This window comes from Pogona vitticeps, chromosome ZW-PAR (genome assembly GCF_051106095.1).
Source record: "Pogona vitticeps strain Pit_001003342236 chromosome ZW-PAR, PviZW2.1, whole genome shotgun sequence".
Classification (NCBI taxonomy): Eukaryota; Metazoa; Chordata; class Lepidosauria; order Squamata; family Agamidae; genus Pogona; species Pogona vitticeps.
Genome location: NC_135800.1, coordinates 5,383,918 through 5,518,990, shown reverse-complemented (window position 1 = coordinate 5,518,990; position 135,073 = coordinate 5,383,918). Strand labels below are relative to the sequence as shown.

General features: G+C 54.0%; 7 protein-coding genes across 34 annotated transcripts; 5 read left to right on the top strand and 2 right to left on the bottom strand.

The window, feature by feature from the left end:
* The first annotated feature begins 3,505 nt into the window (after positions 1 to 3,505).
* CYSRT1 (cysteine rich tail 1) lies at positions 3,506 to 6,855 on the top strand. Its single transcript, XM_072984873.2, has 2 exons — positions 3,506 to 3,732; positions 4,516 to 6,855. Exon 2 carries the CDS (start codon positions 4,661 to 4,663, stop codon positions 5,111 to 5,113), a length of 453 nt encoding a protein of 150 aa, XP_072840974.2. The 5' UTR covers positions 3,506 to 3,732; positions 4,516 to 4,660; the 3' UTR covers positions 5,114 to 6,855.
* Positions 6,856 to 10,656: 3,801 nt separating this feature from the next.
* RNF224 (ring finger protein 224) lies at positions 10,657 to 13,370 on the top strand. Its single transcript, XM_072984686.2, has one exon. It carries the CDS (start codon positions 10,657 to 10,659, stop codon positions 11,164 to 11,166), a length of 510 nt encoding a protein of 169 aa, XP_072840787.2. The 3' UTR covers positions 11,167 to 13,370.
* Positions 13,371 to 15,806: 2,436 nt separating this feature from the next.
* LOC110087453 (uncharacterized) lies at positions 15,807 to 34,673 on the top strand. Its single transcript, XM_078382633.1, has 31 exons — positions 15,807 to 15,911; positions 16,638 to 16,789; positions 16,940 to 17,070; positions 17,206 to 17,330; positions 17,669 to 17,839; positions 18,419 to 18,523; positions 19,089 to 19,235; positions 20,350 to 20,769; positions 21,328 to 21,550; positions 21,691 to 21,911; positions 22,733 to 22,924; positions 23,085 to 23,269; positions 23,486 to 23,678; positions 23,878 to 24,032; positions 24,290 to 24,399; positions 24,570 to 24,694; positions 25,308 to 25,661; positions 26,012 to 26,175; positions 26,388 to 26,466; positions 27,066 to 27,284; positions 28,725 to 28,865; positions 29,350 to 29,516; positions 29,751 to 29,863; positions 30,212 to 30,330; positions 30,593 to 30,756; positions 31,147 to 31,259; positions 32,041 to 32,165; positions 32,743 to 32,964; positions 33,287 to 33,391; positions 34,055 to 34,144; positions 34,449 to 34,673. The coding sequence occupies exons 1-31, from the start codon at positions 15,827 to 15,829 to the stop codon at positions 34,595 to 34,597; spliced, it is 5,064 nt and encodes a 1,687-aa protein (XP_078238759.1). The 5' UTR covers positions 15,807 to 15,826; the 3' UTR covers positions 34,598 to 34,673.
* A 748-nt stretch (positions 34,674 to 35,421) lies between these two features.
* Positions 35,422 to 37,168, top strand: LRRC26 (leucine rich repeat containing 26). The gene is made up of 2 exons (XM_072984542.2): positions 35,422 to 36,146; positions 36,825 to 37,168. The coding sequence occupies exons 1-2, from the start codon at positions 35,465 to 35,467 to the stop codon at positions 37,094 to 37,096; spliced, it is 954 nt and encodes a 317-aa protein (XP_072840643.2). The 5' UTR covers positions 35,422 to 35,464; the 3' UTR covers positions 37,097 to 37,168.
* A 747-nt stretch (positions 37,169 to 37,915) lies between these two features.
* On the bottom strand, positions 37,916 to 73,916 carry GRIN1 (glutamate ionotropic receptor NMDA type subunit 1). Of its 20 annotated transcripts, none has more exons than XR_013539610.1 (24): positions 73,523 to 73,913; positions 69,825 to 69,959; positions 68,014 to 68,190; positions 64,111 to 64,173; positions 62,925 to 63,025; positions 60,153 to 60,274; positions 59,839 to 60,013; positions 59,453 to 59,597; positions 59,253 to 59,336; positions 58,808 to 58,943; positions 57,056 to 57,183; positions 56,150 to 56,314; positions 55,648 to 55,766; positions 54,809 to 54,921; positions 54,346 to 54,494; positions 53,936 to 54,093; positions 53,448 to 53,609; positions 52,404 to 52,513; positions 50,899 to 51,044; positions 49,013 to 49,054; positions 48,013 to 48,078; positions 47,392 to 47,502; positions 42,869 to 42,958; positions 37,916 to 41,213 (listed from the first exon to the last, which is right to left on the bottom strand). XR_013539610.1 is itself a non-coding variant. In XM_072984531.2 (22 exons), exons 1-22 carry the CDS (start codon positions 73,772 to 73,774, stop codon positions 41,148 to 41,150), a joined length of 2,886 nt encoding a protein of 961 aa, XP_072840632.1. In that variant the 5' UTR covers positions 73,775 to 73,916; the 3' UTR covers positions 37,916 to 41,147. The 20 variants fall into 20 exon arrangements, 7 of the variants coding, with proteins under 7 accessions (XP_072840632.1, XP_072840635.1, XP_072840634.1 ...); XR_013539611.1 differs by having other exon boundaries at positions 48,013 to 48,053; XR_013539607.1 differs by lacking the exon at positions 49,013 to 49,054 and having other exon boundaries at positions 42,869 to 43,003; positions 73,523 to 73,915.
* A 4,040-nt stretch (positions 73,917 to 77,956) lies between these two features.
* LOC110087450 (cholesterol 7-desaturase nvd) lies at positions 77,957 to 91,685 on the top strand. The gene is made up of 7 exons (XM_020809147.3): positions 77,957 to 78,329; positions 85,226 to 85,414; positions 86,063 to 86,241; positions 86,559 to 86,684; positions 87,124 to 87,243; positions 87,508 to 87,684; positions 88,238 to 91,685. The coding sequence occupies exons 1-7, from the start codon at positions 77,957 to 77,959 to the stop codon at positions 88,397 to 88,399; spliced, it is 1,326 nt and encodes a 441-aa protein (XP_020664806.3). The 3' UTR covers positions 88,400 to 91,685.
* Positions 89,434 to 132,816, bottom strand: ZNF618 (zinc finger protein 618). Of its 9 annotated transcripts, none has more exons than XM_072985096.2 (13): positions 132,284 to 132,816; positions 113,995 to 114,041; positions 111,254 to 111,525; positions 109,877 to 109,954; positions 108,547 to 108,585; positions 107,033 to 107,122; positions 105,379 to 105,483; positions 103,264 to 103,353; positions 100,104 to 100,298; positions 96,701 to 96,781; positions 96,103 to 96,180; positions 94,840 to 94,941; positions 89,434 to 94,425 (listed from the first exon to the last, which is right to left on the bottom strand). In XM_072985096.2, the coding sequence occupies exons 1-13, from the start codon at positions 132,548 to 132,550 to the stop codon at positions 92,906 to 92,908; spliced, it is 2,964 nt and encodes a 987-aa protein (XP_072841197.2). In that variant the 5' UTR covers positions 132,551 to 132,816; the 3' UTR covers positions 89,434 to 92,905. The 9 variants fall into 9 exon arrangements, with proteins under 9 accessions (XP_072841197.2, XP_072841198.2, XP_020664789.3 ...); XM_072985097.2 differs by having other exon boundaries at positions 105,406 to 105,483; XM_020809130.3 differs by having other exon boundaries at positions 111,263 to 111,525.
* Positions 132,817 to 135,073: the final 2,257 nt, after the last annotated feature.

The window sequence follows — 135,073 nt, the reverse complement described above, 5'->3', positions numbered from 1 at the left end:
GGATGGGGGTTTTTTTTGGGGGGTGTCTGTGCGCCTGCTTTGCTATCGGGCAGCTGGAGGCAGAAGAAGGAGATGTCGGTCCCCGCCAGTTGGTAGTCCTGGAATGTCACATGCGCCCGCCCTCCGCCGCTCAGGAGAGAGGAGTTTTATTTATCTGACAGCGTGGATGCTCGGTGACGCAAAGAGGCCAGGAGGAGCGAGGCAAGAATAGAAAAAGGCTCCCAGGCTGGGGAGAAGCGCCTGTCAGGTCCGATCAGTTGGCGCCTGAGCCCCTTCCCGAAGAGTCCTGCGGAACTTTTAAGCGGAACGCCAGCGTGTGCCAGCAGAGAGGTGCCCACTTGGGCACAATCCTGGGGGGGGGCGGGGGTGTTCTGTGCGTGCAGCGAGGGTCCGCTTGGACCGGAGGCCAAGCTGGGGTGGCGCCCGGTCAGAGGCCCCCCCCAGGAAGCCGAAAGGCAGGCCATGAAGGCAACCGGCTTTCCCTGTGGCTTCCTCTCATCCTCTGGTAGACTGCCCCTGAAGCTGGAGGGTCCGTTGGGCTGCTGCGGCTACCGGCAGGAAGACGTGGCTTGCCTTTTAGAAGGCACAGACACTGGGGGGGGGGAAGAGGCCAGTGATATGTTTGGCCACGGCCGTCCTGGAGTCCTTTACCCACTAAGCTGTCCTCGGAGACCCGGGCTCGCATCCAGAGCCGCTACTGTGTGGATGGACTCGGTCAAGTCACCTTCAAGATCTTTAGGAGGAAGGTGGGGGAAGAGAGAGGACCCATTGATCCATCTCTTTGGCTGGTTCCCCGCTTTCCTCCGGATCTGGGCCTTGAAATGGGTCAAGACGGCGCAGAGCAGAGGGACGAGTGAAAACACAGTGAAAACACATCGCACGGTGACGCTAGTGTAAACACGCTCAGTGGCAAAGGCGTGGGGCGACCCCTCGTGTCCACACGTGGGAGTGCAGGCAGCCCAAAGAGACCCAGTTAAGCAAACAGCAGCATGCAGCAAGCGGCTTCATTCCACCGCCCCTCCCTACTATTTCCAGAAGACTAGCATTCAGGCTCTCCCCACCACCACCACCCCCCGTACACTTCATTCCACTGCTTTTCTCTTTCTCTCTCTTTCTTTTAAACTGGCGCCTCCTCTAAAATCATGGCCTACTTTGGTTGAGATAAAACCAGGCTATTTCCCACCCACGTTTGTCTCCTGCCCTCCAGAAACCTTCCATGGGGCACCCGGTGGGGGTGAGGAAGACCCCCCCCTCGGTTGCTTTTAAGAAGAAAATAAATGAATGAATAAGGAAAAAAATTCCAAGCAGAAATGCTGGCTGGTTTTTTTATAGCTATAGATGTCAAAATTCCAGAAATTGTCATATTTTTTTTCCAGAGGAGGGGGAAAAAAACCAGGGGAAAGAAATGTGAGGGTCCCCCCCCGAAAAAAAATATATATGGAAATTTGCTAAAAGACTCTTCAGTAGAGCTGTAAAATGTCCATTTTTTCCTCCGGAACAAACACATTTTCTCCTATTTTTCTGTCCCCTCCCCCCCAAATTGGAAATTTTCAGAAATTTTACCTCTCTACTCCTATCGCCTTGGTGGCACTTCGTTTTCTGGGCAGCCCAGGAATCGAAAGAGTCCATGTATTTGTTTGTTTGTTTAAAATATGTTTACCCCGACTTTCTCCTCGAAAAGGGCCCAAGACGGCTTACAACACTGCAAGACAATATTTGAAGTTGAGATTGAATATACAACGGAGGTTAACATCATTTCATAGAGTGGCATTTTAAAAAAAATCTGTATAGTTATTGTTCCTAGCTCTAATACCGTCTTCTAATGATGTCAGATGCCTCTTTACTCATTGTCCTTGGCTTTAGATAACAATGGGTAAAGAGGCACCTTACATCATTAGAAGATAGTATTAGAGCTAAGAACAATAAGTATACAGATTTCTTTTTTTAAAAAAAGCCACTCTGGGAAATGGAAAATGCAAAAATGGAAAACAGAGGTAGTACTAAAAATCTGATCAAAGCAGTAATACATAACAATCCATATTTTATTTTTTAAAAATCACACAAAAATCACACTCAGGTGTGTGGTAGGCGACACCAATGCCCACGGATCGCTGGTCGGCGAGATCCGAAGCCCTTTTGCCCCTTTCTCACAGGGCTTCGCCCACATCGAGCCTCTCCTCTATTGCCACTTTGTGGAGATCCACAAGCCAGAGTTTGGGAGTTCGATTCCCAGAACAGAGGCTGGACTAGATGCCCTTCAGGACCCCCTTCCAGCTCTGCCGTTCCAAGATTACGGAGAGATGCCTTGCTTAGGCCCAGTCCAGAGGTCACCCAGTAAATGCCAGGCAAGCTTTTCCGTATTCCTTGGAACGGCAGAGCTGGAAGGGGTCCTGAAGGTCATCTAGTCCAGCCTCCATTCTGGGAATTCGAACTCCCAACCTCTGGCTTGTGGTTCTTCTCTTTCTGCCTCTTGAGAAAGAGAGGCTGAAAATGCAGCCCCTCCACCCCTGATTTCAACACCTCCCTCCCTCCCAATCCGGGCACTGGTGTGTCCCACCTTCTTGGGCAGAGTAAAAAGGGGGTGGTGGTGATGCTTTGCACTCCTTAGAGGAAAAATGGTGGGTGGGTGGGTGTGCATTTCCTTGTGACACACACACATCTTTCTCTCTCTGTGTATCCTCGTGACAAATATACATCTATGCACACACAAGACACAAGGAACTATATAAGCGAATACAGCGATCAAGGTGCCGGAAAGGAGAGCTCAAATCATCATCTCTTAGCCTAGCCAACCTCACAAGGCTGTTGTGAGGACCACAAAGATTGGGGGGGGGGGCGGGAGGAGGAGACAGACTGTCTTAAGCAGCTGGGAGTTGTTTTTTCCAAAAGTGCAAAGGATCAGTAAAGGATTGGGGGGCTGCTTTAAAAAAAGATTATAGAGAAGGGAAGGGAAGTCGGAGGGACGGACAGGCAGACATTCAACAGGTAAAGATTTCATCCGCTGAATTGCTGGGTCTCTTTCTTCCGCGATGCAGCTGATAAACTAAAAAAGGAGCCGCCAGGTAGTTCCTTGAAGCCTCACCTTGGCTCTTCCAGGAACCTTTTTTTCCTCTTGGATGGCCGCCGCCCCTGCGGCAGGGCAAAGTCCACGGCCACGTCCACGTCCAACACACACACACACACACACACACAGCGGACCTTTAGGGGATCACAAGACCCAGAATCCCCTAGGCATCCTCTGCCGCGCCAATCAAGGTGAGGGGCGCCAGCCAGGTAAGGGGCAAGGCGGAGGGGAGGGCGATCCTTGGGGGATCACAAGACCCAGAATCCCCTGGTCATCCTCTGCCGCCCCGCCCAAGGTGAGGGGCGCCAGCCAGGTAAGGGGCAAGGCGGAGGGGGGGCGATCCTTGGGGGATCACAAGACCCAGAATCCCCTGGTCATCCTCTGCCGCGCCAGCCCAGGGCGCCCCCTTGGCCACCCGAGCCTCGATGGCCGGCCGATCAGGCAGAGATCCCACAGGGGAAGCGAGGCGGCGGTTCCGGGAAGGGAAGGGGACCGGCGGTGACCTCCTCCCGGCCGGGAGGAAGGAGGGGCTCCGGCGGGAAAGGCCGCCCAGGTGAGGCCCGGAGGGCGCGGCCGGAGGTGCGTCAGGTGCAGCCGGAGGAGGCGCCCCCGGGCACGCCGAGAGCCGCTCCCGTCCGTCGGAACGCGCAGGTGGACCCCGGAGCCAGGTGAGAGAGGAAGCCCCGCCGTCTAACTCAACGCCAGCCTGGAGATCGGGGGGGGGGGAGCTTTCCCGGTTGAACTCCCGGCTGCTCTAAGCTTTTGCCCAGGCAGGAAAAGAGCTGATCTCCTTCCTGTTCTCTCCCCCTCTTTGGATTTTGACTCAGCTCTTCTTGTGCCCAGGGAGGGACGGAGGGAGTTGCCCATATTAAGGGCTGGGGGAGAAAAAGATCGGGTGGGGGATGCCAGGCTCTCTGCTTTCCCAGAGGGCAGGAACAAGGAAGGATGGGGTGGTGGGTCATATTCCCCCTCCCACCTGGGGGGCTGCTGTCAAAGGGCATCAGTCCCACCTTCCTGGCTGAACTCCTTCCACCTCTGCTCCGGTCACATCAGAGGGAGTGGAAGGAGAGGATGCTGTCAAACTCTGCCCAGTCTCGGTCTGGGCTCTTCAGCTCTTGGCGGGACTGTGCCGCGGAGAGAAAGACCGGGGCTAACTCACCAAAGGTGAGGGGGACACGTGGGAAGGAGCGGATTTGGTGGTTAAAGGTGGGGGCTCCGAGCTGGGCGTTCTCCAGTTCTTGCGACCCCCCCCCTCTTGCATTGAGCGATGGGATGAGGGCACCGGCCCTTCTCCCAGAGATGGTGTGAACCTCGTGGAGGGTGTTTTTTTTGGGGGGGGGGGGGGCTCTGAAAAAAATCAAGAGAAGAGCTTCATCCTACCTCTGAGTAAAATCGTTTCTTAACACCTCCTCCAAAAAATGGTGGCCTTTAAACCCTTTCTTTTCTTCCAGGGTGACCGCCTGCTGGTGAAGTGACGTGGCCAGAGGAGGATCTGCCGGCTGGCCGGCCAGCCAGTCCAGGAGGGCTTGGGGGTTCCTTCACATCCCCCCCTCCCCAGCCACGAAGGAGTGGGCGGGGGCCTCCCTTGGAGGAGCCATGGACCGCGGGGTCACCGTGGAGAACCCCTACGCCAGCGTGACCATCCCCCGGGCCCAGCTCAAAGACGGCTTCCTGAAGTACTACCTGGGCGAAGACTTGACCTCCGACACCGTCCTTTACAACCCCAGCAGCCTGCCCACGTACTCGGCGGGCCGAGAGAAGGAACAGGAGCCCACGGCGCCGCGGGCGCCGGCCGCTTACGTGCCGTGGGACGGGCAGGAGAAAGTCCCCACCCAGGAGTCGTGGGCTCGGCCGTATAACCCCTACGCCAGCCTGAAGATGCCCCGCGGGGAGTCCCCGGAGCCGTTCCACTGGAAGAGCCACGAAGCCACGGCGCCCCTGGGGGCCACCGGAAGCCACGGAAGCTGCTGCTGCGGCTGTTGCGACTGCTGCCCCTGCTGCGCCAAGGCCTGCTCTTGTTGCAGGCGGTGCCCCTGCGTCATCTCCTAATTCGCCCGCCTGCCCATTCGCACTCATCCCCGGTACCCGAGTGCCCGCTGGAAACCTCGGAAAGTTTCGGCTTCCCCCCAAAGAGCAACAGGGTTGCCAACATCTCCTGGCTGGCAGGGGCTACAGCCCCCCCTCCCCGACATCCTCGAGGTTGTTTTCGGTGATGCCAAAGACTTTTGGGGAGTCGGCTTTCAACTTTGACGTCTCTGTCGGGAAACTTTGGACTGGCCGGTGTGACTCTGCAGCCCCCCGTTTTGAGGCCCGGCACAGAACGCCCGCCAGGATGACAGGGTCTCCCCCCGTTTATTTTAATTTTATTTTTTGCCCCGGCCCCAGAGATGAACCCCAGGCAGGCCCAAAGCTAGCGTCGGCTTGTGATATTTCAGTGGGCTAACCAAGGGGCCACCTGCCTTTGTGACACAGGATGTGGATGGAGGCACAGTGGTGGTGGGGTGCAGGATGATTCCTTGTGGATGCTGACTGGATGGCAGCTGACACCCTCCCTCGCAACCACCTACTCGCTCCTTTACTTTCCTCCTTCTTAAAGCTATAGAGGTGGCACCAGGAAAAAGAGAAAAATGAACTGGAAAATCCCCATTCAGCCCCCTGTAGCCTCTTTGGGTTGGGATAGAAAACATGCTTCTGGTCCTCAGTGAGGTCTCTCCAGAGGACTGAGCAGGCCGTCTTCCTGGGACTCCCTCCTCCCTACTTCTGGTATCACCATCATCGTCTCTTGAGTCGCCTGTTTACCTTTCCTTGTTTGCTCTTGTGGCTGTTCTTCCAAGCATGTTGTTCAGCGGGCCGAGTTTCTCGTTCTTCCACATTCTGGGGCGGTTTTAGCTCTTTCTTTATCTCGGCTGACCCTGGTGGCAAGCCGGGCGCTTGTTGTTCTGGAGAGCCACCTGCTTAATGGAGCATTCCGAAGATTTTTTTGCTCGAAAGAGGCCCAAGTTAGACACGGTGGCCTCGGCGTGTCATGGATCCTCCCTTGACAGTATCACTCTACCTCAAGTTGTCTCTACCCTGGCACGCAATCCGTTCCTCGGACCTGCAAACCCACGGATTGTCGTTCGGAAAACCAGGGAGAACAGGACGTCCCGCTGTCTGAGCACACGAGGAAGGAGTGCTTCAGCAGATCGGGATGTTTCTGGGAGATGATGATGACAGGGTCACGGGGGCTTCCTGCATTGTGGGCGCAGCCAAAGACTGCCCAGTGTTGGCAAGCTGGCAAGGAGGAGATTCTCTTGCCAAGAAAAGAAAACAAAACGGATCAGCAGAGTTGCCTGAATTGTTTACTCCGTCAGCTGGTAATAAAAAACAAAACAAAACAGAAGGATAAAAATGTGTGGATTGTATTCCTTTCAAAATGACAAGAGTTAAAAAGGGTGTGTTGTGTTCAGAGCCACATTTCCATGGAAGCTGTTTGGGCCCGGGCACAGAGTGGGCAGGGGATATGAGGGCACAGAACATGCACACCACACAAAACTATATGTCCTCCTTGATGTTGTGTCCTCTTGCTCCCTTCCTTCCTTCCTTCCTTCCTTCCTTCCTTCCTTCCTTCCTTCCTTCCTTCCTTCCTTCCTTCCTTCCTTCCTTCCTTCCTTCCTTCCTTCTCTTTTCCTTCCTTCCTTCCTTCCTTCCTTCCTTCCTTCCTTCCTTCCTTCCTTCCTTCCTTCCTTCCTTCCTTCCTTCCTTCCTTCCTTCCTTCCTTCCTTCCTTCCTTCCTTCCTTCCTTCCTCTCATCCCTCCCCTTCCTTCCTTCCTTCCTTCCTTCCTTCCTTCCTTCCTTCCTTCCTTCCTTCCTTCCTTCCTTCCTTCCTTCCTTCCTTCCTTCCTTCCTTCCTTCCTTCCTTCCTTCCTTCCTTCCTTCCTCCAATCCCTTGATCGCTGCCCTGCCCCATTGCTGCCCTTTCCACCGGCTGCCTCCTGGCATCCTGGGTGGGGCAACGCCCAGAGGGCCCTTTGCATGGTACAAATAAACAAAAGTGCTTTCCGCCCCCAGCGGCGGGTGGCAGGACCGGGTGACTTTCCCTGTGCAGGGACCTCTTCTTGCCAAGGCTTGGGTTTTGCCTGAAGGTCAGGCTAGCGTGGCGTCAGCACCCGGGGAGCCTCCAGCGGTGTTGGTGGAGAAAAAAAATCTAATTCCTCAAGAGCAAGAGGACTGAGGCTTCTTACATCTTACTTGGGCAGTAGAACTGAAAGACAGAGGTGGGGGGAAATCCAGTTCCATTCTGAATGGTTTACAGTGGTGCCTCGCTAGACACTTACCCCGCATCACCGTTTTTTCGCTAGACATTGACAAACAGTGATTCCTATCGGGGAATTTCGCTGGACAATGTTTGGTTCCTGCTTCGTGAACCGATTTTTGCTAGACGACTATTTGCTTTTCGCTAGACAATGATTTCGCTAGACAGCGATTTCAGTGGCACAGATTATCATCGTCTAGTGAGGCACCACTGTAATGTGTTGCTTAGCATACAATAAGACCCCCCCTCCCCGACCCAGACCCCGATCTTCTCCCCATCTTGCTAGAGGGCATGGTTTTTCCAGTTTACGGGTGCACACCTCTTCCCTTTCCCCAGGGGACCACCCCCCCCCATGTATCTCTGTCCCTCTCTCTTGCTTGAGATCATCAGCCTGGTTTCTCTGAACAACCCTCCCCAGCCCTGGCTGGCATCCCATTTGGCCGGCTCCCCTTTTTGCATTCCTCTCTGTCCCAGTGGCCTCGGTGGTGGTGGTGGTGTTTGCGCTGAGTGTGACAGGGGGCAAGGAATGTGGTCAGACTGGTGGAGCTGCATACTCTTTGGGGGCTCCTTCCAGGAAATTGGGGGGGGGGGGCGTGATCTGCTTGCAATCTGGAGCTCCTCCTCCTGTCTGCACTTCTCCTCCTGTCCGCCCGGCCTGTGAGTGTCACTGCAGGATCAGTGTTGACAGCCGCCAAGGGGGTGCGGACAGCAATATTCTCCTTCGCCCTCTTCTGCTCTCCCTGCATTCCTCTGCCTCGTTCAATGGCTTCCTTTCTTGGCTTCCTTGCGGACAGAAATAGAAGTCGTGCCCCTGTGCCCGGCAAACGGGCGATAGCAGAGGTGAACGGCTGTGCCCGGTTTAACTCTGTGCAGTTGAGATCCCATTTATTCCACCTCTCTTGTCTTGGAGACCAATAAAGCAATAACAAGCTAAATGTATGTTTGTTTGTTTAAAAAAGTACCATGTGCACTTTCGGGAAGAACAGTCTTCCAAAGGACGGTGCCATCCCTGCCAATCGGAGTATTCTAAGTGGTATCTGGAAAGAACACAACGGTTTCCCAAGCAATGGGAAGAGGATCAATCCGGGAGGTGCTGAACTGGTTTAATGTGGTTGGAAGGCTTCGGGGGCCCCCTAAACCCCCTGGCCGCTGCTCGGTGGATGAGCTGCAGCTCCTGTCTCCCAAAGCATTTCACTTCCAGGATAATGCAGGTGAGGGATGGATGGACGGATGAAGGACAACTGATCTGCAGAACAATGCACAATGTGTATTTGTATGCAGAAATGCAAACTCAGATAGTATGATTGTGATTTTCACAGAAACATGGTGCGTCTTACGGCCCAGGTGGCCTGTGCAGATGCTGCCCAGCGCTGCTGCCCGGTCACTGCTTATGGTGGACGATGGGCCACGTCCAGATCCCTGGCTCCCCTCCTCCTCCTGATCTTTAGGTCAGACCTGGACGGAGCAGCGTCGAGAAGCAGAGACGGGACCACTCCGCGCACGGCTCATTTTGCTAATGCGATCCGAGGAGCTGGCCGGCGAGACGGATCCGGGCGCCCTGGCCGTCCAGGGAGGCAGAGCCCGGTGGTGGGAAGCCATTGTCCTCCAGGGCAACAGTAACCCTATCTGGCAAGGTTGGCTTCCTTGCGCGGCAGATACAATAACACAACTGTCTCTGAAATGCGAACTGCCTGCAATTAGCCCAAGAAGGGCACAGCAGGCTCTCGGGAGATGCGCCCTGGCGCAGCACGGGGGGGCTGCTGAGAAGGAACCCACCCACCCACCCCGCAAGCACTGAGGGGCCGTGTGCTCGTGTGCGCCCCTTTGTCCCGAGAACAGCCTAATCCTGCATCCCGTACGTCAGCAAGCAAGGTATGTTCTGGCCTTTGAAGCATGTGTGTGTAGGTTGCTAAGGCAAGAGGGCTGTCGGGGAGGGGGCTGTGGGAAGTGGGTGCCTGACCGGGGTCTTCTTACCCCACCTCGGTGATGGGCCCAGCCTTTAGCCCCCCTCCTCTCCTTTGCTCTCGGCAACTCAGGTAAGGTAACCTGCGACTAATAACATCATTAGAGGAAAGCCACCAGAGAAAGGGGTCCCTTCGAAGCCCACCTTGCCAGAAGAGACACATCTGGCCGTTCAGAAAGGCTGAAAGACTGTCCTGCCCCAGGGTCTTCAGCAGCTGATGCAATAAGATTTTATTTCTTCACCTGAAGGATGCCTTCGAAGCTCAGTGGCTGGACTGGCCGGCCCATTCCCTGGCCAGTACCAGGAGGATCGGATCGGCGATCACCAAGTTGCTAAACGCTTCTGCTCCGAGACCCGTCCAGCAGAGTATGCGGAATTGCCCGTAGCTTATGGGTCCTGCGAAAGGCCCAGCTCCAGATTGGAGAGAGAGAGTCTTCGCTGCTGGGGAGGATGGATCGTGTTGGTTAAGGCTACCTCACATGGCCCAAGATAGCTGCCAACATCCTCATGACATGGGGGGGGGGGCTTGGTGGGTCCAGGTCTTGGTGGAATCTCCGGATCAGGCTAGGAACGGAAAAGCAGATCTCTTGGTAGGTGGGTGGGAAACCTCTGTGCCCTTTGGGTTTGTAATCTAGTCCGGCATCCGCTTCAGAATGCATGGATGGAAAAGATCTACTCCACCCTAGTAATGCATGGCTTCGCATGGGGAGTGGAGTGGCCTCAAAGCCCTCAAAGATGGCCTCTGTCCCGCTCATGGAGCAGTGGCATTTCATCTCCCATTAGAGTGAGTGGGGTCGGCTTTTTGCCAAATCAGCCTCCTGTTCCAGAAGCTGGGTCCCGCCGTCATTCTCCCCGCCCCCAAGATAACGACATTTATAGGGTTACGTACATCCTTTTTATCTTTGTCGTTCACCTGTACATCTTAAGGGCATAAAAACTATTTCAATGCAAGCAAAAAATAATATTTCTCATGTTAGAAAGAAGAGCAATTCCACTTGTTTGTTTGCAGAACTCTGGGATGGAGAGTGTGAGAGGCTTAACAAGGGTTTATAAAAGCTGTGCGCCGCAATGAGTCTCATTCTGCATCCCACTGGTCACGTCCACGTACCGTGGTCTGAAAACCCCAGGTTTATGTCCGCCTTCCCCAACGTGGCCTGCGGACGGGGGCCTCCTACACACTCCCTTTGGTGCTGCAAGGATTTTAGGCAGTCGCCAGCCTTGAAATGAGAGGAGAGAGGAGTAGGGTGGCACAGCTAGAGAGAGGGTGCCCTACCGTTGGGGGGTGAGGTGGTCTGTGGCCTGGCACTCAACGGCGTCTCTCTGTCCACAGCAGGATGTCCCACGCGTCCGGGGCCGACGGTGGCCAGGCAGCCGAGCAGAGTCCGGAGGTCCAGTCCCTGCTCCCCAGCCGCAGACGCCCCAAAAGCGACTGCATCGTGTGCTACTGTTCGTACGACCTCTCCGCCCACCTGCCCCGCCGCCTCTACTGCGGGCACACCTTCTGCCAGGCCTGCCTCAGGCGCCTCAACATGGTGGCCAACGAACAGTGGTGGATCCCTTGCCCGCAGTGCCGTCAAAGCACCCCGACGCCGCGCGGAGGGGTGACCATGCTCGACTTGGATCTGGCCGCCTTCTTGGCGGTCAAGAACGAGAAGGAGCCCCTTCGGGCGGTGGGCAGAACGGAGGCCGAGTCGGCCTCGAAAACGTCCGCCAAGGAGAAGCCCGTCATCCAGCAGCCCCGGGTGGGGACCTGCCCGGAGCCGTTGCCTCGTCCCTGCTTCTCCCAGAACAACTGCTGCGGCCATTGCATGTGCTGTGGGACCACCGCCACATTTCAGGGCTAACTCAGCCCCAGATTTGGCTCGTTGGCCAAGGCAAAACTGCCGTTCCTCGTTGGCCCACGGTTACAGGCGAGGGTGAAAGAGGAGAGCGCCAAAAACAGTCTGAAGCTCAACATCAAAAAAACTAAGATCATGGCCACTGGTCCCATCCCCTCCTGGCAAACAGAAGGGGAAGATGTGGAGGCAGTGAAAGATTTTGGTTTCTTGGGCTCCACGATCACTGCAGATGGGGACAGCAGCCACGAAATTAAAAGATGCCTGCTTCTTGGAAGGAAAGCGATGACAAACCAAGACAGTATCCTAAAAAGCAGAGATATCACCTTGCCAACAAAAATCCGCATAGTCAAAGCTATGGTTTTTCCTGTAGCGATGTATGGAAGTGAGAGCTGGACCATAAAGAAGGCCGACCGCCGAAGAATTGATGCTTTTGAATTGTGGTGCTGGAGGAGACTCTTGAGAGTCCCCTGGACTGCAAGGAGAACAAACCTATTCCATTTTGAAGGAAATCAACCCCGGGTGCTCACTGGAAGGACAGATCCTGAAGCTGAGGCTCCAAGACTTTGGCCATCTCATGAGAAGAGAAGCTTGCAGATTGTATGGTGATTATTTTTTTAGTGGTCTGTAAAGATATCACCTAATCTTGCATTTGCATTAATAAAATCAGAGGGGGAAATAAACAGAACAGGTAAGTCTGGGGGGGGGGCAGGCGTAGTAGAGACTGGTGGGCATAGCCACGCAGGCATAACTATAGTTAAAGAAAAATGCTAATTTTGACTAACTCTGGGAAGTGTTACTTTCATGTACAGCTCAACGGTGGACCCTAAAACGCCTTTCATATGGTCATAACGCCAGACAATAAAATCCGTTTTGCAGACTTCTGAGAGCCAAATCCTGCACCAGAGGGCTGGGAACAGACCTTTTACTTCAATGTGTGTTTCTTAATTTTATTGCTTTGCTCCTCTTAATTTCATTACACATTGTGTGCAGGATGGAGAAAGTGAAAATGATAAACCCAGCCCTTCCTGGAGTTTCTGAATGTCCGTCAGTCCAACAGCATGTGATGTGTGCTTTCATCTGATAATCAAAACCGTTCCGCTAAGTTTTTGCATTTATGGACGCATAATTAATTTATGTGTGGAGTCCTAACCATTTCAGTTCTGGATGCCTTGGTTTGTTTTTAATTGTGTGCTTTTTTTTTTAAAAAAAAAAAGTTAATTTGCTTGTGAATTATGCGTCGCTTTCATATTTGTTTACTTGTCTAATAAGAAGCTGCTCTATAACGAAACCTACAAATAAAGCAAGTTGTAAAGCAAAGTTAAGAAGTAACATTTTTAAAAAAATGCAGTCTATGCATATGAAGGAGAGAGCAGAACTGTAAAAAAAAAAAAGAGTTAAAATATAGACAATAGATGAAAAAGTTCTTGGAACATGAAAAGTGAGATTCACCAAAGATGCTTTGAAGCAGAATTTTGTAAAGTTTTTGTTTAAACGAAGCATTGGCAGACCGTAGAAGATCCTCTCTCTGTTGAGACCAGAGGCAAAATGTCCAGGCAGATCGTGTGGCATTCTGCACATGGCCAGAGATACTGTGAGCACGATTAGAACTGCTCATTGTCCAAAAACAGGTTTGACAAAGACGGAGCCTCTACCTGGTGGCAAAAGCTATGCGCTAAAACATCATGGGCTCCTCTTGTATTTATGCGGTGACCACGCCTGGTCTCGCTTTGACTGTTGATCTGCCGCAGGATCGGTGCCAATTTTAGCAAGAAAGTTAACAAGGCAAAGACAGCCGTGGGGGAGCCACTTAAAAGCCGCTTTTGTCGGTCCCTGCGCCGCCTGACGCAAGCAGGTTTTGAACCCGTCCCAGGAAATCAATATGGCCATTGTGAACCGGTTTTTCTGGCTTGTACATTTCTTTCCTCTCTGATGGTCAGAACATAAAGAAGCCATTCATTCAGAGCAACTGTCCTAAATATGGTATCCTTCGGAAAGGTGAGACATCCTTCTCTCTCCGAGTAAACAGACAGAGCAAAGCTTCCAGTCTTTAAACCGTCCTGCTTTGGAAATCCTGAATTCCCAACATGGGAAAAGCATATGGGTTTTTGCTTCCTGGAAAAATCTGGAGCGCTTCCCCATTTGTTTTCGAAGTGACAGTTCCCTGAATTAAATAAATATGAACACACACACACCCTTTCCCCCCCTGCCAGAGCACTGGGAACACAAGACCAGTTTTATTATGGCTGGATTTATCCTCTTTGACACCCTCCTTCTTTTCGACGTTAACAATTCAATCTGAATCCCTCTGAACATGGGCAGAGTGCTTCCTCCCTGAGCAGTACAACGGCTCACAACAACCACAACATGATAAAGAGTGACAAAATTAGTGCACTGGTCATTTTGCAAAAAAAAAATATGTATATATAATTTGCAGTCTCCAAAAACTCATGGAAGATCAGGTAGAGAAGGTGTCAGAAAATGATAACATCAAGATCTGGTGGGATTTCCTGATCCCACAAGATCTTGATGGGCAAACCACCTTTCCCTCTTCCTGCACATTTTTTAATTAGTATTTTTTATTATTTGGATAACTTGGGTTGGGGTATGGGACGCAGAAGGCAAAAGGGGAAGGAAAGAGGATTTGGGTTGGGGGGGTTGGGGAGGAGAAACTAAAATATACTAACATCTATTCTATTCATATTGCAATACCAAGATTTGGACTCGGCTATTCTACTACAGTATTTTCTGCCTTCCATATTTTAGTCTGCATTTAGATCCATGTTACTCGAGCACTATGTGACGTCTCTAACCATTTGTGATTTTTTTCCCCCCTGCACATTTTTAAGGGCACTGAATCCTAATGGTTAGAGACGCTGGACCTTTCGGTCTGCCCCGGGGAGGCCAGCCAGGCTGGGACACCCACACACCCACAACCCACAACTCGCAACCCCATCTCCCTGGGGGTGGGAGAAAAATAACAGGTGCCCAGAGAGCCTCCTTTTAAAACATTTCTGCATTTTCCCCCTTGCATTTTCTCCCCGGGGCCTGGCCGGCTTCCCCCCCCCATCTTGGGGAAGGCCAGGAAAGCCCCCTTGGGCTCCCCTTTGCCCCCCACGGTCCAGCTTTCGTAAAATCAGGGCGAGCCCAGTGAGGGAGGCCTAGTGGCTTATCGCCCCATGCGGAGCCTGCCTTGAGTTGTGTGGCTGCCCGCCGGTCAGTGGCCAGAGGGCACGCCTGGGGGTGGGGGCAGTGGGTGGGCCGGCAGGGGATTCGGGGCTCCTGGCGGGACCTGATCCTTCCTCCCTCGGAAGCCCCGAAGGGTCCCGAAGGCCACCTTCGGTCCCACCCCCCCCAGGGAGGTAGCCCCGGAGAGGGCGAGGAAGAGAGACCTCGGGCTCCCCCCTTTTATTTCCAGCCCATTGAACGAAGGAGAAACTGAGGCTCTGCCCAGCCTCGGGTTGAATCCTGTCCCCCAAAAGGGAAAGGGCACAAGGACCCCCCTAGTTTGGGGTCAGTCGGGGAGGGGGGCAGAGGCCAAGGAGACCCTCCGGACACCCCCTGCCGGGACACCTGCTGAGTTATTATATTTATTTATTTATTCTATTTATATCCCGCCTATCTGGTCGTTATAAGGCGGTCCTCTCCTTTTGCAGGGCCAAAACCCGGCAACGCTTTGCTAAAAGGCCAATGCAAAAACAACAACAACAAAAAAACAGGTGGTCCCTTGGCAGATCACTTAAAATCATCATCATCATGCCATCTGACGTGGTTTTTAAAATCCACGAAAGCTCGTGGATCCTGATGATGATTTTTTTTAGTGGTCTGTAAAGAGATCACCTATTGTTGCATTTGCATTATTTTCTTATGCCTCGTACCACATGGCTTTCTTTCATTTATTTCACCTTTTTTTTTCTGTGTCCCAAGGGGTGCGGCTTTGCAAAGTGGGGGGGGCGGGCTTGATGCTGTTTCTGCTCTGGTGGGAGGACTGAAGGGCTGAGGGTGCAAGAACTTGGGAAATTGCTGGCAAAAGATATCTGGCGGGGGAAAAAAATTTAAATGCCCCCTGCCTCGGAAGGCACCTTGGAAAAAGGAATGAGGCTCTTAATGGTACAGTACTCCTTGCCCCAGGAAAGCATGCTCCTGCTTACAGCATTAAAAATACAATATTTAAAAGCTAAAAGCAGTAAGTATACAAATATTTTAAGAAGAATGAAACAAAGGCCCCATTAAAAATGGGTAAATAAAATCACGCTCGAAACTTATTTAAAACAGCAGAGCACAACGATCCATTTAAGAGCCCCCTTCAAGCCACCAGTCCTCAAGGAAAAGCCGGCCTAGTCTTTCATCCGGATAAAGGACCATCACCGAAGAATATGGTGCTGCCCAGAAGCTAGCACAGGGGGTTATTTTGCTGGCTTTTTTTTGCTGCCAAAGGCAGAAGAAGGAGGGCTGGTGGGGGCTCTTTGCTTCCAGGGCCAGAATCATCTGACTAATTGGCTCAAAATCTGGATCCTATAAAAGGAACCAGAGTTCCTTAGAAAATGTTCCCGTCCTTGGTAGAGAAGATCAGAGGTCTGGTTTGATTTACAGTTAAAGTGAATTGGTGCTGTTCGATTTCCCGGAGGCTTTGGAAGATTCATGGCCATGTTATTTTGATTTCAGAGCGATGGTGTCCACACTTCTAGGGGGAGAACGGCAGACCCGGAAAGTGGCCCTCCCAGTGACCGTGGGGCTGATCTTAGCCACCTCTGGTGAGAGCATGTCGGAGAGGACAGACAGATTGATCGCCATATTTGGCACTTTTAATGTCCTCTGATTGATTGGTTTTTATGTAATCTTGAATATTATGGGGGAGGAAGCCGTGAGCTTTGCGGTGAAACCTCTTAGGTCTTTCCTCTTGCATCTCAAATATCCCTGATGATTGCAGTTCAGGGTCAGGATGTTTTCTGCACACCGAATCTCTCCCCTTGCAGAGAAAAAAAACTTCAGCCTTCTCCTGACCGGTGTGGCCAGGTGTTGGACCCACCTTTTGCCCCACACCCTCTTCTTCGAAGGGTTCCTGCAAATAGTTCTTCATGTTGAGGTTCTACCTGTGTCCCTGTTTTCTATAGGAACTCTTCTAACTTCTTCTGCTCTTTTTAAAAAAACAATCAGAGAATCCACGTGAGCTCACAACCCTGTCTCGTGGTCCCCATCTATTGTTCTTACTGCTCCTAGCTCAGTGGCTTGGACCTTGGCAAAGCCAAAAGTTGGGAGTTTGATTCCCCCATGGGGCCTCCTTGGGAGGGGCTGAACTTGATGATCCATAGGGTCCCCAGTTCAAAGATGATGATTCTATATTACTGTGAAACAGAGAGATTAACGACCTACGCCTGCAAATTCCGAAGTGTACGCCTGTAAGTGTAGAGAAAACGGCTGAACGTCTGCTGGCGAGGAGGTTTCAAATCCAGTCCTACTCTCGTTCCTTCTCCACGCAGTGCTGGGTGTCTGTCCTCCCGGGTGGGTCCCTTACAGGGACGACCTCTGTTTCTACCTCTCAACGGCTCCTGCCTTGTCCTGGAACGAGGCCCATGTCTTCTGCCAGGACCAGAAAGCCCAGCTCGTGGTCATCAAGGACTACAAGAAGCAGGTACAAGAGAGCGGTCTTTCCACGCGGCTTCGGAGCCGCCGTTGGGTCTCCTCGGGCAGTGGTCTGTGGCGAGGCCACCTCCCGCTGGTCCTCAGCGCCTTCCTCCTTTCTCTGCTTTCCCCCGCCTCGATTTGGGATACCCGGCTGCAGATGTTCCTCACCGACCTCGCCGAGGGCGCCACGGGACGGGCTCCCCACTATTGGATCGGGTTAGCGTGGCAGGAGGCAAGAGGCCTGCTCGCTTGGGTGGATGGCACGCCAATTTCACAGAGCTGGTACAGGTGAGTCAGGAGCCTGTCCAGGGCTGAGCCCAGAAATTGGTGTAGAGTAGGGGCCAGGGCACATCCTGAAGTCTGAAGCCCTCCCTACGGCCCACCTCTTGAATTCGGAACCCACTCCACCCCCTGTTTTGCCAGGAACTGGCTCTCCGGACATCCCAAGAAGAAGCAGTGTGTGCAACTGGTGAGCATCTACACCGGACAATGGAGAGACTGGGACTGCGACGCCAAGAGCCGCTTCCTCTGCGAGATGCAGGTGAAAGGTAGGAAGGCGAGAGGTACCTTTCCTGAGCAAAGGGGGAGCATCCCCATGTCTCCCCTTGGGACCCTCCAAACCTCAAAGGAGGCAGGAAAACTCATGGAGAAGGTGGGGAGAGAGAAGAGCCTTTACGCAGAGAATATCTCTCAAGCAGTACCCAGGCTTTCTTGGGGATTCTGGGTATTGTAGTGCAGAAAAAGAGCTTCTCTGCAGAAGAGCTTCACCCTTCTCAAATCCACCGTCCTGCCTCCCTCCGTGACCCTGGATCCCCACACAGCAGCGGATCCTGGGTTCGAGTCTCCCTTTCTCTGATTTCGTACCCCGCTTCGCTGACTTCCGTAGATGCCTTTCCCGGCTTTGTGAAAAAGGCCCATTTCCGCTCCCGTTGCTACGCCTTCCACTTCCCATCGTTCAGGGAGTGGAGGTCCTGGAGGGAGGCCCGGTCTCTCTGCTGGGAATCTGGGGAGAGCTTAGCCACGGTCCACGATGAGGAGGAGAATGCCTTTCTGTCAGGTAAGGGTGTGTGTGTGTGTGTGTGTCCGTGTCCCAGAGCGGCCTCTACCAAACAGACTGGTTTTGATGGCGAATCTCCCCAAACCTGCTAACCTTCTCGATGAGCAAGAACAATTAAAAACCAACTAAAAGCCTGCAGAAAGGTATATATTGCAATATGTTAAAAAAGGTGCCTGTTTCACCAGCCCCACCACCGTGTGGGGCTGCTGGCAGGATGTTTGGGGTGGGTGAGGTTTTCCCTTGGCAGGGCTGGTCTCAAGGTTAGCGTGCTCCTCGCCAGAGCCCGCACCTCACCCAGGACCTCCTGGATGTGGGCCACTTCTCCAACATGTTCCTCTTCCCCCCTCCCCAAACTTTGGCCCCAACGAAGTGGGCAAACCGGCCGTTGATCAGCTGTGGATATAAAGACATCGTGGTAACCGGAGGTGGTCAGGTAGAAGAACGGGCGTCGGTGACTGTGCAGGAACAAGCTCGCCGAGAGGGTGGCCCTTGCTCCTGGGGAGGCCATGGGATCAAGGGCAGGTGTCCTCTCCTTCCGAAGGGGCCACATATGGAGGCTGTGCTCTTTCCGTCACCTAGACGCCTTTCCTGAAGAGGGCTGGCACATGTGGATCGGGCTGCGCTTTGGAACTGCCTGGAGTTGGAGCGACACGTCTTCCCTGGCCTATGCCCGGTGGCATCCAGGTAGGTGTGATTCTCGGAGCGTTCGTCTTCTGGCACCGCTGCTTTTTTGCAGGGGGCAGGCATTCTCCGGTAGCCCAAGTCCTGGCAAGGTCTTATGGACTAGTCTCTGCCACGGTCATTCTTGGCTGCTGTGATACAGAGCGCCCTCAAAGATGTGGCCCGCTGTAGCCCCTGGCCACGTGGCACTGTCAGCCATTCACGCTCTTCCTGCGTGCTCTCGGTGCAGCTTTCTCCGTGGCTTGTGCCACTAAAACCCCACTTTATTTTGAGAGGGGCAGACACAAACTGTTAGAGCAGGCCATCCTTTAAGGGTGACTTATCTGGTTTCTAAAGCAGCTGATGTAGGCCAAGTCTCATGGATCAGGTCCAGCGGTCCTAGCTCGCCAGGTTTCCAACGGAAATGTCCCGTGGCTGTTTGCATAACGTACCTTTGCCCGTGGCCCTTAGGATGGAAAAGTGGCTACAGGGAGAGATGGCAGAAGTACAGCCACGCATTGACAGGGCAGAGCGATGGCGCAGTGGAGGGCAGGTTCCCACTGCGTTTCTCAAGGTCTCCTCTTTGTAGAAACCCCCCCTTCCACGGCACGGGACCAGTGCGTGGTGCTGATTCTCCAGCCGGCGGATCCTGCCCAGCATGGAAGGTGGAAAACCAGACCTTGTGACATCCGTCCCGCTGGCGAAATCACGGGCTTTGTCTGCCAGGGCAGAGAAGGTGAGCGCGAGGAGAGAGGTTGAAGGAACTAACAAGGGAAAGCTGGAAGTTGAAGTCACAGTGACTGAAAAGTTTCGCTACTCATCCAAGTAGCTTCTTCAGTCTGAGAAGAGTTGGCAGGAGATCCCCAATATCTCCTCCACTTTAGTTTCACTTCTCCTTTAGAAGGACAAAGGACTGGGTGGTGAGGGATAATCTCACCTCTGCAGTCCTTCTCCATCCATTATCATGGGTCATTAAGGGTCGTTAACTGTGGACTTTCTGCTGTATGTGGTCCTGATCTTTCTGGGGAGGGATGAAAGCGGGGCTTGATCCATAGGAGACAGCTTGTATCTAAGGCCTCCACCCCAGTTGAGTGAGGGATTTCCTATATGCACATAGATGGCCTCCTTGACCCCTCTCTCAAACCAACAACCTTCTCAGTCCAAAATGAGTCCATCTTGGTCATCCTGATCCGTTGCCCCTCCTGCGCTGGGCCATTCTCCTGTTGAGTGGCTGTTTGGTTTCTCCAGTGTAGGCCTTCAAACACTCTTTACATTGCATCACATATACTATATATTGCACATATACTATATATTACTGTTGTTTCGCAGATTTATTACCAAAGGACAGAGTTTGTAGTGGAAACAAGAGAGATGCCCGCCTCTGAGTTGTCCTTCTCTTGTCGTTTTCAAACTGAGTTGGCAATTGTTTCTGAAAACAGGCCTTGTGGGGGGAAGACAGGGGAGCATGGCATGGCTGCTGCAAAAGGGAAATCCTACTCATTGAGCCTAGAACTTTCTCCCTCTGTTTCAGTGGGTTTGTAGAAAGGATGATGCTGGTAGAATGAGAACCGGTGAGCCAGGCTTGGTGCCTCCAGTTTGGCTGATGTGACTTTGTGCGGTGTCTCCATCTTCAGCTCTCCATGAAGTGTTCTGCTGTTTTTTCCTGAACTAAATATGGGCAGGAGATTGAGAAAATCTGCTGTCTGGACTACAGGTCCCAGGATCCCCCAGTGGGGAATTCTGGGAGATGTGATCCAGAGAAATCCTACTCTGCCGGTGACGTTTTCTGTATCCTGGTGCATCTGGAATTTTACCCACCGGTGTAAATCCAGCCTCATCTCTCTCCTCAGATTTTTGTGGTCCCCCGGAGCCTGTCCACTTGCCTCTTCCGGGCGGGATGGGTCCGCACGCCACGGCCGACGTCGCTTTCTCCTTGTCTGTCCGCTCTGTCTGCTCTTTGTCCTTGACGGGCCTCCGGGCTGAAACCAACACCAGCGCCACCCTCTTCTGGCTCAGCCTGGAGTCAAATTCCACCCATGTGCACAGCAGCATCGCCAGTGAGCTCGGCGGCTTTCCGGTGCGCAAGGTTTTCCCCGGAGTGCCCGTTGTTCCCGGCATCAGCACGTGGGGCTTTGTCACCTACCCCGATGGATTTGCCACCTTTTTCAACCAGCAGGAGCATTTCCGGCTATCTGAGGTCCCGGGCATTTCTTTCGCCGGCCTCAGCTCCTTGCAGATAAGTGGCGCCACTGTGCTGAATGCCTCTTTAGGTAGGTTGGGGCAGATTGCCACCCGGAGTAGACCTTTGGTCTAGATGGTGCAGGATGCGTGCAGGATGCTGTTCATTCTTTCACTGCCCTGTGCATATCCTGCCTTGCATCAAACGATGATGGGGCAGAGTACAGATTACAAAGCAACGTAAAGTCATTTAAGACAACGTAAATAGCTTTTAATTTCAGAACCTCCTGGTTTCCAGCCCAGCGGAAAGCATCTCAAGTAGCCAGGGCAGAATAGGGCCCTTTTTGCAGACAGGGATGGGCTGAATGGAGGGACAAGTTGGGCCTGACCTGGGTCAGCTTCTGGGCCCTTCCTGCTGCCGTGGTCCCTTATTGCTCCTGATCCCTTTGTACCTCTGTGTCCATTTCTGATCCTTTCTGTGGAAAATGAGAGAGAAGGCAGAACCCCCCCCAAAAAAAATCAGGCACCCCTCTGCCCCAGGTGCTCCACTCTTATGAGTTCCCCAAGGGGCTTAGAGGGGCTTGTGTGGCCCCCTCGGTAAGGGGCGAGGGCTTGGGCGTAGAGAGCAGAATCGTTGTGTTCCTTCCTAGAACATCGCCTCTCCTCGCAAGTGCACTTCCCTGGTGGCCGTGGCATGAAGCTGGAAGAAGCCGTCCGGCGCTACCTGGGCAACTTCACCGTCGGCTTGTGGCTCCGAAGCCTCTCCGCCGGCCACCCCAAGATGTGTGTGGTCAGCTATGCCCTGAAGTGGAAGCCGCCAGAATTTGCCCTCTTCCTCCTGTCCCCTTGGGGGCTGGAGTTCCACCTCAAGGGGTGAGGCTTGGCTGGGATCCGGGCCCGGGCTGGTGGCTGTGTCCCCTTTGCCAGAAGGAAAGGCTGAAAGGGACATGTGGAATAGTGAGGAGGTCGGTCCCTTCTCCGGACCCCTCGCGGAACCCGTCTGTTCTTTGCAGGGCCGTGATGTTCCGCGAGACCCGTGGGGCTCTTCTGGACGGATCCTGGCACCACGTGGCCATCTCCGTCTCTACTGCTCCCAACCCACTCCCCGTCCAGGTCTTTGTGGATGGGGAGCCCTGGGACCCCAGCTCTGCCGGCGGAGGGCGCCGTTCCTGGAAGAAGGGGCTGCCCTTGGGGGGGACGCTGTGCGTGGGGCAGCTGGAGATCGACGGCAGGGGTGAGTCTCGGGGAAGGCCTTGGGCCGTCTGGTTCAGGCTTCGGGGGGGGGGACACAGGTCCAGAGTGAGCCAGGGGGTCCCCAAAGGCTGCAGGAAGGCCTTCTTGCGTTTTGGAGTCAGCGAAGGAGTACCTGTCGCTGGGGGGGGGGGAGACCACCTGGTCAGGCGGATCAGAGGCTGGGCGTCTCAAATCGCTGGGCGGTGGGTGGGAGCAGAGCGCTCATCCATAGGTTTGATCCCCGGCTGCCTCTCCTGGGAGAAAGCTCGGGAAGGAGCAAGATGATGCCCTTCCCTTGCCCGAGCGAGGCCGTCCAAAGAGAGACAACACTGGGCTGGGTTGCTTTGGACCCTCAGCCTGGACGCACACACCCCGGTGGCTTCCTCAGGCCCTTTCGTTCCCAAGAGTGCCCATCGCTCGGGGGGATTGGGACCTCCCCCAGTCTGGAGCTGGCCTCCCTTGTGTGCCAGAAGCGCTGAAGGAAGAGCGAGGTTCCTGTCGGTCGGAGGGGCCGCCCGGCCTCTCTCCACCCCTTCTTCCAACCCTCTCGCTTTCCAGCTGTCCCCACAAGGGGTGGGATGGCTGCCCAGCAGGTGGCGAGGGGGGGTCTTGGGTTAGGACCATCCTAAGGTCTGTGGCAATGGCTGGGCGGGAGCAACTGGCATCACGGAGCGGGGACTGGAAGTGCCAGCCGGCTTGGCTGAATCCCTGCCCACCCGCCGTGCCCGCCTTTCTCCCATCCTCAAACCTTCCAAACAGTCCCACCCTGCCCGCTTGTTCGCCGGGCGAGAGGAAGCCCGCTTCACGTAGATCGCTTTGCAGGGGCCAGCTTCTACGAGGGTGACCTGAGCGAAGTGAATCTGTGGGATCGGGCCCTCTCCTGGTACTCGGTCAAACAACTGGCCGCCTCCAGGACCAAGTGGAAGCACCCAGGGAACGTGGTCAGCTGGGCCCAGCTGGTGGCCGCCCCGTCTCTACCCCTGCAGATCAGCACGTCCCTGAGTGACGATCCAGGTAGGGAGATTTCTCCGGTTGCTGAAGGAGGCCGAGAAGAAAAAATAAGGGGAGGGGGCTGATAGGATGATGGGCCAAGAGGGCTGGTGCTCAGCCCGGGCACCTTTGGTTTTCCAGAAGACAGAGGGTAGCTTTTTTAAAAAAATTTCTCCCCTTTCAGAGGCTGCCTTTGTGTGGTTTGGCTCCCTCCGGCTCAGAGGGAAGCCCTCGGTCCTGTGTTCCGATCCAGAGCAAGCCCTGGTCTACGTGGCGCCCACCCAGGCCCAGTGCCCCCGAGGGGTCTTCTGGGGGCTGCAGCTGAATGGGAGGCTCCGCACAGTGGGGGACCCTCCTTCCTGCCTCCTGGTGAGTTGGGGGGGGTGGCTTCCTCAGACCTCACAAAGCCCTCCTTCCCTGGGATCCTTGGCGTTGGAGCCACGAGGGTGAAGTGGGTTGGAAACGGAGGGACGGTGGTAGCTGAGGACAGACCCACAAAACCTGGTCTGTGTGTGTGTGTATGTGTGTGTCCTCTCTGGGTAAATGGCAAGAGCGCCAACCTCTCCTCTCCCCTGCACCGTGCAGGTGGCACCCGATGGTGTCTCATTGCTGAGCGGCTCCCGCTGTTCCTCGGACGCCAAGAACTCCTTCCGTCTCTTGCCCGACCAGCGCTTGCAGAATCTGCACTCGGGTCTCTGCCTTTTCCAGGACATAAGGAGCGCCCGGCTCTTCTTGGGGAAGTGCACCTCCCAAGCGCTGCACTTCGTTCTGGACTGGGGTAGGGGAATTCTCTCTGCGGTTCAGAAGGGGGGGGGCTTGCAGGTGGTGCCTTGGCACGCAACCGCTCGTGTCCGGCTTCCTGGCGCCTCCGTCCAGGGGACCAAATCCAAGGGAGAGGGAGGCCTGGGGGGGGGGGCTCACCCTGCCGTCTCTCTCTCTCTCTCTCCCCCCCCCCCGCCTGCATCTCTCTTGCCCAGAGGTCTACTGCCCCCAAAGCCTGGCCTGGAGATCTTGGAAGGACACCTGCCTTTTCCTCGTGCTGGATGCGGCCCTAGAGTGGAGCCAGGCCTTGACTTTCTGCCAGAGGTTCCACGGCGGAAGCCTGGTCACCCTGAGAGGCCCACAGGATCTGGTGAGGTGCCTGTCTGGATTGGGGGATGAAGGAGAACATCACAAAACCCCAGAGGGTTCCCCCCCCTCCCAGCCCTCCGCAATATATCCCACCTCCTGGGTCCCTCGGCCGCCCTTTCGTGGCATTTCCCAGCGTGAATCTTTTGGGGGAGGGAGGGTGCCAAGGGCCACCATCCTTGCCCCACGCTGGCGCCAGAGAACTGGGGTGGGGTGGGGGGAGGAAGCCGGGAAGAAGGGCTCTATGTTTCCCCTCCCCAGGCGTGGCTGCAGGAGGAGCTGCAAGTGAGCGTCTGGACTGGGTTGCGCAGCAGTGGAGGAGACCTGTGGAGCTGGGCGGATGGCGCCCCCTTCAACCCAGTTTTGCGGCGGTAAGAGCCCCCTTACTGGCCGGGTGGTCTAATCCACCCCTGGAGGAGCCAATTTGGGGGGTGGGAGATGGACCGTAACCCCAGAGAGGGGGGGGTGGCAAGTCTTTCTTCTCCCTTGCTTCCTCCTCCTCTCTGACCCCCCTTTTTCTGATCCTTTCTTGGGGGGCCAGGTTCATGTCCTCCTGGGGGACCCCCCGCACGATGACCTGCATGGTCGCCCTGCCCTCCGGATTCCTGAAGGCCGAGCCCTGCCACCGGCCTCACCGATGGATCTGTCAGGTCCCACACCAGACGGGTGAGAGCCCTTGGCCTGGCCGGCTTTGGGGACGGGCACGTTTTACATATGATTTGCCTGCCAAATGTTCACCCCACTCCCCACCCCATCCGAGGCACCTCCAGGGCACGGTCGCTCCACCGAACCCGTACAGGAGAAAGGAAGCAGATCATAAATGTAGAAAGAAATCCTCCTTTTGAAGGACGGACGCCCAAAAGGAGGAGCCCTGATTTGTAAAAATGCCTTCAAATAGCCCTTTGGATCTTTTTCTAGGGGGCTGAGCCGTTTCCCCACGTTTGACGGCACCAGGAGGGCTGTGCAGTGGGTCTTTCTCTCTCTGTTCACCCCTCGCCGTGGGGCAGGGTGGTCCTGGGGGGGGTACAGAAGCCTGCAGACTTGGGTTCCTCCCACCCTCTCCTCCTTCACTGCGGTCCTGTTGTGGGTCCCCGCCACAAAGCGGTGTGTGTGTGCGGCTTCTCTTCCTCCTCCTCCATGTTCTGCCACAGGTTCTGTTTTCTGAACAAGGGACCGCTCTGCCCCACCTCCGGGATGTTTTCGGGTCAGGGGATGGGGGGGTTTGATCCTGGCTGTGGTCGCCTCCCACCTTCTCCCCTCCTTCTGTCCCCCCTTGCAGACTCCTACATGACCTTCCCGGGGAAATCCTTCTATGGGGCTCTGTCCGTGGATCTCAGCTTCCGGTCGCTGCGGGTGGCCCGGCGTCAGTGCAGTGCCTTGGGCCGGAGCTGCAGCGGGGTGCTCAGCACCGCCGCCGGCCACCGCCTCAGCCTGGGGACCCGCTTCGTCACCCTCCGGGGCTCAGCGGCCGACCCTGCCGCCACTGGCGCCGCCGTCCACGTGAAGATGAGGTGCTCGCCCGGCTATTCCGGGCAGGACTGCCAGTCCATGTGCCCCCCCTGCGAACCCCGGCTGAGCTGCAACCCCCTGAGCGGCCTTTGTGAGGGCCTCCTCCAGGACGGGCCGGCGCCTGGTAAGCTGGGTGGGAACCCGAGGGGCGCGTGAAGCCGCCTCGTGCTGGGGCAGTCTACCTGCGGGCCTGGTCTTGTATGCACTGTGGATTCTGCTTTTCTGGTCTCTCTTATTTTCACACTTGCCCATATGCCCGGCTGGTCTCTCCCCTGGCCCGTGGGGCAGAGAGGGGTTTCCTTTGGAGGAGGGGCCCCGTGGAGGCTATTGGCCCACACCCCGCGACCCCCATACCACCGTGGCTGAACCCCACAGCTCAAAAGGGCGGAGGGAGCATCTTGCTGAGGCCCGGCAAAGGCTACGGCTGCTTCCGGGGTTCTGCCTGCAAGGGGCCAGCCCTCTTTCTCCCCACAGCTGCCACAGTCTCCTCTCTGAAGTGCCTGCCGTTGGGCGTGTGGGTCTTCGAGCGGGGGGTTTGCCTGTCTGCAGAGCGCTACGGCGAGCGGGAGGAAGCCGCCTCCGCTTGCCAACGCTACCTGGGCGCAACCGTGACGAAGATCAGGCCTCCGCTGGGACAGGTGAGGGCCATGGGGCAGGGGCCCCACACTGCCAGCCCTAACCACTCACCCGCCTGTCTTTCCCACCGGCATAGAGCCCTACCGGTGACACTCGCCTACCTATGCCAGCCTGCCCGAAGGGCTATAGCCAGAGCCCCCGGGATACCTGGGACACTTTGCGCTCGGAAAGCAATATCCACATGCTGGACCATCCTTGCCGGCTCTTTTTCCAGGCCCCGGAGGGCTTCGCTGGACCACAAGCAAGCGGCGTTGAGCCCGACGGTTTCCTTTGGGCTTGCCAACGAGCGGAAGGTGGGTGCTGTCCTCCTCCTCCTCCTCCACCACCTCCCTTCTGGGCAGGAGTGCAGGATCCCACCTGGTGGGATGGCTGGGAGGAATGGCCAAGGATGGATCCCTGTCTTCAACTGCAGAGATTTATTAATTTTTTTTAACGTAGCCACTTCTGGTCACTCAGTGGCCATTCCGAGAGCCTCCGAGAAGCCTTGCTCGTTCTGTCTCGGAATGACCTTTGAGCCTCTCGTGGACAAAGGGAGAGACGCCGAAAGGCCCTCCAGATGTAGCCAAACTGTGCTCATCATCCTCCACTATTGGCAGTGCTGAGACAGGGCGATAGGAAGGACGGTCCAGGAACATCTGGAGGGCTGGGGGTGGGCAGGGGAAAAAACCCACACACAGACCGGCCCCAAAGAGAGCAGCCTTTGAAATGTCGGTGAGCGTTCTTTGCCCTCGTTTCATGATGGAAACTCGCCACGTGGCATCGCAGTGCGTGGTGCCCGAAAGGCCAGACGGTGCCCACCGAGTCCCTGGTCTTTGCTGCCCCCAGATGGTGCAGCCTGAGTCTCTTCCCCCCCCCCCTGCACCTCTCTCTCTTTTCTTGCTTCTTTATCCAGATGTGGAGCTGCCCTACTTCCAGGAGAAGCTGCTCATTTCCCTCCTGGGCCCGACGCCCCACCAGAGGCACCGCTCTTTGCCCGAAGCCCAGGGGGCTTGCTACCTGGAGGAAGAACGATGCACGGGGATCCTGACCCTCAACAGGGCCCATTACACGGTGGGAGGGACTGTGCTGGTTGACAGCCCGAGCTCGGGGGCCGTCCTCTATGTCAAGGCAGGTGAGCGGCAGAAAGTGCAGGAAATCGGGGCTACGGGATGGCGCGAAGGGCAGGATTCCCCCAGAGTTTGGAATTGTCCCCTTGACAGATCCCGTAGTGCCCCAGCTGGTCTGGACATGTCGGGTCCTGGACGTTTTGGCCTGAAAGGTGGCAACAAGGATGATTGGGGGTGGGGGGCTGGAAAACAAGCCCTAGGAGGAAAGACCGAAAGAACTGGGCAGGCTTATCATCGAGAAAAGAAGATGGAGAGGAGACAGAAGAGCATTTTCCAAAGACTTGGAAAGATTGCCCTACAGAGGAAAGACAGGATCTGTTCTCCATCCTCCCACAGTGCAAGACACATGGCGATAGGTTCGAGCAACAGGATAGCAGATCTCGGCTGAATCTCGGGAAAAGCTTCTCAACTGTTCGAGCGGTATAACAAGGGAACCCAATGATCTGGAATGGTGGTGAGCCTTCCAACGCTGGAGGCATTGAAGAGAAATTTAGACAACCACGTGGCAGATCTGCTTGGATTTGGATTCCTGCCTGGAGCAGGGCATTGGACTCGATGGCCCCATCGGCCCCTCCTATGATTCTATGATTTCTTGGCCTCTCGCCCAGAAGCAGAATCTTGGCTTGCTGCCTTTGGTTTTTTTTTTCCCCAGGGTGGCCAGCCAGGCATCTGGGCGAGAAAAGGTTTGGTCAATTGACCGGCTAATTCTTCCGAAAGAAGGTCCGAGTCTCTGCCAACGCATATGTTGGGCATCAGCAGCCAGCCCCCCCCCAAAAAAACCCACCCACTCCTTGTGAACACAAACCAAAGGATATCTGCCATGTGGTGGTCTAAATTTCTCTCCAAGGCCTCCAAGCGCTGGAGCGCTCACCGCCTCTCGAGATCATGGGTTCCCTTGTCGTACTGCTCTTACAGTTAGGAAGTGTTTTCCCCCCCTGATATCCAGTCAAAATCTGGCTTCCTTGAGCCCATTATCGGCCCCTCTTCCTGCTGGTCTCTGCTGTGAGCCATAACGATACTAGAACCGCTGTGCCGGACAAGACATTGGTCAGTCCACGGGACCGGGCTGCTGTTTCCTATGAGGGAGCTAGGCAGATGGTTTTTGGGAGGCCCCCAAGCAGGGCAGGAAGGCCATCTCCGTGGCCAGAATCTAAGCCAAGGATCCGGACTCAGGGAGGCTGGCTTGTGATGGGCAAGGTGGCGGGGTGGCAAGCCGGGAATTCTTTGCTGAAGAACACAACGGGGCTTTATAGGATGGTGAAATGGAGGCCTGGGGTCATCCGTTATGTGGTTCTGGTGGTTATAGTAGCCGTGGCGGTGGCGGCGGCCCAGCCGAAGCAGAGGAAAGAGAAGTCTTTTGCTCGGTTCCTGCCACAGGCCCAAAGAGCATAGCCTGCGTCTTCTTGCTCTTCCGGGACCGTCACGCCCTGCTCTGGCCCTTGCAGCGTGCTCCCCGGGCTTCTGCGGGGACCGGTGCCAAAGGCGATGCTCCCCTTGCTTGAGCACCCAAGTCTACAACCCGCTGACCGGCCGCTGTGATGGGCTCCTGCGCTGCCTCCGCCGATTCAGCCCTTCCTGCGCTCACGGTAAGCGGGAGAGGGTTGGGCGTTTCTCAGTCCTGGAGAGAAAAAACACCACCCTCCCGCAGGCCCTGGATGACACGGGAATCTGGTGGGGCATCCCCTGGACCCTGTTTTCTCTGCTCTGACCCAGATTGCAGAGATCCTCTTTTTTTGGGGGGGGGGAGAGGCTGCTGGGGTCTTTGGCACATGACGCAGGGGCACCCACCCCAACCTCCGGGTCGTGATCTGCCTTTCTGGGAGGTGCAAAAGAGGAGCGCAGCTATGCGGATTTGTTGAGAAGAGAATCGTGGCTGCTTTCCCTTGCAAACAGAAGAGAGGCTAACATTATCTGGGGGGAACGGGCACCAAAAGGTAGGGGGCGGCCTCTCGTCCTGGATCGGGGCCCAGGGACCAGCTGCGTGTGGTCCCTCCCCTCCCCTGAGGACAGGGCAGAGAGGCGAGGAGCCCACAACTCTGCCCGGAGGTCCCTCCCATGTTTCCTTTCCAGGTTTAGTCCACTCACGATGCCCGCAGCAGCCCGGCTGGTGGTTCTGGGGCGGGCACTGCTATTACCTCGAGGAGCACAGCGCCAAGGACTGGCGGGGGGCCCAAGCAGCTTGCAAGGCGCATGGCAAGGAGATGGACCTGCTGACGCTCAGCAGCAGCAGAGAAAAGGCAGGGACGGGCTGTGGGGGCGGGTCTGTGTGTGTGTGTGGGCAGCCTGGTCCTGGAGGAGGGTGGGGGGCGAAGGGGGGGCGAAGGGAGGCTGCAGAAAGGGTTTGGGGTGGGAGCCTTCTCCTCAGCCAGAGGTTGTGAGGAGGGTCCTGGGGCAGCGGAGGGAGCCCTTTGGGCAAGCCAGCCCTCCCCACCCCACCCACCCCCAAAATCTCTTGTCTCCCCCCCCGGCAGGGCTGGGTCACAGCTGTGGTGCAGAGAAGTAGCTGGACAGGGCTGAACGACGTAGATCAGGATGGGACCTGGACGTGGGCCAGTGGCCAGCCGGCCGAACTCTCCTCTCCCTGGTGAGTCCTTTGGGGAAAGAACGCTCCCTTTTGGGGGTGATCTGATCCGAGCCCCTCTGCGGGCGGGCGGGCGGACGGGCGGGCGGGCGGGCGGGCGGGTGGGCGGGCGGGCGGGCGGACGGACGGACGGACGGACGGACGGACGGACGGACAGACAGACAGACAGACAGACAGACAGATAGATAGATAGATAGATAGATAGATAGATAGATAGATAGATAGATAGATAGATAGATAGATAGATAGATAGATAGATAGATAGATAGATAGATAGATAGATAGATAGATAGATAGATAGATAGATAGATAGATAGATAGATAGATGACGCTTGGTTTCTTTCCTCCTAGGCTGGCGGGTATCCAACTCCCAACCGGAGGCTGCCTGGAAATTGGCCGTCCGAAGGGGCGAGACCTGGCTGCCTCCCCGTGTTCCGAACTCAAGGCCTGGGTGTGCGAAGGGCCATGGGGTGAGCACTTGGCTGGGCTTTGGAAGGGGACTGGGGGGGGAAGCGAGGGGGGCTGCCCCACAGCAAACAGGCTGGCCCTGCTGCTGCTGTTGCACCGGGCGAGGGCCGATACCCCCTTTGGGCCCTCCCGGGCACAGGATGTCTTGGCAGGATGCCGGGCCTTTCTGCAAAGACGGAGGGGCAGAAATCCTGGCCAGGCTCCCCCCCCTCCTGCCAAGGTGTCCCTTTCTTTCCTGGAGGGCTTTCTTCCTCTCTTCCTCAGCGCCCTGGAGCCCCTGCCCAACAGAGAGAGGGTGGAGCCACTGGAACGGGAGCTGCTACTTCTGGGACCCGTTGTTGTCGGTGGGCAGCTGGACGGATGCCCTGCGGGCCTGCCGGCGGTTCAAGGGGACGGAGCTGCTGTCCCTGACGTCGCCCCAGGAGAGGGTAGGGCTATTGGTGTGTGTGTGTGTCTCTCTCTCTCTGGGAATCAAGAAGGTGGAAGCCTCAGGGGGCTTGTAGCCCATGGGAAGGTGCCCCAGGTTCTCCAGCAATTGGCTTCCTTGCTGGGTGATGGGTGAGTGGGAGGTGGGCAGCCATGCCACTCTCCCTGGGGGGGGGCACAAGTCAAGCCTGCTCCTCTTGTTGATAGGGAGTACTGTGAAAAAATCTCCTATAGCCTTAGATGCTGTTCAAGAGAAAGGTGGGGTAAAAATGAATGGATGGATGGATGGATGGATGGATGGATGGATGGATGGATGGATGGATGGATGGTCTGGAAATCCTCCCTAGTTTTCTCCTGTGTTGACTTTGTGCTTCCCCGATTCTTCCTGCCAGGATTGGGTCCACCGGAACTTCAGAGGCTCTTTCTGGACGGGCTTGAACGATCGGAAGGCAGAATCCGTCTTTCGCTGGACGACGGAAGAGCCCCTGAGCCGGGAGATGGCCCCGTGAGTGTCCGTGCGATCTGCGACTCCTCCAACCAAAGAGTGGCTGAGGAGAAGCCGAACGATCCTCAGCCTGAGCCCAAGACAGTCCCCGTTACACCCCTCCAGCCCCGGGCCCCGCACCGGCAGTCTTTCAGGCTTAGCAGCCTGGCTTGGTGGGTTGTGACGGCACGAGGCAATCCTTCCTCAGCGGAAGATGATGGGGCAGAGTTAGCCCCAGGGGCAGTGACTCCCACAGGGGTGTGGCGAGCAGCTTCCTCGGAGAGCAGCGCATGCTGCAGGATCAGGACCTGAGGACTGTCAAACAGCCAGGAGTCTGGCGGCACCTTGAAAACCAAGAGCCATTCTTTGGCATCATCCTTCGTGGACTGCAGCTGGCTTCGCCGGGCGCCTCAAGCAAAGTCTCGCTAGACCAACATTTGTGCCTGCATTCCGAGTATCGTTTATTATTATTATTGTTGTTGTTATTGCCACAGGAGACTGGGTAGACGAAGGCAAGCGCCCTTCTAGAAACGGCTTAGGTTATTAGGAAGCCAAAAGATCCAGCCATGCTCAGGTTCCCTTATCCACCCAGTTAAAACCAGACCCTTCCCAGTGCATGGTTGGAACAATGCTGATGCCATTCAGACCTATTCACAGGACCCGGTGCCAACCTCCCCCCCCCCCAGAGGCTGAATGCAAGGGTGGATTTCTCCTGGGGCTTTCAAAAGGTCCTCGTTTACGTTTGTGCAGTCCGAGTCAGAGCTTCTCCCTCCCCACTCCTCTTTTGTTTTACGTGGGAAAGGTATCTGCGGGACGACCTGGCAGACGGCGGCCTGAAGGACTGCGTGTGGTTCGAGGCGGCCACCGGCCTTCTCCGCGACGCCCCTTGCGAGGAGGAGCGGCCCTTCTTGTGCAAACGCAGCGAAGGTGAGCGAAACAGGGGGGGCCTGGGCTTGTGGCCGAAGAAGCGAAGCGCTGGTTCGCAATCCCGGCGGCTTCTTCGAGCAGCCCTCGAAAGAAAGGCCAAAAACTGAGAACGTGCAAAACTGCAAAATGAGTGTTCCTTGAAAGATCAGTGTTTTGTTCTCTCTGTGTTGGGTTTGGGGCTCCCTCAATCCTGCACAGATGAAGGGGTTTGGAAAGAGGAAGGGCACCAGCCAGCCGGACCTTTGAGGATGTGCTCCTTCTGCACCACTCTGCCCGCCCCAGAAGGAGATCAGCCGTGGAGAGAGGGTTCGCTCTGCATTCCCTTCCTTTCTTGCTTGGGGCACCCGGGGCTCAGACGACCACCCTTCCACTCTCTTTCTACGAAGACTTCTTTTTTTAAAAAAAAATGCCCATTAATCAGTACGATTGTAGGAATTGATGTGAGTCAGTATAAAGCCTGGGAAACTGGAGATGCCTGCTTTTCCATTTTATGAAAATGTTTAAAGCATGACATGAGGAACAGGCCCCGTTAGCAGCCACAGGAGCGGCTCTGACCTCGGAGTGTCTCCCTTCCTAGCCACGGACTGGTTTGAGGAGCGGCCGGGCCGCAGCGTGGCCGGACTCGGAGAGCCCCAGCGGCTCTACCCTTCAGCGGCGAGTTTGGCCCAGGCGAAGCGGGAGTGCCTCCAGGAGCGCCGCGTCTGCCTCGCCGTCCTCCAAACCGGCTTGGGCTTCTACCTGATCAGCTCCCTGGAAGGAACGGCTCCAGAGGCCGAATCCACGCTCTTCGTGCGGACCCGTAAGCTTGCTTGTTCGAGGGAAGAGAGCCAGAGGAGGGCACAGTTCGCTGGTTGAGGGCAGAGTGGAATGACTCAGTTCAGAAAAGGGCCGAGCTTCTTTATTGGGAGCATCCAGAGGCATCCTCCCTCTTCTGTGCTCAAAAAAGAGCCTCTCTAAGCTCAAGCCAGGCTCTGGGGTTGAAGCGTCCGCTGGTTATTCCTGCCCTAGCAGGAAGCATGGTGGGAGGAGGCCGGGGTGTGGGTGTGTGGGTGTGCCCAGCTATGCCCTTGCCACTCAGCTCATCTGGGCCTGGACGCATCCACAGTTGTGCTTCATTTCAGTTTGTGCAGAGGGCTTCGGCGGCCCCGACTGCCGCGCGACCTCGGCGCACCCGCCGCGCCCAGCCTGCGACTGCACTGGCAAATTTCAGACCACGGCGGAGAAAGGTGAGGGGAAATGGGGGGGGCTGGGAAGGTTGGACAGCAGGCAGATCTCCTCTGGCAGATTGCCCAGAGATCAACGGAGCTGACCTCGCAACCTGTTGGGTGGGGCAAGGGGGAGCGGTGGGCAACACCCGGGCAGGCCACAATGAGGACTAGCAAGTTGTGCAGGGCCGCTGGTTCACCGAGGGCACAGCAGCATCCTCTCCAGATGATCCCCAGAGTGGCGCCATGCCTAGACAGACGAGGATTCAGGAGGCCGGGTTTGAGTCATAGCAGCCCTTGGGATGGGGGTGCGGGACTGATAAGAACCCTCCTTGAATATCTCACTTACCTTGAAAATCCCGTTAGGGTTGTGATAATTTGGTTCCCACCCAATGGCTGGAAACACAACATCTTGTGCAAATCCTTTCAAGCTTCTGTTTGCCGGAGTTCTAAGAGATGGCTCCCATCCTGTTTGGTGCTGGACACTTTCCTTCCCAACGGGGCCCATGGAAGGGCCCTTGGTTCAGGGAGGACTAGATTCTTCCCCCCCCCCGCCCCCTAGCTTGATCTGAGGATGGATGTGGACAGGGGGGGTGATGCTCCCTCCAGAGGGACCAGGGATTCAGGGGTGAGAGGGAGGCCCTGCCTGCCACATCTGATGCGGTGGCCTCTCTTGCTGCCTAGTCTGCGGCGTCCCTGTTCAGACCTGCGTGGACGACTGCAGGCGGGCGACCTCCTGGAGCAACTGCTCGCTCTGCCTGCCTGCCTGCACTGGTAAGCAGAACTGGGGACCCTTGGGGGGGGGAGGAGGAGGCCATTCCTCTGCCTTCTGCTTCTTCTCTAGGCCGGGCTTTCCAGGAATAAAAGCTTGCTGCCTGAGAGGTGGGGCCATCTCTGGTCACAGTGAGACCCCAACGGAGAGGACCAGGCAAGGCAGGGTGGACGGTGCCCCGGGAGCCCTCTGCCATGGGGCCAGGGAGCTTCTGCTCGCCTGCGTGGGGCGAATCTCCCCTGCAAGCTGCGCCACTCGAAGCCCTGTATTTTTCTCTTTCTCTCCTTCAACCACCCCCCACCCCAGAGGCCAGCCTGAGTGGTCTGGATCCGGAAGAGCTTGCCCTCATCACCATGATTCAGTTCAAAGTGTCCCACTCTCTCAACCTGACCGAGGAGGATGAACGGGACCAAAGGAAATCTTCTAAAATTATCTATGATGCCAAATACCCGTGATCTTCCTCCCCCCCCCGGGGGGGGGGAAAGGGCAGGGCAGAAGGAAAAGATCAATAAAAGATTTTGGGGAAACAGAGCTTCTTCCTCCTGTCTTGACGAGGGAGGGGTGGGGGCAGAGGGCCCCAGCACAAGCCCCAGCACCCCCCTTCCCGGTGGCTGCTTCATCCTGCCCATTGCTGTTTCTGACATCCTTCCTTCCTGGCCACCAGCTTTTGATGTTCACAGGTAGACTCCTCCTAAACTTGGAAGTTCACATTAGTTTTTAGTGAGTCCTACTGGCTTCTTTCTAATGACTCTGCCCAGCGTCCTCTAAGTGTCCATCACTGGCTCTGTCTGAAAATCACAAACCCCAGGAGTGAAGACGGCCTTGAAGTCTTGAGCGAAGTCTTGGTGTGTCTCTCTGACCCAGCCAAAGCTTAACTCACAGACACATCACCAGCCAAAGCCCAGGGGAAAGAAGGAAGGGTCGGGAGAAACAATGCGCTTCTGAATTAGCCAACCCCCGTACGGCGTGGCTTGGCACGGCTGTCCCGCTCTTAGAGGAGATGGAGCAGACCCACAAGGAAGTTGTGGCTTTGCCTCTTGGCAGGCAAGACTGCCCTGTGAAAATATTTACTAAAGAGGAAAAGAAACTCCACCCAGAGAGGACAGGCTGGCGGGGAAGAGGAGCAGTTCAGTCCAGAGGCTGGCGGGCGAGACTGGGTCTGCAGGAACTGGAAAAGATCACTCGCTTAGGATCATTATAGGATCGTAGGGGGGGGTCAAGGAGAGCCGGCCAGAAGGTGGCCCTGGCCAGGTGGGCCTTCTGGCTCAAGAGCAGGGACGGTCTTGCCCGGCGTTGTGCCAGGACTGTCTTGGGTGGCCCTCATGGCGAGGTGTGGCATGAGGGAGACCTTCCTCTCGCCCGCCCGCTGCCTGGCTCTTCCCGGCTACGGGAGGCGGCCACGCCTGAGTCTCTGGGCTGTGCTCTTCCTTCTGCTGCTTTTCCCGCTCGCCGCCGACGCCTGCCCGGAGATCTGCCGCTGTTCCTCGGGGCGAGTGGACTGCAGGGAGCACCGGTTGCGTTTCGCGCCGGGTGGCTTGCCGGCCAACGCCACCGCCATCCTGCTGGACTACAACCGCATCGCTGTCCTCCAGGAAGGCACCTTCGTGGCTCAGAGCGCCCTGCGCCAGCTCAGCCTTCAGGGCAACGCCCTGGTCAGCGTCCACCGCCAAGCTCTGGCCGGCCTCGGCCAGCTGGAGGAGCTGGACCTCAGCGGGAACTACCTCACCCTCCTGCTGCCGGGGACCTTCGCCCCTGTGCCAAACCTGAAGACGCTCCACCTGGGGAATAACCGGCTTCTGAGGCTGCCGCCGGAGCTGGTGGGCGCCTTGCCCCATCTCCAGGTCCTCTCCGTGCAGGGCAACGCCTTGACCTCCCTCGGGCCGGGCTTCTTCGAGAGCCTGCCTTCCTTGGGTCACCTCCGGCTGGACGGGAACCCCTGGGTCTGCTCGTGCGCCATCCAGCCACTCTCCCGGTGGCTCGTGGACAACGTGGACAAAGTGCCAGGTGAGTGCGCTGGGGGCTGTTGGTCCTCGAGGGGATCCTGGCTGGGCATGCCAAAGGGGCCCCGGGCATCATCCTTGGCATCCTCTCCCAGCGAGACTCCGGCCCCAAACCCTGGTGAGCCACGGCTGCCCACGGGCAACACGGGGCTCTCGGGGAACCCTCGGATGGGCTGAGCAGAGGCTCCCGGGGGGGGATTGATGCTGCCCAAATCTGGGGGGGGCAAGACCAAGTGAAGGGGCAAATTGGTTGCCTGCCGCCCCACAGGTGGTCGTGACTCTGATACCGGTGCCGTCCGCTTTATAGGAATCGTGGTCTTTTCCCTTTTTGGATGGCAAGGCCTGGATCCGTGGGGGAAGAGGGGCGATCCCTCCGATCTCAGGGCTCCCGAAGTTCAGGCCATGAGGGAGCCGCTGAATTGGGAGGGGCAGGATCCGGGAGACGGGAGCCTCTTGGGGGGTGGCAATGCCTTTGATATGAGGGTTGCCGAAGGAGATGCTAGGGCAGGGGATGGGCTGGGGGACTCAAGGGCTCACCTGGACGCCAGAGGTGAGAGGCGAGGGCGCCAGGGGAGCCCTGACACCCCAAAAGATTTGGGGCTGCAGCCGTGGCAGGTTTGCAGTCCACCTTCCCTGCAGGCGAACCTGTCCTTGATTTTCCCCTCGCTCCTTCTTCCTCCAGCAGTGGAGTCTGTCTTCTGCAAGCGCCCGGCCGCCCTCGCCCACCACCCCATCGCTGCCATCGGGAACGAATCGTTTGCCCTCTGCCAGGAGCCTTGGCTGCACCCCCGGGATTACGCCTTCTTCCTGCTCGTCGGCCCCTCCACCTTTCTCACCAGCATCTGCCTCTGCATCCTGGCGGGCCTGCTGGCCGTGGCCCGGGCGAGGGTGACGGCCACCACCTACGCTCGGCCGGGGGCGCTGGCCAGGCGCGCGGAGCGCCACCAACACTAAAGGCCTGTCTGGATCTTCCGAAGGGTTTCCGGTCTCCAGGGCACCCGCACCTTCCCCGCAGACCATGCTAGGTTGGGCTCAAAGGGTGCCGGGCGGAGGGAGGGAGGGGGATCAGGGCCAGGGGTAGTTCCTGCATTATTGACAGTGAGCCCTCTGGCTACAACCAGTCAAAAATACAAGGGAGCAGCAGGGGAAAGGCAGTGGTGGCTCCATCAGGGCCTTGGGCACAAAATCACCCTCTGTCCACCTGGGCACCTTCATTGGGGGGGGGGAGGTTTGCAGTGTCCCTTTAAGCTGATGCCTCTTTCTCTGATTTTCCTGTCTTGCAAGACGGGGTGGTGGAGATTTCCATTAGCTCTTTGGGGGGGGGGCAAAGGATTATGCATTAAGTTATGCATTAAGCCAAGTCATTCCCCTAGAGAGATTTTGCAGTTGAAATCTGGAGTGCAGGTGTAAAAGTGAAAAGCAAAGTATGCTGTTCATGCACCAACCACATATGTAGTACTTAAACCACTCCCTGGGCAATTTACAATTTAATTATGTAGGGTACCTATTGCCTCGCCCTGGGGAGCTGGGTATTCAATTTACTTGGAAGGCTGGAAGGTTGAGTGAACCTTAAGCCGGCTACCTGGGATTGAACCTGAGTCAGGAGCAGAGTTTCAGCTGCAGTGCTGCAGTTTAACCACTGCATCGCGAGGCTCCTACACTGTATGGTGCAGAATCCATGGCGTCAAACGTTTACCATCTCTTGTTACAACTGGGAGAACTGGCCCCTTCCTCACCTTGATTCTGGAAAATGGACACGCACGCACTTCCAGGTTGGTTATACGAAGTTCATTGAGGAATAGCCGTTAGCTGTTACAAAACCGACAGCACAACTGTAAATAAATACGATCGTTATTCGGAATTGGATGCCGATGCTCCGGTTTAAAAAAAAAATCCGGCCCACGCACACACGCTATTTACAGAAGACACCCCCGCGTAGCTCCGAGCGCGTGTTAAAAGACCACGCGCTTTTAAATTGAAAAAGTCCAGACTAGGGCTGGGGATCTTAAATTCGCTCGCTTGGAAGGAAGCCCCATAGAAATCGGCAAGGGCTTGCTTTCAAGGAGACGCACAGGATCGCGCAGGAACTCCCCCTCCCCTCCACCCAATTCTGCACCCAGATGTGTCAGCCTGAATGAGAATCCAGATGTGAAGGATTGATGGAAAGAGCCAGTGGGTGGGAGGAAAAGCTGTCCGTTTTCTTTTTCCCTTGGCATGTGGAAGAAATCAGATTCTGATGTGCCTTTGGGGAGGCTTAAACCACGCTGGGGACCCCCTCCGTATGGGTCCCAGGGCCACCCCTGCAGGAAGAGCAGAAACTGATCGTCTGCCCTGAGTTTCGGTGACAGCCGGGGAGGGCCCCGACGAAATGTACTACCACTCTGGGAGGAAACTGGTTCTACTGGAGAGTCTGGTACACGACAGAACGTTCTTCCGCAATCCGATTCCACCCTGCTCTTCTGTGATCACAAGGGCCGGCACGGATCAGGATGCCTGGCGCTTAACACCCAGGCTGTCTCTCTCTCTCCTCTCCGCCTCTCGGGACTCTTCCCGGCCAGCAGGCAAGTGTGGAGCTCTCCGTCTTGCAAGGAGGTGAGTTCGAGGCCCACCTTCCTCTCGGCCACCTTGGGAGTGCAATGCAGGGAGGAAGGCGTGCCGTGCCCTAGGTGAGGAAGCCACATTTATCACGCCTTGTAATCACAGCAGCCAAAGAAACGCTCGGCCATAACTCCGAGTCCCCACTCTTGCAGGCGTCGGTGCGGTTTGTCTTTTCCCCCCAAGGGGCAAAACCAACAACAAAGACGCCAGCAGCCGCTAACGCAGGGCAGCAGACCTTGTAAGGCATGCTCCATGAGCGAGAACCCCATTTGCAGCTGGCATCGTCACCTGGAGAGGGCACTGCTCACCTGCGGACTTCCCTTCCCTCTTGCCATACAGAGGCAGAGACTCCCATGCCCTGTGTTGGAGGGTGCAGAACAGCTGACAAGCCTAGCTCGAGACCCGACCTGCCCCATGGGTCCAAGGGGCAGAGGCTGTTGGAGAGGATGAGCCTGTCGGGAGCCCCCCACCAGCATCTCTCTTGGGCATTAAAATACTGCCCTGAACCCTCCCATTCTCCTCTGACTTTTCTCAGCTAAGCAGGGCAGGGGGGTGCTGGTTCCTTACATGGAGGGGATTTTCCCCAGGGGGGAAATCAGGGGGTCTGGGGGGGGGAGATGCTGTCTGAAATGCAGGGCGGCCCTTGTGGGAGCTGGCCATCTTAGGCTGATGGGCCACGGACGGGATTCATGGATGGGATTCACAGAGAAAGATGGGGTTGTGTGTGTGGAGAGCAGCAAACAGCCCCGGATGGACTGAGCGCCGGCCAGCTCTGTTGGTCCTGCATTTTCAGAAGATGGGAAAGGAAAGAGCGGGAGCCGAAGAGAAAACATCAGCAGAGGGTGGGTGGGGGGTTCCCTGTAAGTGGACTTGATGTAGACCTGGAGGTAACTGCGTGCCTCAGTTCCCCCCCCCCCCCGCGTGTTGTTGGCATCACCTAAGGACGTCGGGAGATGGTGTTGCTTGTAGAGGAGAAAGCCCTTTCGCTGACCAGGAGAGCGTGTACTTTGCAGACCCCAGCCACCCGAAAAGGAAGGGGCGGTGGGAAGAGGAGGAGGAGGACGCCCCTGCCGAACGAAGCCGTCTGAGCCGACACCCCCCCCCCGGTCACCAGCACTTTCTGGGGTTTTCGACTGCTGCTGTTTGAGGGGGGGCCCAACTCAGAGCTAAGAGAAGCAAAAGGCAGTCAGGGTGGTGGGTGGTGGGTGCCTGGCCCCATGGGAGGAAAAGGTTTCGCGGACCAGAGAGGGAGTCCTGATTCAGACCTGGCCTTGGCCGCCACAAAAGCTCGCTCCGTGGCCCTGAGTGCCACGGAGCATCCCTGCAACCTCATCTGGCAGGTTCCCAAACCAAGCTCACTCACTCACATATGAAACAGTGGCCCAGGACCCTAGACTCTTTTCTAGGGCTGTTCTGGGGTGCAGCCGTGGGGCAGTTCCTGCCGCCGGTCCTGATCCTAGCCCTAGAGAGGCAGAGGAAAGAAACCAAGCCAGTCAAGAGGAGGGCTTACACACCCCGGCAGAGCCTTCCAGGGCAGGGAGCTGAAGGCCACCTCCACCGGCTGTGCAGAAAAGTGCCTTTTAGCAGAGAGACGTTTCCCCCATTTCCCTTGGGCCCCTTTCCCTGGTATGGTCTGGGGGGTGCAGGCGAGGGTGTGGGGGAAAAGGCAGGCCCCCTCTTTCACACAGAAGCCCACACCGGACAGCAGGGGAAGAGCAGCGGCTCCCGGGGTGGGGCGTGGGGAGGAAGGAGCTATGTTTGCCGGACTTTGAACACGGGGAGGATCATCTCAGCCGGAGCCAGAGAGGAGAATGCGGCTTACGTCCTCGGCGCTTTCTCTTTGGATGGTGGGCGGACGGAGAGATGGAGCCGCCCTTCGGTCGGACCATTATGTACAGCTACCCGTGGCCACTACGGGTGGGGCGCTCCTTCACCGTCCCTCTACGTGGTGGCATGGAGACATGTGGGATGGGATGATGGCGGTAAAGTTCTGTGCATGCACGTTAGGATATAGAGAATTTCTCCCCACGGCAAAGGAAACCCAGTCCGCTTCCGTGAACGAGCGGCCTGCCCTCGGCCCAGCGGACGCGCGGGTCGAGACCCCCCCACCGGTGTCCGTGGATGTCTCAAAGGGAAATGTTCGGAGGTCGCCAGCTCTTGAGTTTTTTAAAAAAAGAGGATTTGTCTCTTCGGTGGCTCATCCCACAGACCCAGGAATGGCCGTGGGGCTAAGAGAAGAAGGGGATCCGTCGCGGCCACCGGGTGTGAAGAACGAGACGCAGGCCCTAGGGATGGATGTCAAAAGGCTCAGCTTGAGGAGGGGGGGGTCTCCGGGAGAGGGGTCCCTCGGAGCCTCCGTTGGCCTGGCCCTCCGACGTCCAAAGCTAGAGCCGGCAGCTTCCAGGCGTCACACCACGGTGCTGACCGAGGGGTCGGAGAGGTTGAGCTGCCCGGCGATGTCCGTGGGATGGTACTGCTGCAAGAGAGAAGAAGACAGACAAAAGAGGAGGTGGCGTTAGGCAGGGCAGGCCACTCGGCCACCCGCTGACTTGGCTGAGAGAGAGAGCCACGCACACCCCGATGGGGGGGGAATCACTCGGGGATGATGCGCTGGCCAGAGGTCTCCGAGAGGCGAGCACCACGGGGCTTCCTCAGAGCCAGGGGTCTCTGCCACTCACCCCGGGCAGGGAGAGCGCCTGTGGAGGAACAGAGCGCTTAATGCAGGCTCGCTTAACGCAGGCTCGCTTAATGCAGGCTCGCCTCTGTTCTGAGCCCAGCCTATGTGGGTCTGATTCTGTTCCGGGGAGGGGGGGCAAAAACACGGAAGTCGCTTCCTGCTGCCCCATAACCTGGCCTCTTGCTCTGAATTAGAGGCACATGCGCCCCCCCTTCTCCATGCGCCCCATTCTAATCCCAGCACCCCAGAATTTGGCTTCCGGGCGAGAAAAAAAATAATTGCAGACATTTTCCTGGTTCCGTTTTATGATAAATTGAAAAAAAAAAGACAGTTGTTAAAGGTGAAAATGCCAACATATGTCATGTGTTAGAGACACAAGTCCTCTCTCGTTGGGTCTCTGCTGTTTTTCGCCGGAGGAGGATTGCGTGCCAGCCCTCATCAGGAAGGCCTCCCTGTTTTGCTCCCAAGGTCGCATCCTGGCAACGAAGCCCAAGGATCGGGACTGCCCTTCTCCCTCCAGGGGGGGGGGCAAACTCCTCTGGGGAGGTTCACCCTCACCTCTTGTGTCTGAAACCCCAGTTAATTCCTTTTGAAAGGCCAAATCAAAGCAACAAGCGTCCACCACGTCCACTCTGTCCCACAGCAATCGTTTTTTGGCCAAATGGGGGTTGGAATTGCAGGAAAGGAGACCCTGGCCAGGTGTGGCCATCACACAGTCTTTAAGACCTAAGGGTCAACGATGCTTGTCAGAGCAGCTTTTCTTATTATTATTACTGTATTTTTCTTTTTTAAAGGATCTGCACATGACATTAGCAGAGGAGGAGCTGAGCCCAGACGCGATCTGTCTGGGGACCAGTTTGCGCCCAGTTTAAGGCTTGTGGTTTCTTGCTATGTGGCAGAGAGAGTGGGATGGAGAAGATTTCTAGGTTGAATTTCACTCCCCCGGGGACTGTGGCTAAGGCCTCTTCCTGACCTCGGCTTGCACGTTCTCGACCTCCTGGCTGTGACAGCAGAGAACGGCCTCCTCTCTCAGGGATTCCCTGGAGGGGAGCCTCTGAAGGCCCCCCTTTTTTCTCCCCCCCCCACATTGGCCCCGTCCTCGGATTTTCTCCAGTGGCCACCCAAACCGAAGACCACTGATTCTTGCCAAGCTCTGGAGCATCTTTCCTCCCTCCCACCCCCTAAATCTTTTGGACAGCCAAAGAAACGTTCAGGTCCGTTTCACGCCCCCCCCCCAATATCCCAACCGGCTGTCGGTTCCCCCCCACCCTCCCCGCGATCTGTCTGCCAGGTCTGGTGGTCTCCCATTCTTGGGTTATCCTTGTCTTGCACTCTTCCCTACACATAAAAAAAAAAAAAGACCCAAAACAAACCCCATCATCATCATCATACAGGACTTTTGGGTACAGGACAAAAAAAAAAGTGAATGAACATTCAGGTCAAGAGCCCACCCTGTGTGGAGCAGTTCCTGAAGCCGGGGAGTCTTTACAAGAGCTATCTGCCGCTCACGGATTCTGGGCGAGGTGACATCACGGGGCTGTCTGTAGGGAGCAGGCGCATCAAAGGGAGTGTCTATTACATCACGGCTGCAAGTTGCAGAGTTAAAGCAAAATCGAATTTTGCAAAAATAAAAAAAAAATAAAAAACATCTACCCCGCTCGTCGCGGTGCCCAATACCACCGTGCCCCGCCCAACACAAAACCGGCCGTCTTTTGCCCTGGAGAAGATCGAGTGACCCATGGGGCGGGGTGGGGTGGGGGGAGAGGAAGGCAGGCGGAAAGAAAAAAGGTTACTTCCCACCCCCACCTGCAAGCAACGCAGACACGTCCGTTTTATGGAGACAGGGGCGCAGAGGGAAACCAAGCACGCTGGTAGGATCTTAAGGCCGGGCTACTCTGCAGAGAGACTCTCTATTCCCCTGACACCTGCTCTTAGCTGACTCTTGGCGCCTAGCAAGAAAATGCAAGGTCCGCCGGTCTGGATGGCACAGGAGAAAACGTTTGGGGATTTCTAAGCAGGGAGTCCCCTAGAATTCCCCTCCCTCTGTTTCTGCAATCAGAGGATCCCTCTGCGCTAATAGCCACAGCTCCCCTTAATTTCCTTCTGGAAAGTTCTCCAAGAGTCAGGGGGTGGCACCGCAGAGTGGGTGCCACTCAGCATCACGTCGATCGTTGTCTTGCCCCACGTTAAACACGTCCCCTCGTCAACCCTTCCCGAAATCAGTTCCACTGGCTAGCCCTGAGGAAGGGTTACTGCAAAAAAGGGGGAGGGTCTGCTTATGATTCCCCCCCAAAAAAAGCCCTGTCTTTTGCAGCTTCCTGGAAACGAGATTGTTCAAACAGCCCCCCAAAAGCCGTCTCCGAGGGAAGATCGGACCACCACCGCTTGACCCTCTTCTCCCTGGGGGGGCTCCTTCTCCCTGGCTTCTCAAGGGGAGCTATTTTGGGAGATCTTGGGTTTCCCCCCTTCTCCAAGGGGGGAGCCGTCCCTCTGCCTCAGGTGGCAGATTCAGCGAGTCGGTGCTGGGCAGAGTAAGGGGGCATTATTCCTTCCTCTCTCAGACGCGGGTGAGTGGTGTGGGGTTTCTGCCTCAGGCAGAGTAGGGTCTGATTTCTGTCAAAACTGATCCAAAATTGCAATTTGGACTTTTGAAAAACTGGGTTATTTTCAATGCTTTAAATTAGGAAGAAATGATTTAAAAATTTAGCCATGTTTTACCATATTTTTCCGCGTATAAGACGCCCCCATGTATAAGATGCCCCCCACTTTTTTAATTCAAAATTAAGAAATCTAAGTGGAGATTAGCAAGTGCAGGGGGAAAGGGATCGAAGTGCTGCAGGATCACTTTGATCCCTGCTTTCCTCTCCACTTGTTTTTCTCTCCTCAGCTTACTTCCATGTGTAAGACGTCCCTCAATTTTTAGTCTAAAGATTTTAGACAAAAGTATAGTCTTATATGTGGAAAAATATGGTAAATCAGGTTGGTTTTTAAAAATCTATAGATGATTATCTAACCTGGCCTGTGTGTTTTAAGGTGGGTGGGTGGGTGGGAAATAGACCTGGACATGAGGGAAGGGTCTGGTTGGGGGGAGGGTTCTTGTTTCCCACTTGGCCTCAGGCAGCGAAAAGACTTAGACCACTCTAGCTCTTTTAATCCTTTTTGGGAACTGGCCACTGCAGAGCCACTCTGTGACTGTAAGACCTGTCTGGAAAAGTGGGATTTTTAAAAATAAAAATAAAATGGGGGAATAAAAAAAGAGAGTAAATAGATTACTTAATTTTTCTAAAATTAGGGATTTTTTCCCCCCAAACGCTCCACTTTGGTGGCTTAACAACCACATGAGAACACAGAAGATTCCTTTTCATATATCAGAAACGAATGAATTATCTGATATGTCACTAGAGATGTGAATGTCCCGGGGCGGGGGGGGGGGGAGAGAAGAATTTGGAGGAAAAAAGCCAAATTTCCAGTCCCCTCCATGGTTTGTTGTGGGGGGGGAGTCTTTTTCCCTTGATGTTTCTGGTGTGTCCCCCCCCCCCCGGCCTTCCCATAAGCCACATGATGGTAGAAAAGGGATGGAGAGATGCATTCCCTAGCAGGTTTCTTTTGGGGAAGGGGGAGGGCTGCTTCAAACTGCCAGGAGCATAGTGATCTACGCTTGACGAGTGATCCACCGGGGAATCCTGCTGCTCTCGAGTCCATCAAATGGGGGGTGGCTCAAAACCAAGCTACCTTTCAAAACATTCAGAGGTTAGCTTTGTGTGGCTCGTAAATACTCGCCTGCCCGCTATGCCTTGCCCGGAAGGCATGGAAGGAGGCGCTTGGCAAAGCTTGGCTTCCATCGGTCCGTCTTTGCCCGCCTTTAGGGCAGGATGAACAGGATTTGACCATCAGCTTGGCCGCACTGGGAAGGCTAGGGATTGCAGGGGGCCGGCTGCGAAGGACAAGGTTTCAGGAGATGTTTGGACTCTGCTGAACGGCATTAGGGTACGCAACGTGCAGCCCTCCCGGTATCCTTCGATTTCTGTGCTATGCCATTTTGACTTCAACAATAACGGTCTGGCTCAGGAAGTATCCATGAGCCCTCAAGAGGTAATGCAGGGAAGGGGTTTTTGAGGAGCCCCTAGTGCCCCCCCTCCAACCCTGTTTTTTTTTTAAATTCTATTTCGTGGCCAGGAGGGAGAACAAGGGGTGGGGTGGGGGAGAGAAAGAGGGATTTTCAGGTCCAAAATCCCATTGGGATGAGTTTTTTTTTAAAAAATGGGGTGATTGCAGGAGAAGGTCCAGAGGTGGGCCTCTCACGCTCGGGGACCTCAGGAGACAGCCCGCCTCTGGTTTCAGGGGAAGCCAGGCTTCTGTAAACTGGTTCGGTTACGAGGTCCTCGGAGTTGTGGAGTTGGAAAAAGCAACTCCCTTCCTGCCTCTCAAGAGTCCAAGCCCACCCGAAGGTCTTGCGGGCTAACGTCTTGCGAGACGGCTGTTTCCAGTCGCTGAAAGGAGGGGGGGTAGTGGAGCCACTGGACAGGTGTCAAATCTGGACTGGACTGGACTGTGTTCTGCTTTGGGGGGTTTGAGACGCTCTTCCGTGGGCACGAGGATGGGGGTTCTCCGGCTGCCCTGCTTGGCACCTTCCTGATCCAAAAACCTACTTCAGGGCTAAATGGCTCCCCTCTCCCCAAAGGAAACCATTTCACTAAACCCTCCCCTGAAAGGAGACTGTGTGTTTTTTTTTAATGAAAAGGAAGGAAAAGAAAAGAAACATTTTTTGAAGCTCACGGCACGAGGCAGATTTGTGAGACAGTTCCTTGAGCTGCGTAGCGCAAATCAGGAATGGCGTTTCCTGCTTTCCAAACGTCTGAACGTGCGGCCATTGGCGTCCGACTTGGGCACATGCAAATTTAGCATTTCTCTCTCTTCCCCCCCCCCCCCGGCCAAATTGTGCATGCCATCCCGGTCCTCCACCCCCCAGCCCGCCCCAGAGGGGGGACGTTTGGAAGCAAGAAGCTGGAGAGCAAGCAAGGGTGTCAGAGGCGCCTCTCAGAAGTTCTGCCCCAAACCCGGATGGCGAGTTGGTTTCCCGTCGGGTTGCCCTCCCCTCTCTCAACGTTTTGGATTTACTTTTGTTCAGGGCCTCGGCCTCGTTTTGCGCTGGTCCAAAACGTGCTCTCTCTCTCTCTCTCCTTCATCATCCCCCTTGATCCTTCCCTTGCATTGCTTCCCCCCCCAAAAAAACCTCATCAGCTGGCCCGGTGGTCGTCTCTCGCACACAGAGGCAGGCTGGATTCTGGAGGATTCCTCTCTCTCTTGTAAGCACAGACAAAAGTCACAGGTGACGAGTGCGGGAGACACATAGCTCAGGGTGAGAGGAGAACAGTGCCCAAGTTAGACTGGGGCGGAACTGGGGGGGTGGTGGTGGTGGTGGTGGGGTGGTGAGGGGTAGAGGGTGGGAGTCAGTGACTTCTGTAAGCATACAATGACAAACAGGGACACCCAGAAAACAGGGAGGGTCTGGGAAAGAAATCACTTTCCAGCGGTGTTTTTTTCCCAAAATCGGAGAAGGAAATTTAAGCCACGAATTTTTCCCCTCCCCGAACAGAACGAAAAGCAAAGGACCGGATTCCGAAACGAAAAAAAAACGAAAAACCAAGGACGAATAAAACGCGTAGCAGTGATCTCCAAAACTCTTCACAGGACACCTAACAAATTCCTCCAGGCCCTGCTGGGTCGTGAACCTGTTTTTTTCTCTCCAAGGGACACGGAGGGGGGGGAGGACTGGCTGACTGACTTTGACTGTGACCGACCGACTCTTGACGGACATGAGGCTATGGCAGGTTACACTGGCAGCCTGGAGATGGATGTGTGGCAGTTGATGGGATGGCAGAAGAGAGCAGGAGAGAACGAGAGAGAGAGAGAGAGAGAGAGAAAGAGAGAAAGAGAGAGAGAAAGGGCATAATCGTTTTTTTCTTCCTCTTACCGTATCTTTAGATGACCTACGTCTCTTGAAGCTGGAGGCCAGGGTGGATGTGATGGACCTAAAAGTGGCTTTCTTTTTAGAGTCTGGTTCTGCTCTACCACTTTTTCTATCCTAAAATGAATATGTATATAAGCGATTAGATCTCAAGTGCATGGCTCGGACCTCTACCCCGTGATGAACCCGGCCCCCTTTGCCATGATGGTTGGTTCGTTCCCTGTTGCATGATGTCTGACATGGAGGTTCCCTAGCGGGGCGCAGAGGTGGCCTTCCTGTTGCCAGCCCCCCCTCCAACTCGGCTGGGATGTTCTGTGTGTGGGAGGGAGGGACACACAATGCGTCGCTGCAGCCGAACGGGAAGGGCTTTGGACCGCTGGAGGAAACGGACCCCATGAGAGGCTGCAGAGGGGCAGCGGGCAAGCCGTTGAGTGTCTGCCAAGGGTCATCGTTGGGCGACCTCATGAACTAAGCTGGCGTTCCCAAGAGAGAGCCCCGGCAAGAGCCGACAGCATCTCTCGGGTCCCTGGACGCGCCGGATCGGATCGCTCCCTTCCCTACCCCTTCCTGCCAAGACGGGAACGGCTAGAGAAAGAGAGGGGTGGGGGGGGAGACACTTCCACCTACCACTAAATAAAAATGCTCGGGGCCTTTTCTGAAGGTGAATCCTACAGCCACAAGAGAGAGAGAGGACTGCATTGAAAGAGAAGGGCATTGTATGTTAAAATAAAAAAAGGTATTCCAAGAATTTCAGTGATGCTTTGGCGCAAAAGCTGAAACTGGTTTCTCTTTTTTTTTTTTGTAATATTTTTTTTCCCAAAAGTGGAACAGGAGCAAAAGCAAAAAAACAAAACAAAAAACAAAAAAAAAATGAAATTAAAACTTCTTGACCGAGAAGAAAGGAAAAGGGGAGGGGGAGAAAAAAAAAAGCACAGCATTAAAAGGCTTTGGATGGCGTGAGAGATGGCCAAAACTCAAAGAAACGGAAACGAGGGGTGGGGTGGGGGGGTGGAAATAAGAACAGTCGCTGCTGATCGGGTGGTAGGGAGTCAGACCTGCTCCTGGACAGAGAGGGGGGTTGTAGATAATGTGGGATCCATCCTCCCCCCTCCCGCCCCGCTTGCCAGATGGGGTGGGGAAGTGAGCCAATTCTTGCACACCGTTAATTTATCTCTCCCCCCCCCTTGCACCCACCCCATGCACCCTTTATTGAGCAGCAGGAATGGAACAGGTCTGGCTTTACCAGCCCATGGTTGGTGGGTGGGCAGGGGGGGGACCAAAAATGTATCCCACAACTGCACACAACATGTGCGCGCGGGGGGGGGATACATTTCCTCCTCTTTAGAGTTTCTCTGCCCTTTTGGCACGCATGCACAGAAAAGGAAAAGCCAGCCAGAGAATGGGATGGGGGTGACTTTTTTTTTTTAAAAAAAATGTTATTTTATATATATATATAAATATTTTGCCTTCCCATGGCATTGCCAGAAATAGCCATGGCAAAACTGTGATTTCCCCAGGACACGAAGGAACAAAAGAGAAAATACCCCACTATAGAGATAAATAGAGATAAATAGAGATATTTGCTTTTTTTTTTTTCTTGAACAAAGAAAGCTTTCCACTTGCCTACCTTCTAGCAATGTATCACATACTAGTGGTCTGAGGAATCCTCCTGTGAAAAAGTCTTACATTGTCAAACGGATCTCTTTAGCGTATGTTATCTGCTTCTTTATAACCCACGGGGTGGCATGCTGGGCGGAAAAGGCCCCCCCCTCCCCAAGAAATCACTGCCCCTCCCAATGCCCCCCCGGGCCGGGCAGGATTTTTTCTAGAAAGTTGGCAAGTGAAAAATGGCAGTGACTATTGTGCTTGGCTTAACTTGCGCCAGCTCTCCGTCCCGCGCCCGCCCTTCCCCACCCCATGCCCCGGCCCCCTTCGGTCGGTCCTGCAGCTGCCTGGGTGGGTTGGGTGGGTGAGTGGGGGCAAAACTAGGGAAGGAAAGAGGGAGGGAGGGAAGGAGACTGGGCTGTCGGTTAGAAGACGGCTACACGCAGGGTTTGGATCGCTGTGCACCACGTCCTCGGTCTTCCTCCCTCCTGTGCCCACTTTCTCAGCAGCCGGCCATAAGGGAGAGCTCCCGGTCGCTCCTTCTCCGCCATGCTCTCGGGTCTCTGTCCTTGGCATCCACCGTGCCAAGGGTCTAGGGAAGGCCCTCGTTCCAAAACTGTGCTTGCTCTTCCAAGGGTACAGGGCGGGTCTACTTGATGCATCCTATTTGCTTTCTGTTTTAAACGCTTTTCTTTTATTTTCTTAAGGGTGGCCATCATGAGCTGGCAGTTTTGGCTGCGTTGGAATCCAACCTCCTGGGTTTAAGACGGGATTCGTTATACAGCGGAGGAAGGAAATCCTCTGTGCACGCTAAGAGGAACACTCCCACCCCCAAGACGGATGGTTAGCACCTGTCCCATCTCAAAAACAAGGGTTGCCAGCTGGGGCATCCCGTGAAGGTGTCAGAAAGGGGGCACGATGGACCACACACTCGCTCGGGGACTGACCCCGATTTCTCTGGAAGGCCAAAGGATGGGAACGATGGGGTGACATAAATTACCGTATTTTTCCGTGTATAAGATGCCCCCATATATAAGACGTTCCCCCACTTTTCTAATCCAAAATTAAGAAATCTAAGTGGGGCCTAGCAAGAGTAGGGGGAAAGGGATCAAAGCGCTGCAGGATCGCTTTGATCCCTTCTTTCCCCTCCACTTGTTTATGTTCTTTCCTCAGCTTACTTCCGTGTATAAGACAACCCTCAATTTTTAGTCTAAAGATTTTAGACAAAAGTATAGTCTTATACGCTGAAAAATATGGTATATGCCGCCGCTTCCACCTGTACGGCCTCGGTTCTGCCATTGGCCATGCCCAAGCGATGCCCCAATCTGAGGGGTGCAGGGGGCATGGCCCCTTGCCCCTCGTTTCGGGCTTCGCGTCTCTACCATTCTTTCTTCCGGCAATAGGCGGCACCAGGCACCTCGTTGCTGCCAGGTTTGGGGCCACAAAAGACACTGGGGCACCACTTCCGGACAGGGCTTAGCCTGGGGTCCTGCTAGCAAGGGAAGTGGGATTTCGGAGGAGCAGACGCATCTCATGGGGTGCAGACCAGAAAAGAAAGGGGGGGTCACTGGACCTCCGGCCAGGGAAAGTGTGGGGTAGAGGGGGGAGTTTCCTGTTGTGGCACACCTGTGCGGCACCCCGGTGTGCCCGTGCCAAGGGGAACAGCAGGGGCAATGACTAGCTGAGCTGCCGGTGGCCTGCCTGGAAGGGGGGTGGCGGCAGGGGTGGGGTTGGGGTTTCGGGGGGGTCTGTAGAGAGGGCTGCCGGGAACCTCTCCCTGGGCTCTTCCCATATAGCACGGTAGTCACTGGTTGGGTGAAGTGATGGGAAACGAACAAACAAACAAACCAAAAACCGCACCTGTTTTGGAGGTTTTGTTTTTTTCTCTCTAAAAACGGTCTGTCCTACCTGCAGGTTTTTCCGCCACACATTAACAGCCGCAAACGCCAGTTGCATCTGCTTCCTCCGGGCGTCTTTATGTCTTTTGTATGCTATTTCTATGAATATTAAAAATATGCCGGCCACAATACCTCCAGCCACCAGCATGAACACACCTGAAAGAAGCAGGAAAGTTAACGCCAGGGGCGAGAGGAGGACAGAGACACCCCCCCCACACACACACACCTCCGAAGAGGATGCCCGCCCAACCGATGCCATCTTCCTGGCTTTCGTGCAAAAGAAGTCGAGAAGGACCTTGAAAATGCTAAGAGCCAGCACCTTGTTAGCACCTCCTCTGATTGCATCCTTCTCCCCCCCCCCCCCGGGGTGGAACTGATTTAAATCAAATCGATTTAAATAAATGAAAAACCCATTTTTTGAACATTTACATCGTGATTTAAAGCAATTCGCTTTTTCAAAAAAAAAAAAACCTTTGATTTTTATCCACCCTGCTTCACTCAGATGTCTGGCTTCCTTTCCGGGCCCTGTTCAAAATGTGGGTCATGGCTGCGGAGAAGTACATCAAGGCCTGTGTGGTGGAACTGTCTGTCTTCATTCTCTGGCTGCAGGAAACTACAGCGGTGCCTCGGTAGTTATCCCAGATGACAGTTTTTTCGCTAGACATTGACTTTTTGCGATTCGCAAAACAGTGATTCCTGTGGGGGAATTTCGCTGGACAATGTTTGGTCCCTGCTTCGCAAACCAATTTTCGCTAGACGACGATTTTGACATCTCCCTCCGTGCTCGCAAACCGGATGTTTTCGGGACCTAAGCTTCGCAAGACAGCGATGTAAACAGCTGATCGGCGGTTCGCAAAGCGGCTTTCCTATGGCCGATCTTCGCTAGACAACGACGATTCTTCCCCATTGGAACGCATTAAACAGGTTTCAATGCTTTCCAATGGGGAAATGCTTTTCGTTAGACGATGATTTCGCTTAAACAGCGATTTCACTGGAACGGATTATCATCGTCTAGCAGGGCACCTCTGTATATGTTGAGGAGTTGGCTTCTAGGGTAGGCTTTTTCCTAACTTTTTTTTTCCTTTGCAGGGGATTTTTCCCTTCTTTATATGGGACTATTTGAATACGCAACACCTCTTCTCCATTTGCAATCTGAAGCCCTGGTCTGCCTGAAAGCTAGGTCTTAGGGCGAGTCCGTGAAGCTTGAGTTGCACGACTGGAATTGTGAATGCAGTGTGTGAACCACCTTGTCTGTGTGTGTGTGTGTTGGGGGTGTTGAATATTTTAAATAAATTAATAAATTAATTTAAAAATATATATTTTTAAAAAAATTAATAATTTTTTTAATTTTTTTTTTTAAAAAATAAAATACACATAAAAATTAAAATATTTTCAGATCCGAAAAAAGGGGAAGGCAGGTTTGGATCAAGACCATGGTCATTTTGGAGGGGTTTCCTCGGAAAGGAGGTTTACGGAGGGCGTGGGGCAGCCGCTCCAGAGGGGGAAGGCACCCACCTGCCATATTTTCAAAAGTGAGGGTTGCCGGGGCGTTGCTGCGGGAATCACATTCCTGATATCTCACCCACGTCTTGTCAAGCTCTTCCATGAAGCCATTCTCATGGAGGCTGGAGGAGAGCATAGAAAGCACAGGGGATTATGGGGTTCGGTCTCCCAACAGGTCAAGATCTTGTGGGGGGCTTGGGGGTGGGCAGAGCTGCGCTGATCTGATTCGGTAACACCTCCCAGGTCCCAAAGGAAGACCCACCTCCAGACAGACCATCTGAGGCGCCTTCCAGTCATCTTAGATTGAGGAAGGGCTGTAAGGATTATCTGCCCGCGGAGATCTCGTGCTGATCTCCATGGGCCTCCAAAAGAGGGAGGAGGTGAGCGTCAAGCACAGAACGTCTCTTCCAAGAGCGGATACTGTATTTTTCCATGTATAAGACTATACTTTTGTCTAAAATCTTTAGACTAAAAATTGAGGGTCGTCTTATAAACGGAAGTAAGCTGAGGACAGAACAAAAACAAGTGGAGGGGAAAGCAGGGATCAAAGCGATTCTGCAACACTTTGATCCCTTTCCTCCTACACTTGCTAATCCCCACTTAGATTTCTTAATTTTGGATTAGAAAAGTGGGGGGTGTCTTATACATGGGGGCGTCTTATACACAGAAAAATATGGTAATTCTTCTGGCAAGGAGGCAGAGCCCCCTCTTCTGTGCTAGTTTGGGGGACTAGTTTTGTTTTGTTTTTTGCTCAGAGGAAATGGTAACTGTTTCGTTTTAGCTCCTCTCTGGGGACGTACCCGCACGCCTCTCGGAATGCATAGTATGTCCCACCCTGCTAGTTTGTGAATTAAGGCCCCATGATCTGATAGGCGATTCCCCTGGGTCATCCCAAAACGCCTAGAAACTTTCCTTAGTCTCCTCCTTGCTTCTGGAGACAGGATGCCCTTGCCTTTTCGCCTCCCGCCTCCCACACCCCCCTGTCCCATGCATTTTGTGGTGTCCCTCTTGGGCACCGCTGTGGGGAGGTAGGTGGGGGTGGTGGTGGGTACAGACTTCAGGATGGCCAGGGAGACGTTCTGCTTCCAGGGGCTGTCCTTGCGCATCCCGATGCCGAATCCGGAGCGGAAGAAAAGCTCTCCCGTGGTTACCAGGTCGCACTTCTGAGACGCTTCGAACTCCAGCACGGCCGAGTCCCAGATGAACGCATGGAGCTTACTGTTGGGGAAGAAAGCGGGCAGAGGTAGGAACAGGGACGGTTGGTGCTTCAAGAAACCAGCTGGTAGGGAGATCGGAGCAGAATGTATTGTCGGAAGCTTACAAAACCCTCTCGCAGACCAGCCCTAGAGCACTGGGCACCCCAGTCTCTCTCAGCTCTCCAGAAAAGCAGTCTGGAAGGTGCTTTAGTTCCAGCAAACAGAGACGGGCCATGTGTTGTGTGTCTAGGATGCAACCAGCCAGCCCTCCCTGCAGCAGCACCTGGAAATCGCCCGCCTTTTCCAGGTCTTCGTGAAAACAGTCGGGGCGCCAGCCTCGTCACTTACTTGTCTCGGACAGCCTGGATGGCTTCCGCAGCGCTCTCGTAATTGTGCTTCTCCATGTGCCGGTACATGGTGCTCAGCTCCACCTGTCGCCGGAAGTAGATGTCGACTGAGCTCTGCTTCACCGTGGCATAGATGAATTTATCTGACGGGTTTCGCAGCTGGAAAAACAGAAGCGAGACGACGCGGCTCAAAACAGGCCCCCCTGAAATCGGGATGACGGGATTGCAATCTTAATTTCGGAGACCCAGGCTCTGTAGTTCTGCCGTGAGCCATAAAACATGGGAAGCAGGAGAGCAACAGCGTTGTGCTTTGCAAAGTGACCTATTTCTGCAAGAGAACACGGCGCTCCGGGTTTTATCTTGAAGGTGTCAGCAGCCCCTACCCAGCTGGTTCGCGGATGCTGCCGTTACCCGGGGGTCGTTGATGCCCGTGATCCGTTCCTCGGGTCTGTCCAACACCAGGAAAGCCGCCAGATTGGCAGTGTAGGAGGCAACGATGATCATGGCGAAGCCAGCCCACACCATGCCGAGGATTCGGGCGGAGAAACTCCGAGGAGCGCCTGGAAGAGGAGCAGAGAAGGTCAGGAAGCCCTCAGATGGAAGTGGGAGACACTCATGCACATACACACGACCACCAGAGTGAAATCCAAGCTCTCGTGTCCAAAAAGGGACACTGAGACAAGCGGAAAACCCATCAATGCCCCTCCACAGTCAGCACCCGCTGACGGGAGGAAGTGCAATGGACGCCCGAGCCCGCAAGCGATGGCTGCCCTGCTGTGCGATGGCCTTGCCACCCAGTTGGCCGCTCTTCCAGGGCAGGGGTGGGAGCCCAGTTTCTCCCCCACAGCCCTTAAAGGCGGCTTGGGTCTCTCACCTTCTCCAATGCCGGAGTTCAGGAGGACCCCCCAGGAAAACCACATGGCGGAAGAGAGTGTCAGAGCATCCTCTTCTTCCTCCTCGCTGTTCACTTTAAACCGGCCAAACGGACTGCAAAGAGAGGACAGCGCGCGTCACGACTTCGCCCGGCCATGTCTTCCGTTCTTTCTGCGGGTCTGTGCCGGCGCAGGACCGGCCCTAGAGTGCTGAAATACTGACGTATGTGGGTGCCACAAGAACTCCTGGCCCCATGGCGCCAGCTGAGGAAATTCTGGGGAAATGTTGACATTATGAGCTTTGCCATCTTATGGATGGCTGTTTGACCATGAGGAATGGAAGAGGAACATCGACAGGCCTCTCCCTCCGAGGAGAAGCATGAAGAAAGCTCATAGGGAAGACACTTGATCACAGAAGCTATAGCTAGACAAGAATTGCGACCTCCTTAATTTTCTAACGGCGCCTTCTGGGAAACCCTCCTCCCTAGGAGAAGCGTGCAGAAGACCAGCTGACCTGGTTTGTAAGCACTCTATTGCCACGTAATGGGATAGTGGCATAGCGCATGCTCATCGTCCTGGGACCCCCTTTTACCGCAAACTAGACTAACTAGTATTCTCGAAGACGAACTAGCGTACGTGCCACTAAGGTAAAGCGCTTTGAGGCTCCGCATAGCTTTTGTCCTTCATCCCAACCAGGAGGAAGGAAGAAGGGAAGCCCAATGGGAGGTGAATGCATTTTATTAACCCCCTCATCGCCACTCAGGTGTGAATCTTCTCTAGTGGACATTTCAGACCCCCCCCCATAGCTCCCCTCCCTCCCCATGCCAGAAAGGAGAGCTACCTGAAACGATCCAGGAGGTATAACATCACTGCCACCACATGGACGGAGAGTCCCACCAAGAGCCAGAGGGTGCTCTGGAATGGCTGCATGAACGAGTCCAAGGTGCTACGTGGAATTTCCTGGAACAGAGCAGAAGCAGAGGAAGGGGGGGGCAGGTCATCACAGCCGGAGAAAGGCCTGGGGGTAAACCTAGCGCAAATAACGAATTTGGCGAAGGTGTGCAGAATGCCACGCGGAAGCTCTGCTCAATGCCGGCCCAGAAACCTGAAGTTAGTCTAATACTTCTGGGAGAGGAAGGATCGAGCCCATCTCTCTAGGAGGGGGGTCCCTATCAAGGTAGAGAAGTGAAAATCCCCCCCAATGCAGCCCGGACTTCCCACCCAGCCACGAGCCTTCCAGCCCACGGCTTCATCCCATTCCGGATGCTTTTTCCTGTTCTGGACCCTCCGTGGCCCGCAGCCCTTTCCCTAGGAGGCTCTCCACGCGTGAGCGCGTAGGTTACCTTTTTGACGAGAATGGTAAGTCCCTGGTACTTAAAAGGCTTGGAGAACTCGATGTATTGCGCCCGCTCGTTGTTGATGGTCAAGGGTGCCACGATCATGTCCGCTTGGCCGCTCAGCAGCTCCCCCATCATCCCGTTCCACTCCTTCTTGTTGCTGTTGTTCACCTGCGCCAAGAGTCAACCAGGGCCGGGGGGGTAGGGGGCAAGCCTCGGTGTTAGCATCCTCAGCGGAGTCTAGAGGAAAACCACCCTCTGGTCCTTTGCTGAAATCAAACCTCTATCTATGCTGCTGACCTCCAGCCATCCGTGGCCCCCTCCCCGATGCCTGCAGCACACACACCCCAGGGAGGGTTCCCCCGTCCTGTGTGGGATGTGGGCCAAGCTACGCTTTACAGGTAGACTCTCCTTGGTTCTAGATGACCTGATTCTAAAAGACGTTCGGGATTCTTCAGTCAGATTTGCAGTCAGGTCAAAGCAGCCGAGCGTTCAGAATTGTGTTAGTTTGCAAAACTGTGGGAGGTGTCGAAAGCCCCCCCCCGTGGTGGCACTCCTATGTTTTTCAACAGTTAATCAGATGTATGCAAAAGTTAAGGAATTCCCTCTTCTAACGAGGACCTGTCTATAATGTCTGGTTTTGCCCTATGTGCGCTCCTCTGAGCTTTCTTTAGGCAGAGGAGGGCATAAGGGCACATATACCCTCGGCATCGGAGATTGCTAGATTTTATGAAGGTCGGAGCGAATACTGGAAAGCTGCCGGCCAACGTCCTCTGACGATCAGAGCGGCAAGGTGGCCTGACGTTCGATTCCTGAAGCTCAGGCTTCGGCTGATGATCTCTGCACCCTGAGCTAGAAGGCTGTGGAGCTGGGCTCTTGAACTACCGCCTCCGGCCGCTCGCTCACACTTACCCGCTCTTGGGTGCCAAATTTACCATCAGCCACCAGATGAACCTCGTAGGTGAAATTCATGGTTTTGGCAAGCTTGATCAGCAGGTCGATGCAGAACCCGTAGCAGCACAGCATCACGCTCGGGCGGCCTGCCGTTGCAAGAGGGGAAGAGAGACCGGAGACGGGCGGTAAGGCTTCAGAAGGCAGCTTTCGAACCCTCAGCAGCTCCCCCATCGTTCTGGGGATCCAGCATTGGCCCCAGTGTCGGCTGGCTGGTTTTGCTCAAAATGCACCCCGATTCCTTTTTCCGTTTGGCCTCGCTGGATGTCAGCCAACAAAAACCCAAGCCTTACTCCATGTCACCTTTATTATTATCACGCTTTTAAAACTTTGCCGTTAATGTCTGTGTTTCCATTCGGGAGACAACCGGGTTGTGGCATTAAGTTTTTTGTTCGTTTCTGCTTGGCCTCATTTTTTATTTATTTTTGCTTGTGTTGGCATGGAGCCCTGGGGGGGCCTTGGCCGGAAACGGGAGGGCGCGCAGCATCATCCTTCCTGTGCATTGCTGGAAATTGCACAGTAACATCGGTTTTTGAATCTCGCCTCTTGCTCCACCCTTCACACCGCATGGGCGAGGAACCGTGCCCGTTCACGCCCTGAACCTTGTCCTTCTTTCTAAGCATCTGATCTCCTCCCCCTATGGTTTTGCCGTTGTGTTTCACAAAGAGCAATGATGTGATGGGCTCCGGATTTCCATGACACAAGGGTTGGTCTTGGGGGATTTCCCCCCCCCAGCGCCACCACTCCCCTCCTTCCGCCAGCCCAGAATACACAGAGGTCCTGCGCGTACATGCCCCAAAATACACAAGGGCAAACTTCTTTTTGATATATATATGGATGGCTCTTTTTTCCTTGTTGCCCCGTCAACAGCTCTACCGGTGTATATACGGAAGAACAAAGAGGCAACGCCAGTTTCTCGGGCGATTTGTTTGGTGTTCAAATAAGAGCAGCTTCCCGCTGGGTTGGCACCGGGTGACCCACGCCAGTCTGAGTAAAAGAGGCCATCCTTGGGTCTGGCAGCCGCTTCCTTCAAGGGAAATCTCCTTTTGCTGGCACAGACTTTACAGAATGGCCCAGGAGGGACAGATAGAACGGGGGGCGGCTGGTGCTTGCAAGCGGGCCCTGCTCATTTTAGCATCAAACGCTGATTTTGTGTTAGATTTGATGCCCAGAAACATTGGTCCTTAGTGCATTACTTACTTTAGAGTGAAGGGAACAAGAAAGCTAGGAGAAAGCAAAGACGAGAAGAGGAACAGAGGAAAGGAAGAGGATTTGAAAGAAGGAGGAAAAGTGCTCTGCGGTGGGGGGAAGTGGGGGGACAGAAGGTCACAGGAAAGCTGGCCTATCATCACTCTGTAAGGTCCCTGCAGGCCAGATTCTGGCTATAAAATGAAAGCTAAACAGAGGAGAAGCCAGAGAGCATTCCTGGTGAGGGATCCTCCTATAATGTGGGTGCCGTGTATCGAAAAGCGTTCTCCCTCGTCCCTCCCGCAGTACAGCCGGGGGATGCTCTGAGTCTTCTCTTCAGAGCTTAGAGCCAAGCCATCAGGATGGGGCCCTCTTTGGCTGGGCCTCTCACGCCAGTGGCAAAATGCTCCCCTTTCCGGCAGCTGGATTGGAATGCGGCGTTCTGAATGTTCGATTCTGCATCGCAGGCAGCAGAACCAGGACGGCCCCAGCAAAGGGCCCGTGACCTTCGGGCGCGGAGTTTACCTGGCATGGTCTCGTTGGGTCCGGTGCAGAGGACCTGTTGCACCAGCCCCCCGGTGCTGTTGAGGAGTGGCTTACACTTCCCGTCGATCAGGGTCGGCTTCACGTAGACGAAGGGCTCTTGGTGTATGGTAACGATCTGCAGAAAGAGAAAAACGAGGGAACCGGCTTGCCTCCCGCGGAGTTTGGGCCACCGTCGGTGAATGGGGGGAGGGTACATGGGTGGCTGACGTAACTTGGCAGCCAATGCTCAGGCAGGATGGATGGACTGAAGAGGGTCCCTTACATGAACGTGGGCAAATGTCAGTAGCAGTCATGCTGGGGTTTGGATACAGATCCTGTCATTGACGTCATGGGCGCTGGCCAAGAGACACCCACCCTCACAAACACTTTGGGCTGGGCTGTGCTAAGAACCTTGCCTACCTTGTTCTTACGCGGCAGGCCATACCTTTAGTTTCGTGGACATTTCGTAGCCTTGCGGTGTCTCCGTCTCCCCTCCGGGCCAGATGATTTTACGGTCATTGGGGAGGAACTGTAGCAGGGCAGAGACAAAGAAGGGGGCTGATCAATTGCTCTGTTGACCTGCCCCCCGGGGCAGATCACAACCTTAACCATGTCTCTTCCTCTACTGGACCCGATCGTACGTACGTGGCTTCCGTTGTAGACTCCGACTTGCACCAGTTTGTTGTTCTGTAGATTCATGACGCTGTAGTTGGCGTACTTCCGGTCTCCGTCCTCATTGAATTCCACCCGGCCAGTCACCCCCTCTCCATACTTCGTTTGCATCAGGACCCTAGGAAAAGGGGGATCCTTGCATTTAGGTTTCAGAACCGCTCCTCCTGTATCCACGGGACTCGGCAGGTGTGTGCACGTTCGGACAGCATGCAGAAAAGTTTGTTCGGGTTTTTTAAAAAGAAATTTGCATTAAGTTGGGAGAACTGGGAATGAGTGGCTGGTATTGCGAGGGAAGGGGTGCCCAAGAGGCAGTTAAGCAGATGGACTGAGAAATCCTGAGGCCGGAGAGAGCCGCTAACCTTTTGAAGAGAGGCCCCGTCTTCCAGATGTTGGTGTTCCCAACGCAGCCCCTGGGCGGGTCGGTGATGTTTTCTTTCTCAAACAAGTCGTGCACGGCCTGAGCCACCACTGCCACCGCGTCTCGGATGTGGGCCGACTCGTTCTTCCCATTCATGAGTTGCAAACCGATCAGTCCTGAAAGAAGGAAGGAAGAAGCTGATGAAGGAAGGAAGGAAGGAAGGAAGGAAGGAAGGAAGGAAGGAAGGAAAGGAGAAGGAAGGAATGAAAAGAGATGGAAGGAAAAGAGAAGGAAGGAAGGGTGATGGGGGGGTACCTTCAGGGGCATTGCGCAAGGCATTGCCCGAGATCTCTCTTTCTCCCACCAGCCACACGTAGCCAGGACCCGTCATGTTCTCCTTGGCCGCTGCTGTGTATACGGTCGTCGCATCATCCTCACTAGAAAAGAGCAAACGTGGAGGTTGGTAGCTGGTGCCTCTTGCCCCTTGCCCTCCTCTGCCTTTCGCCTCGGGGGGCTCCTTCCGCGGAAGGCAGAGGGAGAAAGACCTGAGGATTCGAGGCTTGTGCCAAAGCTCTTCCAGAGGACCGGATTTTTTTGAGGAAGGGTTTTCAGGCGAGGAGGGGGAGAAGGGAGGGGGCCGGATGGAGCTGCCAAGGCCACACACACAGGGGCAGGAGGGGGAAGAGAGGCACAATGGAGGGGGGAGGCGGGTGATGGAATGACTGCGGACTTTCAGAGCTAGAGGGACGTTGCCAAGTTGTGCTTTTGACAAATGTCTCGTCCATCAAGGGTGAGTCACTGGGAAGGGCAGGTTTTGAGCAGCAATGGTAAGGCTGGGTGGGTATGTTCGGAGGAAGCATCTGCCGGGGAAAAAGATGTGTTTACTGTAACCTCCTGACATGGTGCTGGGGAACTCTTTCTTTCTTTCTTTCTTTCTTTCTTTCTTTCTTTCTTTCTTTCTTTCTTTCTTTCTTTCTTTCTTTCTTTCTTTCTTTCTTTCTTTCTTTCCTCCCTCCCTCCCTCCCTCCCTCCCTTCTCTTTTCCTTCCTTCCTTCTCTTTTCCTTCCTTCCTTCTCTTTTCCTTCCTCCCTCCCTCCCTCCCTCCCTCCCTCCTTCCCTTTTCCTTCCTTCCTTCCTTCCTTCCTTCCTTCCTTCCTTCCTTCCTTCCTTCCTTCCTTCCTTCCTTCTCCTCATACCTCCCCTTCCTTCCTTCCTTCCTTCCTTCCTTCCTTCCTTCCTTCCTTCCTTCCTTCCTTCCTTCCTTCCTTCCTTCCTTCCTTCCTTCCTTCCTTCGCTATCACCTTTCCACTGTGTCTTTAAGGCAGTAGGATCTGAATTCATATTCGACAACTTTACAATATTCTGTTTTCTGGGAAGCTGTGAAATTTGGGGAGTCATATTAAAAGCAGAGTCACAGACTGTGTGAAATTGCGGCCTCGTTTCTCTCCCACCCCCTACCTTAGTGCCATCTGTTTTCCCTTCCTTGGTCCTTGTACTTAGGGAGAGAAGGGGATGCCAGCCTCTCCCCATCACCCCCCCCCCAAAATCCAAATTTCAACCTACTGTGGGTGAAACAGTCCCGTTGCTCACCAACCCCTTGATGGGGAAAACGGTTCCCACTGGGGTGCTCAAGAAGGCACCCAGCTTCTGCCATCCATTTATCTTCCCAGCCAGTGCAAAAACCCTCAGGTGATGTCCACATGCTTTCCATATATTATTTTAAATTTTATTACCCAGAATAGAATTTAATTTTGGGACTACTTCCATTGGCAGGTATAGGGGCCCTCCAGATTGAGAAGATTCAAGACTTTATTGCTGTTGGGTTTGGTCTGCTTCCCCACCCCAACCCCCATTAAATCAGAATTTAAAATGGCAATTCACGGAAGCTGCACATCTAGACTTATCACGAAATAAGCTCCAGTGAACGCCATTGGTTCTACTTGCAAGTAAAAAAGGCATGAGTGCCCACTCTTCAGAATGAACCTCTGTGTAGAAATGAGACTAGAAGCTGCGCCTTTTTTTTTCTTCCCATGGTGACCATCAACAGTAGGTGTACCGCAGACGATGCTGACGGGACAGCCAGCGTAGTGGAGAAAATAGCTGGTTGCATGTGGACCCGGAAAAGATGGACTCTGGCTCTCTTCGGCTGGATCGCTGCCGGTATACAGTCGTGCCTCGCTTTACGATTGCCCCGCATTACGACAACGTTTTTGTGATCGCTTTTGCAATCGTAAAACGATGGTCCCAATAGGCTTTTTTCGCTTTGCGATGATCGGTTCCCTACTTCGGGAACCGATTCTTCGCAAAACGACGATTTTCCTACAGCTGATCGGCAGTTTCAAAATGGCCGCTGGGTAAATAAAATGGCTCCCTGCTGTTTCCTGGGACGGATTCCTCTCAAGACAGCCACCGAAAATGGCCACCCTATGGAGGAGCTTCACTGGACTGTAAGTTTTTAGCCCATTGGAACGCATTACACGGGTTTTAATGAGTTTCAATGGGTTTTTTATTTTCGCATGACAACATTTTCGTTCTATAGCGACTTCGCTGGAACGAATTAATGTCGTAATGCGAGGCACTACTGTATTTAGCTGCATCTAAAAGCACACACTGCCTCGGCATTTTGGGGGTGTGAAACAAGGTGAAAAGGTCTGCCCATGGAGACAGATGGTAACGCTGATATGGGAAGCCCTGTCGTTGCTCTGAACTGGCTTGGTTTCCGTTGCTCTGAACTGGCTTTGTTGGCCCTCGGTACTGTCTTTGGAGAGCCACGTCTGATTCAGCCTGTATTTTCATCCTGCTTATAACGTCCTCTACGGAATGACTGGAGATTACACTGGTGCTTAAGCAAGACAGGATGATGTCATCACCTGAAGGCATACACTAATATTTTCTTGGACCTCTTGCTTCAGCGCTATGGCAGAGGCACAGCAGCAAAGAGAAATGAGGACAGGACCGGAGGGTTGGGGTGGGGAGAAAGCAAGCCTGTGTATGAGCATAGGTAGGATGATGGGTGTTGGAATTAAGCAGAGCATCCCTTTTGCGGCTTGGGGAATGTTTGGTGGTGGGCTTCCACCGGGCGCTTACCTGGCCGAGAGGATGATAACGCGAGCTTCCAGTTCCTTGGCTTCCAGGAGTAGGGAAGTCACGTTTTTGGTTCCGGGTTCGAATTGCAGCACCTTCTCAGCCTGTAATTCGTACGAGCAAAGCAGGTGAGTCCAAAAGCCGAGCCCTCTTATGTGAGAGCCATGCTTTCTAGGAAAGACGCTTTATAACTCTTTCCAAGCACTTGCTAGGGATGGAAAGGAAGGGCAGCTAGATCCGTTTTCTTTTCTTTCTCTCTTTTATTATTTTTTTTCCTTCTTTTCTTTTTTCTCTTACAAGTTTTCCCCCTTTCTTTCAATATATATATATATTTTTCCTCTTTCTACTTTTTTTTTCTTTTTAAAATGTTTTGCACTCTGCATGCAAACTGAAGGCACTCAATACCCAAAAAGAGAGGCGTGCATTTGCATAGGAAAAAGGCATATAGAGGTGTATATATAGATATATATATATAGGTACAGAGAGAGAGAGAGAGAGAGATTTATTTTGCAATGCAATTGAAAACTCAAACCAGTGTTGTTTTTCAAAAGGAAAAAAAAAAAAACTAAACAGAACCGAAATTTAAAAAAATAAATAAATAAAAAGAAATAACCAACACGGGAACTGAAAAATTCAAATTAAAAATAATATTCATAACAAAGGCACAGGGTTGACCTCTTGAGAGGGAAGGGGAAGGGGGGGAAAGAATCAAAGTGAGCATTTCTTGCATCAAGGAACTGTTTTCTTTTGGGTTGGGAGGAAAAGGGGGGGGGGGAACAGCAGGAAAGGATTGTTTCAATTGTCCAAGAAAGAAAGAAAAAGACTTGCAAGTTAATTATTGCTTGACATGCAGGTCTCCAAAAGAAATATTTCCAGAGCTGGCTTGCTAGTTTTTTCCATTCTCAAACTTATCCCAACATAAAAGAACGTGCTTCCAAACACATGGAGTTTGCCCGCTTTCTTGATATAGATATGTTTGGGTTTGTTTTTATTATTTTTTTCCTCTTTTTTTTTCTTTTTTCTTTTTCTTTAAAAAATAAATTATTATTCTTATTATGATTATCATCATCATCGCCATTATAATTATTATTATTATCATTATTATTATTATTTTGTGCCTGTGGCCAAGTTCATCATTTTTTGCTAGTCGGGTTTGGTGGGCGGCGTGCATTGTCCATGCAAAATATACCTTGGGTCCACGCTTGTTGTCATAGGATAGTTGTTCGAGGCTGTCATAGTTCCTTTTTTTACTCTGATGAATAATGTGCACAGAAAAAATATGTAGACACAGAAGAATATTATAAACAGTTGAAAAAAAATGACGTGTAGTAAAGCAAATCCAATATCCAACTCCTCCTCCATTGTTTGCAAAAAAGGGGGGTCTAATAACACTGGAGCTCACAAGACCCCCCCCAAAAATGGGGGGATGCGGTGATGGCAGGGGAAGGGGGCCAAGGTGGTGATGGGGGGCGCATTTCCTCTCTACCAGGCTGGGACCCTTTTGCAAGGTTTGCTAGCAGGCGAACTGAATCTGGCTGGTCCTGGACCAGGCTGATACCCTCTCCCCGTTCTTCAGGCTGTTGGGTGAATCTCGAGGACCCTTCGCGGGGGGGGCTGGCCAGGCTTCCCTGAGGATGGGCAGCCAGGGAAGGGAGGCAGCAGGGGGCTAGCAAAGATCCTCTATGCTCACCCTGGGCATGATGACCCCGCGACCCCTTTCCCCAAGCATTTACAGACCGGCCGTGGTAAGCGAGCCCATATGAACGGGTCCTCTGCATTCAGATGGAACTAGTAATTAAAAGGGACGGATGCTTGAATGTGCCATGAGAAAGCGGCTTCCCTTCTCGCCCTGGTTCCCGAGAGAGGACCGAGGTCAAATGTCAGAAGAGCTTTCTTAGAGCTGACCCTTTTTCTTCCCCGCAGAGGCTAGCTAAAGGCCCAGCAGGAAAACTGGAGTCAACAGCCTTCCCCAGTATACCGCTGGGGGGGGGTGTATACTGACTTAGGCTCCAATGTTTGGAGGCACAAACTGGGTTAACCTCCCAATTGATTGTGTTCTTAAGAGCATCTAAATTCTCCCCCCCCCCCGGTATATGTCAGGTAGATTATAGCCAGAGTTTATTATTCCACTGGTTCTCTATAAATCTCAAAAGCAAAAAGTATAGCATCCGCTGGGACTCCAATGAGCTTAGAGACCCATTAAAAGCGGAGGCTACCCTCCTGCATCTCCATGTGGTTTATTGGCCTGGTGCTATCCTACCCTATGCAGCTGACCTCTTCTAGATAGGGAGCTCCTTTCCATTGGGTATGACGAGATTGCTTATCCAGGGAGCCAGAATGACCTAGCACCAGAAAAAAAAGTTCTCTGTTGTTTTAATGCTTGAATCTGTTACCTATTCCAGGATGGCTTCTAGTATAAATCATGTGCATTTCGGGGGCTCACAGAGAAGGACCCCGGCTGGCTTCTCTGAAGGTCCTGCTTAAACGCTTGGGAGATGGCTTTCGAAACTAAGACTGCTTTGGAATGAAGAGCAATCTGTGTCCCTTTTCCCTGGGGAAAGGGAAAGGTCAGATTCTCTTGGGAAAGAACCCCCTGCTCTATGGGACTTCCTTCCGAGTCAGCCTGCGCAGGGTTGGGGTTACGCCACCGCACGAGGCAGCGGCCACGCGACTCGAGAATCTGCTGGTCCTGCTCAAAACGCAAGCCCACCCACGGACCCCGGCCGATCTCTCCAGCACGTCTTTCCTGGGAAATGTTTTGAAAGAAGTCCGACTTGCCGTCAGCCTCCTGGATTCTTTTACAGGTCCAGGAAATCGGGATGCGCTCAGGCCTCAAAGCGATTGTGCTTGCTAGTTGCGTGAGCGTAGTTTTTTAAGCCCAGGGACATCACGGCGGTGCTCGGCCACTCTGCTAAGGTCGAATGTTGGAGCCACACCGAGGGCCAGGAGGGACTCTTCCTACTGAAGACTCTAGGATGGGGTGGCAGATGTGGCCAAAGGCAAGGTGCTTTTTCTCCCCCCCCCCCCCAGTTGTAGTTCCTAACCTGGGCTGTCTGAGAATGATGGAGATCGGTCTCCCTTGGAGGAACCAGAGTGCCGTTTAGAGAAGAGCTTGGCAGATGGAAGGAAATGACCAGAATCGCCCCTGAGTTGATGGCAGCTTTTCCATGACCTTCAAAATGGCCTTAAGGTAGGGGTTTTGTTGACCTTTGTTTAATTCATCCTCTGGACTCTTAAAAGGGCTGATGATTAGACTAAGATCCACTTATTCTTGCTGGCTGAAGGGCTTCCATGTCTTATTCCCCTGAGCCTCAACCCCATCTCTCTGGTCAGCTCCTATCTCTGTGCTTGCCTTTGTGGGAGGGGGAGAGAGAGGGGGGGCCTTGTTAAAATGAAGCTTTGCTTTCCTGGACGTTCAGGTGTCTCGGGGCAAACAGGCAACCATTTCGCTTTCTGCCTCTGCCGGCACCCGTTTTAAAGGGTCTGTCTTTCCCTCTCCTAGTTTGAATCACAAGAACAAGCTCCCTCTTTGTGGACGTTGATGGCTCTTTTGGGGGAGCAGCTTAGAGATTGCCGGGAGACGGAGGCAGGCCAGTGTCTGTCAGCTGTGAGGCGAGGAGGGGGAAGATCCCGGCAGACACATGTCCCACGGGTGGAGTCTCTCTGGGGAGGTCAGAGAAGGCCACCCTGTCTTGGGAGAGTGACTGGCTGGACGGCATTCCTAGGAGCGTTCCTCTGACCCAATGGATGCTAAAGCCAGACCAGGTGGAAGGGCGTGGACCGATGGCGTTTGGGTCAGGCTGAAGGGGTTTTAAGGGAATGGGATGAGAGGGGGTGAACGTGGTCTCCAGTGATGCTGGTGGAGAAAAAAAGGAGCCTTTTTGCTGGATTCCAAAGAGCAACCGAAGGACTGGCGGCAGACCTTTGTGCTCAGATATTGGGAACATCAGTTGAACCTGGTGATGGTTGATTCTACACAATGTCCTGCCTCTTCTAAGCCGTGCTCCTTGTGTCGACCCTCCTGGTGAGCTAACCTGGCCCTGCCAGACTTATAATCACGGTTGTCAAGAGAGGCTGGAGAGCCTCTCTGTTGCCTCCTTCGGGCTCAAAACTCAACATAATGACTTGTGCGGTGGGAACAGGGTGGAATCACCACCTGGAAGAAGAGGAAGCTCTCAGGAGAGAGAGAAGTACAGTGGTGCCTCGCTAGACGATGATAATCCGTCTACTGAAATCGCTGTTTAGCTAAATAATTGTCTAGCAAAAAGCATTTCTCCATTGGAATGCACTGAAACCTGTTTAATGCGTTCCAATGGGGAAGAATCGTCGTTGTCTAGCGAAAATCGGACATAGGAAAGCCGCTTTGCGAACCGCCGATCAGCTGTTTACATCGCTGTCTTGCGAAGCTTAGGTCCCGAAAACATCCGTTTTGCGAGCACGGAGGGAGCTGTCAAAATCGTCATCTGGCGAAAATCGGGTTGCGAAGCAGGGACCAAACATTGTCCAGCGAAATTTCCCCATAGGAATCACTGTTTTGCAAATTGCTATAGCGATTGCAAAAAGTCAATGTCTAGCGAAAAAACTGTCATGCGGTGTAACTGTCTAGCGAGGCACCACTGTAATGCCAGCCCTTTCCAGCTCTAAAAGACCCACCTCCGGGACATCGGGAAAACCGAGCTAGTAAGAACAACTGCCTGCCTGCCCTATTATTTTGGGGGACGTGGCTGGGGAGAAAGGGGGGGTTTGGAGAGCTCCAGGTTATGCATCCCCTCATTTCACAGTCGTTGGTGCTGTTTTTTTTTTAAATGTATTTTTTTTCAAGGTAGGAGATTTTTTTTTTGACCATGGCAAAGCAAGTGAAATGAATAAGAGTACAAACTTTGTTCAGGTACTACTCAAGAGACACTGTAGATGCTTAAAGCATAATGTTAGTCGTGTTAACAATGGGAAGAAAGAGAAGGTGTTTTTACATACAGAAGTCCTACGTACATACATACATACATACATAAAAAGTCTGAGACTTTAAGAGGGTTTTTTTTTTTTGGTGGCATCAACAAACAATGTCACGTGGCAGGACGGCTCGGATACTGACCTTCGATTCTTTCTCCTCCAAAAGGGTCTCCAGCTTCTTCTGGGCTGCTCGCCCTTCGTGGTCGTCACTGACGATGAGGATGATGTGGTTCCACTTGTAGAAGCGCATCATTTCGAACCAGACGTTGGACTGGTGGGAGTAAGGTGGGACTGTCCGGAGGAAGGACAGGTGGATACTCTGGGGGGGAAAGCACAGGGCCAAACCAATCAAGGGGGAGGGAGGAGAGAGAAGGTCGCCGCAGGGAAAGACAGAGGCCATGCCAGCCGGTGGGCTTGCAAAGTTTCTAGAATTGCCAAGTGTATGGAGAATCCAGAAAACGCTTGCTCCCGGATCGATGCTCAACATGCAAAAAAAAATCAAAAATATAAAGTTTTTTTTTTAAGGAAGAGAAACAGATCTTTGCGGTGAATGAAGCAAAACCGTTTCAGAGACAGTCTCCTTACCACTAGCCACCCGAAGTGCTAAAGCGTGGGCAGGATCCCTTGAAGAAACCTTGGAGAATGAGGCTCACCCAGTAATGCTCACTTCTGATTCAAGGGCACCGTCGCCCGGTAGAGCGCTATGTTGTTCAGCGCTAAGTGGAACCTCTGAATTCTGTTTCCAGGTAGTTCTGGAGAAGCCCTTAAAGGGCTGTAGGTCAAAAGCCGTCTTATGGGATGAGAGAGTCCTTTATAAAACGGTGTAACGTTCAGTGCCAAGAATAGAATACAGGGCTTTGTCACAGGGCCCAGCGACACTGCACGGCCGAATCCTACCAGATGGAGGAATGAGAGCTACGATAGTAGCTTTTGGTGGATGAGCTAAACGAGTAGAGGAGGTTTGGATACGTCCTGTGACTTTTTGTGGACAAGGTGCCTTCTATGGCCGTTGCAGAGGGAGAGGGCTGTGGACCTTGGGCTCCCCTGGCAGCCGGCCTCCCTTATGGGCATCTTTTTGGGTTCATGCCCAGGGTTCTGTGCCCTCTCCCTGAAGCCGCTCACTCTCTTTCCAGGGCAAAAATCCCTTTCAAGTCATGGCCAGCCCTGCTGTGGGGGGGGACCAGGGATTTACCGAAGGGCAAAGGTGCTGCTTCCTGCCAGCTCGTTGGCTCCCTTCTTCCTGCACGAGAGAGCTGCCAGCCGGGGACAACCAGTTAGTAGACCTGCTCTTTGGGCAGGAGGGAGGGAGGCTGCGCAGACGCTCATCCGGCCGGGCCCGAGAGCGGCCTGGCAGAGGGAGGAACCCCTCCAGCTGCATCTAGGTCAGCTGCGGCCATGGCCACCCAGCGGAAACTCATCTCGGGGTGGGGGCCGGGATGCTGAGCGCTCAGCCGTGTGTGACAGAGAAGCTCCTAATCTCTCCCTTCCGGTTGCCTGGATCTATAGCACTGGTGCCAAGTGGAATTTCGGACCTATCCTTCCCTGCCGCCTTCTAGCTCTGCCCTCCCAAATTGCCCACACTTTCTGGAACAATCCCACTGCTGCTGCTTCTTCTTTTTTGTTTCTAGAAGGTAGGGCGTGGATCGCTTCCCTTCCTGCATGAGAGAGAACATCGCGGTTTGTCTCCCTTAAGGTGACAGTTAAGCCGGGAGATAGTTTGATGTTTTTAAAAAAATGCATATGGAAATATTTGGCTACATCTTAATCAGGGGCCCCTTTTTACTCAACCAAAAGTTTTTTTTTACTAATTAATGGTTCAATTCAAGGTTATCATTACGCCAGTGGATTCTGTGCTGCTGTGGGCATGAAACTGCGCATACCTCTTCCGTAAGGGACGCTAACAAGCAAGGGGAACCGATATGCCAACGGTCATAATCGTCATCCGTGGTTTACCTTATCCGAATAGATGGACATGCGCGTCGTCAGCCCAATGACAGGGATCCTGTAGAATCCGGCCGTGTAAGAGACGGGGGTCGGCGTGAGATGGTCATTTGGAGCCGGCGGGTGACTCACTAAGATGGCGTAGACCTGTCAATGAGATTGGACCGATAGGGGTTCGTTGGCACGCGCGCCCTTTGAACAGGAGGGATCCACTGGACAACGGGGGTAGGGAGACCGTGTGCCCGCATGGGAGGTGTTTTTGAGCAAAGATGGCTTAAAAACGCCATTCACACAGACTTTGCTGTACCTCTCCACCTGGCTTGGCAGTTGACCCAACAAGCGATGGGGTCAAATCCTGCACACCTGGCCTGCACCTTTTAGGAAGGCTTCCCTGGTCAGCCTGGGTCTTTCTAAGCCCGTTGTTGCTCTTGCCGAGCGAATATGCCCGCTCAGCAGGAACGTCTGCTGAAAAGACAGGCTAGATAATGTGATTTATTTAACCGCTCATTTAATACATAAGCTCTAATTTCCCTCCAAGGACTCTTTCAGATGAAACGGTTGCCCAGATCCTGGGGAAGAAAAGAGGGGGGGGGGCAAAGCCAGAGAAGGAACTTGCGGCCACTTCTCCTTCGGCGGGAATCGGCACCAGAGGGTGGGCGAGAAAAGCCCCTCCTGGCAATTCCCAACTCTGTGGAAATCTGTGGGGCTTCCATCACATTGATCTTTTTAAAATGACGTACTTTGCTTGGAGACTTTGCATTCGCTGTTCTTTATTTTTTTAAAAAAAAAATCTGATTTTAAGAGAACTTGGGCCAAGGTCTTGATCTCCTTGATCTAAACAGCCACCCACCCACCCCAAAATTTTGTGCGGCAGGGAGGAGAGAGGTCAGTCGGCCTGAGGCCCCCACTTAGGTTTCGAAACAAAGCTGACATGGGAAACGAAAGGAAGGATGACAAAACATAATGATTCTAAAGAGGTATGAACGTTATATGGGGAGTATGTCTTAATAAAAGGGAAAGGTCATAAGCCAGCAAAAGAATCAATGTATATATATATTTTTTTGGAGTGGAATGGGGTAAAAAGGGATTAAAATGATATTTCTGATCACCTAGTCTTAAGAGTGAGGGTGGCACAGACGGGGAATTCTAGCTGCGTTGTATTGTATGTACACACATGTCAGTGTTGCTATTATTATTTTTCTTTCATAAATAATTTTTTAAGAAGGAAAGAAACCACCAGGGGCGTTTTAAGCCAAAGATTGCCTCTGAATAACCATCTTTGGGAAACAGTCCCCCCCCCCCTTTGTGACCTGGGGCTTGTGGGAATTGGTGACCCTTAGTGCCAGAAGGCTGGATTGGACCCGGAAGAGGCCGGAGGGGGTGGGTGTCACCCAGTGGGCGCTCCCTTTGCTTTTCTCTCCTCCCTGGGAGCAGCCTGAGCGACGGGCGAGAAGGGATGCGTTTTGTATTTTAGCCGTGCATGTTTATTGCGCATTTTTGTTGTTGTTGTAAACCGCCCAGAGTGGCCTTACCCTGATCCTGTTTTTTTAAATCTTCTATTTTTACACATTCTAGCTAATCATTTTGAGTTTTGATGGCTAAATTTTAAAAAAATCCTCTTTAGAGACATCAAATCCCTCTGGACTTTATCTCTTTCTAATTCCTTTCTCTTTGCCTGAAATTCTGCCAATATCCTTCTATCTCTTTCTTTTTAAAAAAAAAAACTTGCTTGCCCAATTTCTCAATGCTTCTTCCAGTTTTTTCACGCTTATCTCCTTAATTTTTGTGTGTTTGTTTGTTTACAGGCTTTTCTGATTGTTATTCCCCTTGATGACGGCTTTCATCGTGTCCCGAAACAGGCCTAATTTCGTACCTCCTGCTTCATTGATTGTCTATAATTCCAACCGTTCTTTCCATCCTTTAGTCAGATTGGGTGGCATAAAAATGAAATGGAATGAATGGATGGATGGATGGATGGATGGATGGATGAATAAATAAGTGTTTCAAGCCCTTCTCCGAATGAGACTGGTCTGCCCCCCCATCACATCGACCTCCTGAGCAGCCCTATCTGTGGACCAGGCTGGCATCGAGGGCCAACCCCCCCCTCCACCGGCCTCTGATCCCTGCCAGTCATGCCAAGGGGAGAGGGAATAAGCCAGCCCTGCCCCTCCCTCAGTCTTGCGAGGACCACCTCTCGGGATCCGGCAGCGGCCATTTTGTGTTCCTGCTTCCAGCCGGTAGCCTCTGACGCCCTTGTGAGGGGAAAGGGGCCTGGTTGAACCTCTTCTCCTCCAGTCCAGAGGGCAGGCGAGGGGGCGACGCAGGACCCCCCCTCCTGAGCCCTGTTTCCTTCATGAGGGCTGGGAAGGACAGGAGGGGGGGCGGTTCCAGTGCCTCCCAGTGGCCACCAGTTAAACTGGGGAGGCAGAGAAAAGCGAAAGGATGTCCTCCCTCAGAGGAGATGCGCACACCCTTCGGTTCTGCTTGCGGCTGGCTTTTCTGGAGAGCAGCGGAGGGCGGTGGGCATTGCTCTGCCCGCAGTTGCATCATCCTCCCAGCCAACATGGGTTGGCCAGAGGGGTCTAAAGAGGAGAAGCAAGGTGGGGGAGGGTGATCTAGAACCAGGGAAGTCTGGGTGGGAGGAGAAGGGCTGAGAGGGCGAGGGGGGCCCTCTCTGTTTTGCCCCCCCCCTCTGGGATGGCTTTTCTTGTCAACCCACCTTGGGTAGTCCAGAGGGAGGCCTGGCTAGGGAAGGTCAGGATCCGTGCCCCAGGGGCTTTGGATTGGGTCAGGGTCAGGGCACAGCAAAAGCTGGGGAAGGAGAGGGGGGCCCTGTAAGACATTTGGGGCGGGGGTCCCCAAGCACCCCGTCCCCCCTCCATGCCCAAGGCTAGCGGGTCCTCGTCTTCCCTCCAGCAGGAATGCCTGCAATGCGGTTCAAGGCACGTGGTGAGGAGGGAGGGGGGAGACGCCAGGGCCAGGAGGGGAGGGGGCCTCGGGCTCTCAGGTTTGGGGGCGCGCTCTTCCCTTGCTCGGCGGCGGCTCCCCCCCCTCCCTGGGGTCGCCTGCCCTGTGGCTTGCCGCGCCCCCCTGCAGTTATGAAAGGGGCGCAACTGGGCGGGGAGGAGGCGATCACCCCCCGCTTCCCGTGCCTCCCCCCCCCCCCGATGGAGAACCATCCATTGGGGAGGTGCTCATTGCCCTGCTGGGCTTCGAAGCCCCAGCCGGGTCGACCATGCGCCCCTCCCAAGCGCGCCCCCCACCCGGTCCCCCCCTCAAGAGGGAAGAAGGTTCAGTCCTCCTCCCTCCCTCCCGCCGCTCCCACGGCTCCGAGGCGCTGTGCGCGCCAGGAGGGAGGCGATGGTGAGCTGGGCGCCCCGGAGGGAGACCCCGAGGGCGCGCAGGGCAGCCGAGCGGCGCACGGAGGAAGAGGGCTGGTGGGGAAGGGGAACGGCGGCGGGGATAGAGGGCAGCCCCCCCCCCATATGCCATCACACACGCACACTCTTCCCAAGCGCTTTGCCCGCCGGAGGAACGCTCTGCGCCCCACCTGCAGCCGCCCCACGGACCCTGGCGCTGCCTTGCGCATCGCGGGTGAAACCGACGGAGGGGCAACCGGAGGGGTGGGTCGGTGGGGGCGAGGCGGGACCCCCCTCCCCCAACGGTGGGAGGGGGATTTGGAGCGGGCGGAGGGGGGGTGTCGCGCCCACCTGGCTGGAGATGAGGTCCTCGCAGACGGAGAGGGCCATCTGGATGGCGTTGGGCTTGTGGGTGACGGAGGTGGCATTGAGCTGGATCTTCCAGGTGCCGTGGCGCTTGTTGGCCTGGTTGATGGCCTCGCGGAAGACCTGCTCGTGCTTCTTGGTGCTCAGCACCGCGCCGATGTTGACGATCTTGGGCTCGCAGCCGGCGCGGGCGAAGGAGAAGGAGACCAGCACCGCCAGCAGCAGGAGCCGCCGCATGGCGCAGCACCAGCCGCCGCCGCCCGGGCGCCCCTGCCTCGGCGCGCTCCTCGCTCCGGGCTCGCTCAGCCGCCGGCCCGCATCGCCTGCCGCCGCCGCCGCCGCTGTCCGTGGTGCTGAAAAGCCCCCCCTCCGCCGCCGCCGCCGCCCCTGGAAAACAGAGCAAAGAGACCGGCCGGCGGTGCGCGCCCCCCGCGAGATTGCCAGCCTCCTTGCCAGCCTGCTTGCCAACCAGCCAGTGCGGCTGCAGCGGCGGGGGCGGGAGAGCTTGGGGTTAGGGGGGGCCCTAGAGTGGGGGTGGGCGAGGGAGGGAGGGAGGGAGGAGCGGGCAGATGAAACCCAGCCCCGGCCAAACCTTCCCCCTCTAGACAGATCTTCCCCCCCTTCCCCGCCGCAACTAGGACTTGGAGAGCGCCCCCCCATACAAGGAAATGGGAAAGGGGGGGGACAAGACACCAGCTCCCAGCCCACCCTTTGGGCAGCGCCTTCCCCCTCCCCAAGGAATGACAGCTCGCCCCCGCCTTCCTCCCCCCCCCACTCCGCGCGTTCCGAGATCCAGGTCCCTTCTTTCTTCCCTCCCTCCCTCCTTCCTGACGCTCCCCCACCTCTCGGCTCTCCATCAGCCGGCCCACCCTGCCTGCAGCGAGGCTGGCAGGTGATAGGTGTGTGTGGGGGGGAGGGCAGCTCGGAGAGAGGGAGGGAGGGAGGGATGGGGAAAAGGAGGAGAGCAAGGACCTGAATGGAGGAACAAGAGGAGATGATCTGAGAGAGCTAGAGAAGAGGGAGAAAAGGGGGGGGAAGAAAGGGGGTTGTGGGAGAGAGGGAGGGGGATCAGGAGAGGAGAGGAAAGAGCTTCAGAAGGGCCCAGGAGGCCTGTTTTCTGGAGAGATGCCCCATCCACTGCACCAAGAGACGGAGAGCAGAAAACAGATGCCCTCCCCCCCCTTGCCCACCCCATAGGAATGCCCACCACCTAGGCATCCTTTAGGAAGTCAGGGTGGCCTGGCTTGGAGAGAAGGCCGCCAGCCGCGCCAGGCTGTGGCATGGAGGCTTTTGAACAGCCTGGAACAGGACTTAGAGCCGCCCCCCCAGGCAGTCCCGCTGTGGTGAGGCCTTTCCTTTATTTCTTGGCCGAAAGCTACAGCTTGCCTCCTGCCGCTTCGACTAAAGATATGCCCCTCAGCCTGCCTCGAACTGGGAGCCCTGGAAGAGCAGGGCTGTGGAAGGATGGATCCTCTGAGGTTTTCCATGGGACACACACACACACCTGGGCGCTTTGGTGCAACTGCCTCCTAGTCCTCTGTGTGGCTCTGGGTCGGTGGGGGGGGGTCTGAGGTGGGGTGGGGAGAAGGGGCCCGGCTACCTCCCTGCCTTCAAGATACTATGAGCCGTTGGGTCTTCCAGGGTATCAAATCCTCTCTGCCTCTTTCTGGACGGTCAGGCTGGAATGAAATGCCCCTTTTTTGGGTCCTGTTTTGCTGTGAAAACATCAGAGGAGAGAGAATGAATGTACACAGGAGGACCCTCGACCAGGTTGCTATCAAATCCAGGTGTTGGAAGATGCGCTCTGTTTGGTTCATGCTCTGGGAAGATTCATCATCAGAATAAGTGGAAATTTTGGGAATGGAACAGAGGTGGTTGGGTTCTAGTCTCTGCTTCACAGATGCTCCCCCTCCCCATTGTTTCCCCCCCCCCCTCCTGTGAAGCTTCTCGGTTTAAACGCAATCATTCTGAACATGGCATTCTAGCACATTCGCCGGGATCGGCAGGAAATTAAAATGGTGGCGCAGACAAGGAAAGGAGGACGGGAGACACCCCTCCCGGGGCCTTCCGAGCAATGAGCGAGGCCCCCAGCCGCCGGGTGGGTGGGCTTCTATAAATACCGGTTCATCGCTTTGTCACCTTCAAAATTTGACAGAACCCTGGCTTGAAACAAAAGAACCGAAGGAGATTATTTCGTTCATCCCGGCTCGCGTTCCTCCCCACACACACACACACACATCACCGCCCCCGTTCCACCCTAGAAATCCATGGATGCACATTGGCTCTGCTGACGTCTTTAAAAAGTGCAGGTTGCCATGGCAACAGTTCAGTGTCCCACATTCTCCCAATATGCTGGGAGAAGAAGGTGGGGGGGAATGAAATGGCAGAGCGGATAGAGTGCTCTGGCCCATGTGAAGCCAGATTCCTTAGACCTGGTCAGAATACGGTGGACACCTGTCTTGGCAGGTCAGAATACGGCCCTTTGCTCCGGGCTCATCCAGGCTGCCTTCAGAACTGAAAACAACGTGCAGCGATGCATGCTTGATTTTCCCATCTTTCCGCCCCAGTTTGAAATGGGAAACAGCTTAGCTTGGCCGGGGACCTTGGCGGTCCCCCTCAGCCTCTTGGCCATCAGGCCGGGGCCTGGATGGAGCAGAAAGGGGGACCTGTGTGTTGGCAAAAAAATATATATATATCCCTGACATATAGAATCATGAAGTTGGAAGGGGCCTATAAGGCCATCAGGGATGTGGTGGCGCTGTGGATTAAACCACAGAAGCCTCTGGGCTGCAAGGTCGGAAGACCAGCCGTTGTAAGATTGAATCCACGCGACGGAGTGAGCTCCCGTCACTTGTCCCAGCTCCCACCAACCTAGCCGTCCGAAAGCATGTAAAAATGTGAGTAGATAAATAGGGACCACCTCGGTGGGAAGGTCACGACGTTCCGTGTCTAGTCGCGCTGGCCACGTGACCACGGAAACTGTCATCAGACAAACGCTGGCTCTACGGCTTGGAGACGGGGATGAGCACCGCGGCCTAGAGTCGGACACAACTGGACTAAATGTCAAGGGGAACCTTTACCTTTACCTATAAGGCCATCAAGTGCAACCCCCAGGCTGGATGCAAGGATACAAATCAAAGGATCACTGTATGTGTGTAATGGTCCTGCACCCTTGAGCCCCTGGTTCATAAGGAGGCCCTGGCACAAATCCCTTTTCAGCCGTTGTCATTTGCCTTAGCATCAGCAGATGACAGGATGCTTGACACAAGCAAACAGAGGCAGGTCTCTGCCCCAAGGAGCATGCCATGAAAGACTTCCCAAGCCGTTTCAGAGGCAAACGGCTCTCCCCCCCCCCCCCCAATACAGCATGAGAAAAATCTTGCTGGCGTGGGAGCATCCAGCGAAACAGTGGCCCCAGTGTGTCTGTGTGGGGTGTGCCACGAAGCACCGGGAGGATCTGGATAAGAGTGAATGGACTCATAGAGAGGGGAGCCGGACACGTGTCCACTGTAAGAGCTTCTGGAAGTCAAAAGTTCTCCAGGAGGGCAGAGTCCAGTCCAGTCCAGCCCTCCCTTCCCTCACTGACCCCTTCATCTTCCAGAAGGGGGAAGAAGCGACAAGAGGGCCAGCCGTCCATCCAGGATCTGGCTCTTCCTAACAGGAAGGAACTGGTCAGCGAGACTTTGGGGTGAAAGGGACCCCTTCTCTCCTGGGACTTGTTAGAGGGAGAAGATGGTTTCCTGGACTTTGGGAAAACTGGTTTTCCATCAGCTGGGAGAAATACAGGGTCAGAAAGAGACTCAGATGAGTCTGTGATGGACCGGAGTTTTTGTAAGAATGAGCCACTGTCAGAAGTGGATTCTCAGGGGACAAGGGCTGAGAAGGAGACTCCTTCCAGTCTCCAGAAAGAGGGATGAACCCCGAAATTGTAGAGAGAGAAGGTTGGGAAGGCCTGGGAGAAAAGTTTAAGCAGAACAGAAAGGGTTTTTCATCGGTGTAGGAAGCAAGAGAACCAAAAAAGAGCTTGGCCTCCTGCAAGGGGCCAGAGGCGAGGCTGAGGGAAAGCAGGAGGGCCAGCGATATGCTGGAGCAAAGCCTTGGCCAGCCTCCCGCAGGCGATCCTGGGGGCCCAGCGGGTCAAATGTGGGCAGGGAAGGGAAAAAAACTAAGGAAGGACGCCGGGCGCAAGCTGGCTTGGCAAGAGGACCTGGGAAGAGGCATAGTTTTAGGGCGCCCTGGAGGGAGCTGGCAAAAGGAGGCTGGCCGGAGGAGGGAGGGCAGGGCAGGGGCAGGGCCGGCCTTTGCCTCGCCCGGCCCCGATCCCGCCTCCTCTCCCACCCCCACCCCACCCCTACCCCACCCCGGCAGGCGCGCTATAAGAGCGGCCGTCGAGGGCCGGCCAGCCGAGGCCCGGGCGCGATGGGGCTGGCGGCGCGCTTGGCGCAGGCTGGGCTGGTGGGGGCCGCGGCCGTGGGGCTGTTGCGCGCCCTGCCGGCTCCGGAGGGTCCCGGGGCTCCGCCGCCCGCCGCCCTCCTGGTCTTGCTCCTGCTGCTCCTCCTCGGCGGCGGTGCCGGCGGCGCTTGGCTGCTGCTGCGGCCGTTGCGCATCGTGCGCTCCCCGGAGGCGGTGGGCTACCTGCCGGAGGCCGGCTGGAGCCGGGCTCAGGTGGCTCGCCGGGTGCGCCGGGCCCGCTGCCTCGGAGAGGTGCCCCCGGTCTTCCCCAACGGCTGGTTCCGTCTCCTGGGCTCGGAGCAGCTGGCCCGCGGAGAGGTGCGCAACGTGGCTGCCCTGGGTAAGTGGAAGGGAGACGCGCGGGAGAAAGGGGTCCGGGCGCCCGCCTGGGCCAGAGCGTTCCGGGGCGTGTACAGAGCGCGCCCCCCTCTGTGCATTGCACTCGGAGGCAGCCGCCGCTGGCTGGGGAGAGGCGTGCCTGCAAGGGAGAGGAAGCGGGGCCCTGGGCGCGTGCAGAGTGCGCTCTGCAAGGTCAGGGTGGTCTGCGCGTGAAAGTGGCCAAGGTTCGGTCCCAGAGTGCCCGGGGAGTTGGCATCTCGGTTTCCTGCCCCCCCCAAGCCAGGTGGTGCTCACCACTAGAGTAGACCTGTGGGATCCGGCGGGGAGTCCCTTCCTTGCTAATTTCCTGCCAAGGAATTGATTCTGAGGGCCTGCGGGGCGTGGGTGGGTGGGTGGGTGAGGAATGGGGTCCCTGGGCTTTGTGCCCGTTTCTCCGTGGGTGGGGGCCCTTTCCCGTCAGGTGGAAGCCGGCGGCCCTCCGTGGCACCTCGCCCTCTTTCCATTGTGGGCCCCAGCCAAGAAAAAGGGGGTAGGAAGGGCATTCCCAGCCAGCGTGTCTCCCTTTCCAGGGAGGGTCTGTTTGCTTCTGGAGACCGACGCCTTCACTTCTGGGAGTGCAGCTGTGGCCCCTTTCCTGGCGGAGGTGGTAGAAAGGGGCTCCGTGGGGAATACCTCCATCCTGCCTGTAGGAAACATGTCCCTGGGGGGACGAGGGTCTCAGCAGAGGGTCTGCTCGGGTGTGCTGCAGTGGACGGCGTGTGGGGCGACCGTTCCAGGGAACTGGGTTCAAATTCCCGCTTGACCCCGGATGCTCTCTTGTGCACCCATGCTGGAGAAAGGTGTCCACACCATCAGACTTTTTTCTTCCCGAACAATGGCCTATTGTAAACTAGAAAAAGACGAGGACACTAGGAAGAGACGAGGAAGGCCGTGCATGCGATGGAATGACTCAAGAACGAAACCACGGCTTTTAGTTTGTTTGGCTGGATCTTTTGCTGCCGAAAATACAGCAGAGGTGCCTTTTGGTGACTTCGAAATCCCTGCGGACGCCCGGCCTGCCCTCCAGACGCGGCTTTCCCCCCCGTCGCCCTTTTTCCTTCGCAGCCGAAACCCGCCAACTCTTTTCCCCAGTGCGGAGTTCCACGAATGGCTCTGGAGATGCCCTGGGAGATCAAAGGCGGCCAGCGACGGCTGCTGGAGCTTGTCGGAGCGTGTGCTTTCTGCGTTAGCAAAGTGCGTACACAAAACACACCCAAGTTGGCTACTATTAAACAACATCTCCGTTGGGAGTCACATGGCTGTGTTGCGACAGTGCAGGAGCCTTTCGTGGTCTGAATGGGGAGCAGGTGTTTCTGCTGACCTCCCAGGTTTTTTTTTTTTTTGGAGGGGGGCTGCTGACCATCATCCAGACCCTCCCCCTCCTGCCGTTGGACTGCCTCTACTCTGAACACAGTTTGCAACCTGTCTTGGTGGCCCCGACAGAACAGCTGCGGAAACTTGCAACACTTCGGCTGGGCTACAAGAACGAAGGTCCTTTCGAGGCACCTGTCGTTCTGTGGGAGGCGAGGGCTGGATACTCTGTGGATCTCCTGCACCTCCAGGTATCAGGATCCTTTGGAGAGAAGTCATGACATGCTGTGTCAGCCAGAATGCCCCTTAACCGGAAAGGCAGCATCTCAGGGAGGCCTCTGCCGGGCGATGTGAGCCTGGCAAAAACTATTGCACTACCCCCTGCCCCGTAGCTGGCGCGTGGAACTTGATCTTGGTACTTTCCAGCAGGGAAGGGATTTGTGCAGAAGGACAAGGTGGGACTCCTTTCTTGGCAGCGGCTTCTCGCACCTCAGAAGGCCGGTTTTGAAAGGGACGCCGTCCGAAAGACGTTGCGTGCGAGTCCTGTTCAGGGACGGTCGTCCAGACTTTTTATGCATGGAAAGAATGTTCGGTCTGTCTCCAGGGAGCTGATAAACCCACTCGGCGTCTGGATGTTTTTTCTTTGTGCGATGCATTTTGGAGCCCTGCGTCTCTGGGGCCAGTTGCAACCATCCAGAAACGGAGGCCGGCGGCTCCGTCCCAAGATGGTAGCCAGCGGTGGGGCCTAGGGCTACCGGAACAGCCCAGATTTTGGTCTCCGAAGTGGAATTTAAGGGGCCTTTCCCGGCATAAAAGTGTTTCCCTCCCCCCATGTACAGATGGAACCGGCTCACCTCTACTTCCCTGGCCAGCGATCGAGTGGCGCCAATGATTTTTCCAAAAATCTTCCTAGCTTGAGCCAAAAAACATGCAAGATGACCCTTTGTGGGGGGGAGAGAGAGAAGGGTTGATCCCTTACATTGCTCCCCTGTAGATTCAAGGGGGAGCTTGAGAATCCAGCCGGGGCTGGGGCACATGACATTTCCATGGGAAGAAGTTGCTCTGGCCGCTTGCCACCATGGCTAGCATGCGGATCTTCACGTGTCTTAGAGAGGCAGGTGCAAATCTCCTGGAAGAGCAGCGGGGATGATGGCTCTGGGCACTCAACTCCAGCACAGGCCTGGAGAAAGTACCCTTCTGGAGGAGAGGGGGCCCTATCCTCTCTTGCCAGTGAGACCGAGCCTCTCTCGGGGGGGGGCAGCCCCCTGGGGTGGTGTCTGATGGCATTGGCCTGATTCATTCAAGAAGTCGGGGGGGGGGGGACCTGGCAGGTCCCTTTTCTGCTTTCTCTGGCTCCCACTTCCTTTTTCCTTATTGCTGGAGGAGGAGGAGGGGGTTATTCCCGGCGGGCGGCTGCCCTCCCCAGGCAAGGCGGCGGTTGCGGGTGACCCTTCCTCCAGTTGCCTTGCCCAGGGTGGCAGAGCAAGAAAAGCTGGTCGGGGACAGGAGACAGGAAGGCGGGCGGGGCGCCCGATCTTGTTTGCTGATGCAAGGATTGGCTCCCGATTCCTGGCGCTTTCACGAGGGTGGGGTAGGGTGGACGAGGACCAAATAGGGGACGCCCGACGATGGGGAAGAAGCCCGGCGTGCGGCGCTTCTCCCTTGCCGACTTGTTCAGAGCAGGCAGTCAGAGTTTTGGACCCCCGGGGGTGTCAGGAAAGGAAGCCGTGGGGGGGGCATGCGCCTTTCTTGGGAAGATCATGGTGTTTGTGTGTGTGTTGTGTTGTGTTGTCAAAGGTCTTCCAAAGTATCTGGCTGAAAAAGTGGGGAAGCGTTGCTCTTCTCACCCACCCCCCACCCTGGCTGGCATTTCCATGGCCAAACACGGATTCGAATCCAGGTCTCCCAGGTCCTGGCTGGGACATAGCAGGGCTGCAGAGGGAGGCCAGAAAGAAAGAGAGAGAGAGAGAGAGAGCTAAGCCGGGATCTGTTGATAAGGATTTGCTTTCTCAGGGCCAAACCTATTTGCCTGGGCGGGCGGGCAGGAGGGCAAGCGGGCGGGCGTTCAGTGGAAAAACCACTGGGGTCAGGCAGGGAAGCCAGTTAAGCCGGCCCGGCCGCCCGTTCCTTTCCAGCTGGAAAACCCAGCAGGGTCTGAGCAGGAGAAGCACCTCAGGGTGTGCCACCCGGGAGCCTTTTCCGAGGATCTGTGGGATTTTGGGCCCTTTCGCCCCTGACTTAAACGGCAGGGCAGTTCGGAGAGGATAGGACCGTGTTGAACGGCCGAGACAGGACGAGAAATGAGGGCTGGATCCTAGGTGGGAGAAGAGCCCCGGAAGGCTGGAGCCACTTTCCGTAGGGAAGCCCTTTCCGACGGGTTCTCAGGGTGGGTACGGGGGGGGGGGCACAGCCTGGCAGGGGACGAGCCTGAAGGCAAAGGGAGGGGAGAGGGTGGCAAAGGCACCAGGACGGTTTGGCACTCCGTGGCCAAGCCTTTGGGGAGGGTTTCCACCTGGCTAGGATGAGGGAAGTCCCCCCCCGACATCTCCCCCCTGCGGTGCTCTGGGGCTGTTTGGGGGAGACCAGAGTGGGCTTCCCTTTGCCAAGGTTTCCCTTTGCCAAGCAGGTACAGAACGGGGCCCTGTTAGGCTTGCTAGCCCAGTTTGCGGGCAAGAACGTCACGCGTGGGGCCGCTGACCAGTTCTCAATGGGGCCAGTGTGGTTTTAGGGCCAGTGTGGTTTTAAGGTCAATTTCTGCGAGTCATGAGATGTCCTCGTTCTGCTTCATTCTGCCTCGACCAGAGCCGATTGGCTCAGTTCTGGGCGCTCCGGGCCGTTGTCCCTAAGCGTTGGGAGTCGGAAGGGTTGACAGGAAGAGCAGAAAAAGATGGGGTGGGTGGAGAAGAAGCCTTTCCAGGAAGAAAGGTGGAAGGGGCCTGGGCATGAGGCCTCTGGCGAGCCAGCCTCTTCCCGTTGCTGGCTCTCGGTGGCCGCCAAGGGCAGGGCAGGATCCAGATAGCTTCAGCCACAGGAGGGGGGAGGTGTTGATCCTCCGAGCATCAGGACGAGCGGTCCAGTGGAGAAGTCTGCTTCTCGGCATGGCGTCTGGCTAAACCAAAGGGACCTGCTTGCCGTCGTGAGCCTCGACGTGTGCCGTACGAAGGACTTTCCCCCGTCGTTTTCCTAACCCTAACAGAACAACAGAGTGGATTTTCTCGGCGATTCATGATGGAGGGGGAGAAAAGAGGGGCAGTAAAGCAGGCAGAGAAGGACTGTGGCTTTCATGCCACAGCGCGCTGCTCAAAATGCTTGACGGCGAAGGGGGAGATGAGGAAGGCCTCCTTTTTGCCCGCCGTGCAGGGGTGGAAACGGCCACCGGTTCCGCCGGAGCGCCCATTTGAGAGGTCTCCTCCTTTCTCCATTTAAAGCACCATCGAGAAAGACCCAGCCAGTGAAATCACAGCCAAGGTCATGTCATTTGGTGTTAACGGAATGAGCAACGAGGAAGCTGGAAATAACCCTCCCTTGTAACCTCATTCGTTTTGATTTGATTGTAAACATGGCACCTAAACATGTAAACATGATATAATCCTTATCTCTACCTGGGCTGATCTATGATCCCAACAGCAAAATTCCGAGTGAAATTCGCGGTCCTGCAGTGTTTTAGGGACATGGGCAAAGAAGGAAAGGAGCCAGAAGCGAGGGTCACCTGTGTCCAGGATACTGCAGGGCTGGGAGCACGTGAAGGATGATGCCGTTGCGTGTGGAGTCGTAGCGGTGGAGCCCTTTCTTGGCCGCCGGTCAGCCGGGCTCCAATCAGAGTTGGGAGAAGCAGCATCTCACAAGATGCCTGGCTCGGATCGTCGGTTTCCTCTGCGGACGGGACGCCCTGGAAAGCCTCCCAGCCGGTGGTTTCATCCTGCAAAGGGGGAGCAGGCCCCTCAGGGTTGCAGCAGCGCCTTCCTCTCTGCCTTCCGCCGTACGACGGCCTTGCTTGTCTCCCAGTGAGCCAGGCCTCTCCATCAATTCCGGGAGACTGGAATCGCTTTTGGCACGCCGTCGATCAATCTCCCGCTCCAGCGGCCCTCGGCCTTCCTTAGCCAACCCAACACTGCGAAGCCCCAAGTCTCTCCTCGATGTCTCAGCAGGCAGTCCGGGGGGGGGGGGGACGGTTTTGCAAAAGGAGATGCTTCCAGGGCTGTCTGAAACAAAGCCTGCCCCCCACCCCATGAAGATCCTCCATCGCTCTCCCAGGGGGGGACTGGGTGAGCCCCGCTTGGCAGAGGGCCCTTCACAAGTCCTTTCTCCCCCGCTTGGCTCCGGGGAAGCTCCATTTCCTTCCTGGGGGGGCTCCAGAGGGAGAGCCAGAGTCACATCCCGCCGGCCCCCTGATATCACGTTAGAAGGCAGGCGCTGACGGGCAGTTTTGAAATACTTGGGCCACCGGCCTGCCCTGGTAGAGGTGGGCGGCTGCTCACAAGACTGGCAAGATGCCAGTCTAAGGGGCTGAAGAGCCCCCCTACGCTTGAGTAGAGAGGGCGGAATCCCGCGTCTTTCCCTCTCCCTCTTCCTGCCTCGTGGGACGGTCCTCCCAACGGTGGTTGGGAGACCGTGGAGCAAAACGTGGACCTCGAAGCCCTTGCTGGAAAGACCTCTTGATCAATTTTCTTTTGCATTTCTTTGCTGGGTTGGCCAACCTTTTAAAAAAAATCTCCTCCTGACATTTCTCACACCCATTTTGCTCCCAACGAAAGCTCTCCGGGTCCTTTGGAAAAAACGGAGAGGCAAAAGGGGGGCGCCTGCCTCTTGGCTGGGGAGGGGGCTGAGGGACTCCCCCACTGCCTGCCTCCAGAACCCCCCTACCTCCCTCCCGCCCCATAGCCGAGTCTGTCTGGGACTGGGGCGCCATCTCGTGGAGGCTGGCGGAATCCCTATCCAGGCGAAAGGTCCATCTTGCCCTAGAGAAGAGAGTGGACGGAAGAGTGGGGCAGAGGTGCCAGCCAAGGGAGGAGGAAGGGCAGAGAAACCGGGTCCAGCCCCCCTCCTGCCAGCTTCCCTGGGAAGAACAACAGTGGGGGTTTTTTGGGGGGGTGGGGGAGAGTTGGTGGTGGCAGGGAGGGCGAGGGTACGAGTCAGAGCAGGCCAAGCGGGGCCTGGAAAGGAGCCCACGCTGGTCCGGTCCAGCGTCTTGCCTCCCGGGCACTGGCTTCTTGCCCAGCTCGACAGCTTCCCAGCCGTGGCTCCTTGAGGAGCGTCAGAGCACCTCTGGACATGGCAGAGGTTGGGTTTCGCCTCGTCTCGCCGTCGGTGTCTCAAAGAGCGTCTCCTCGCATTTGCCAGTTTTCAAACGCCGGGTTGAACCCCCTCCTCTTGTCTCCGGGTCATTTTGATTTCTTTTTCTTGCATGGCGAGACCTTGTGCATCCGCTTAGCGCTTGCACCCTTCCGACTGGCCTCTCCGGGCGATTCCCTTTTTGGCTGAAGAACCCCGTTAGGATCTAGGGGGTCCTAATTCTTTCACTAATTCTTCTTCTCCTTCGCCCTGCAGGGGAGCAGTTCGCCATCTTTCGGGACGCCGACGGAAAAGCCCACGTGGTGGACGCCTACTGCCCTCACCTGGGGGCCAACCTGGCCGTGGGGGGCCGCGTGGTGGGCAGCTGCATCGAGTGCCCCTTCCACGGCTGGCAGTTCCACGGGGAGGACGGCAGGTGCACCCGGGTGCCCTACGCTGAAAAAGGTGACCGGGTTGGCCTTGCCCTCCAGAGCCTTCAGACTCTCTGGCTGCCCCCCCGCCCGCCCCAAGTCCCTCTGGACGTGGTCTTCACGTGGGAGCTCGGGGACGTGGCCCAGAGTGATGGTTTGGCTGTCGCTGGACAATGTTTGGTCCCTGCTTCGCAAACCAATTTTCGCTAGACAACGATTTTGACAGCTCCCTCCGCGCTCGCAAAACGGGTGTTTTCCAGACCTAAGCTTCGCAAGACAGCTATTTAAACAGCTGATCGGCAGTTCGCAAAGCGGCTTTCCTATGGCCGATCTTCACTAGACAACGACGATTCTTCCCCATTGGAACGCATTAAACAGGTTTCAATGTATTCCAATGGGGAAATGCTTTTTGCTAGACGATGATTTCGCTAAACAGCGATTTCAGTAGAATGGATTATCATCATCTAGCGAGGTACAATTAATTTCAGAGCCCTCTCTCTTCCGGCGGGGCCACTGCTTGGGTTTGGAAAGTACCCCCTTCTCAGTGGCTAAAGAACTAAGCCGGGAAACAGATCCAATAAAATCAATGACCAGGGCACATCTCTCCCCCCCCACCCTCGTGTCTCAAGGGCAAGCGGTCTTCTCTGTGGCTCTGACCCCCCCCCACTTTCCTCTCCTCCAGTGCCCGCCTTTGCCAAGGTCAAAGTCTGGCCCTCTCGGGAGGTGAGCGGCATGATCCTTGTCTGGTACCACTGCGACGGCCTCGCCCCGACGTGGGAGGTCCCCGAGCAGGAGGAGCTGCTGTCTCACGAGTGGGTCTTCCGTGGCTGCACGGAGCACTTCATCAACGCGCACATTGAGGTATCGGCGGGGGGGGGTGAGGGGAGGGTCCCTCTCGTTGGCTCTGCCCAGACCCCCCGCTCTCGGCGCCTCCGTGGGTTGGAGTGGGGAAGCCGTGAGGAACGTGCCCCCCCCAAGCCGTCACCTGGCTGACCCCAGAGGGGGAGCGTGGGTCGCCCACACTTCTGCAAGGCAGGGAACCACGGCAGGCCACGGAGATGCAAGCTGAGCCTTGAATGCATTCGGTTTTCGGAGGGTCCCTCCTGCACTGGGGCACCGGAACCTCGTGGGGTGTTCTGGCCTGGCCTGACGCCCCCCGTCTGTTCCCTCCTTGGCAGGAAATTCCAGAGAACGCAGCCGACACGGCCCATCTTACGATCCTCCACGGCCCCTCCGTCCTGGACGGGGCAGACCTTCGACACACCAGTTCCCGTTGCTGGACGTTCACTAAGCACCACTGGCAGGTAGCGGCCTTCTCGAGTCTGGCGCCAAGCATCTCACAGGTGGCGAGGGGTGGGTAGGTCGCTGCTCCCTGGCGTCTCCCCTTCCTCGACTTGCGAACCCCCCCCCCCCAGGCTCGTGGCGGGCCAGAGGCATCAGAACCCGGTTCGCTTCCAGGGGTTCAAGGGTGGGTAGGAAAGAAACGTTGGCCGAAAGTGAACGAGATTTTTTGGGGGGGAGTTTGGCCAAGGCAGCCACGCTTAGCACGTACTGAGAAGTGGTGCTCTCTCAAATGGCAAAAGACATCAGTTTGTCACAGGGCAGTTTTCCTCGCCTCGAGTATTGTTTCGAGTGTGGGTCTCAGATACAGATGCAGGAGACCCACAGGCAGGGCCTAAGCATTCAAAGACCTCGCCTGACCCCCCACCCCACCCGACCCCTGCTGCTTTTTTTCTCCCCCAGGCGGAATGGCAACCTGAATCCGAACCCAGCGCTCACTGTTCCCGCATGGTCCTGAACCACCGTTTCACGATGTTTGGCTGGCCCTTCTCCTTGATGGACCTGGCCGTCGTGGCCAGGCAGGTATGGCCCTCCGGCTGAGTGACCCAGGCGGGTATGGGGGGGGGAGAAAGAGGGGCGGTCAGTCGTCCAGGGAGGAAGTGGGCCGGTGCCGCCTCTAGAAAGGCAAAGGCCTCAGGAGGGAGGAGGAAGAAGGCACCGCCGGCTGGGATTCTCAAGGCGTTAGGAGCCTGCCTAATGGGGGTGGGGGCTCTCATGAAAGGGGGCAGCCCCCTGCCCTTCACTCACCAGTGGGTTCCCGGGTCTCTTCCCCCCCCCCTTCCCCAGGTGGGACCTGGTCTGGTGTTCATGACTTTCCAGCATCACTTTCTGGGCCGGGGGATGATCATCCAGATGGTGACGCCCGTGGAGCCCCTCCTGCAGCACGTGGTCCACCGTCTGTACTATCAGCGCAACATCCCTGCTTTCATCCCCAAGTTCATGTTGTGGGCAGAATGCACCCAGGTAAGCGGGGAGGGGAGGGAGGAGACTCGGGGTGTGTGTGTGTATGTGTGCGCGAGCCTGCACACCCAGGCATGCAGGCCCTGCCTGGCTCTTTGTGAGAGAGACCAGCAGGAAAAGGAGGAGAAGACGGCGGTGGGTACCATCCTGCACTGCCCAGCCAACCCCTAACGGGGCATGCACGTTGCCAGTCTCCCCCACCCTCCCACTCCCCCCTGCATGGCAAACCCAGATTTCTTGGGCGAGGTGGTGCCCATTTTTTACCCAAATGAGCCCTCGGAGGCCAAACATGTTGAGGTTCCGCTTTCTAGGACAACCACCGATTTTTACCTCTCCCCGCTTGGCTTTTTTTAAAACAAGAACGGACAAGTTTCTCTCCCTCATGGTGGCAAGGGCTCGCCAGACTTTATGATGGCCGGAAGGTGGACGGCTTCGGCGCGTCGCTTCTATCTCTCTCCCGAGCAGGGTGGGGGCGCGATCCTCTCTTTAAGAGTGTGGCACGCCCGACGCCCCTAACTCCCGCCTCCCCGTTTTATCTATTTGCTCCCCTCTTCAGTTTGAGCGGGACGTCATGATCTGGAATAACAAGAAATACAGCTCCAGGCCATTGCTGGTGAAAGAGGACGCGGCCATCCAGAGGCACCGCCGGTGGTACGCCCAGTTCTACAGCGAGAACAGCGTGAGATTTTCAAGCCGAAGCCAGAACTTGGACTGGTGACCGGACACCCCCCCCACCTCGGCCCCTGCCGGCTCAGAGTCAAGAAGGGGCTCCCGGGAGCTCTTCGGTGCCCGGGGGGGTGCTGTTTGCGTGTGCACGATTTCAGCGCCCCTGCTCCGTCGCTGGCCGGCCTCGCTCGGAGATGGGAGAGGCCCCCGGGACCTCGCGAGGGCGATGTGCTCCCCAACACCTGCAATTCCAGGCGTCTCTGCTGCGGGTGGTGGAAGGGGCTCCATGGGTGGTATATGTGTGTGGGAGGGCTGGTGCTTCTTGGGGGGGGAACCCCCCACTTCTGTGCCTTGCCACTTGTGTTCTGAAGCTCTCCGCGGAGTTCGCTGGGAGGCCCAGTTCCAAAAGGGAACTGCCCGGGGGAGGGGGGCTCGCAGGCACTGCTAGCAGGGAATGTCCCGAGGGTGCAGGGCACAACCGAGGGCTGCCTTGGCCTCCTGCCCTCGGTGTTGGTTTGGACTCTCCAGTCCAGTGATGGAGATGATCACTTTAATTTCCAGAGGGGGAAAGAGAGAGAGAACTGTTGCACAGTTGCAAGAACTGAGGGGGTTGCAGCTCTCGTGCCCTCCCTTGCCAGCTGTGCCCGGCCACCTCCGGGCCTGGTTTTCTCTCTCTCCCAAGTCCGTGGGCTAAGCCCAAGCGCACACCCACTTCTCGGCAGCTCTTTCCGCAGAGTGCCTTGCTTTCTGTGCCCCCCCGAGAGCCCATCCCACCGGGCTACGACGACCCTCATCGGGAACCGACTACACCCCAGCTCCGGACGCTCTCGGATAAAACCCTCCCGGCTGCGTTTGCATCGTGCGTTGCTGCAAAAAATTGACCTCGGGGGTCGTGTTGCTGCTTCTGCGTCCTTCACAGGACAGGGTTTGCTATTGTGTGTTTCTGGTACCTCCACAGCAAAGGCTTTCCGGACTGCAAAGAAACCCTCAAGAGTTTTTTTTTTGTCCTGAAATAAAAAAAAAAGTTAACAAGGTTCGCAGCCACCGTTTACGGCACCCGCCTCCGTCAACACCAATCCAGAAGACTTCTGGAACAAGAGTTCCTTGTTTATTAACACACAGCAAGCGTGACAGTAGATAACTTTTCTCTCTTTTTTTTAAATACAGTACATGGTTCAGCAGGAGGGCACCTTCCGCCCTCGCACAACTTTACCCCCCCCGGCCCCCCCACGCCCCCTCCCCCACCATGAAGACAAGCCAGTGGTGGCACATTTTTATAAAAATAGTGTGTCGCTAAAAAAGTATAAATTAATGCTACCGGTATTAAGAAATATTAAACACAGTAAAACTTATAAGGATTAAGAAAAATATTCATTAATACCTGTAGAAAACTCTGGCCTAAAAAATATTTTTTGTATATAGTTTTTTTAAACTTTTTTCTGTAATCTTTTTATTATTTATTTATTATTATTATTATTTTAAGATGACATTTTAAGATTTCCGTAACTCCCTCAGGTAGAGAGATGCAAACTACAAAGCATCCCTTGATATTGCCCGGAACACTGAATTTCGGCCGAGGTAAAAGGACGAGGGGGGGGGAAGGAGTGTCTCCCGCCTTCCGGGCTCCCCAGGGCGAAACTTTCCATTTCTTGCTCCCCTTTCTTGTTATCGGCACACACACACACATGCACTCAAGAGGCTGGGGGGGGGAAGGTGCCCCCCTCCTGCCAGTTCCAGCTGCCCGGTTGGCAAAGGGACTAAAAGCCGGACTTCTTTGCTGGACAAGGCAGAGCCCGGTGTCACGCTTGGACGGGGGGTTCACCAAGGGGGGGCTGGCACGATCTGTGCCCCATCTTCCCCGACTGGATCCGGACCCCCACTTGAGTGCTTCAGCCCGGGCAGCCTTTCCTAATGGGCAAACCCTGGCAGAAACATGCGCCCCCCCGCACACGCGCCGTTCCTATGGCGAAAAAGAGCATTGGAAGGGGGCGGCTGCCCAAAGCAGGGCTTTGGAAGGGGGGGGGTCTCCATCCCTTGCCCATTGTCAGCAGAGCGTCAAACCCTCGCATCACCCCACTCGCTTCCCTTCAGGAGGGTGGGAGGTATCCTGGCCCACCCCAAGCAGCCGCTCAGCCCGACACCAGATTCAGGAATCTAATTCCCATATATATAGTTTTAAATTGGGGGCCAGAGGCATGCCAAAGGTTTTGGGCCAGATCCGTTAATTTAGCACCAACACTCACAAAAACTCTTCCCAAGCGCTCCTCGCTCTGGTGGGCGAGGGACGCTGCAGGTGGGCGCCCGTCACGCGCCTTCGGTCTCGGAAACCCTTTTTGGGCCAAAGTTGCCAGCCTGACCAAGACTTGGCCGAAGCTTCCTTCCCTGCCTACCTTTCCCAGTTCTGGCTGCTCCGGTTTCTGTTGGGCAAGAGGCGAGCCTCCCCCACCCCATTGCCCCTTCCTGGTCCTGCTCTTTCCAGGCGTGGGGGGGTTGACGAGAGCCAGGTCGGAGATCGGGGTGGCGGTGGGTTGGATCACACCGCCCTCCCCGATGCCCAACTGGCTCCCTTGCTTTGGCACGAGGACCTGCAGAGGCGCCCGGGCACCTTGGGAGAGTGAGGATGTGTTTTTTTTTGTGGTGGTGGTGGGGAGCGGGCAAGATTGTCACCCACCCGGATCCGGCTGCCCCAGCTGCCAGCGCCACACCTTAAGGTGTCTTAAGGATCTGGAAGAATGTCACTCATAGGGTGGCCAGCTGGATGAAAGAACATCACTTTGGAGGTTCTCCGCAAATGGGGGCTGAGCCCGGCCACCCTTTTTCCCGTACGTACCGGCCCGCGTTGCCCATGGATCCGTTTGGACGCTCGGCTAAGTCTCAGCCACAAAAGGGGGGCAAGAGACCCACGGCCTTTGTAGGCAAGGATGGGGATCAGAAGCTGGGCGGAAGAGCCTCCCTCATTTGCCCCGACGGTGCCCATTTCTAGCCTGGGATGGGGGGAGGCGTGGGGAGGAGGAACGGCCAGACCGCAGGTGTAGTGGACTGCCCCAATGGACCACAAATGGGCCACGGGCTTGGAATCGCCCAGCTAAACTCTTGCCACGGGCCCGCTCTTTCTCCCCTGCCCCACACCTCTGGCGAAGAAAAAGCAGAAAGAGAGAAAGCCACCTGAAAAAGACAGACCTACTCCCCAGCCTGCCTTCCTCCTCTGCGTCCATCTTACCTTTCGCCTCCCTGAAAAGAGCAACGCCAGGCCAGTGCTCGCTTGAAGAACCACGCCATTGAGGTCAACTATTGCTTTGAATGTGGGATATTGTACAGGAATATGAAGGATCGGGGGGGGGGAAATGGTTACGTGTCCGTTGTTTTCGTGGCATTGCTGGCGCCCGGCTGGACAGAAAGAGATTTCCACACACCCCCGTGGACGTTCCTCGGTAGAACACCGTTCGCCATAAGCGAGAGCGCCACGGATCCACCCTCAGCCCTTCTTTTCTTTGGGAAGGGTGTCCACGCCCGCAGATCAAGCGATGTTTGTTTGCCATACCCCAGTGAACTGAGAGCGGACATTCTGGAAAGGGGAGGAAGAGGAGACGGGAAGACAGGGGAGAAAACCTACAACAAAGCCCAGATTTCTTGCAAAAACATTCTTTGCTGCAATAAATTACTTTGGGTCTAAACCAACGTTTTTGGGGTTGTGGAAAGAAAGGTAAACACGACTAGTGATCAAACCCAAAGAGAGAGCGAGGAACGAGGGAAAAGATTTTTTTTTCTTCTCTTTCGAAGGATAGAAATCGAACAACAAAAAAAGAGAGAGAGGACTGAATACTTAGAAAAAAAGAACACACACCAAAAATAAAAAAATAAAAACTCCTTCAAGTCTCCATTCCTGATTTCTAAGAGACGTTGATGTTTTCGAAGAACAGCTGCCCTGCAAACAGGAAACATTTGAAGTTTTGAAGGACAAAAAAATAAAAAAATAAAAATGCCCGGGTGCACAGTTTTACTCCTAAGAGAAAAGTCCAGTGTGGATTGGGGCCTAGAAAAAAGCAGAGACAATTGTCCCCAGCCGGAAGGGGGTCCGGAAGAGAAAAGGGGATCAACCAGAAAAGATGTAGGGGAAAGAGATCTCTCGGGTGGGGGGTAGGGGGAGAATAAAAAAAAATTACCATTCAAGTCAATTTAGAAACTCAGCTGCCTGAAGACGTCAGAGCGTTAAGCATCCACTTGGTCTGCCCTCTTTAAAAACAAAAAAAACAGGAGTACGTTTCATGTTCACCCACAAATCTATGCCCAGGAGTGCGTTCCTAGGAGAGGCATGCCTCTTGCACACACAACAAGCATTTCTCCACCCCCACCCCCAAAAATGTCGCTTTTTATAGACATATTAATATATATCTATAAAAAGTGTTCGCTTTGTTTCCCAGGGCATTCAGAATGAGGTCCACAGTGTTTAGAACTTATAAACTGGATTCTTGGTTTGGAACAGTGTTTTGCACCCGGTGGGGACTCGGGCGGGAGGGGGTGCCACTCCTCCCCCCCTTCCCCTCCCCACCCCACAGTTTTAAAGCATGTTGGATTTCAAGAACATGAGCTTGTTCATGTCCTCCGGACTCAGCAGGCGCCGCCTCTTGATCAAGAGGGCCTGCTCGCACATGCTGACGCAGTGGCTTCTGGCCCCCACGGCCGGCACCGCCAGGAGCCAGAAGGCCAGCTTGGCCAGTTTTGTGTGTTTCTGCGTCACACAAGACCAGTACTGAAACAGGTCCGGAGGGGCCTGGAAGATCGGCTCCTGCAAGTAGTCGTACACTTCGTTTTTGCCCGACCGGTCTTCCTCCTGAGTGGGCGAGCTCTCGCTCGATGTCCGTGGCTTTTTGGCGGCCGGCTCGAACTCCGGCTCCTCGGCCCACGACTCCTTGACCTCGTTGATCAGCTCGCAGACCTTGCCGATGATCTCCTCGTGCTGGTAAGGGGGGACAGGGCGCAGCTTCTGCTGGGGGTCCAGGATCATGGCCACCTTGTGCGCCGAATGGACCTTGAAGTTCTCCTTCAGGGCCTCCAGGAAGAGGTGGCAGAGCTTGCTGACCACGCCAGCGTCGTTGGCCTTGGAGGTGAAGAGCTTCTCCAGCTTCACGTAGGTGGGCAGGACCAGCTGGAGCGTCGGCCGGCTCTCGCTGCTCAGCTCGATGACCGCCTGCTTGACGGGGGCCAGGATGGCCGCCAGGTTGCTCAGCAGGTGCTTGTTGAGGTTCTGGATGAGGTTCATCTTCTTGGCGCGGCTGTAGAACTCGCAGATCTGCTCGTAGCGCTCGTGGACCAGCAGCAGCGAGTCGGTGACGGAGTTCCAGCAGGGCGGGGGCGAGGTCTCCTCCAGGGAGCCGAAGGTCTCTTTCGAGATGCCCGCCGAGCCCGCTAGGTCCTCGCAGACGTTGAGCAGCTCAATGACCTCGTGCATGTTGCGCGCCTGGAGCGTCCGCTTGTTGAGCACGCTCTGCACCACTGAGTTCAAGGCACACGCCGAGCAGCGCAAGCACATGCCGGCCTTGGAAAAGGCCGAGGAGTTGACCTTGCAGTCCATGACGTACACCGTCCGGATCTCGGACATCACGAACTCGGAGAGCACGTTCTGAACCCAGTGGTGGATCAGGTCCCCATTGTCCCGCAGGTCCACTCCCTTGATGCCCAGCATGTAGCTTTTGATGCTGTTGCCTTCCGCGTGGTAGGCGGTCAGGATGTAGCAAGAGTCGGGGCCGACGCTCTGCGAGTGACAGGTGACCCCGATGCCCAGGCAGGCGTTGCTGCCCAGGGAGCAGGTCACCTTCACCTTCACCTGGTTATACATTCGGGGCAAGTGCTTGAGGGCCAGCGTGTTGAAATTGCCGAGGATTTCGGTGACGGAAAAGGCCCCGTAGCGGGCGCCGCTGTCGACCAGCGTCTGCGCCAGCTTCACGAACTCTTTGGTGCTCACCACGCTCAGGGCGCCCAGATCCGCACACATGACCCGCAGCAGCCTCTCCGCGATGTTCTGACGCTCCTTCTCGGGGATGGTGCTGTTGGCGAGGGAGCTGCCGGCGGACGTGGCCGCTGCAGGAAGAAGAGCGGTCGGGAAGGGGAAGGAACGCCCGCGAGGTGCCCCGTGTCATGCCCGTCGGGGCTGCCAGGAGAGGACGCCCATCTCCAGCAGCTACCGAGTCAGCGGGGCTGCGGCGTGACTCCCCAGGGGACGAAGGGAACCCCCCCAAGACCTTCTGTTTTGCATGGACTGGCCTCTCTAGGCCTGACCAGTAGGTAGCCGAGGGCCACTAAGGTGTGGGGCAGTAAATTCGCCCCTCTTTCCTGCCACCCTTGAGAGGGAGCATCGGGTCAAAGGCAACAAACACAGTTCTTCCTGGCTGGGGGGGTCAGGATGTGATCAGGTGGGAAAGCCTTTTCCCCGGGGGAGGCGGCCACTCCTGCCTCGAGGGGGACCCCGCACGCCGGCGCTCACAAGGTACATACTGTTGTTGGTGTTGTTCCTTTGCGGCTGTGGTTTCCACTTCTCTTCCACCACTGCCGGAGGGGACCTGGGTTGGTTCGAGGCGATGCTGTTCTCGTTGTCGGCTGCAGGGTGTAAATCAGAACGCTTCAGAAGATGACAGGAGAAGCTTTCCATTGCAAAATACACTTTAGAGGGCATTTTACTGCACAGAGACAGAAGGGGGGAGCAGGCGTCCTCTACCGGGGTCTCAGGGCGCCCCCCATCACAGCCACAGCTTGCGGCACTGAAAAAATAACAGCCAGAGATCCTAGCCTTCTAAGTTCTGCCTCCATGACAGCAGAAAGCATGCAAGCTGGGCAGGATTTAGGGATCCAGTGGATCCCTAAATCTGAAACACAGAGATTGGAGGAATTGCTCTTTATCGCCACTTTAGAGGAAACAGACAAGGGGCTTCTCTCCTAATCCATGACAACTTTTCCCCTATTCCTCGGCTCACTCAAGGACCCGTCAGGCAGAGAAACTGCCGGGGAAAGGTCCGTCCGGCGGAACAGGGTCCTCTGTAATCTTAGTCTCTCTTTCCAAATGATCGGAATTTTTCCGTGTATAAAACAACCGTTTTTTCCTAAAATTGGAGGAAAAAAATTGAGGGTGGTTTTATACACGGACGCAAGAAAGCAAGCTTTGCAAAAAAGCTGCTTTCCCCCTATACTTTTGTTGCAAAAAGTGTAGGGGGGAAGCGATTCCTGCTTTGCCCCCAACACTTTTGATACAAAAAGCTGCTTTCCCCCCTAGACTTTTTTGCGAAGAACGTGGAGGGGGAAAGCAGGAATCAAAGCGCTTTGATCCCTGCCTTCCCCCTCCACTTTCTTGTAAGGAAAGAAATTTTGGGTGAGAAAACTGGTGGAGTCTTATGCATGGAAAAATACGGCAATGGCTCGAGGTCCCACTCATCTTCCCAGGGATTCTTCTCCCCCCTCCTTTGTGGCCATGATCCTCTGAACGGTCACCTCTAGTCTGCTTGCACACATCCGGGTGTGAAGCCCCTTTCTCCCGAAGGGCTGCGTGTTCCGGCTGCAAAAGGGCTGATCTGGCCTTGACAGGCCCCATCAAGTCACAGCGCGCAAGGTCCCACCAACTCCTCGGAAGCTGCCCCACCATTATGGCGCCCCTACACAGGAACAGCTCCCAGCCTAGGCCAGCTCCCAAGCCAACAGATCTGCGTCTCTGCGAGAGTTCCCTCTTGCTGCATTATTCCGGGAGGGTCCCCATCCCGCGGGCTTTACCTGCGTGGGACTGCATGTGCTCCAGGAGATTGTTGTAGAACTGGAATTGGATGCCACAGGCCCCACAGGTGTACGGCTCTGAAAGAGGCGGGCCGAGGAAGAGAGTCAGGGGTTTGCCCCTCCAACGGACACCCACACCGAGCAGAAAGAGGGAAAAGGAGCCAGAATATGTGTGTGTGTGAGAGAGAAAAGGACGGCGGGCGCTGCGATTCTCCACTGCTGGTTCAGCACGAAGACCATCCCAAGTTTATCCACGGATTAAACACTTACCTTATTTTGTTACCTCTTATAACCCACCACCCACTCTGGGAAATATTTGCAGACCAATGCCAAAGGAAAAAAAATATCACCGCAGAAACCTGGACACGGAGGGCAAACCTACACATCCGTGCCGGTTTGGCCTCATCAGCAGGAAGAAACGGCGAGGCCAACCAACGAGGCTGGAAGGGTCCCCCGAGAGGCTCAGGAAATACGAGCCACCGAGCATCCGCCATCAGGGTGCCCGAGGCCCTTTTTAAACACGGACATGGCCCTGCGTACGATATGCAGACGAGTGCGGCGCCGAACGGGCGCAACCACGAGAGACAGAGGAACTCACCGCTGGAGTTTTGGGAGCTGCTGTTGGTTTCTTCAAAGTTGTTTTGGACTTTGCTCTCCACGCGCCGACTGAAAGCACTTTCTGGGAACGGAAAAGGAAAGACACGGAGAAGATGCGAGTGAGGATCCGTCGTAGTGCTTCAGAAACAGACGTGGCAGAGGAGCCCGGTTTCTGAGGGACCCCTTCCCTTTGCTGGGGAACTTGGCAGAAGGAGGAAAAGGATCAGAGCCGCAGGGACACACAGCAGCCCAGCCCTCGTTTGGCTGGATTCTCGCCACAGTCAGACTGGCTGCTGTCAGCATCATCCCCACAGATCAGGGGAAACACAGCCATTCCCAGCTATTCCCCCTCCCCACCGCCGCCTGGCCTCCACCTCCTGAATCCTCGGATGCAGTGGAGGGGCTGCTTAGCCGTCCGAGCCAAATCCACTGGGTTTCAAGGCAAACCACGCTGGATGATGGACTTCCCTCCCCTCCCCTTCTTTCCTTTCCTTCCTTCATTCTATCCATTCATCCTCAACTTCCTTCTATCCTTCCGAGGATGGTAAAATGACTACCCAGCTTGCTGGGGGGGGCAATGTGTAGCCTGCATAATTAACTTATAAACTGCCCAGAGAGTACTTGAAGCACTATGGGGCGGTATATAAGCAGCACGCTTTGCTTTGCTTCCTTCCTTCCTTCTATCCATCACTGGCTCTTTCCTTCCTTCTTTCTTTTCCTTCCTTCCTTCCTTCCTTCCTTCCTTCCTTCCTTCCTTCCTTCCTTCCTTCCTTCCTTCCTTCCTTCCTTCCTTCCTTCCTTCCTTCCTTCCTTCCTTCCTTCCTTCCTTCCTTCTACCCATCATCAGCTCCTTCCTTCCTTCCATCTTTTCCTTCCTCTTATCTTTCCTTCCTTCCTTCCTCTTATCTTTTCCTTCCTTCCTTCCTATTTTTCCTTCCTTCCTCTTCTCTTTTCCTTCCTTCCTTCCTCTTATCTTTCCTTCCTTCCTCTTATCTTTCCTTCCTTCCTTCCTCTTATCTTTTCCTTCCTTCCTTCCTCTTATCTTTTCCTTCCTTCCTCTTATCTTTCCTTCCTTTCTTCCTTCCTCTTATCTTTTCCTTCCTCCCTCCCTCCATCCCTTCTATGCATCATCAACTCCTTCCTTCCTTATTTCCTTCCCCCCACCCCGAGGGACTTATTTCTCTCTGCCGTCCCATCTCCCCGCCCTGTCCTGTCCCCCCCATTCCAAAGCCCAGCCCATTTCCCCCTAGACCCACACTCCACGCGGGCCCTCTAAGCAGGGATCAGGGAATCAAAGGCCACCCGGCTGATGGTCCGAGACCCGCTGAAGCTTCCTGGCCCTTCCTCCCTCCTTCCCACCCCCAGGAGGGAGATGTTTCTCTGCAAGGAAGCCGAAGTCCTTCCTCCCACATTTCCACTGGCTGCTCGAGAGGGAGAGCCGGTGGAGAGGCCGGCCGGGGCTGTGGACCCTCACCCACGTTCACGACCGGACTCTCCCCCAGGCACCGGCCGGGATTGAAGCAAAGCGCAACATTACCGGGAAGAGCATCGGGGCTCATGGGAGGCATTTAACTGGTGCAACGGTTCCCCACCTTGGGTCCCCAAACTGTTCTTGGATGAAAAAACTCCCAGAAGCCTTCGCCACTCGCTGCGCTGGCTGGGATTTCTGGGAACTGTAGTCCTAGAACATCTGGAGACCCAACGGTCAGGAACCCCCGATCTAGATGCAAGGAAGGAGGGCTCAGACACTCCCACAGCCGGGCAGCCACGTTCTTGCTTCTCCTTTGTTACAAACCCGTTTTCAGAGGTTCTAGTCCTGGTGGGGGCAGATCTAGAAATGCAAAGCTGAGCCCTTCCCTTGCCTCCCCCCTCCTCTCCCCACAACACACACACACACACACACATGCCCCGCCCCACTGCAGACACTGGCCCATCGAGACAGCCTGGAGGCAGAACTTTTCCCAGCCAGGTGGAGAGATGCTCCCAAAGAAGAACTCCCATCAACACCTCTCATCACAGAATACACGGTTTTTCGGCATTCGGAGGAAAGGAAAGACCAACCTAGGTGCATTTTTTTGCCCTCCTTTTCCTGCAAGCCCTTCCGTCCACTCCCTGCTAATCTCCACCAAATACCGTATTTTTCCGTGTATAAGACGCCCCCATGTATAAGACGCCCCCACTTTTCTAACCCAAAATTAAGACATCTAAGTGGGTCTTAGCGAGTGTAGGGGGGAAAGGGATCAAAGTGCTGCAGGATTGCTTTGATCCCTGCTTTCCCCTCTCCTCAGCTTACTTCCGTGTATAAGACCCTTAATTTCTAGTCTAAAAATTTTAGACAAAAGTATAGTCTTATACACTGAAAAATGGTACCATCCACCGCAGAAGACCGAATGGCACACACTCAACAACCTCCCCCCCCCCCCCGCTTTAGCATGCAGACGGCCACCTTATCGAGTCCAGGGACAAAAAGTGAGCCTGAAGGGTGGGGGGTCCAGGCAAGGCTTCCTTATTTGTTTTAAATGCTGACTACAAGAATCAAATCAATATGTGTGTTGTTGTTTTTTCTGAAGTTAAGCCCTAGCCGTTAAGGTCCAGCAGAAAGGACGAGTTGACACCCTAGCTCGAGAATCGTCAAACGACAGCAAACGCCAAACAGACAGACATGGGCACAAGCGAAGATTAGAAAGTCGCCGCTGAGCGTCTGTTCGCCATCAGGGCAGTTCAGAGAAAGAGGAGCACAGGCTTGGCGGGGGGAAGTCCTGGGTTCAAGTCTCCTGTGAAGACGAGGAGACACTCTGGCCTCATACCCTGGAGAGCCGCAGGCTACCGCCGGCCAGCGTCAGCCTCCCTTGAACCGGAGGGACCAAGGATCCGGCCCCAACCTCCCCGGAAGCTAAATACTCAAAGGGGGAAAGTTAAATTTCTCTTCTTGAAAAAAATAAAACCCATTGAAAGGCTTCTTAGAATGTTCAAAATAGGTTGTGTCGAAAAATAAGCAGATCTGTGAAATGCCACAAAGCCTTGCTTCTCTTTTTCGGCAGGAATCGGCCATGCTCCGAAAGCCGGCGGTTTCATACTCCGGAAAAGAGCCAGGATTTCTCTTTTGGGTGGTGCTGGGGGGGCGCGCGGGTGAGAGGGGGCTTTTGTGAAAAACAGGGGTTTTCAGGTCCCTTTCTGAGGTCTGGGGAGTGGATGGATGGGTGGGCTATACAAGTCACACCATCTCCTCTTGGGGGGGCAGGCGGCCCCCGCTCCCTCATGGCCATGCCCAGCCACAGAGGGCAACACCCCCCTCCCAAAAGGCCGTGGGGCAAGCGCCCGCCCCTCTCGGGCACGGCAGGGCTCCACGGGGGGGGGGCGACGCAACTCGAGAACAAAAGAGGGTAGAAAGACGCGTTCGGTACCTGTGGTGGCCTTGCTTCCGGGGGATCCCGAATTTGGAGCGCGGAACGTCTGTGGCTGGGACGCCGGTGGGACACCGGAGGAGGGAGTGCGATGGAGGAGGGTGGAGCACCGGATTATGGAGGCCGCTGGCGTTTTTTTGCCCGACTGGCTCCCCTGGGTCTTCACAGCCACGAAGAGTGGAGATCGAGAGTACTCTGGATATACGAACACTCAAAACTAGTGCCGGGAGCAGACAAGTCAGTGAATCGGGGCCTCCGCCCTCTCTCACGCTCCCCCCACCTCTTCGGAAGCCGTGAACCCCCCGACTCGGGGGTCACCTCAATCCTGCGAAAGTCCCTCGCCGGCTCTACCGCGGCAGGGGAAAGGCCAGCTAGAAAACTCTCGCACTGGCCGGGGAACGCCGAGCGACCCTTCAAGGCGCAAGAGGGAACGCTTCCTACGTGGCGTGGAGAGGGCCTGATCCCTCTCTCGCTCTTCTCCCGTCCCTTGTGCCAAAGTTAAAAAAACATCTGTCTTGGAAGAGTAGACGTTGTCTAGAGGGGCGGGGGTAAAAAGCTAATAAATAAATAAATAAATAAAAGTGACTTGGATTTCTGATCCTCTTGCTAGGAAAAAGCGAGACGTAGGTGTTTCGCCCTTCCGGGGTTAATGCTTTTGAACTGCAAAACAGCCCAGGGGTGGGTCTCCCGAGAGAAGCCGTCTCCCCTCGACCCCCCTGGCCAAGATGGGGATAGGATTCTCCGCCAGCTGCTGTGACACATCTGGACACTTTGCCTCAAAAGAGGGAAAGCAAGCTTTTTTTCCCTCTCCTTCGGGGAAATCTCTTTCAAATCTATGCAGAGCTAACCAAGCTAATGCCATTTTTTCCATTCAGATGTCTTGAACTGGGCTAGTCTGATAAAGCCCCCCACCTTGACCTGTGCATCGTGCAGAGACAGAGGTGGAAAAAGAGCCTTAACATCATGATTCCATCATCTCTACCTCACATCTTCTAAAACGGCTGGAAAATTCTCATTGCCAAGTGTCGGGGACCCAGAGATATGCCCCAAACTATGATCTAGTTCTCATTTCTTTCTCCCTACTATTCTTTCCTGATATAGGGTGAGTAATTCAAGTGGGAGAGAGTTCCTCTGGTCCACAGGCTGTGCATTAAGCACGTCTCATGGAACGAGTGCTCACCCTTTTTATGGGGATCAGAAAGCCCTCACCAGTCACAGACTCTGTTTTTTTTTTACCTGCCCTGCGTGACTTATCAGCGTCCCCCCCCAGGAAATGAACATCAAGATAACAAACACAGAAAATAAAACATCTGAAAAGAATAAGCAACACCTTGTCGTTTTCCCTCCGTCCACGCACACATACAGTTTATAAGAACAAATGACCACAAACCAATGACAGGACAATAATAACCTGGCAGAGGTGTTTCTCTGTTAAAGCAGATGGGGGGGGGGACATCAACAGCTGATGGTCCAACTTTTTCTGAACTATAGGGATGACTGAGAACACCAGCCTTAAAAAGTGATTTTGGGAACCTCAGCTTGTGAGGGGCATTAAGAAGAAGCTGGTTCTAAGCTTCCCCCCTCCACACGCATTCCCTTTTTTGCAAAAATCTGTTCTGCTGGAGGAGGGGTGGCTAGCCTGGCCCCTTCCAAGCGTCTCCCTCATTCCATGTTCTGGGTCCAGCATTGACCAGCATCTGGCCTGCTTCCACCCACCACCACCCCCCGGCTGGCTTTTCTCTCCTCCCGAGAAGCGAAATCTGCACAGGGCACTGGATATCAAGCACCTCCCTCCCCTCGCGTCGGGGCTGCTCCCCGAAGAAACCAGACTGGGAGGAACTGGGAGACAGAAGACAACGTCTTCACACATGGGACGGACATCCCTGTGGGTCACGGACGGTCAAGGAGAGGGTTCTCAAAAGGGGATCGGACACCGTGGAAAGGGAAACCACCCCTAGCGCCAACACTGCCAGCCAGCCTCCCCGCCAGCCCCGCGGGCCAAACCCACAAAGAACGCAGCGATCCGGCCCAGAGACCAGTCCTTCGGGCCAAATCACCAGCCTTTGGGTTTTCATGGGAAGGACCCACCGCTGTTGTGTGGAGGGCCATTCCCGCCAACGCCAGGGGAGAATCCTTCCGCGCCCGGATCCCCTTTCTCCTGGCTTTGGATGCTGGTCTGGTTCCGGATATGATCCCAAGGATCGTGTCCAAGGCTGTGTGTGTGTGTGTGTTGATTTCCACAGCCCTTATGGGCAGGTCCCCCAAGAGTAAGAACCACGGACGGCGTCTGGGCAAGAGGGATTTAGCCAACGCACGTGCCCGAAGAGCACCGAACTGGGTGCATTTTGGAAAACATGGAAAGAGCGAAGCCTTTGGCGCGCTCTCCGAAAGCTCCAGCCCGGAGGGGGGTGGTGTCATCTCCACGGAAGCTGAGCTGTGGGACGCGGAGGACGGATCCACAAGGAAGGCCCTCTTCACACAACACCGTGGCGTTGGCTTCTATAGAAGGTGGTGGGCGGCAACGTCCCAAAAAAAGGACCGCCTTTCGGAAAAGGGCCAGATGGACGCGGGGGCTGAGGATCTGCGGCTCCGGCCTCCCCGGGCGGATGGCGTCTCGAGACATAAATGCCTCCCCCCTCAGAATCACAGAAATGTGATTCATTCACACACACTGGAATGGGTGCGTGTGTGTGTGAGAGAGAGACAGTGGTGGGGAGTAAGGGATCGGTCTCAGAATGGAGCAGCCCAAACACTGTATAGGACGTCCCTACTCTGCATCAGGCAAAGACCTCGGTGAATATTCTACCCTCACACCCACGAGACGTCCCACGGACACAAAACGCCTACCCTCTCGGCCGACGGCATGGATCCCTTTCCTACCTGTCCGTCCCCCCCCCTCCCCGAGCGCCTGGACCCCAGTGCACGCCAAACGCACAAGCAGAAAAGCAACAACCGGTAAACTCAAAGCTGCAGGAGAAAAAGCCAGAAGCTTCCTTCCGAAAGGGCCCTCTGCCTTTCCCAACCTCGGTCTCTACTGCAGGTTTCCATCGCTACGGTCAGTCCACCCCCCCCCAATAGGCAACTTTTGCCCCCCCCCCACCAAGAGACTGCCCCGGATGCCCCCCCCTCTCCACCACTGCTGGCTGTGCCATATACTCACTGATGGGGGCATGGAGGGCCACGTGCTCCTGGTAAGGAGTGTAGTATTTGTACTGTTTCCCGCAGAATTCACACGTGTAGTTGCCTGTTTCTGCAAAAGGGAACAAAAACACAATTTTGTGAGCGCTAAGGGCAAGAAGCCGGGTCACACACACACACACACCCATCCTCCTCCAGCTTCGCCTGGTCTTAGAACTTCCTTAGAGCAAGCCTGCCTGCTGAACCCGAGCACGGACTCAGCTAAAAATCCCTCTGAGGCCATCTAAAGGCCCAGGGATCTCCCTTGGGGGGCCAACCTGCCTGCCTCCCCTGGAAAAATGCGAAAGGGACATCTCCTTATAAAGCAGGGGGGACCCTTTAAGAACCTGGTCTGAGAAACCCCATTTCTCTGAGAGTCTGTACATGCGGTTTCTCCTCTACTAAGATAAATCAGGAAAGAAAATGTTGGGGGGGGGATTTTTATACACCCTAGGTTTTTTTAAAAAAGGGGAGACTTATAAAGCTCATCTTGTTCCACGTTCCTTTTAGTTATTTCTTAAAATTTATTTCTTGGATTTATATGTCACCCAATGGTGCAAACGCACTACGATGGGCGGCTTGACGACAAGATAAGATTCCTATTATTCCCCACTAAAAGGTGTCAAACTCCCCAACGCTGGAAGGAAAATCAGACTCGAGAAACTGGATCCCACGAAATCAAACGAGGGCCTTTCCTGCCAACTGACCAACTCTAAACAATCAACTCTTCGGAAGGATTTTTGGTGCTTTAATTTGTGGACTGGGGAAAAGGCCTGCGACGGCTCTGTCGGGTCTTAAAATATTTGTAAGTAACACCGTACAATAATGGCGAAGTAAAAGGTTTGAATTGGCTTGGCGATAATATCCAAACCGCATTGTGTCTGGCTGACCTCCCACCCCCATCCCCAGGCAAAATCCTTTTGTTTCTTTCAGCAAACTGGGAAACCCTTTTTTGAAATACCGTATTTTTCTGTGTATAAGACTATACTTTTGTCTAAAACCTTTCAAATAAAATTTGAGGGTAGTCTTATACACGGAAAGAAGCTGAGGAGAGAACAAAAACAAGTGGAGGGGAAAGCAGGGATCCAAGCGATCCTTTGATCCCTTTCTCCCTACACTTGCTAAGTCCCACTTAGATTTCATACTTTTGGGTTAGAAAAGTGGGGGGTGTCTTATACATGGGGGCGTCTTATACATGGAAAAATACGGTAGATTTTACAGGTACGTATAAAATAAAGCAGCACATCTGTTCACCAGCTTGGGTCACTAAATACAAAACACATACAAGATCCCGACTGGATGGAGGGCACCAAGGAAGCCTCGTCATCCGGAACCTCCCAGCCCCCCACCCCACCCCATAGGACACTCCCTCCCTTAAGGAAGGCTGCTCAGCCCCACTGCCCCTTTGAAGACGCTCTTAATTTCCTGCAGGGGCCACGGACTTCCCCCTCCCTGTATGGTCAGGGTGCAGCTGTGGCTTGATATATAGACTTCTCTACAGGGTGGGGAGATGTCCGCACCAGGGAGAGCTAGAAAGTTCCCACCGGAAGTCCAAGAGAATCCAGCTTCCCCTTGGGGGGGGTCACCGAGGCTGAACCAGCCTGGCTCGGCGGAGGGCAGGTCCCGATCCCTTTCCGCTTTGCTGTGCTCTCCTCTGTGGCTGCTATTACTGTCCGGTTCCTTGCGCGAGTATATTTCTCTGAAGACAACAGTGTAAGCAAGGGAGGGGGGACGGGAGAAACAGCTTTCCCCAATCTGCTACCAGCTGAAGGGCTGGAGATGGGCATTTTCAGCGGGCCACGCGTGTGCCCTATCACTGGGCAGAGAGCCTTGCTCAGGGGCGCATCATGTTTTGACCCCGCTGGCAATGGAGGGCAGCCTCCCATTCACACAGAGCTCTTCCCCCGCACCCTCCAGTCGCTCCCTCGGCCTTTTTCTGTCCCAGGAAATAAACTGCAGGGCGCTCGCTAAACCACTGCTTATAGATTTTCCCAAGCACACATCCAGCCTTTTGCTAATAAGGCTGACCCGGGAAGCTGGGCAGACACGCCCGAACCGGAAAACCCCACACTGTATACGTCGAAAGCGGGTTAATTACTTAAGTTGCAAACTCGGTAAGTCATACTTGGACCAATCTTCTGAAACGGCTCAGGTTCCTCTTCCTTCACTTCTTCCTTTGTGATCATGGCTTGGTCGTAGGGATCTGGGAGAGGAGAAAAGAGGGAAGCAGGAGAGAGATGAAGACACCCAACACCACCACCCCAGGATCATCCGGAAGGGAGGGCAATCCTGTGCCCAGGTCGGATCAACGGAAACCCACCCCCCTTGGAAGCCTCCCCGAGGATGCATCAAAGCTTCCCATCGCCGTTCGTGGGGGAGCAGGTAGAGAGATGGGGCAGGCTAGTCAGGATTATGCCCTCCCAGTGGCTACTTCTTTCTTGCGCCCCTGCCTCTTGGTTTTCCCCCTGCCCTCAGTGCCAAGGAAGGAACAAGGGAGGTGGGAAGGTTAATCCCCATCATCTTCCTCTTTGCCCCCCCCAACCCGCACTTAACCACAGTTTCAGATACGCCAACCATCTCCCCCCCCCCCAAAACTATCCCTGACCACCATTCAAAGAGAACCACAAGTTTTTTAAAAAACGAATAGGTTGTGCGGTATTAATGCAAGCCTTAATGAAATTGTTCCATTCTATGACAGCACAAGTCTAAACTGCAAACCTATCTGTCAAAGTAAGGGATTTAATATCAGCTTCTTTCAACATGTACTGCAGCGACGTCTGTTTGCAACTACATCAAAAAACGACGCCAAGATACAAGCTTAAATTCAAGTAAACTCTGAATGCTAACAAATGATGTAACATTTTTGTTATTGTTTTAAAGGTACAGTGGTGCCCCGCATAGTGACGATAATCCGTTCCGAAAAAATCATTGCTATCCGGATTCGTCGCTATGCGGGGCAAAAAAGCCCATAGGAATGCATTAAAACATGTTTAATGCGTTCTTATGGGCAAAAAACTCAGTTATGCAGAAATCCTCCATGCGGCCGCCATTTTCGCTGCCTGGTAAGTGAGGAATGGGCGTGAAAACACAGCAGGCGGCCACTTTTTTTACCCAGCGGCCATTTTGGAACCACCGATCAGTGTTCTAAAAACATCGCTATGCGAAAATCGGTAAGCGAAACAGCTTACCGATCATCACAAAGCGATGTTTTACCATTAGAAACATCGCAATGCGATCACTTTTGCATTCGCAAAAAACACATCGCTATGCAGATTCGTCGTTAAACGAATCGCTCGTTATGCGGGGCACCACTGTACACTGAATATAAATATTCTATCTAAAATGGTCTCTCTGAAGCTACATTACTAAACTTATAGTTTTGAAATTGCGGGCATAATCAAGTTATCCTCCCTCAATCCCACCGTCTGCTTCAAGCTCCTTTCAGCTTCCCGATACATTGAAAGAGCTCTGCGTGTTGCAGATTTTAAACGACCCTCTTCCAAACAGGCCATCTTCCAGGTGTCTCGGAAGACGCCTCTTGACAATCTTTCTCGTCAAGCCTAGTTTGAATGTTGGCTTGATCGAAACAAGCCGGGAACAACATGGTGGCTTGTGGCTTTGGCTGGTTTCACTAAGCCAGTATTCAAACCCAACCGTTTGAATATTCTCCTCCTCCGGAGAGTGGCGGTTCTCACCCAACCGTGCCAGGGCCAGGTGCGCCCCCCCTCCCTTGACCTCGAGACAACCCTCACCATCCACGGCGTGCAGGTCCCGGTGCTCCTGGAAACAACTGTAGTATTTGTACTTCTTCCCGCAAATATCGCAGGTGTACCGAAAATTGTCTGTCGGGAGAAGAAAGAGGGCAAGATTGGAGGACCGAAGCCGTCACATGACCGCGATGTCAATGGGGAACCTTACTAGGTATCTAAAACAGTGATTTAAAAGTACCTAACACATGTGTATATTTATTACTTCTCTCGCCCTAATTTTCAGCCCTTTTTCCTGTTATTTTAAGTCAGTCTGACTGGCTTTAACTGTTTTTATCTTGCTATGGTTGATGAGTGGTGCAATAAATACAATGGTGACTTGCTAGACGATGATAATCCGTTCCACTAAAATCGCTGTTTAGCGAAATCATCGTCTAGCGAAAAGCAAATAGTCATCTAGCAAAAATCGGTTTGCGAAGCAGGGACCAAACATTGTCCAGCGAAATTCCCCCATAGGAATCCGTGGGTCTGTCTCCCTTCCCATTTTATCCTCATGGCCACCGGGGCCATCCTGACCGGTAAGCCAGGTTGAGAGAAGGACGGGCCCAAGAGGGTGCTTGAACCCGGGTTCCCTCGCTCTTAACTCTGACACAGTAAAACCTATGGACTATTTTGTTTTGGTTCCAGCTCTTTTTATTTGGGAATTCATGGAAAGGCAGAAGAGGCATCAATTTCAAGCCAAATGATAAGTGAGCAAGGAGAGCGAGTGAGAGAGAGAGAGAGAGAGAGAGAGAAAGAGGGCATGGGGGGGGGGGCAAAACCAGGAAACGAGGGTGTGCTTAGCCAACGCTGGGACAGAGGACAGGGCTTAACCCTCTTTCTTTACAACATACCGGGATAACCCTGTTTGGGACAGAAAAGGAAGTGTTTTACTGGGAAAAGGGTGGGAAAAAAGGAGTGCCACTAAAAAAAATCAGATGTGGGTTTTTTGGATGTTGTTTTTAGGCGGTCCTTTGCCATGGAAGAGCCCGGATGGGAAAAACAGCACCCTGGGGATGGCAGAGAGGGCATCGGGCAGGCCTGCCCGGAAAGAGGGTTTAAAAGAGGTGGCCACAACCCTGCGTCCACTGCTTACAAGCCCTATAGAGGCATGCATTGGCACAGCCCGGGCCACGGGAGGTGGGGTGTGTGGGAGCAGGAAGAGGTTTGGCCCTTCCCCTGCCAGCATTGGGCACCCACCCACCCACCGACCCTCCCACCCACCGCCTGTTCGCATCCACCGAAAGCCAGGCTCTCCTTTCCAGATGAGCGACAAGCAGCTGCTGGAAAACTCCCTCTGGATCGGGAAAAGCCAACCCTCTTCCAGCCTGCATGCTTAGGCTCGTTGTCCTGGAGGTTGGCCGTGGGTCTTGTCAGGCCCACCGCCCCCTAGGCTAACTGGCCGCGGGAGCCCTCTGGGGCCCTCCCCTTCCGCCGGGGACTCGGCCGTGGCCCGGATCCACCACCCCTGATCCTCCTCCCCTTGCGGAGTTACAGGAAAGGGTGTTGACGGTACTTACTGCCTTGGGAGGCTCCTTCGCCCGACGCAGCTTCCGTGTCTACGCAGAGAGAAAGCCTCACTTTAGAAAATGGCCACGGAAAGTCTAGACAGCGCGCCGTGACGCCTAGACGCCCCCCACGCCCTGGCCTGTATTCCCATGGGGGGTGGCCTGGGTTGGCCGGGTCCCCTTCCCCGAGGCAAGGCTAAACTTCTTTTGCCTGCGGTTTTGCCCAGAGGACGTGGCTTGCCTAAGGGTCACGAGTCGCCTGGAGGGAGAAATCCCGCAGCCATGGGGCAGATCCTACCTCACCCCCCCCCCACCCAAGAAGAACAGAGTCCCCAGACATGATGACGAAAGGTCCTTAAGCAGAGCTGCGTTTGCACGGCAATTCCAGTGAGCTCCAGAAAACCAGGGGGACCACGGACTGTTATTTTGGGCCCCCTAAGAACCTCCGCTTTCTCCTTCTCTTTGAGAAGGCTTCTCAGCCTTCCTGTAGCCAAAGGCGGTTTGAAGGGTCGGGCCACCTGACTTGACAGCTTTCCCGAGCCGGAGAAGCAGTCGGTGGCTGGACTTGATCTCCTCCTGCGAGGAGCGCAGGCCGAGTGAAAACCGGCGGCAGAAAGGCGCTTATCGTGGCCCTCTTTGGGACCCCCTGCTCTTCCCTACGGGGCCGTAAATGGAGCAATAAGGGCTGCCCTGCCTGGCACGTGGCATGTGACCTCCCCAAGGGAAGCTGGCACCAGCAGAGGACCGTGTGCCACCTCCACCAGCTTTGCCCACAGAAGCGTGGCCCGCGTTTCTCTCGACGCCAGCCCTCCGCCTGATAAAGGGGCTGCAGGCAGGGCAGAATAGCGGGTGGGTTTTTCATTTCAAAGGGGGAAAAGGGAAGAACGGGTCTAATTGGGTTTTCTGTCTTTGCCACCCGGGGTGGAACTCAACCCCTCTGGCCTCAGGCTCGGTGGCATGGCCACGCTCCCTTGACCACCGCCACGAAATACAGGCCACGGGATTTTCCTTAAAAGCTCAGCTTTGTCTCTCTCTGTCCCCCTTTTGTCATATTTGTTTAGAAACCAGCTTGGAAAAAAACAACACTCTTGTCGCACTCAAAAGCTTGCTCACTGATAGAAACAGGTTTAGAAGTACAGAGGGTGCCACCTTTTTAGGGCAAGGGGGGGAGTGTAGCTGGGGGGGAACGTGTTGGGACAAGGAGCACCAGGGCCCTGATTCAGGACAAAGTCTGCTCCCCCAAAAAGCACCTACATCGACGCAGCCTCGGGGGGGAAATGTCACTTTCACAGACTGGGCTCCCAAGCGGTCACAGCTGGAAAAACGAGAGGGCCGGGATTACCTCGGTGAGCGCGAACGTGGGTCTGGAAACAGTTGTAGTATTTATATTTCTTCCCGCAGATCCCGCATTCATAAGATCCTGGAAGGGGGGGAGAGAAAAGGGGGGGGAAACCCACAGAGATTAGACACAAGCGATGCTTCTGCTTGGATAGGATGCTCCTTTTGAAACACCGGGAGTGGGGCTGGGTCGCAGGCCTCTTGAGAAAACGCAGAACAAACACTCTCCCTTCCCGGGGGATGGACAACAAGACCCATTTTCCCCGGAAGCCATTTCTGGGCAGAAGCCCTCTTGCTCAAATGTTCCACCGAATCCGGAACGGCAGGGAAACACCTTTTGCGCATGACTCTAGAGGGTAGATCTCGGGATTACAGTTTTAAAAAAACCAAACGAAACCGTCGATCATCCACAGATCAATCCTGAAGTGGACCAACCTCAGCTGGGAAAGAGGATTCCTGGAATTTCTTTGATTTTTGTGAGGGTTTAATTCTCCCCCCCCCCTACACACACCCCAAATTTATCTTTTTAAAAACCATTCAAAGCATTCTTTCCCATGATTCTTATTCGGCTAAAGCAGGGCTGGGGAAACAGCATCCTGCTAAAAGATGATCAAAACATGGAAAGCATCCAACCCCGTGGGGCAACCCCCCTTATTCCTGCCACCCCACATCGGCAAGCGGGAAAGCATCGTGGCGCTGTTTGCGACTGTCTAGGCTCGAGTATTAAAAATCCAGAGAGACGCTGAAAGACTCGCCCAAATTAGGATCTTTTTCTGGGTCTGACCATCGTCTACACTTTTTCTTGGAGAGGGGAGGAGAAAAGGAGGTTCACGGAAGCTGAAGTGAAGGACGCAGAGAGCAGGGTATTTGTAGGAATGAATGAATGAATGAATGAATGAATGAATGAATGAATGAATGAAGGAAGGAAGGAAGGAAGGAAGGAAGGAAGGAAGGAAGGAAGGAAGGAAGGAAGGAAGGAAGGAAGGAAGGAAGGAAGGAAGGAAGGTGATGATGAACAGGAGGAAGGAAGGAAGGAAGGAAGGAAGGAAGGAAGGAAGGAAGGAAGGAAGGAAGGAAGGAAGGAAGGAAGGAAGGAAGGAAGGAAGGAAGGAAGGAAGGAAGGAAGGAAGGAAGGAAGGAAGGAAGGAAGGAAGGAAGGTGATGATGAACAGGAGGAAGGAAGGAAGGAAGGAAGGAAGGAAGGAAGGAAGGAAGGAAGGAAGGAAGGAAGGAAGGAAGGAAGGAAGGAAGGAAGGAAGGAAGGAAGGAAGGAAGGAAGGAAGGAGGCATCACCCTCCACCCACCCGCACGCTGGCCTGGAGATGCCGGAGCCCTGTTCCCTCTCCTCTTGAGAAAAACGTTACGCCCGTCGGCCACAGACCTAGCTTACCGAGCGTCTGCTGGTTGCGAACCCCGCCGATCACCACGCAGATTTCCGCCGGCACCTCTCCCGCCCCGCCGTCCTTCGGCGTCTTCTTCCCGTCTTTGGGGTCGTCCTGCCAGACCACCTCCTGGATGTAGTCGTCCGGGATCTCTGTCTTGACTTTCACCTCCGCCATGGTGGTGGCCGTCTTCTCGCTCGGCGAGGACTGCGAGGCGGCGGAGTCCGACTCTTCCGCCTTCATGCTCTTCTGAGCCCTCTTCAGGCGCTCCCTGGGGAGGGGATGGGGGGGAAGGAGCAAAGAGAAGCAAAAATGTGCCCCGTCAAACCCACATCGTTTTCACCAACACTCGGATCATCGCCGTTCTACCGCCGTGAACAGAACTTTAACGAAGAGGCAAAAGAAAAGTCAAATCAAATCATGCCACCCCCATTGACATTTCCCACCTAGGACTGCCATGGTGGCGCTCTGATACGGGGGGGCTTCCTTGCAGGAATTTCCTAGCCAGCCTTGAAGATGTTCTGGTGGGGGGGGCATTCCTCCTTTCCCCCCTTCAGAGCAGGCGTTGTGGGACCACACAAAGGGATCAGGGATCAGCTTGGGGGCAAGAATGCTGGGGACCCTTTCCTGCCGCTATCACCACATTTTCTTAGGGAATTTGCAACGGAGGGAGGTCCCTGACCCACTGCACGTCTCTTAAGAAGGATGTCCCTATTGGGTGAGGCCACACAAAACCGGCGAGGTTTCAAAACCGAGTTCCTAAGAGTGACCGGGTGGATCCGAGGACCGCCACCAGGGTCAGCCCTGACCGCCAGCGCCTCTGGATCCCGAATGCCCGACGCTCCCTGCTTCTTCTTGAGCCCTGATTGGAATGGCACGGATGTTCGTACGAACTAAGCATCGAAAAGCGGACGGCCTTTGGACAGAAGGGAAGCGAAACGGGTCCTGGAGGCAAGCGGGCAGAGTCCAAAATGAAAGCCGTAAGGCAGGAGAAAGGAAAGGGAGGGAGGCTCTCTTCTGGGGCGGGGGTGTCGATCGATCGAGGGAGACGGGAAAGAAGGACAGGTCTGATGGAGGTCTCAGAGAGTCAGACTGCGCTTCTTCCCCACTCCACAGCGGGGAAGCACCCACAGCCAGCAAAGGGCAAACCCTCAGCCCCACTATCCCCCCCCCCACTACAAGATCCTAGGGAGAGACCCCAGAGATGGGAAAGACCACGGACTTCTATCCAAGAGGCGAGAAGCTCTCGAGACTTAAGAGAAAGACTGATTTCCTTGCTCTCTGACCGAAACCGTTTTACACCCGCTGCAAGGTGAGGTCTGTGAAATGATTCGGAATGTTTCTTCTGTCCGATAAATCCACACTTTGCCTGCGGGTTGGAGCAGAGAGGGAAGGAAGGACGCCTCAAGCCAAGGAAAGTCTTCGAGGGAGTTTATTGTCGCGTTTCACCTCCCCAGAATAACGTTTCTCCGCTATTCTTTGTCAGTGGCTTTTATGAAACCGGAAGGGGGCTGAGCCCACACACACACATACACACACACCCTCAACTTTGTGGTTCAGCATCCTTCGCAACGAGGGAACCCCGACAGGAATGAAACAGCCCTGCCTTGTCTCTGAGAAAAAGCCCGTCGGAATCAGGAATGCATTATTGGGTGGATCTGCCTTTCCCTGCTCAGCCACGCCATCACCTTGCAAGGGGCCGTGCGTGGACCAAACCAGTCCGGCACGGAGGAAGGTGGCCGAGAGGAACTCTGCCCGGAGAGACGGGGGAGCCACCACAACCAGCCCACGGGATGGGGATGTGGGGCAGCTGTTTCTGCACCCCAAAGCCAGCTGTGGCACCTCTGCGGTGGAACGGATTCGGTCTGCTCCTTCCAGCTCTTTCTTCCCACGTGGCCCTCTGGCTCACACCTCCCAGGTCGTAAAGGCGACCCGGCCTCTCCAACCCCACGGCGCAAGAATCACCCTCCTCGGCCCTCGCCAGGCGTTCCCCTGGATGCCTCGCAGAGCGAGAGAGACCAACGGAAGGGAAGGAATGGATCACATGCCGACATCTGGAGCTGGCAGCTTTCCAAGGCAGAGAGCGCTACATTCCATGAATAATGAAACAAGGGACTAAAAGCTGTTTAAAAACACACACTCCTCTTTTATGGAGAAGAAGCAGCAGTTGGGGCGGCGGGGGGGGGGCGCGCGCGCGGGGAGGGACCCAATTATAAGAGAACGTTTCTTCCAGCTAGGAATAATTTGTCATGCAATTCTTGGAAGACAAGAGCGCAACAGAAGCAAAACACGCACGCACACGCACATCACCCTCCTTGCTTGATGATTGTATGACGGTTTTATGTAAACTGGAAGGCAGAGCTGGAAAGGGGGGGGGGAGAATCCTTTATTGTAGCATCGCATTTCCGGAGAAATTTGCATGCCAAGAGATTTATTTTGTCGCTCGGCTGGCTCACAAGATCGGGCATGGGGACCAAACCACTTAATTCTCCTTAAAACAAGCCCGACCAACGGGGCCAAAACTGAAATCATCGGAGGGGAGGGAAGAAGGCCAGATTTAACACGACCCCCAGATTTATAAAAGCTCATTCTGCCTGGGGGGGGCGCGATTCAGCTTTGTTCCTTGTTTAAATAAATGAACATTTCCAGTGGATTTGTTACGAAACGGTACAGTGGGTGCGCACCCCGATGCAACGGCCAGGTAGTTCCCGCCGCGGATGAATGGCGTCCGGCCACCTACCTGCCCACGGACGCTCTTGTCCCGATGCTGCCACTGCTGCCTTCAGTCTGGGGGGGGTGGGAAAAAAAAGAGAAAGACAGAGAACGGTCAGATTCTTTGAGAGTTGGGAGCTTTTCCTTCTTCTCAAACCAAACATATTTTTTAAAATTTTTTTCGGAAGGCACAAAAGTAATTAAGGCAGGAGACAAAATCAGCGGCTATTTCCTTGAAACAGCAGATCCGCTTTTCCACGAGGGACGCATTTTCTACCCTAGGGAGAAACCCCACGTGCGGGATTTCTTTTGAAACAGAGCAGGGGTCACTCCCGTCGTTCTTAAGGCTAAGGAGCGAAAGACAGGGAATGACAGACTCGTGGTCTCCCGGCGTGGGGGGGGGATGTTTTTCGCAAGATCTCCGTGGCTTAGGGGGCGCACGCCCCCTTTCCACCCCCCTGAATTGTCACCAAAAGGAAAAGAGAGTCTCTTCTGGAAGAAATTCCAGGCGGAAGAGCCAGGCAGAATTCAAAGCAAAGTGAGTTGCTCACGGAACATTTCTACTAGCCAAACTTTTGTAAAAAGGACATTATTTCTTCAGCACAATAGAGAGGGAGGAGATGCCCTCCAGGTGATGCATAAAAAGAAAAGAATCCAGCACTCACACATAAACACAGAGACACACCCTCCATCCATTCTCCCCGTGTGTAAAGAAATCACATAAATGCTACCTGGGATCTCCGGGGAAGGATGAGGGAGGAGAGGGGAGATGGAAAGGGGGGCTTCCGGGGGACAGGAAGGATAAAACACCCCCTCCCAATAAGGCATGCAATTGCAGGAGGCTTTTTAAAGCCAGAGTGGTCAGGGATCCCTAATATTTTGAGGGAGGAAGGGGAGCAGGATAAAGCCAGGCAGGCAGGCAACTATAAACTCTCCTGCATTTCCTTCTCCTCCTCTTAGAATTGCAGGGCTGGGAAGGGGACCCGGTGGATCATCTAGTCCAGTCCCTCTCAAGGAGGCCCAGGGAGGGGGATTCGAATTCCCAACTCTCTCCAGCCGTCTCACGGGGCTCCTTCGAGCCCACCTGAGCCAGCCGCTGCAGCAGGCTCAACAGAAGCCAGGTCTTGCGAGACGTCCGTATTTACTCCCTTTCTATCCAGCCCTTCTACAGAGATGATAGCATTCAGGGCAGGCAACGGCCTCATTTGAAAACAAACGAAGGAATAAGTATATAGGAACCATCGATAAACAGAAATTGGACAATAAAACCGTTAAAATCAATAACCCCACAACTCAGTTTAAAACCACGAATATTTGAAATGCAAGGGGTAGCAACACCTGTATTGCTCTGGACCGGACTCCCCGTTCCAAAATTTGTATTCTGCACGAACATCTGAAATGCAAGGGGTAGCAACATCTGTATTGCTCTGGACCGGACTCCCAGTTCCAAAATTTGTATTCTGCACGAATATTTGAAATGCAAGGGGTAGCAACACCTGTATTGCTCTGGACCAGACTCCCGGTTCCAAAATTTGTATTCTGCACGAATATTTGAAATGCAAGGGGTAGCAACACCTGTATTGCTCTGGACCGGACTCCCGGTTCCAAAATTTGTATTCTGCATGAATATTTGAAATGCAAGGGGTAGCAACACCTGTATTGCTCTGGACCGGACTCCCAGTTCCAAAATTTGTATTCTGCACGAATATTTGAAATGCAAGGGGTAGCAACACCTGTATTGCTCTGGACCGGACTCCTGGTTCCAAAATTTGTATTCTGCAGGGAGAAGCCAAGCCAAGGTCAGATCCTGTCCAGACTCTGCCCAGCATTGCCCCCAGTCTGTCTGTCTTTTTGTCTGTCTGTTTGTCTCTGTCTGTCTGTCCTCCTTCCTAGTCACGCACTTAAATGTCCACTCCAGAACCCATCGCTATTTCATGGATAAAACTGCATCTATATCCAACTCCTTATGATTTTAAATTCCCCTTTCCTAATGTTTTTTTAAAAATGGTAGAGTGTCTTTAAAAAATATCCGAGGAAGAGGCTTTCCTCAAAAACACAATTATTATTTCAAATACTGATTTTTTTTAATTTCAAATTTCGTGTAACTGTATATTAGGAGATATCAGCTGCATTTCACTTTTTATTTTATTTTGCATGAATAGCAGAAACCAACCAATTCAGGGGCTGCAGGGAAACAGTTTGATAAAATAACCCCCTTTTTTTAATTTAAATGCTAATGCACCGAATTAAAATTTAATAACGGAGGAAATTGAAAAGCCAAGCAGGAATATTGGAAATAAATCCAAGCAGAAACAGCTAAAATTAAAAATTCTAGAGAGTAGGAGGATAGAAGCTAAGCTGTCTTATATGATTACATTTTTTTTCCAGAATGAAGTGGGGGGGGGGGGAGAGAAAAATCTCATCTCTGGCCAGCCTTAGGGCAGTAAATCGAAAGCTGGGTGATTTATTATTCAATTTTCCTACAGGGGGAAAAAAAGGCCCTCTTTCATACTGAAATATTTCATAAATTTCAAGCTGGCATAAATTCTTAATTTAGAAGTTATGGGGGTCATTTTCGGTGCAATGCTGCAATTCTGGAATCTTAAAGGAATATCAACAACAGAAGGGGGGGGGAGAATGCGATTTTAGCTATTATTTTTAAGTCACCACATCAAAAACTCTGTTTTGTCCCAGATAAAACCAGACAAGACTGGAAGAGGCAAAAACAGAAAGCTGGGGAAATTACACACTGCAATTAAACTCGTTTGCTCCTGTAAGAAGTTACTTTTTCCTGTTATGTTTTTTAAGGTCAACCGCCAACTATTTATTTTATTTTTATACTGCCCATCTGGCCGAGGTCCACTCTGGCCAGTATACCACGAACACGTAATTTAAACAGAAAATTTGAAAGAACAGAAAAATAAAGAGAATAAAATACAAATAAACAATACGATCCAAAGCATTAAAATACATTTACAGGAATAAACATTAAAAACGGCAGACTTGATCAAATTAGGCTCAATAAACTCCGCTGACTCAGTTGGTGTAATGTTTCAGAATTGCCTGCCTGAAAAATAATGACTAATGACTTTTTAAAAAAGGGCCAGCCGAATTCCAGAAGGAAGTTCATTCGGCAGGCAAGGAACAACCGCCGAATATGCCAGTTTTCTCATCTTCTCCCTCTGGGGCTCTCAAATAAAGTTCTAAACTCTGACGTCATAATTACACATTTTTTCCATTTTTTCAGAGTGGCATCGGTTTATTTTTAATATTTGTATACATTGCTCTTCTTAGCTTTAAATATACTCTTTGAACAATTTCCCTTTAGATACTCATCGTTTTCAACTTTATATACCCTGTTTCCCCCGAAAATAAGACCTAACCTGAAAATAAGCCCTAGTAGGATTTTTTTAGGATGCTCGTCATAGAAGGCCTATCCCCCCCCCAAAAAAAGCCCCAGCGAAGTGAAACCCCACCCTTGTGCAGCAACCAGAAGGACAGGACTGTACAGTGGGGCCTCGCAAGACGATTACCTCGCAAAACGATTAATCCACAAGACGATTAGTTTTTGCAATCACTGTTGCGCTTCACAAGACGATATGGGCAATTTTCGCAAGACAATGATTTTTCCCCATTGGGAACTCATTAAATGGATTTCAGTGCATTCCAATGGGGAACTGCGTTTCACAAGACGATGTTTCCTATGGATGATTTTCGCAAGATGATGATTTTTTCCATTGGAACACATTAAATGGCTTTCAATGCATTCCAATGGGGAACCGCATTTCGGAAGACGATGTTTTCGCAAGACAGCGTTTTTCGTGGAACGAATTAACAGCATCTTGTGAGGCACCACTGTATTTGAATCAATGAAAAAAATTAAAACCTCCTCTGAAAATAAGCCCTAATGTGTTTTTTGGAGCAAAAATTAATATAAGACCTTGTCTTATTTTCGGGGGAACACGGTATTGTCTTTCACCGTTGTATGCCGCCCGGGGTCCTTTTCGAGAGAAAAAAAGGTGGGGTAAACGTTTTAAACAAAGAAATAAAACAAACTATTCCAGAAATAAACAAGCAATTCTCAACCACCATATTAAAGTTTTGCCTCCCTCCCTCCTTTGCCGAAGCCTGATGCAACTCGCTAAGACCCCGGACCAGCCACGGAGACACCATCGGATACAATCCAGTCGGGGAAGACAGACAAGCAAGGCGTGTTGTCTTCCCAGGGACACAAGAAAGAGTTGCCAGTACACCCCAGAAGCATCACATCTGTTGCGGGGTGGGGTTGTCCTGGATCTCCCCCACATTTGCAAGGAATAGAGTAAAGGACACACGGTACTGGAGATGTTCCGGTCCAGATGTTCTGGTCAAGTTCTGCGTGGACTCCACTACCAGGTGGATCTGCCGGCGAACACTGGGTTTATCTGGTTACGAATAACTCTGATTCATTTGTTTCTGGACTTTTTTTTGGGGGGGAGCATAGTCTTACTCTGTCCTCTCTTTTTAGCCATTCATGCGCGAATCCTCAGAATTTGGGAAGCAGATGCCCAAGGAGAGAAAACTCTCAGCTAAGCGCTAAACACCCTCTCTCCTGAGATCATCAAAAGTCTGGCCATACATCTCAGAAGTTTGCTGGTTTTCATCGGCCCATTATGACTTCCTTGACTCTACTAAATTCAGCTACTCGAACGCCACGGTTTTCTGCGCTGCGGCTTGTCATCACAATCACGGCGAGTCACGAATTCCCTTTTTTTGTTCACTTCTGGCCTCAAAGCTTGCTAAGAAAAAAAAATGTGTTTGGAGGTTCCCCATCAACTATTTTCTCATAAAATGCGCATAGCCGTAAAGAAAGCTTAAAAACAACAGCATGGAAACCAAGAGATACTTCATTTAAAAATACAGAATCTGAATTCATTTAGAACTTTCAGATATAATAAAGTGTGGTACTTTTCCAAAAACCTTGGATAAGACAGATCCAGAGTCATTGCAGCTAAATAGATCAAACTCACCATTCCCTGCTAGAGGAAAAAAAAACAGCTATCTACAAATCTGTTTTTCACTCCTCTTAGGGCAATACCTCAGGGTCACCCTTGAAAGTCATATTTACTGACTTTCCAGTTTTTTTACTGCAAATTCCAGGAAAATGGGCACATCTGGCCTCAACTTCACTCCCACCCCTGGAAACTGGCCACTATTCGCTTCCTCGCTTCACCCCTGAAGGGCCACATCCTGAAAACTCTTGATTAAAAGTTGCCATCCTGCTTCAAAACATGCAAACGACACCTGCAGCTAGAATTCCCAAGGGCTGCAAATGCAAGCTTCTTAACGAATGACAATAATTAACGAAAACGACTTCTTAAGACAGATAAGAGAAGTACATTTAAGAACAGCGGCTGGTCCTTAGCTATAACCGTGTAGCAGGTAACTCAGCAGCTGTATGTCCCACTGAAACGGCGTGGGAACTTACTTCTGAGTAGACCTGTAAAGCTTGGCGTGCATTGATAGGTTCCTGGAAAATGGGGAAACCGTATAAAAACAGAGGAACCATCATCCAAACATCTTTTTTTAAAAAAACAATGCAACCCACAAATTATTTCGTATTTAATAGATGTCAATTCACAGGTTTGAAGCAAACAAGACTTCCTTGACCTGGTATTTAAGAGGGATGATGTCACAAGTTAAGTTGGCAAGCAAGTATCATAACTACTAGAATGCACCACAACTTTGTGTCCTTGTCAGCAGGTAAAAACTCCTTCGGCGCCTCCGTGGACCCATCCAATGGGTTGGGACTTAAATCAACAGGGCAATAATGTCTTGACCCCCCAGCCCATGGGGCTGGGGGGCATAAGACAAGGCTCATCCCTGGAAAACATGGGGCTGTGGCAAGGACGTGGTCCGTGCCACCTACCTGCCACGGCCTCGTGGTCTCCTCTTCCATCTGGGGCAAACTCGCATGCAACCAACCAACCAACCCTACGCCTCTGAGCAAATAGCATTTTTAATTGCACCAACCGAACGATGCGTGGTTTCGTTGTGGACAACAGGCATCCGACTTTCCTTGGCGATTTAATAAAAGGCCCAAATCATCTCGATTCTTATAAATGATACCAAGAAGCAACCCTCAAATTCCACATCTTTCGGCTACTTCCTGTAGCTTCCTCAATGATACTACCTGTGAAAAATAACAACCCAAAACTCATTTCTGAACCATTGCTGAAAAAAACTAATGTTAGTTTTCACCTCGATTACAAACAGCTAAGAGGTGCCACAGGGACGCAGTGTCCCCTGAACATGACATAAGGGATAACATGGGGTTATTAAGATCACAACAGACCACTGGCAAGGGGCACATGGGGTCAGAAATACGCATCTTTGTTCGGCTATAATATCCAACATTTGCCAAGAAGGGTTAGTGGAGGCTATTCCCCATAAGTTCTACAGGTCCAATATTAGGAAAAACTAAAGTCAAACTGGTATGACTTACAAAAAAGACCAGTGGCTACAGCATACAGATATTGGAGAGTTTTCAGAGTAAGTTTGTTGTTGTTGTTTAGTCGTTTAGTCGTGCCCGACTCTTCGTGACCCCATGGACCAGAGCACGCCAGGCCCTCCTGTCTTCCACTGCCTCCCAGAGTTTGGTACCAAATTCATGTTGGTCACTTCCATGACCCTGTCCATCCATCTTGTCCTCCGTCATCCCCTTCTCCTCTTGCCTTCACACTTTCCCAACATCAGGGTCTTTTCCAGGGAGTCTTCTCTTCTCATGAGATGGCCAAAGTCTTCGAGCCTCAGCTGCAGGATCTGTCCTTCCAGTGAGCACTCAGGGTTGATTTCCTTCAGAACGGATAGGTTTGTTCTCCTTGCAGTCCAGGGGATTCTCAAGAGCCTCCTCCAACACCACAATTCAAAAGCATCAATTCTTCCACGGCCAGCTTTCTTTATGGTCCACCTCTCGCTTCCATACATCGCCACTGGAAAAACCGTAGCTTTGACTATGCGGACCTTTGTCGGCACTGAATCCAGGGAGGTCTGTGAATTATACACGGTCCAAATGACTGCCTGTGTCATGAACAAGTGTTTCAATTCCATGGAATGGAATTAAGTTTCCAAAACATGAAAGGGGCAGAAAACTAAGCTAACTGAGAGCTAAAATCCAAAAAAAAGTAGAACGTTTTAAATCTCAAGATGGAACAGAAATTATAGGGCTAAAGAAAGACTTAGGATAGTCTTTTGAAAACACGTGGGGGGGGGAGGGAAAGCAGGCTGAACATGGAAATTGTAGAAATTCTTGTAGTAAAATAACTCCCTTCAGCTGACCATAAAGACTATAAATATCCCACGATTAATTTCCCAAGTGGGTATAAAAATAAACAAACACCCAGCTCGCCAAAGGGAGACGGGGGGCAGGATTGTCTTTACATCAAGAAAGGGTGTTTTGTCCACGCTGTCCGTTGGTCTGTGAAATGTGGAAATCGGAGTGCGTGCACCGAAATGGGGAGAGCGGGGGACAGAGAGAATAGAACGACAGGATGGATTTTAGACCAACTAAAACCAAGCCAAGTTTTTGACATGGAGACCATCTCTCCCCCCCCCAAGTGCAACATCTGTACAACCTCTGGGCACGGCAGGCCGGCTCAGCCCCAAGAGGGGCCACCCGCGCTCAGACCAGCCTCATCCACGTCTCCTAAGAAATTCCACGCGCCCCGCCCTCGCCATCTATCTACCTGGAGTTGGAGGGACCCCAGAGACCACGTTTTCTTGGCAATGCCTTCTACCGTGAAAACTGGACCCAGAGAAACAGAGTTTCGGCCTTTTCCTCCCTGCCTCCACAGTCATTTTCACACTTCTGATGGCGCCACGGACAGCCCGCCCAAGCCTGTCCCTCTTGCACGCCTGCCTCCCCCGGGCGCTGCTGGACCGCCACACAGACACACCTTCTGGCCACTCGTGGCGGTCGCCCCAAAGAGCATGAGAAAACCGGCCAGACCATGGGCCAGCCCAGCAACCGTGCAAACACAGAGGGAGCCTCAAAATCCTGGAGGGTCCTCTGAGGAGGACTAGGGCTCCCCAAAGAACAAGCCTCCTCCCCCACCAGCTTCCACGGACACGCAACTAAGGCAAGACTCCGACCCCATCTTTCCTCCGACAACGTAGCCCAGGCGAGGTGGGGGTCGCCGCTGTTCCACGTGCAAAATTGGGGAGACGGGCAAACCTACGGGTGCACATTTTGGATTCTCCCTATCCAACCACTCAAACTTCCAAAGGCCACCTCGAGGAACCCTCCCCTCCCTCCATTTCCCTGTCGGAGAGCTTGGAAAGGGGGAAAAGGACTGAGTTCCAAAGTAGAGCCACATGCAAAACAGAAAAGGAGGCCAGGCTGAAAAAATCCCCCCCTCCGGTGCTCCCCAATGGAAACCCCCCCCTCCGGTGCTCCCCAACGCTGTCTCCCCTTGTGTTGCTCTACTCCCCCACCCGCCAACCCTGACCCTATTTCTCAGCCATCCCGCTGCTGCTCAAGTTCTTCACATCTTTCTGTTTCTACACCCCCCCAGCACAATGTTTCTCTCCCCCCCCTTCCCCGCCAGCAGCTCTAATCTAAGCTCGCTGAAATGAAAAACACTTAACCTTTGGGAAAAGTTGCTTTTCTGCCTTAATGAATGCACAGCATCTCCCCTATTCACCGGCCGCCATGAGGAAAAGGCAGACAATCTGTTTTCTGCAGCATTTAAGGCCGATAAAAGCCCCGTGAAGCCCTGGCCACCCTCCTCGAGAGAAAGGCGGCCCGGACCTTCGATGAAGCATGGGGGGGGGAAGAGAGAGGGGGTGTCTTTGGATAGCTGGTTTTGGAGTCTTTCCTGCACTGACTGGGGGTCCGGGGTCCGGCCCTCTCTCTGCCCCCCCTCATCTTCCTGCCATCCCGGGGTCCTTGCAGGGCAACTGAGTCACATTCTGCATTGGCCAAAGTCCCCCCCCAGTGGCTATTGACCCACTTCCGGCCAGAGTCATCCCCCCCAGCACGCAGGACACCAGATTTCTCTTCCCCTCCTGAAAGCTCCCCATTCTCCCAGTGCAGGCTGGCGAGGGTGCCACAATATGCAGGCATGCAGGGACTGTGGAAATGCAAAGACCGGAGTATGCATCATCATCAGCAAGTGTATGCAAAAACACAGATGGAATGCCCCAACCTCACTCCCATGGAGCATTCCTTTCTCTAGAAAAGGGGTCACCACGTTCTGGTTGCTAAAAGCCAGAGCCCTCCGCCCGTCCCCTTGGAATCTAGACCAACGGAACAGAATCGGGTCTTCTGCCAATGGTGGGGTGCCCCTGGTTTCAGCCCCAGCCATCCGGGCTCCCCAAACAGACCTCAGGATTATGAATCACCCCAGGGTGGAAAAATGTTTTCCAGCCTTTGGCCAAACCTTTTGGTGGCCTTGTGGGGGGGGGGACGGGAGGTCTGCCGTTAAACACAGCCCCGAGATGAAGACCGCAGACTGAACAGGCATCTGCTGGTCGGGGTGCAGGTATCCAGGAGCGTCCAGCTTTCCCAAAGACCCATCGCGGGCAGACATTTTGGTCGTAGCAGAAGCCCCCCTCCCCAGACTTTGCCATGCCAAGCATGGCCACCGGGCATGAAGAGGATCAAACCGGGAGGGGGAATCTCTCCCCGATGGGTTATTCTTGGCTTTCCCCACTGGTTTGTCCAGATTATAGGCCACGGCAAATATCAATACCAACGTGCAGCAAATCCAATAGTTTCCATCGCAATGATCCTGGCCCAGTCGCAGGCATTTAATTCATCTCGTTTTTAGGCCCCTAACAGCACCGGTTTTGAACATACAGCCCTCCAACACGATGAGGATGGTGATGATAACAAGCCTCTGTTTCTCAAAAACGAAGCCAACAAGGTCCCAAGAGGGAAAGGAAAGCCTTCAGGAAGAGGGATCCATTCCCCAAGGGGTGAGAATTCTGCCGATCCATCTCACAGGTTTGCCCAAAAGCTGGCTGAGAGAAACGATACCCGAAATCCTTCGGATTCTCGCAAGACGGAACAACTTTCTAAGTCTTCCCAAACTTCTGACAGCCAAGATTCATCTTCCCCAGCCAACCCCCCGAGTTAAAATTAGAAGCACAAGATTTTTTTTAAATTTTTCTTTTTTTGCCCATGACATTAATCACTGGAATGATGCAAATTGTTAAAAATGATGGACTGGTTGGAGAAGAGTCCTCACAGAGAGAGAGAGGGGGAGAGATTTCTAAAAAGGGAATCTGCACTCACTTCCTCCGCTCTCCATGCTACACAGCCCCACACGCGCGCTCTTCACAATTTGTGCAAATTAATTGCTCACCCTTCCTCTCTCCTGCCATTAGAGAAAGGCACACACACACACAAAAAAAAACTTAGACCCAAAGTGAGGCCAGCAAGGACAGCCGTCCCTAACGACTATTCTTCCCATAATGAGTGCAACACAAATCATCAGAAATTCCCCTTCCCAGTAAAACTCCTGTTCGTGTGAAGGCGACACTTCCAGATGCAGCTGATCGGCTATTGACGTGTTAACACTGTGGGAGCAAATAAAACAATTGCTAAAAACGTTTTAAAATCGTTCCGTGTACACACAGTCCGGCTACCTTTTCTAGCCTCCAGAAGAAAAAGAGAAAATGTGTGTGTGTGGTTTTTTTAAAAAAATAAATACGTTCTTTAAAGGCTAATTTCTACGGATATGGCCACATTTCAAACTTTTGGAGGGCAACTCTGCATAATCAGAAACGGAGTGCGATGACAATTAAAACACAACACTGGAGACGCTGCACGAGTCAGGGGTCAGCAGTTGTCGAAACACAGCACCCCCGGCCCTGCTATTAAAGATGGAAGTGCTTCTCCCAAAAAACTTCGCTCCTAGCCCAAAGATGCAGGGGGTGTTGGATCCACCCCTGACCGAACTTACCCCCCCACCTCTCCCCACACACCCCAGCTTGCAAGGGGGGAGCCCGGATTTGGCCCTTTCTCCACGGGCAAGACTCTGTCTGGCCTCATCTGGACAGCGACACTGCTTCGGCCTCCACCTCCTGGCCCTCCACGGAGTCGGGAAAACGAAAAGTGGGGTTCCTGGTGTCAGCCATGGTGGGAGACGGTCCTGCCCGCAGATCACGACAGAACAGAAAGTTTGAAAGCATGTAAAAATGCGAGTAGATAAATAGGGACCACCACGGTGGGAAGGTCACGGCGTTCCATGTCTAGTCGCGCCGGCCACGTGATCACGGAAACTGTCTTCGGACAAACGCTGGCTCTACGGCTTGGAAACGGGGATGAGCACCGGGCCCTAGAGTCGGACATGACTGGACTCAATGTCAAGGGGAACCTTTACCTTTACCTTACCGATTCGCAAGGGTCTGAGGCACCGCGGATGCACAGTCCTCCAAGCGGAAGGGGTCTCAGACCATCTGCCTCAAAGCAGAGACCCCTCCTCTTGTATTTCCCCAACACAAAGGTGGGTCTAGTCTAGGCAGGGCTTTGGAGCTGACCCCGTGTTCCATCCACCGGAGGAGAACATCCGTGGAGGGGCCAGCTCGAGATCCCATCCGGGGCCACCTGATAGCGACGAGGCTTCGCGCCTGAATGGAGGTAGGAACAGATCTAACGCCGAGTCCTAGCGAAACCCAAGAAGAAGTACGAGCAATTTGGAACGCTCAGCAAAAGAGGTCATGGAAGGTCTCCCCCCAAGCAAAGCCACCCCGGTCCTCCCCTCGCCCTGTTCCTCAATGAGAGGAGAGCGAGAGGGGGCTTTTAAACCATGAACCTGGCTATGATGGTGGAGGGGTTAAAATGGTGCTTATTTCTAGGTGACGGAAACCTAGACCCCGGTGTCTTTTCTGCAGTGGAACGGCTCCCAAGCACCAGAGTGAACCAAGCTGGGTGGTTTTTAAGGACCAGCTGGCAATCCTCCTACCGCCCGAGTCCCAACTGCGTGGGGATACGTTGATTCTCAGTTGCTCTTCCCCTTCAACCGGCCCAAAAGCAGCGTCCCGTTTCAAAACGGCCGTTCCCAGCAAGTTCAAAAAGCAGAGACCTGCTAGATCAACTTAAGTACCAACAACGCCAGCGCAGGTTGAAAGGCTAACCAGCTGAACCACCGTCCGGTGGTGGCCCTCAAGGGCACAGAGGAGGTAAATCTGGAACAGGGGCTCCTGGCATGGCAAGCTCCTGCAAGCAAGCCAAGCTCTACACTACACAGACAAGGATGGGCCACCGGCTCATCATCTGCCCACCTGTCCTTCTGGAGGGCGATACCAAGGGGGAGAACCGGGTTGGTCAATTTCTTCTGAAACCTTGGTCTACTGACCATCGCAGATCACGCCTGCTGCTGCGTCCTTTGAGACTCAACGCGCTGACGGACCCCACGAGCTTGCTCCTCAACTTCTTGCTCACCAGGTTATGTTTAAAGGCGATTTTAATTAATTAGACAGAGCAACGAAGCGTCCCAGAGCAACCGGAGTTTAAAAAACTTGCATCTGACAAACACTTTCGCAGCCTAAAGCCTGCTCTATGGGCATCAGAAGATGTGGCCTCCAGTCGTTCTACCAAATGAAAATCAGGAGGTCCCACAGGACTCTTGGTGGGTTTTGTTGCAAATGGGACACCTTTCTTTTTGGGGGGCGGAAAATGGGCTTTTCCCCCCCGCAGTTATGTTCCCGAAAACATGATTCTTCAAACAGAGCAGCTGCTGAAATATTGCAGCCTCGTGTAAAACCGTTTACACGTTAACCAGCTTTAGGATGTCAAGAGATCCCTCCAGGATTCCAGGCAGGTGAGCTAATTTTAGTCTCAATTAGAGTAGACCTCCAGTAGAACTCGTAAGGCATATTAATCAACGCTGATAAAAAGTGCCACCCGTTTCTCGAGGGCTGCGGTGCAGTAGTCGGAGCTGTGGTCAATTATGACGAAGGTTTTTTCCTTGTCCGGAGATGCGCTAGAGGCGGACCGTACCTCGGTTTGTGGCCACCTCCTGCAAACCTCAGCCCCCCCCCGGAACGGGATTCCCCAGGCCTACCTCCCAGAGACACATAATATGTGTCTAAGGCTCACACCCTTCCTACTTCAGCAAAAACAGCCCAAGACATCTCTTCCAGCCGTGGAACTGAAAAAAGTTTTCGGACTTTTTCCCACCGGTTGAAAAGTTCAGGCCACGCGGCTGAATGCAGGAGCCACACCGTGAAAAATTCAACCAACGGTTTCGGCAGAGAGTAGGAAAATGGGACGCGGACCCTTCTCGATCTTGCATGGGGGTCGCGGAGGTGCGGACTTTTCGTGGACTACGACGCCCTTCGAACCGATTTTCGAGGGCTGCGTAGGTAGGCGTGCGATTCGTTCCGTACCTGTGAACTATTCAAGAACTAGGGTCCCAAGCAAGTTTTTTTTAAAAAAACTATTCCACTCCAGGTGATCGCCTATCAACACCGAGAGAGACCATTTGCTCACAAACTCATCCCTATACCTGGAAAGGTGAGGATTTATGGTGGCGGCTTCTTTGAAAAAAAGACCGAGGCGGACAGACTTTAGGCTGGAATCATCTCTCTCCCGTTGTGTACAAAGGAACTTCAAGCTTCCTAGTTTCTCCAGGTAAAAGAAATATGTACCCACCACAGTTAAAAACCAGAAGCAGTGAAAATCAAATATAATACGCATGTGGATCTTAAGTCACCAACAAGCAATAGCCCCCCCCCCCCGGTTGTAATTTTAATATCCCCTTGTCAGGGAATAAGTCCCGTGGACTGAATTTGCTTATGGGTAGACTCCCATAAATGGGTAAATTAAAAAAAAAATTCTACTCCTCAGTTTTGAAATAATTTCTGCCCACCTGAGAGGAAGAAAAGAGTCTCCACTATTTCACTATGAAAGGACCCATTTGCATGATTCAAATCCGATGGCGTTCGAACCTTTACGGCGTAGCAGCAGTGTCGTGCAGCGTGATGTATAGAAGTTAGGGTTGGCCTACGAGGCCATTTCCTCTAAAGTCAACCCCACACGTTGGTGAGAGGAGGTGGATGCACACGAGGATCACAATCACACAATGTCGTCCAGCAAAGTGCACACGGAGGAGGACTTCCTGTGGTGCGCCAAGGGGTTCATTTCCTCGAACCAGGGGCCCGGATGGGAACCTCAAACGGCCCAAAGGAGGGGGCAGTTGGTGGCCTCGATTCCTGCAGAACAACAGCCAGAACAGGAAGGCCACCACGCCAATCAAGAGTCCAGGCCACAGATCTGTCCACAGCGTGAAGAAGAGGAAGACCCAAAAACGTGGCCCGCCAAACCATCGGCCGAGGGTGGCTGCCCGCTGCCCGAGGAGGTCCTTGGGCTCCCTGGTGAGAGAGTGCCAGGAGAGAGGGGCGCAGGATGGCCACACGAAAGGTGGGTTCCTTTCCCCAGCTTACATGAGGATCAGGACCTCCGGGCGCTCTCCTTCCCCCTTCTCTGGTCACCCTCGAAGGGCCGCTGTGAAGACAAAACGGGCAGCCTGAGGCACGCCGGGTAAAGTCGAAGGCAAGAAAATGGAAGCCCCATTGACTGGAACTGTTTCGGGAAAACGACACCAGTCGTGACGGCCAACTTACAACAGGAGCTGCCTCAAACAATACGAACAGCGTGATTACTAGTAAGGGCCGTGTGGCCCTTTTGCATTTAATAATTGTCCTTACAAATATTACGTGAGATGGTAGCATTATTTATAACGACGAGGACAGAACTGGTAAGGGAACTGCTATAAAATTGGCCCTTGAGGACGCTCAAAGCCTCTGACATCTCTTGCTGCTACGACGCCCCTGCAAGGTAGGCCACTGTTGGTATTTCTGCACCCGTCAGAACTCTGTACACATGCGAATCGGGCGTCAGCAACCTCACAGACGCACGGCTTCCCTAAAGCCACTGGGTGAGCGGCAGACGCCACGTTGGATGCAAAGCTGTTCCAACTGACCCCCTAAGCCTTGGAAAGGAAAAGGCCAAAATAAATCTGACCTCGGAGGTGAAAACATGCACAAATCCTGCCCTTAAAACATCGAGGGCCACAATCGAGGAGAAGAAAGCAACATTTATCTATAATTGATTTACATCCTGCCGTTACCCCCTTTTGTCATAAGGGGGGGGAAGAGTATGGTCCAAGGTCTTGCTGCTGCTAAAATGGAGTGTAAATAACCCCTGTAGCCAAGGCTCTAGTCCTTATGTATTTCCTGCTTCTCTCTGCACTGGAAACTAGGCATGAGAAGGAAAAGGCACTGCAGTGCCTCAGTAACTATTTCCTTATAATTACAAAACAACAACAACACACACACAAAAAAAACCCTACCCCTTCGAGGAGTGCTCTTGGATAGGAGGACTAACGGGGGCTGGAACACCATCATTCCCCCATCTTCGGATTCCCCCCCCCGCACAATCAAAGTGTAAAATATCCAAGACTTCATGTTCAATCCATCATGGCAGCACCTCCTCACTGCCAGAGTAAAAGGGATCTCCTGTTCCGGATCAAAAATGGAATTGTTCCTGGTTTATTACCACCACCACCCCGGGGGCTGATCCAGTCTCCCCTCCCATCCTGTTTTTCCAGCAGATCTTCTCTTAAAAGACAAGAAGGGGGGGGGGGGTCGAGAGGGAGAGGCAGGCAAGCGAGGTGATCACATGACTATATTTATTTTTAATTGGAAATCTGAAAGCTGCTTTCCATATAGTTTCAAAATTAACTCAGCACTAGGGCCTGGCTCATGTCAAAAACCTGTTGCAAAAAAAAAGAAAGAAAGGGGGGGGGACACGGATCAGAATTCCAACCTTGTTTATCTCCGTTTCACACATTGGACTCCCACCCCTGAAATATATATATATATATTCTCAAAAAAGCTCCGTCCTTTTCTTCCCCTCCAGAAAGTCAGCCAGATGGATTTTTTCCCCTAACTACTGCAAAAATTTAAATCCGTCAGAGTGTTTCTGAAAATTGCTTGTTTGCTTGTTGTTCCAGAACCTTCCATACGTTTCCCCCTCCCATGCTGGGGGGGGGGGAGGAGGAGGAGGAGGGGGGAGGAGAAAAGGGAACATTGGATTGGTTGGAGATGAAATCTTTAATTGCACCCCCCCCACACTTCCCACTGAAATCAAGAATTTTCAATTAAATATTCAATTCCAAATCAGAGGACAATTAAGCAAAATTAACAAACCATCAACTTTTCCAGGAATTTTTCCTTCCAAAATTCTGATTTTTTTTCTTTAATTTTTTTTTCTTAAAAAATTGTGCAGATGAACTTCTAAAATTTTTTTTAAAAAAAAGAATACTGGCTTGAATTGAGGTTCTTGGATAAGGGAAAGCTACAGAAAACTGTTCTGTTCTAACACAGAAATGCCCTTTTCAAATTCCCTGCTGTAGCTGTGAAGTCGGCCATCTTGATATTTTGTTCCCATTTTAAAGTGGAGACTGCAAGATTTGCTCTTTCTGTTTTTTCCTTTCAAATTCGGGATTGACCAGATCCTTTTCTCTCCCCGTCTGTCTCAGACAGAAAAGCTGCATGCCTCTTTTCCCAGATTTTTTAAGTTAAAAACTTCCAAATTAAGACACAACCAACACCTTTTTTTAAAAAAATGCAAAACAGAAAAAAACCACACATACTGTACCAGCAAGGACCAAAAACTCAAAAGGCAATTTTGTTACAAACAAATGTAAATAACTCAAATAAACCAGATTTTTTTCCCCAAAAGCAAATAAGTAATACACTGTTTCCAAGATATTCAGCATTTAATGGGGACAAGAGGTTTTTTTAAAAAAATCCTAGGAAACCATAGTTTAATTTTGCAATTTTTTAAAAAAAAAACTCCAACTTCACATTTGCAATTTTTCCAACTAGCAGCAGTTTGCATACATAATTAAGGCAACAATGTATATTTGTATTATACAGATACTGCTACACATAACTTGTAAGAGATAATATCTATAGTTGTTTCAAGCAAAACAATCACAAAATGTTCGCCTTCTGAGCCACAGTGGCTGAAGGGCTAAAGATTAAATGTTAGAATTAATTGTGCCAAGGGCAAAAAGCTTCAAAAATTATATAGCATTTCAGAAACAAAAGCCTTCCCTGTACTCTTAACTTAACCCTCACTGACATTTCAGGATTGGCTCAGGATTAAAAACAGGGTTGTTTCAAATCAGATTTGTACAAAACCCTGCGTCACCCGGCCCCCCCAACCGAAAACTGGGGTGTGTCCAGAAGCAATTTCCTATAACACATGGTTTAAAAAAAAACACACAAAAAACCCTTTACATAAAACTTTTAATTGCTATTTCCCAAAAAAAATAGTCAAGAGCTGCCTAACTTTGAAAATTGCTTCAAATTCGCCATAAGTACAATTGCTAATTGCTTTGCAACAATTCTTCCACCTTCCAAACTGGTGATTTCTTGGAAATTTGTCAGCCTTTTCCTCTCATTTCTGCAAACATTTCGGCGCCCACACGGAACAGTGTTTTAGTGTGTGGTTTTTTTGGCCGCCCCCACAGGGGAAAACGCCTCGATTTCATTCAAATTCAAGTTTGATTTCATTTGCATATTAAAAAAGCCTTCTCGCTGGAAAAAAAGCAATTTCGCTGCCAGTAAATAAAAGGCGCTCCGTCGGGCTTAATTGGTTTAAATCAAATTCCACGGGGAGATTTTTTTTAAATTTTTTGGGAACTCCTGCAAATCTCCCCAAGATGGAAACTTCGAAAATAAAAAATAGGAGGGGAGAGAAAAAAAGATTTTTTTTTCCACCTTCAATTTTAATTTATTTTTTTCCCCTATTTCAGAAATAGTCTCCTCTAGGTGGCGTTCTTTTCATAGAGGGGGGGAGAAGGGGGAAAAAAACTAACATTTGTACTGAAAATAATATAATCAGGAGAAAAAAAAATCGAGGAAGCGAAACGGGGGGGGGGGACCTGGGGCGCACGGACAGACCCTGCGGGGAAAGGAAGGCACCGATGCCCGGAAAGAAGGGTCTCGAGGCGGCCGAGGGGGGTCAGGATCCTGGCCCCGGGGCCGAGCGCTCGGTTTTGGGGAGGCAGGGACGAGCGCCTCGGCCAACATGGGGGACCTCTTTTGTGCCGCCCGACCCCCCCCCCCGGGAAAATCAGAGGAAGGGGGGATCGGGGCCACTCTGGAGAGCAGGGGTCCCTTTTACGCATCCCCAAGCCCGGGAAGGGCAGAGGAAAGGGGGGAGATCGGGGCCGCCTTGGAGAGCAGGGGTCCCTTTTACGCATCCCCAAAACGCAAGACGGGGTTCCATTACGCGCGATGCGCCCCCGCCAGCTTACCTGCGCCGGGGCTGGTGGGTCCTCGGCGGGGGCTCCCTCGCCCTCCCCTCCGGGCTCCTTCATGGGGATCGCCTCGGGGGCCCCCTCCCGGACCGGCCTGGCCCCGATCGCCGCCCGATCCTCGCCGCCCTGGCTGCCGATGCGGCGCGGCGCACAATGCGGAGCGCCCGCCACCGGGGCCGCCTCCCTCCTGCTGCCTGGCCCCGACGGGGCGCGGGTGGGCGGCTCGGCCTCCCCCGCCGCCGCCGCCGCCGCCCGGGAGGGCATGGGCCGCTTGCCCCCACCCCACCCCCCTGCCACTACCACCCCCAGGCCTCTGGATCGCGGTCTGGCTCCTTTGCGCCCTGCCTGCCGCGCCACCGCCGCCGCCACCCCGGGGAAGGCGCAGGAGGAGAGGCGCCCGCCGCAGTCCCAGCAGCGGCAGAGCGCGCCGCCATCACCATCACTGGCGACGGAGGGGAGGGGAGCGAGGCGGGCCCAGGAAGCCTTCTTCCTCCGCCTCCTCTTCCTCTCTCCGCCCGGCCCCGAGGACGCCCACCTACCCACCGCACCCGCCACGCCGGGCTTCTTCCCCCCCCCGCGCCCCCTCCTGTGCCAAGGCGCCCTTCCAAGGCTCCCCGAAAGGCGATGGGCCTGGGCCGACTCGCGAGGAGAACCCGACCCACCCCCGGGAGACGAAAGGAAAAAAGGGGGGTGTCTTTCTGGAACGGGTCCCCGATCCACCTTTCCTTCCCCTTCCAAGCGGCGCACAAGGTTAGAAAGAGGGGGAGCGCGCAGAGGGAAGAAGCCCCAGCCCTTTCTCCAAGCCTCCCCGGGATGGAGAGGGGCTGAGCCCCGGGGGGGGGGACAACCCCCCCCTTTCCTCCCTTCGCTGCACTGAATAGGCCCCGAGTGGGCTTCCTGTGGCAGGGAGTTCCAGAGACCCGGAGCAACCGCAAAGAAGGCCCTGCCATGTACAGCCTCCGTCCCTCAGACATAACCTGGGGTGGGGGTTCCTTCCCTGACACTTACCCCCCTTTTCCCCCCCTTACCCTTGCATGGGGTGTCAATCGTCTTGCGCCTTTCTAGGAAGCAGGCCTTTATTCGTCCCGGATTTCCACCCGATTCTTGGGATGTTTTTCACAAGCAAAGCCAAGATCATATAAATGCCGTCTGCCTGTTTGGTTCGGGGGGGGGGACTTCCACCCCCTTCCCCGGCAGGTGGGTCCATGGGGTCTTCTGTTCCGCTTCGCTTTGCTCCAGAAGGGCCACCTTAGCAGAGCTTTTTTCCCCAGGCACGGCCGGGCTCACGGCCGTCCGTCCCTCAAGAAGAAAGAACTGGACCTAGGGAAAAAACACTCCCAAGGCCTGTCCGGTTCTCTCCTCCTCCTTTCCACCCTCGGCCCGACTCCCATCTAGAGTGATTTCTGCCTTTCCACTTGGCCAAGGGCCATTTTTCCATGTTCCCTCCCCAAAGCGCGCGGCGCTTGTTGCCCTCTGCAAAGCAACCACCACAATGCCCCTGTGCCACTCAAAGCCCTTTTCAGGCCTGACCCTGACCCCAAGTGAATACCTCGAGGTGCGTGGCCAGGATCTGAATGCTGGAAGGGCAGACGCCAGAAGTACCAACCGGGAGGATCGCTCCCAGTGGCTGTCATGCACAGTGGTCCCCAAGCCTTGGGCATCCAGAAATTCTTGGACTTCAACTCCCAGAAATCCTGGCCAGCAGAGGGGTGGTGGCAAAGGCTTCTGGGAGTTATAGTCCAAGAACCTCTGGAGGCCCAAGGTTGGAAACCACTGGTTTAAAGGACCCAAATGGGCCGATGCAGGAGTAAGCCATCTCTCGTAGCATCAGAATCGGTCCTGTTACAAGAACTTTCCCTGGGGGGGGGTGTCTTAATTCCTCCCAACTTTTCTGGGATGTCTGATGATTTTTCTTGCCGCCCTTAGTGCTGTGGGATCCGTCAAGATGCCTTCGCAAGCTCAGGTTGACATGTTCAGATAATTTCAGAAGGACCCATCGGCAAGACCAAGGGAGAGGCTTAAGTCCAGCCACCCACCCAAGTACGTTACCTGGAATAGGGGCTGCCCCCCCAACCGAGAAATACTACGGGCACCATAAGAGCTGTATACATTATACCGATAAATGATAATAGGCGGAATTGTATATATATTGCCATAAATGTTCTTCAATGTTTTAAGACTGGATAATCTAACAAGCTTTTTTTGCAAGGGGGGAGGGAGCAGGGGCGGTGAAGAGATACATTAATTAAAGGACAGGCAAATACCTGAGCTGAAATTTCTGTGCTTACCTGGCAGCCTTGAGTACCTTTCCAGCTGCAGAACATACGGCTGCGTTTTTGTGACACAGATAGGTAATTATCGAAGGTCGCCTGTAATTTGCGCTCGTATTATGCTCAAAGAAGCCACCCCAAACTGAAGCCCATAAACACCTTCCCGAAGTGGCTCCTTTTACTGTATCTGGGCCACAACGAGCTATAGGCCTTTTGGTGAGGAAGGCGAACATGTAATTAGCTTGTCTTATGGGGCTGCTCATCTAGAGACCAAGCTTTGAATCAAGGAGGCATCGCACCGTGATTTCTCCTTTCCTGAGCATGAGGCGGGCGGGGGGGAGAGAGAAAAGCAATTTTAAAAGCTCTGGGGTCCTTACACAATACAAAGGCAGGAAAAAGATGAAATCTTTCTTAGCCGGCTAACCAAACAGTGTCAAGTGCAGGGAAGCAGGACGTGGCATGCCCATTGGGGGGGGGGGGGGTGTCCCACCTAAAAACTCAATACTTGATTCTCCCT

Coding starts and splice junctions, on each gene's coding strand:
- LRRC26 (XM_072984542.2), top strand. CDS start 35,465: ATGGCGAGGTGTGGCATGAGGGAGACCTTCCTCTCGCCCGCCCGCTGC. Junction 36,147..36,824: donor CAACGTGGACAAAGTGCCAG/GTGAGTGCGCTG, acceptor TTCTTCCTCCAG/CAGTGGAGTCTGTCTTCTGC.
- RNF224 (XM_072984686.2), top strand. CDS start 10,657: ATGTCCCACGCGTCCGGGGCCGACGGTGGCCAGGCAGCCGAGCAGAGT.
- LOC110087450 (XM_020809147.3), top strand. CDS start 77,957: ATGGGGCTGGCGGCGCGCTTGGCGCAGGCTGGGCTGGTGGGGGCCGCG. Junction 86,685..87,123: donor TCACTAAGCACCACTGGCAG/GTAGCGGCCTTC, acceptor TTTCTCCCCCAG/GCGGAATGGCAACCTGAATC. Junction 87,685..88,237: donor TGTGGGCAGAATGCACCCAG/GTAAGCGGGGAG, acceptor TCCCCTCTTCAG/TTTGAGCGGGACGTCATGAT.
- GRIN1 (XM_072984531.2), bottom strand. CDS start 73,774: ATGCGGCGGCTCCTGCTGCTGGCGGTGCTGGTCTCCTTCTCCTTCGCC. Junction 47,503..48,012: donor CCGAGCATTTTTATTTAGTG/GTAGGTGGAAGT, acceptor TATTCATTTTAG/GATAGAAAAAGTGGTAGAGC. Junction 41,217..47,391: donor GTAGGTCATCTAAAGATACG/GTAAGAGGAAGA, acceptor TCTCTCTTGCAG/CAGTACCATCCCACGGACAT.
- ZNF618 (XM_072985096.2), bottom strand. CDS start 132,550: ATGCCCTCCCGGGCGGCGGCGGCGGCGGCGGGGGAGGCCGAGCCGCCC. Junction 107,123..108,546: donor CGAAGGAGCCTCCCAAGGCA/GTAAGTACCGTC, acceptor TTCTCCCGACAG/ACAATTTTCGGTACACCTGC. Junction 105,484..107,032: donor GGACCTGCACGCCGTGGATG/GTGAGGGTTGTC, acceptor CTCCTCTCCCAG/ATCCCTACGACCAAGCCATG.
- LOC110087453 (XM_078382633.1), top strand. CDS start 15,827: ATGGTGTCCACACTTCTAGGGGGAGAACGGCAGACCCGGAAAGTGGCC. Junction 27,285..28,724: donor CGTCCTCTATGTCAAGGCAG/GTGAGCGGCAGA, acceptor TGGCCCTTGCAG/CGTGCTCCCCGGGCTTCTGC. Junction 29,517..29,750: donor TCAGCAGCAGCAGAGAAAAG/GCAGGGACGGGC, acceptor CCCCCCCGGCAG/GGCTGGGTCACAGCTGTGGT.
- CYSRT1 (XM_072984873.2), top strand. CDS start 4,661: ATGGACCGCGGGGTCACCGTGGAGAACCCCTACGCCAGCGTGACCATC.